General features: G+C 42.4%; 2 protein-coding genes across 2 annotated transcripts; one reads left to right on the top strand and one right to left on the bottom strand.

Moving 5' to 3' along the window:
- Positions 1–41,873: 41,873 nt before the first annotated feature.
- Positions 41,874–43,724, top strand: LOC311494248 (rhodopsin; the record flags this gene model as incomplete). The annotated part of the gene is made up of 1 exon (XM_084553195.1): positions 41,874–43,724. The coding sequence occupies one exon, from the start codon at positions 41,874–41,876 to the stop codon at positions 42,933–42,935; it is 1,062 nt and encodes a 353-aa protein (XP_084409321.1). The 3' UTR covers positions 42,936–43,724.
- Positions 43,725–45,294: 1,570 nt separating this feature from the next.
- On the bottom strand, positions 45,295–138,834 carry LOC311494918 (membrane-associated guanylate kinase, WW and PDZ domain-containing protein 1-like). The gene is made up of 23 exons (XM_084554194.1): positions 138,505–138,834; positions 105,444–105,560; positions 79,631–79,750; positions 77,815–78,003; positions 76,408–76,630; positions 75,710–75,792; positions 75,142–75,180; positions 72,508–72,565; positions 72,216–72,307; positions 71,008–71,130; positions 70,535–70,720; positions 69,717–70,328; positions 62,567–62,601; positions 59,832–60,087; positions 57,489–57,580; positions 56,510–56,705; positions 56,054–56,356; positions 52,890–53,093; positions 51,800–51,887; positions 51,617–51,674; positions 50,440–50,583; positions 50,191–50,329; positions 45,295–48,665 (listed from the first exon to the last, which is right to left on the bottom strand). Exons 1-23 carry the CDS (start codon positions 138,800–138,802, stop codon positions 47,560–47,562), a joined length of 4,761 nt encoding a protein of 1,586 aa, XP_084410320.1. The 5' UTR covers positions 138,803–138,834; the 3' UTR covers positions 45,295–47,559.
- Between the last annotated feature and the right edge of the window lie 4,700 nt (positions 138,835–143,534).

The raw sequence follows: 143,534 nt of genomic DNA, 5'->3' as shown, positions 1-143,534 counted from the left end.
TTCACTTTTTTTCATTTGGGACACCTCATACATTCAGTGATGTAGCACGCTGACTTTGCATGCTATATTTACATATTTGGTATCACTGGATTAAGCACAACCCCATCTTTCCAACAAGCCATCATATGTGTTTCTGTGACAATCCCACACAAAGCAACAACAAAGTAAATGTGAACATTCTGCATAGATATTCTTTTTTTGTATGTCCGCTTATTTTAGGCAAGTGTTCATAGGGCTCTATATGTTACACACATCAAGATATTCACATCCAGTTTTTTCTAATAGGTAAAGCAACTTCCTGATCACAATTATGTCAAGTTTCAAAGCTGTCAGAGCTTGTGTTATTAATCTACATAAGTTTATATGTCTTAACTCCCATACGGCCAGGCTATATTTTTGTTCTTTTTTAGTTTTGGGGTGTATAACAATATGTATCAATTTAACAATGTTTGCAGTAAAATATTTTAACCTAAGAACCCATTTCATATATGGGAGACCTTAGAGATGAGGAAAAACATTGTTAGGTTTTGTTCTACCTCGGGGAGGGGTATCTCAAATTTTGGGGGGCATTGTCACTAGCCTATTTCTATACCTTTGGGTTCTGGGATGCCCTAAGGGAACAGCTGAGCCCTGCAGCGGGAGCGCTGTTGGTACGCAATGGGCTGAAGCAAGTGGATTAACAGTGATCTTATTCCACTTGATGAGGGGGTTGATGAGAGGCAGGTGGCGCAGCAACGGAGAGGATCTGCTGGTTTGAAGTATTTGAGAGTGTGTGTGTGTGTGGTTTTCACAAAGGAGGTGTAATAGTTAACAGCTTTGCCCGCATCACATTCTCATCTCGTCAAAGCCTCTTAGAGTGACGCAGAGCTCATAAGAGGAAACCGAAGATTTGTGTCTGTGAAGTAATTCCCCTGCAGCTCCATGGGAATGGAAGATTTAGAGCATCACGCAGGCATTGTTGACTTTTTCTACATCATCTCTAGGGCGCAGCACTGTTTTTAAATTTGCATACATCATATAAATGGAATTAAAATCAACTTAAATTACTCCATAAAAGGGAGGATTTGTGTGTGTGTGTGTGTGTGTGTGTGTGTGTGTGTGTGTGTGGTAGGGGCATGTTATACTAATCATTAGCATGGCTCTGGGAGATCTGTTGGTCAGTGGACCAGTTTGACCAAATTGAAATATGTCAGCAGTGATTAGACGAAAGGTTTCCAAAGGAGGCTTTCTAATAACTCTGGTGATCCCTTGACTTTTGAGTAAAAGATCTCTATTTGGATGGATTGCCATGACATTTGATGCAGACATTCACCTGACCCTCAAGATGAATTTTAATGACTTCTAGCATTATCATCATAATTTATCATTTTGGGATAGAGAGAAGTGACGTAAGTTGCCATATGAGCGTTGTTAAATTGAAAAGCAACTTAACTCCAGATTACTCATGTTGAACCATATCTTTTTCTGACTTTCATTCAGGTATTTTGATTTTTGTATTAAAGCAATAAAGTCAGCATTGAACAAATATTTAAAACTGGCCACTGTATCACAATTCCAGTTCAATTTATGACCGTTTCCTGGTGTGGGGCACCATCTTTTATCTTTTGCCTGAACTGAAATTGATGACTTTTCCTGCAGGCGAGTACTATGTATGCAAAGATGGAATTCCAATGTAAAATATAAATCACATTGTTTTTTAATGCTTTCTGAATTGTATTAAAGTCGCGGAGGGGGCGCAAGATGAAGTCATGGGACATACTCAAGAGACAGATGGAATTGTGAAAAAGATCAACTGGAGAAACAGTTTTCAATTTAGATATAGATTTGATTTATACGACAGCTGAAACTGATGGAGCAACAGTCTATTTTAGAAGAGGATATAATACAAAACAGTAGTAAAGGTCCCAGCTGGATTCGGAGCCAGGACTTTGTGGTTTATGCTTCCTGGTCCTTTTTCTGTGATCTAGAAATCACTCGAGGCTGGCCCTCTGTGTTTAATATATTATCATGAGACTCCACTTGTGGATATCCAAAGCAAGCATTCTCGCTTGACATATATATTAATAACAGATACTTAAAACCACATTAAACATTTCTTACATGTGTATATTCTGGTAAACAAGAACGATATTGAATTAAAAGGTTAATAGTATACATTCGTTAAATGTATTGATTACCAAAATACATGTTTGAGCTAGCCCAGGGTAGCCAGACTCAACTGGTAACATACCATTCGAATTTTATTATGGGGAGTACTGCAACCGATAAAGAGAAAAAAACAAACTTGCATGCGATTAGATAGTCCTACAACCAGAGATGTTTTGTTGTAAACAAATTCACCTACACGGCGCTCAGACGTGTGACTACGTTGCTTTTACTCTTCTGTCCATCATCACACAAAGCCCGCCCAAACGATTTGATTGGAACAGCAAATCTTTGCCAGGGCACATCAGTTACCAACGGAGAGACTCACAAAACTTTTCTGGGCGGGGGAAGTTCGGTCTGGCTTCTGTGTTTGACATTTGACAGTATTTGGGCGTCTTGTTTCTTTTGCCTTCGGATCATTAAGGACGACTCCTCATAATTTAAAATAAACCATAATATTTACCATGTATGTTTGAATTATGACATAAGATTTTTATTTTTATTTTTTTTTTGTCACAAGGAACTATACATTAGTGGACCTTTGTAGTGGACCTCATGGTACATCCAACAAACAACGCTGGAACTAGTGCAAAAGAACTTGTTGGTTTTCCCGAAGACGTTTCACTACTCAGCTTCTTCAGTTCTAAATATTTATTATAGGAATATCTGTGGGTGGTCTCCACCTAAACTCAGGACTGGGGCATGTAACAACCAGACACTCATCTGTATTTAGAGGAATCTGTTCTAATCTTGTTTTCTTTCTTCAATGAATGGTACTATAACGATCCATTAATGGCCAGAGACCCCTCTTAAGATGTGACCTGGGGGACTTGAGTGTTGTAAATGTGTGCATAATGTGGGCCCTTGTTTGGAAGGGGTCCATGTCAACTGATGGACAGCACTTACATATAGTGAGGCCATGACCTTTCAAAACGTGTTATAAGACATCAGCTGGATTGCTGTTTATTAACACCCCTATGCATTTTGTTGTGGATATTTGGTACTGCATGAAGTATTATATAATATACATCTATCGTGTTAGGCTGAAGGAAATTAATACAAATATTAAATGAATGAAGCTACAAACTCATGTTAATTCACGTGATGACAATGTTGTGAATAAATGAAATGTCTCTGAGACTATGTCTTGACAGACAACAAATAGGACGAGCATGTTGAAAAAGAACTCCATCCTCTCCCTTCATTTCTGTCGTCTAGCTAATGAACATACTGTCGCGCTTCAGATTCACCAAAAAGCTAATGTTTCATCCGTTTCACAGTGTTTGAAACACTCACTTTAAAGCATGTGCATAAAATTGATCTCCTTTTTCCTGCTGTGTATTGTGTCATTCATAATCATAAAGGCCTGCATGAATACATTTCTCAAAAGATTAGATCGTTTTCTTTTCCTTGAGCTTTTTATGTCTGTATGAGTTTTTTGCATGTGCAAATGTGCTGTCTTGTGTGTGTGTGTGCGTGCGTGTGTGTATTTTTGCAAGTATGAAAATGCTATTTCAGAAGCGCAGTAATGATCCCATTAGTGTGAGGATGGAGTGAGTATTAAACTTCAGGGCACAGCAGCACCGCAGATGATTCCCCTAGAGTTAACTTTCCTCGTATCCATTAGTCAGTGAGGCCAAACTAGCACCACAATAAACACCAGCAGCAGCAGCATTTACATCAGGCTGTCACTCTCCCCTGGCAATAATCCATACACCTGCACTGTGGCTGCAGCCTCCGTTTGTCCCCGATTCTCTCTGTAGCTTTGAATTTCAGGGAAACAGTCTTTCTCTGACTAAGCATAAACTGAGAATTGTTCTCTTAGTGATCCCTATCGTCAGCCAGTCAGCACTTTCACACACAGAGATTGGATGGAAACTGCTGAGACGCACACTGCCACAGCAACGAAGAAACCGACAGCGGTGAATCAAGTTTAAACCCGAGCTTTAAGAAGCTCTATGCCTCTGTGTCTTCCTCGTCCATTCTTCCAGTCCACCTCCTTCCTTCTTTTCATCCAACAAAAGTGTGAGGGGGACGTATGAACTAAAAGCTTCACAACTGGCCAGTGACAAAGCAGTGGAGCAGATGGTGGGAAGAATGGGTCCAGATGGGAAGTTTTGGCCAGAGCAGCGAAGTTAGTGCAGAGACACCACGACACCAAGTGCTGAGGAATCTTTAAAGAACCAAAATGAGTCAGGAAGTTGGTGCTGATGAATCTGGAAAAATGTTGTAAACAGGACCACGACGCAGCTTTGGGAACAATTACAGAAGTTTGCCACGATCAAGTCACAGTGGTCTCAGCCCTACAATAAGCTTTAATGAGCAAGTTAATGATTGGTTTATTCTAACCAATTAAGGGACTTTAATATGGCGCTTGGGAGAACATTAGTCATCAGACAGAAGCCAGCCGCGGGGAATCATCCAGGATCCACTTCACAAGGGGCTTGATTGTGCTAACGACCGGCTGGAGGGAAAATATTCACATTTCACTCCCCGTGGAAATCAAATCAAGCCGTCTGCACCTCAAAGCTCTCCAAGATTACCGTTGAACTTTTTTACCCCCATTTTTAAGATGCTGTAGTACACCACCATTACACAATTCTTCAGCAGTATAGCTCAGTTAAAAGACCAGGGCTCCTTTATTGAAAAAATCCATCTTGGTGAGCTGCTGAGTGTAGTAAGAGTAAAGTCAATAAAGAAAGACACTCTCCATGACCATTAATATACTCACCAAAGCAAAGGAGAAAGATTTCCGTACAAGAACAGTGAGTTTAGCAGCTACTGGTTTATTTATTTTTATAGAGCATAATCAGGTGGATTAGTTTCTCCCTCACAGTACATTTCATGCATATACAGTAGGTGGTATAGTCTTATAACATTTTATCACTCCTGAAGTTGTGCATTAAGGTGGAAGTAGGTGGAAGCTAAGAGTATTACTGAGTAACATAGCTGACGCCAGTGCAGCTCTGTAAAAACACCACCCAAACACTAGTCGGCCCTGTGTCTTTTTTGCCAGTCGGGTTAATTTTTGTTTCTGCTTCCTGCTTCACTTTCAACAATGGCGACTGAAACTTTCGCCGAAATTTCGCCGAAGACGAGTCGTACAAATGTTTGTATCTCCGAACCTCCTCAGTTAACCTTTCCTCGACGTGTTCTATCTTTATTGATCCAAAACAATCAATTCGACAGTGTTGTGCACACTTTTATCTGCGTGATCTTGTTTAGTGTGAACTTGCACAACACTGCAATTCGAAAACTGCGGAGATGGAGAAGCAGCCGGAAATACTAAAGCGAAAACACGCCACTACCAAGCAGACCAATCACAGCTCTCGCGTTCTGCATCGCCACGGCATATAGCATTTCTGGGGAGGTGCACCTCAGGCTACGGCGTTAGGGTCTGGGCTGATGCCGTAGCTGTGGTGTCAAATTGACCCAGAAGCCTAAACCGCCTATAAGTTCTTAAGTTCAGAATCTTTTTGGATGTATGTTTCTGACAGTTTTTTTTTTAAAAATACTGCTTTTTAAGTCTGTGGTATCAACATTTTCACTTTTTTTCCATCAACTTGTCAGCCTGTCTCTGAGTACTTGTGTGTTTGTAGCTAATTTTAAGCACATGCCACTCAAACTGGAGCAAGAAGTGCATTTCTTTTAGGGACGGTTTTTATCTGCAACAGCATTAAAAAACATAAAATTATCACCCGACTTGCAGTTTTTATTGACATCAATTATGAGCTGCAACGACGCGTAGATGTGATTAATGATGTCAGTCATATAAATACTTTAGCGCGTCAAGGAGCCTGAACTTACTGGTCAAAGGTGTGGGAAAAAGACACTAATACAACTAATAAATGGATGCCTCGTAAAAAGGAAACGGCGCGCAACAGAAGCACAACCACTATGCGCAAGCACCTCCGCACCTCGAGTTTTGTGTGATTCTTGGTTGGTAGCCAGCGCCTCGGAGTCTTTGTTGTGGCCTCATTTTTTCTGCTAATGTTCTCATTTCTCAGACAAGAACTCAACAAAAACTCATTAGAGCAGATGCTGCCTTTCCAGTTTGTTTTTGCGGTACACGGACCTATAAAACCAGGCGTAGATTTCCATTAACGTTGCGATCTAAGTGGGTGCGAGCAACCTTTATCAGATAAATAATACGCGCGCATTTCCATTTACAATCAGCCACATGTGCAAATTAATGGCAGAATATAATGTAGAATAGATCTTAACTGTTGTGATGAATAGTATCATTAGGCAGCTCAATGGTTTGGTCATTTATAGATATCATATTAAAATGCTGTAGGCCTATGTCATTATGATAAAATCTTTGAATGAAAGGTTGAAAGATTAATGGAATACGCAGAAAATAATCAATAGAAACCTGACAAAAATAAGATAGATCAGTCAGTTGGAGGAAATAATCGTTTGTCGCAGCCCTACTATCAGTTTTATGCTGTATCCCAGGTTCATAGTTGTAAACTTTACCGTCATCATCCACAAGTGTGCTTCTTTATTAATATGGTAAATGAGGTTGATGCTATAACCAGCTGCTGCTGCACGCTACCTGCTGCTGATTTCTCCCTTCATAGCAGATCTTTCTCTGACTGTTTTACTTTCTTTTATCCACACGGTCTTTCTTTAATACTCCTTGTTGTAGCTGTAGCTAGCTCATAGTGTTGTGTCACCACTAAAATCATGTCAGCTTCTTAAACTTGGACACTTTCCCTTTTCATGGGCATGCAGTGATTTTATCTATGCATGTGTGGCAATAGAGAGAGATTAGGTTGACCCTCATGGTTTTTGAGGTTTTAACTTCTGTCTGTTTATTAATTAATTCACTATAAAAACGTCTTATCACTTATTTTATTTAGGTTCCCATTAGTTGCCAGTGTTGTATTCATAAAATGTGAAGTTGGCCTACTGTATGTTTAAATTTTAACGATCCTTAAAGGGGAACTCCGGCGCAAAATGAACCTGGGGTTAATAACACATGTGTACCGAGTTCGACAGTTCTCTGGTATTTGTTTTCATGCATTTGTTTTGTTAGTCAAATGTGACCAGTTTTCTTGCAAACCGCTAATTAGCGTATGACGCTAGCCTTCGGGGCACACCTACACATAAAAAGAAATCGCTATTTCTATACCACTAACAAGGCTCACAATATCACCACACTTACACGGTGGCATAACTAGGGTCTCTACATGTAAACCGAAGCATTGAGAACTTTGCAAGTATACAGGCAGTTTATTAAAAAAGGAACACAGTACCGTTCGCGTCGGGCTCGCATATCCAGGCGGGCGCCATCTTGGGGAAACTGAACTCTCTTCGTTCAGTGCTTCTCTATGCTCTCAGTGCTTTCTTCCGGCAACAGACAGTTCAGTTTCCCCAAGATGGCGCCCGCCTGGATATGCGAGCCCGACGCGGACGGTACTGTATTCCTTTTTTAATAAACTGCCTGTATACTTGCAAAGTTCTCAATGCTTCGGTTTACATGTAGAGACCCTAGTTATGCTACCGTGTAAGTGTGGTGATATTGTGAGCCTTGTTAGTGGTATAGAAATAGCGATTTCTTTTTATGTGCAGGTGTGCCCCGAAGGCTAGCGTTATATGCTAAATAGCGGTTTGCAAGAAAACTGGTGACATTTGACTAACAAAACAAATGCATGAAAACAAATACCAGAGAACAGTTGAACTCGGTACACATGTGTTATTAACCCCAGGTTCATTTTGCGCCGGAGTTCCCCTTTAAGCAAAAATGCCCAAGAATTTTGATTCCTCTTATTTTTTTATGAACTTGTCAGTGTGGCTTAATTGAATTTGACGAATATCACTGTCATTGTCATCTGTGATTTCCTCCTGTTTCATTTATACCTTTATGTAAGTCAAACACGTGTCAAACAGTGAAGCAGAGACATACAGTATATTTACAGAAAGCGATCTGAAAGTGTCACACCTGCGCCAGCCAGGTGTCAGCGCATGGCATCAAACTGTATGTCTCACTTTCATGCTCTGCAGTCATTTGATGAATTGAGCAAAGGCTGCTCCTGTGTTGAGTTCTTCTCTTAGATGACAGTATGTGCTCTTTGTTCTGGCTGTGTCTCGTGACGGGTCTGCAGTGTGCTGTATGTATGAGTCTCAGTCTGCGTCACCACTGACTGTGAAGGCTGAACACTGCAGGGTGGAAAAACCACTGCAACATGTACATATTTTTAACTTAATGTTTCCAGAAATATTTGAATTAAGAGCAAGTTGTTAGGATTCACGCTGGTTCAAGTCACTAGACACTTTTCTTGTTCCTGTTTAAACATCAGGTAAAATATTGTGTAACTTTTTTCAGCTGATACGCCACAGAAAGTCTGTCCCTCTGTGAGCACTAGCGTGGTTTGTGCAAAGAATACATAAACAAGTTTGATTTTCACGGAGCACACTAATTTAGACAGAGCTGGCCTTCACCGTCATCCCCTTGGCGAATACAATTCCCTTCTTAATTTAATCCGGCACAGCAGGACCAAGTCAGGGTCCTGCTTGGAAGTGAATGCGGTGCAACACAGGATTCATTTCCTGTTCAGAAGCGTTTCCAGAAGCCAGCGTTTAAAGCTACTGTACAAACCGTCGCCACGGCAACCAGAGCGATCCTAAAAATGCATCACAAATGGATGAAGCCAGAACACAAAACAAAAAGCCACTTCGGATAAATTCAGCCGTAATTACAGAAGCAAATCTTTCATTCAGGTGTCATTGTTATTTTTTTGAGTGGGAGTTCTACTGTAATAAATGGGCTTAAAAAAATATATATATATACATATATATATATATATATATTAAATGTTTTCAGTTCTATCTATTCATTGCAAATCCTGTACTCCATCACGCTTACTCTGCGCCATCAACCTTACGTAAAGGAAAGGTCATATCGTATCTATTATTAACTGGCTTGGTCATGGTATGTTACATTATTAATCACCTCAGTAGAGTCTCCAAACACCTACAGTGTGACTTTGACCCAGGTGCTGTATAAGTAAAAAACACAGTCCTATAATTTCCCTGGCTCACGTCTCAAGTCATTTGCGTCAGAATCATGAATAGTGTCTTGACAAATTTAGCAAAGTAAAGTCTTAAAAAAAATCTGCCAGCACTAGTGATTTGTCAGCAGGAAATGAAGAGGCTCCCTGTGATCCATTGTTAGCGGAATAACTGAACATGAATGGCAATGCAACTCTAAATACTGAACATGTCCTTTGAGGGAACTGAACAAACAGCCTTTGTGCGGCTGATACAATTGTATAACATCTGACTGAGCCACCTGAACTGTCAGCATATCAGGGCCATAAAAGCAGCACAGAAGCAGAAATGTACTGTGAAAGCACCGCATGGGGCAGAGCAGCAAGAGCTCTGAGACACCCGCCCACCCTTCCTGAATCAGCCGTTTCTGTGGCGACCAGAGCGGAGAGGGGTGGAGGGAGGCGCTCGGTGAAAGTGAAGAGACAAACATTTGAAACCTGGTGGGAGAAACATGAAAGGATGGATGGATGGAAGGGAGGGGAGGGGGGGTATATTGAGAGGTGGGTGATAAAGGGATGTGGCAGGGTCAACGGGGAGCTGGGGCCGACTCCTCAACATCACAGCCAGTGACAGATTGACAGTCGGAGGCAAACAACAGCGGCATCCACAGCGAGAGGGACAAACACTGAGGGGATTTTTCACTGTCAATGGGAGACTAGTTCGCGGTCATGGCTCAGGGGTTTAAACTGTCCAGACACTGACAATGTCTCTCTGTGCAATCTCCCTCAGCCATATGCTTCCGTTCAAAGCCTCGCATTTTCTCTGTCCCCTCATTACGCAAATCATACAAGCTTGAAGTAAGTCATGGCAGATTAGGACTTACCTCACGGACAAACTTCAAAAGAGCTCAAGTGGATTCAACAAGTTGTGCGCTGGAGGGAAAATAAATTTGGACCATCCCTCTGATTCCCTGCGGTAAACACTCATCAGCTGCCATTACACACTATTACATCCCAGGAAGCAGCACAAGCGACAAGTGTTACATACCAACATGGAGGAGAAGGTGCTAAAGAGCGCAGCTTCGTGTCACAACACAAATAATGAAGTTTGAGCTGAAGCAATTAGTAGCATTACTAATGACTTTATCTTTAGATGTGTGCGAGAAGATAGGACAAACTGTAGGGGAAATAAAATCTACCAATCTCTCACATGACAACTTTACACTAAATTATGTGCAGTGCTTGTGATATTACAGAAAAAAGGGCATACATAATCCTCCCTCATTAGACAGATCTTTGATTTGATGCCAGCTCTATTTTAGAAACCATACCAGCTTGCTGTGGACCTTATTATGTAATGGATTAGACTGAGAATATTGTTACAATCTTATACAACAGCCGTCGCATAGTCTCAGCGCTACATCAATTAGGAAGGATGCAGTAGTTCTCTTGCGCAGTTGAGACAAAAGGCACACTAAGCTCAAGAAAAACAGCGCAAATCTGAAATGTAAACACCTGCAGATATTCCTGACAGCTGTCCATAAACTACTGTGTCCACACAGACAGATTGAGGGCTGAAACGTACGCACGATCGGCATTCCATCAAAGACTGTAGTAGGCTTAAAGGCTGCTGGCACCGTCTTCATCGTGTTGTTTTGTTTTTTTTCCCCATCTTCTTTCTTTTTCTAAAGACTGAGAGAAAAGCGGCGGAGCAGAAACTGTTCCCACTCCACCCACTTTCTCTTGCAGGGACACATGGATTCACACACGGGGATGAAATCAGATGCGTTCACTCCCATCAGAGGCACCGTTTTTCCCCAAGTCCCTTTGCTCTTTCTCACCTGTCACTCAAGAGGTAAACAAGCCTTCACATAAAAGGCACACACACACGTCACGTCTACACGCATGAAACAAATGCACCTCAGTTCTTATCATCAACTTTCAGCACGTGTTAAATCATTAGGTCCTTCTCGTAAAATGGCGCAATGTAAATATAGTAGTAACATTATGTTAAAGAGTAAAATACAGCAATGACAATGAAGAATCGAGTCAAATTCATCGTGAAGCTGCTGAGACTCACCTGTTTGTGTGGCTGGTGTTGTCTGAGTCCTGCCGTGTGATGCTGCTCAGACAGTGGCAGAAGTGCGCAGGGGCTGGACTGAGTTGCTCACACTGGACACATACCAGAGGACAGACTGGCTCAGATCTGCTCTGCTCTGCTCTGCTCTGCTCTGCTCTGCTCACAGCTCTCTCCTCTTCCCTCCGACTCTCAGAGACAAACAGCAGCTCTACCTCTGCTGCCTCTCCCTCCCTGCCTTTCACACGTACTGTAGCAGCAGCAGCAGAATAGGGAAGGGCTGCAGACTCTGATCGGCACAAGCCTCTCTCTCTCTCTCTCTTTCTCTCTCTCTTTCTCCTCTTTCTCCTCTCTCTCCTCCGGGCTCTGTGTCTCCCCTCAAGTATGGCCACGGGCACCCACGGCTGGGGAGGAAACAGTGAGGATGAGTATATAGATTAAGTTGACTCCCTTTTGCAAGTATTTATGTTGTGTGTTTGTGCGCGAGGAACAGCATGCTCTGACAACAACACAGGCGGGCATGCGGTGGGAGAAAGCTTCTTCACTCCCACCTTCTGCTCCCCCTTTTCACCACCTAAACACCCACCCACCCACCTACCCCCTTCTCTTGCCAGCTCCACACCAGCCTGTTGAAATGAGTCATCAGCTATCAGCCAATCGCACGGTGGCACACAGCCTCCGATTAGAATAACAGGAGTATTTTCTGCACTCCTGTTTGAAGGAGATGAAAATGAAATGGAGACTTGACATATTTTGATCTGAGTGGTCAAGGTCATGTGATGATAGATAATAAAACTATTTTATGATAATAGAACGTCGCAACGTTATTGATAAAAGACAGAAAGGAGCATCCTAGCCAATGAGATCACGGAGTACTGTTTTTCCTCAAACAGTATTTTAACTGCTTACAAAGCATGAAGATAACGTGTTATTATAAATGGTGTTCATCACTGCATCACTTGTGAGGTGTGACTCATTGGTGGTATGGTATGATTCATTCAATCAAGGCTGCAGGCACATCAGAGAAAAGTGAGGTAGAACCCTTGGCAGAATGAAGGTAAACGGCTAAAATGGAGCAAAGATACGCTGCTCTGCTGTAGTGTTGCGCAATCTGTGACTACGCACCGATCCACGGTGATCCAAAGGGCCCTTCTGTGTAGCGAGGTAGGAGGAGTTATTCTGGGTGTTATTGTTTCTGCATTCGACAGTGTTTGGTGGCAGTAGGAGCCGGAGCAATGTTGGATGGAGATGAACTATTTTGGGTGAATTGTCAGTCCAAACAATGAGTGGAAGGCCTCAACTAACTAAGGAGAACAGGGGATACTGAGTTAGTTAGTCGATTAGTTCATTAGTCGACTTCACTGCTGTGCCGTGACGCTTTAAGCATCATGTCGACTAGTCGCTGATCACGATGCAATGACCACACGGACGCCTCAGACAAGACAAGTGAGAAAGCCACTGGGTCGTTGCAGCAAACTAGCAGAGGTTCATCAAATGTGTGGATGAAGCCCACTCTACCGTGACATGCAGAATATGTAAGCCGGTCTTGAAATACAACAAATGTACTACTGCAATGCACACTCATCTGAAAAGGCATCAGCTAATGCTAGCAGAGGAACGGTCCAAGTCTTCTGGACAACAGTCAATGAGCAACTTCACCAAATGCCCCGTGGTAACAGAGGGAACGAGGCTGCACATCAACAGTTTGACGGTGAATTTCATTGTCAAAGTTTCGAGACATTTAGATGCAGTACATGGAGAAGCCCTCATAGAAATAATGCTACATTATCCTATCTTAGAGCACACTGTGAAGTACTATTAAATGCTATTCATGGTGGCGATGTCTATAGGCTATACATATCCGCAGCGCACAGTATTGATAAGCTCACATGTTTATGTTCAGTTCTGTTGTGTTCTGTTAGTTGACGTTGTTGCGGTGGTTGTAGACCGTGTTTTTTGTCCTTGATGTCAGTGAATGCTCCATGCTCCATGCAAGCATTACTTTCTACTGTGTTTTTATTAATGACGTTATCAGCGACTAGTGGGTGTTGACTTGACCTTCATCACATAACAGTCAACTTTCATAAAACTGAATCCATGCAATCCCTGTCATACAGTACATCTCATCTGGATGGATGGACTTGGGTGGTTAGCAGCTTTTCCTCGGCTGAGAGGCAAAAATCTGCAGGGTATTTTGCAACTGCCTCGGCAAACCTTAAGCATGAAACTTAAAAAACTAGTCAGTGTGGAACCCACTATCCACACAAAATGAAAAGCAACTCCTTTTTCTTCAACCCTGCAGCCGCACCCTACTGAATGAGAAATCTGAGCCAGATTTTACACGTTTTATCACATGACTGAAGAGAACAGCATGCGCGTCATTTACTAAATTAATGTTTCGGTTGGAGGAGAACACTTGGCAGGTCTGGCAGTGTATTATTGATGGAGGGGTTTAGTTTTTTTTCCAAAGATATGTTTCAAGTTTGTTCTTCAGAGTGTGACTAGGAGGTTTTCTCTCTATTCAGCTGTCATAGTAAATATACTCTCATCGGCTGGTAAAGGAGTTTTCTTTTACACTATGCAGCAAACGGCAGTGGTGCCACTAAATCCGGTACTTAAGCAAAAGTTCAGTAAGGAAAATCTGTTCACGGATTCTGCCTCTATTCCTACATTTTTCCGCTGATCCAGTCTCTTTATCCCTTCTGCTTTCAAATGCAGTGAAAATCCCTTCATTCTCCATTTCAGTGTCACTCCACGTCCAATGATCTGTGTGCTTGTGTGCTCTGAGCCAGTCACGCCCAAGTCCCTCTTCTTAATATTCCTGGCAGTCATTTAACAGCCAGTCAGATTGTCTGTTGAGCAACCCTCCTGCTCTCTACCTCATCCGGTTTTCCAGTGTTGTCTCAACTTCAGTCTCCCTTCCTCAGCCTATCTCCTCCACCACCACCGGCGTCTAGACATCAAGGGGTCCTGTCCCCATCTAGCCTGGAAGCTAGACCCAATTCCCCTTGCCAATTGTTTTATGGCAGAAGGTTTGTCTGGAACCACTCTACTGGGAGTTGCTCCTGCAAGGACCTGCTGGGCCAATCAAACTATTTGGTGGGCTTTTTGTGGTGATGGACAGAAGAGTTAGAGCGACGTAGTCATAGCTGTCATCCGAGCGCTGTGGAGTTGAATCTGTGAACAACAAAATGGCTCTGATTGATTGGAGAAGTACTTTTATCTCTTTATCAGTTGAAACACATCCCATGATGAAAACCAAAAAGCGAGTTTCTAGGCTCATATTCTGGTAACTAATGAGTCTGGTTAAACCGAAGCTCGTCCGCATCTATTATCTTCATGTAGAACTCTGCTCTATAAAGTCGCTTCTTATCAGAGTCTAACTGCCAAAATATTTATTCTCACAAGATCTCGTTACTTCAGTAGATTTAGGTTTTTTTTCTTTCACACAATCTTCTCTTATCAAAATATTATCTGACAGTTTTGCTGCCAACTATGCCAACAGAGTGAAATTTCTGGAGAATAAATGTCAATATAAAATCCATGAGAGAACTGAAAGTCAAACAGTTTCTCACCACTTTTTTGCTGACCAGGCCGACAGTATGTCACAATAAAACTATACCCTCTAAGCCATTATAAAGACCAGAAAAATATTGACTGATGTTTAATTTGAAACATTCAAACATTGCCATTAATCTTGATCGACATCCCACTTGCCAAATAAAGGCACCATTTTCAGGGTTACAATGGAAATCAATTGTGAGCAGCATTTACGGCCGAGTCAAGATTTAATTTGAGGAAAATCAGATGAAATGTGGGGACATCTGTGAAGTGTACAGCACATAATACAATAAATGTAACTCAATAACTGCCAACAAAAATGGGTTTAACGAATCAAAACTGTGGCAGTCTATTGCCAGGGTCACGTACTGAACGAATTTCTGTCATCTCCGGTCCAGCAGGGGAAGGGTTTGAGCCAAAGGGTGTGAAGGTGAGGAAACGGAGACAAGGTAAGGAAGGCCAGAGATGTAAAAGTGATCAATAGTCCATCATCTGATAGCAGAACAACAGGAGAGCGACAGATGCACGTGGAGACAAGAAACTGAGCCTATTCCATATGTCTCGAAGGAAATCTGCAGGGTAGCCGTTAAAATCATTTCCTCTCCACAAAATTGCAGGTGGAAAATACAATTTGCCGTCAGCTGCAAATAATAATTAGTTAATTATTTGTCTGAGTTTTTTTTGGCACGATTTCCATTTGTTGTAAAATTATAAATACTGAAAGGACAAAAAAAAAGGCATTTTGGCATAGCTACTCAAAAAAAGCGAATACTCAAAAAGTGGATTTAATGGTGAGTGAGATGACTTCCCTCATTTAGAAAGTATACAAAAATACGTATAGGAGTGATTCTGCAGTAAAAATGACAGATATATTATATTATATCACATTATAAATCGATTGTGACTGTAGCTAATGATTATACATACAGTTAGGTAGTTTTGTTCAGTGGTCAGGCCTCTGCACAGGGTCACAAGATAAATGTAGGGGTCATGAGATGAATGTTAGAGGAAAGAACAAATAAGCCGGAACTTCATATGATGTGGAAAAATGTGTCTTGCTGTGACTTGGACACATTCCGGTCCTTCAACCTTTGCTTGTAATCTTTTATGATCTGCCTAATATCGGTTCAAAACAGATGCCTGGGAGCGTTCATAACAATGCTGCACGATAGTAATCTGGCTGAGTGGCTTTTGTCTGGTAAAATAATAACGCAATTTTGTCATTTGAAATTGAAAATACAAGGTATACGCTTACACACATTATTTGTCTGAGCCATAACATTATGACCACCTTCCTTATATTGTATTGGTCTCGTTTGTAGCCTCTAAAACAGTTGTGACTCATCAGAGAATGGACATGGGCCTACTGAGGGTGTCCTGTGGCGTCTGGCAACAGGGTGTTGTTAGTGGGGGCCTTTGGGTCCAATGGGTTGAGGGGAGGGGCCTCTGTGGATCATCCCACAGATGCTTGATCAGTTTGGGATCTAGTAAATTTGTTTTTTTGAGTTGTTCCTAAACCGTTTTTGTGTGTGTCCCTGGGTCAGACTGCATCCTGCTGGGGATGGCTGCTGCCACCAAGGAGTTTCATTGCTATGGGGTGGGGGTGCCTGGTCTGGTCTAGGTGGGTGGTACATGTCTAAGTAACATCCACGCGGATCCCAGGTCCAAAAATGTCCCACCATAACACTGAACTGTCACAAGATAGTGGATTCACTTCTCCTGTCAGTGGTCATATGTTATGCCTGATCGGTGTATAATGAACTATGTTTGCCACTTATTTATTTATATATATTTGCTAACGTGATGGCTACTTTCAAGCTGGCAGATTCAGTGTCTGAATTCAAAGACAAATTAAAGCTGCAAGCAGCGTTGAACGGGCCCTCGCAATCCACGCTTGTCGGCGTCCGGCAAGGACGGGGTCACCGCAGCTCTCAGGGGATACAGTGGAGTAACAATGCACCGTGGCACGATAGCTAACAGTTCTCCAATGAGAGGCAAAGTCTTCTTGCTTCAAGGATTTATTTTGTCACTAAATTTATGTACATATACAACTAGCCCCCCTCTGAGTTTACCAGTCTATATTTTTATTTTTATTTCATTTTATTTCTCTGTGTACATTACACTTATATTGCTTACCTTGTGTGCAAACTACTGTTTACTGTAGTAGTACTTATATATATTTTTATTTACTTCTGGCTGCAGGTACAACAATACATTTCACTGTGCATTGTACTATGTATAACTGTGCATGTGATGAATAAAACCTATCCATCTATCTAGCTATCTATCTATCTATCTATCTATCTATCTATCTATCTATCTATCTACCTACCTATCTACCTACCTACCTATATATATATCTATCTATCTATCTATCTATCTATCTATCTACCTATACATCTATCTATCTATCTATACATCTATACATCTATCTATCTACCTACATATCTATCTATCTATACCTATCTACCTATCTACCTGTACATCTATCTATCTATAACAACGGATAATCTCCGCTAGCTTAATGCTAATGTACAATGGGAAACACCATAGACAGGCTAACGGAACTAGCATCGCCATAGCGGCGGCAACACCAAACTCTTTTGAATGTATTCTCTCTGTGGCATCAACAAACAGTTGTATACTTATTCTCTCTGTGCCATCAAAGTATGTTAAAACAGCCTCACCAATCATTAGAAGTTTAACCAACACACACACACACACTGACATTCAGCCAGCAGAGAGAAATGATTTGGCTCCATCTGCTGGACAAAGTAGCGAACTACGTGTGCACTGATGATGAAATGAGGGAGAAAGAGCAACTTTTCACTTTCACTACCATAAAAGGCCCTAAAGTTTAACGAAAACTCACAATCTTCGCAGGGAGTGACCATGAAGATCATAAGTATGTCGTGATAACATCTGAAGACAATAAAAATCATCCCGACAGGAATGGCAGCTCATACAACAGACTCTATTTAAAATCAGACATTTCCTGCCCACAATAGGTGGCGCTACAATAATTGCATGAATATTGACATATGGATGTGTTCAGTTAGGGACCAGTAACAATACTGTAAAGTTTCATGCACTTTGGACTGAATTAAAGCACGTTTACAGCACGTTTAATGCAACTTCCTGTTTCATGGCGCGTCACAAAAACTGTCAGGGGCCAGCAGACCCACGCCACATCGACGAAAAGTCAACAAAAAATATGCTTATGTTCATCAAGTGTTCAACTACCTAATTCCATAGTTTTTAAAGTCAATCTAATAGGTTTAATGCCTTAAAAAAAATTGATGATTAATTCCAATTTTCTCCAATTTTCTCCAATTTTCACACTTTTAATCAAAATAGCAGACTTCCTGTTGGGTGTAGAATATGGCTCCAAGAGACTTTTTTGTGCGTCCTGGGATGTTACATATACGTGATATGTTTCCAGATTTTTAGACGCAACGGGCTTCAGGGGCTGGTCCGTAGAAAATCCGTAGGTGGCGCTATAGAGCCATTTTGCCACGCCCGTGCTCGAGGCCCTGATACATTACAATTTTCGGGCAAACGAATCTTTGCGCCAATTTTCAGAACTTTTCCGGCATGTTTAGGCATGCGTAGGATTTTCTAAAGATCCTGACAAATAATAATAATAATAATAATAATAATAAACAGTACGAAAACAATAGGGTCCTTGCACTTCGTGCTCGGGCCCTAATAACAAAAAATTTGTGAGGATAGTGAGTGAGACTGGGGTTGGGCCGTGTTTATCCCAAGCTGTAAACAGAACTTGTCCGTTACTACAAACCACAGATTGCAACAGAAGTGCAGGAAGAAGGCGAACTGCTTGACCTTGCAAATTATGATGGGCTGAAAAGAGTTTGACATTTTATCTGGCATTATGGATCAAAGTCGAGGCTGAATATCCTGAGGAAGCCATGAAAGTGCTGAAAATATTGCTTCCATTTCCAATATCATATGATCCTGCGTGTCTAAATGGCTTTCCTTTAATCATCTACTTCATCAAACCCACCACACTGCAGATAAACTGTTGTGACTGGCTTGACACAGGCAAGCACAGGTGGAAATGTTTCAGCAAAAGGGGAACCAGACAAATTTTGCAGAAAAAGAAACACAAACTCCCAGGTTCAGCTGGTCGTTAATGCACGTGTAGTCTGAACTGGCATCACTAGAGACAACAACAATCAGCACTGACTAAAATTAGACTTTTATGCACACCGCTCTTTGCGAAAACAGGATTTTGCCAACCTGGAATCCAGAATGCCCAGTCGATCACACAGAGAACAGAAACAGAAATATTTTTTTTTTTCACATTTATGCACCAATCTTTACTCGAGCAAAATGCTGCAACAGAGGCTGCAGCTTTGTAAAGGAGGCAGCGAACAGCACAGTCGGATTGAGACATTACTGGTCAAAATATCCTTAAAAGTGCTCCACTTCTTTCCAGAGGATGCACATAAATAAGAATGAGGTGCCAAATGTCAAGCCACAACATGGTTTGATGCAAAGCAGGGAGAAAGTCTGTGCTTATCCTTACACAATACAGGACCTTGTAAAAGCAGCTGTAGCCAGCTGAGAGTGATAGATGGCATGACAAGCACAAAAATGAAAAACTGTGCTTGACATTTACATTGGAGACTTGAAAATATCAGCTCAGACATTAAGTAAGTGGGACATTACTCATCCCACTGGACCGCAGCATTAATGGAGTAATGTTGTTCTGATCTTTGAAACGAAGCAACTTTTGTGAAGTGAATGTGTTGGAAGGACGTCATACAAATTATGAATTTTATTTATGAGCATGCAAAATATTATGCAAGAGGGAAGCAAATTTTGTTATTTTTCTACCAATCACCGCGTCCGTCCGCATTAAAGCAGGCAGCCTTGACCTTTTTCCATTAACACCCTTATTCACAATCATGTGTTCATTAGTGGCTATTGTACACCTACAATAGCACAATCACATCAGTTGTCTTGGTTATTTTTTTTCCCCCACTTAACTGCGGCCGGTGACCGATCAGTTCCATATTTATTGTATGACCTTTCCTCCTAGTAATTTTTGTTTCTGTGCGAGTACTATGACCTCAGTGATTACTCTGAGTAAAAGGAAGGTGACTCGCCAGTCATGACACGAAAGGTAGAGCTACTCAGGGAAAAATCAACAGAGAGAAACAATAAAAAAGATCAAATCTGACCCTGACAAGAGCCTATTCTGACCAGTATCGGTTTGTCAAGGCACTCACACCCCATCTGGGACTCTCACTCTCAGCCTGTGAGTCTGTCATGCTTTCACCCACAGCAGAGTTCCTCGACTCCCTTGAGGACGGCCGCATCTGATACCAGTACACTGACGTTAAATGCTCTAAGCACCGGGGACCTCCGTCCTGCCATACTCAATCGCTGAGGCATGTCTCAGTAGCTGTGGGTGATTGTGAGTAAGACACATGGGGGTTTTATCTCCTCCATCACTGCATGGTGTCAGGGGATGACACAGCTACCAAGCCCCAACCCTAAGGGCTTTCCTTTTATAGAGGTGTAACTGAGTGTGAGCAGCTGCACATGTGGGATAAAACACTTTTTGCGTGTCCACATGTCGGTGCTTACCCCGGCAGACGTGCATGTTACTGTACGTATGCCGCGTGCATCTGGTGCAGTCAGCTGCATCTGCTGACATGATGCAGCTCCACAGCGAGAAAATTATTTACATTTTAACAGACTAGTGCCCCATTGTGCCGGGTGAGCAGTGTTACAGAGGCGATGAGGTCAGTGGAGAGGGGAGATAATGAGAATGACAGTGATGTGTTGCCTCTATTAGACTCCATGTCATCCTGCTTGCCCTTTGATTTGATCACACAATAAGTTGCACAGCCCGATAAGCAGCGCTCTCATTCCTCACTGTCACTGCGACAAGGAAGCCTGACGCCTAGATTTCCTCCAAAACACAGACTCATGACAGAAATAATGACTAAACAATATACTGTATAAAGCTTTATGGGAAATAAAACAAACTTATTTGCCTTTACGGGATTTATTCCTTCCCATTGAAGATAAGGGCAAATCCTCTCTTTAATTCACTGTGTTCACACTCTCTTTTCCTTTCGATTACATCTCCCTCTAAACTTTGGACCAATTAGGACTCGGTCTAATGACTTGTTCAATCTCCCTTTGCTGGTTTTTAAGTTTGATACTTAGCAAGGGGGATACTGTAACTGAGAGCTCCACTAATACATTAATGAACCGTTATTTTATCCCATCACTGACCTTTCTTTATCTCTGTAAGTTCTGGCAGAAACAAGGACATTCCTCTTGGGTTTTTCTGTTCTGACACTTTTCTTAACTCATATTTAATATATTTAGTACATCTGTGACGTGGCTTTTATGGTTTTAGGGTTTTAAATGTGTTGTTCACTAACTGTATATATCAAGCCTCAGTGGTTATCTGACCAAAATGTGAACTTGGCTACTGCGAACAGAAATCAGATCTTGTTTTGTAACTTCTTTAGTAGACATTTAATCAAGTTGTTAGGCATCGTTCCAATCTGGCAGTTTTTTCTCAATTTTCTTTTGGCTTCTCTTCTTAAATTAAGTAAAAAAATGGATGAAAATATAATTTTGGTCTTGGCATCGAAACTAGAGTGTCTAGGAGTTGTATTTCATTTGAGATATCTCGTTAAATCCAATGTCCCCTACACTAAATGCTCTTAATAAACACCAGGGTTACTCTGATTCAATGCTTAAACTGAAAGCACAGGCATATGGTTGTTACCCAGGCGTTAGGTGTCTTTGTTTGACTCGGAAAATATATCCGTCATTCATCTAGAAGGGCTTCCCAAGGCTGTAATTTCTGCCCTGAGGAGTGAAGGGAGATGTCAGATGAGATCATAAAAGAAGCACAAGACCAACCTTTGCAGAAGTCTGTGACAATTTCACAGCAATCCATTTAATAGGTACTGAAACATTTACAGCCAAATTACACAGAATACACTTTTAGTGAACTTACGTCACAGATTTGACAACATCTGATTCTAAACCATCAACATTTTACTTTTTCACCCCTCATCCAAAAATAGGAAAACAAGAATGACAGCCAGTTGTAGCCGTTACACTCAGTTATGGTCCAAAAACACAGACGAAAAATATCCCTTGCTGATAACTGCCACTATTCAGCTGAGACCAGATACAATTCACACTATTGTTCAGAGGGCGAAAGACCTGCCAATCCCTTCCAAGAAAAGACAGAAAACACAACATACACAAAGACCAACATGAAAAATGCACATTTCCTCTGGGTGAAAACACATTCTGCTGTGGGAGTGCGGCCTGAGACGCGGGCTGTGTTCATTTTTGTTCGCCTCGGCTTTTTATAGACCACGTCCTCCGTCTGAACAAAACATCACCATTTACAGGTAGCGCTATTTTGTGTCACCGGAGTGTGAATATTTACAAGCCACACCAGGATTGTGATAGAGTGATTATGTCCCAGTGTCCCTTTTCCAATTACCAGACCTGTTTTTCACTGACAAAGGTCTGTGCATTTGCTTCAACCTCTTTACTGAAATCTAATAAAGCCACAAAACTATTGTATTACGCTGTTGGCGCTAAGTTTTCCAGCCTGGTAAATTACGTTTCATCTGAATGCAGATTAGGTCTCTAGTAATATGTTGAATATGATAATTAAAACTACACCTATTAACACCCATGCTGTCAGGCTTTGATTATTCGCAGTGTTAAATATTGCACATTATTATTGGTATTAGGGGGTCTTATAAATTACGTCTGTACTTTTCAAGCTTAAACCAAGAGTATCCACAATAGAAAACGTGCCGCTTTCACTTCGTTTGGTGTTAGTTTGGTGCTCTATTGAGGATATTGTGTGAATGAAGGGGTTAACGGTCGGCCACAACTACTCACGCTTGAGACCAGTGAGAGCTTTCAGGAAATGAGCCATTGATTCCCTGGTGGCTCAATGCACAACTGCACAGCCATAATACAGGAGGAGAGGAGCCACACAGCACAGATAATCCACTTTCATGGGCTAGAAAAAGCATTTTGATCACAACATTCAATTCAAAAAGGGTATTAAGGTAGAAGTAGATGGCTGTTTGCGCTGAAACCGGGGATGAACAGTGCATCGCCACAAGTGAAAATTCTGCTAATACACACACTGAGAGAAATGTGCTTTCTTCTTCCCGCTGCATCGCCACATCTTTCATCCTATTCACATCCATCACCTTCCACATATTCCCATGTCCACCTGTTCCCTTTTGAAGCCTATATCGGATAAACATCCCTCCTCCAGAAGCACTACGTCTCATAATGTCACAGAGGAGATGTCAACCAGGAGACATCTTAGTCCGACAGTGTTCTTTATCACAACTCCCCGGCTACTGAGCTATCATTTTTACTGCCGTAAAGAAAGACGACCGATCTGAAAGACGGGGATGAATACAAATGCGCCGCAGGAGAGCACTCTGGATGAAAATAGAGGTTTGCAACAAGATGACACACAAGTGTGCAGTAAAATGAACATTACAATACATTGAACATTCAGTTCACACTCTGACTTGCTGTGTTTTTATTATCCCTAGTAGAAATATCTCACTTCTGTTTTTTTTGTTTTTTTTTGTGGAAAGACTTTATCCTTGAAGCAAAAAAAGAAACCTTCATGTAGAGATCTCTCATTCATGGAGGATGAAATTGAAATGAATAAAGGAGGAACGACAGGCAAGGTCTCCAGCTGTTTTTCTTTCAGATGCCGTCTTTGTTTCATCCCGTGCTACTCTCCATCTGTTGCAATCCAACTGCAGCTATTTGATCTTCTCTTCAACCTCCACTGAAACGGAACAAAAACGAACCATAAACACAGAGCTAATATGCATCGCCGCTGCTCTGGATTACGTGTCTATTAGAAGAGATCAGAACTATTGCTTTGTGCCTAATAACGTTTACAGCCATGCATTATGTGGTCTGTGTCCACAGGTCTCTTTGCATTTAGCACTCCGGCATCAAGTGTCTGAGCCCGGGGGACGAGCCAGTGGATTTGCCACATTCACTTTGGGTGGAAGTAATTATATAAGACACTTAATGACAGCATGTTGAATAGATGGAACCACATGGACACTGTGTGCAGTCTGCCCCCTAATTTCACCTATCTGTTACTATTTCCACAAGACGCCACCATCACAAGAAACACACAAGAGGCTATTAAATGTTTGCCAGCCTCCCTCTCTCATCTGAGGCCACAAGTGCAGCATTAGATCTAATAAAAGCAACGCTACAGAGGCTCAACCTTAAACTCTAAAGGCACAAATTAGCCCAGCAAACCACACAAGCATAACTATAAACCTCTTTGTTATGCTTAATAAATCCTGCAGTCAAGGAGCACGTCACATGTGGGGTCTAGTTTGCTTATTTTATTGTACGGTTTGTTCAGGGGAGATCAAATGCGGCATATGTTTAAAGAATGCTACTCCAAACACCCGCCTCATACCACTAAGTAAAAAAACGTAGCAAAAAAATTATTTTTAATGAATAATACATTCACAACAGAACCTGTCTGTGTTGATGAAAACCCCCAAAACTTATTTGGATAAGATTCTACACTGCGCTGCATGAAAGGATGCAGGAAGCAGATAAAGAGATCAGGATAATGATTTCTATATGAGGAGTTATGAAACTGTGAGCATTTGCATTTCTATTTTTGTATGCTCTCATCTATGTCTCCATGACTGTCAGAGATTAACAGCTTCAGTGGGATGTTACCGCATCCAGCAAGAGGGCCAAGTCACCGTAACATTTGTTAGATCCAGGATGGACGGGTCATAGGAGGGGAAAAGCTCAGTCCTGCTCTTTTCCAAACAGGCTGTCTCATCATACCCCTTTCATTACCAGTTACTATTTTGGGAAGAATGGAGAAAGCTGCAATTTATACAGGCAGGATTAAACACATCTTCTCACGACGCCGTTGTGAGATATCCAGTGAAACCAAAAGCAATCTTTTCTCCCTTGGGCTATGCTCCTTTAATCCGAATGTAATTAGTGAAATATTAATTACTTAAGTCTGATTAAAAAAAAAAAGAAAATCCAAAATCTGGATCCCGATTTCCAAACCATAGCATAACTGTTCACATAATCAGAAGCATGTGGAAAGGTGAATCAAAATCCTCAGGAGTCAAAGAAGGTTGATCCAGAAGAGTTTCAGGAGTTACAGTCTCCAAACTCTGTCCTTGTGGCAGCTCTCTCTGAGGAGGAACATGATGCGATGACGGCAAAGGTTCATTGAGTAAATTAACTAGATATTGTCATATTGCACTGAACAACTGGTTTTTGCCATTCAACTCAGGTAGCAATAACACCAGTGAATAGGTCCCCATTCATTACTTCATTCAATTTAAGATGCAGCAAATCCAGAATAAAGAGCAGTGGAAGTGACGTTGATATTGTGAAATAAATTAAAAGCATTTACAATTAAACCGCTGCACTTAGTGCACTGAGTTACATAACTCAATATTTATATTACTGCACACTACCCACTGACAGTATATTGAGGTTTTGTTCATTTCTCCTTCAAAGCAGGAGGGTGATCAGTTACCCTGTCACTGTAATCAGGCATGATTCCCTCCCCATGCTGTTTGTAGGGATGTATTGATCGAACTGTCTGCTCAATTGTCTGTTCCTTCTGGGCTCTAGAAAGAACAGACAATTTAGACAATTTTCCTATGACAAAAGCATGTTTGTAGAGGTTCAGACTGAATTCATTCCGATTGCACTGCAGTGTCTGCAATTTGAAAATAACAAACTGTACTTTTACATAAAAGTCCAAGATATCCAAGCGATGTGCAGCCAGAAGGATATCGCATAAAAGGGGCCAGCTTTATGGAACACGGCTTGATGCTAATTGGTCTATATTCAGAGGCATGAGGACAAAATGTCTAAAACCAGACAAGGAACAAACCACCCGTGCTCTGTTCTCTGAGGAAGACTACAACAAGCCTCAATTTTCTTCCAAACTTAAACCATTGTACTCAGTCTGATAAAACTGAAATACAACTATGTTTACTGAATAGATGTATCAGTAAGTCCCACTTTTAACTTGCCATGTATTAACTCACATTGGAATCACTGATGTAAACATCAGTTTCTCTAAAAGGTAATTAAACAGAGATTTTTGATATTGAAATAAAAAAATAAAAAAAATGTACCCCTTTTATCAAGCTCCATCTCTTATTTTTTTTTTCCAAATCAAAACAAAGATGGCTGATGGCTACCTGGGCAGGAAACAGAGCAGCATCACAGTAAAAGGTTGATAAAACAACAACTCTTCAACCTTTCAGTGGACAGAAAAATATTTATCCTGATAATTAAAAGAGTTGGTTAATTAACGCTAATGAAAGTCATGTTCATGCTCTGTTAAAGCAGCTTTTCCCTAAATGCAGACACAGCATTCAACGTGCTCTAAACAGGTTCCACATGGGTCTGCATTTAAATGTGTTCATCACAGCATCGTGACATATCTGCAAAACACACAAGTCAGGAACAGGCCTGATTTTTGAAGCTTTGGCACAGAGCCAAGCGCAAAGGTCAATATAAGTGAGTAATTCCATTTTAAATCGTCAGATATTGGACTGCAGTTATTGTTAAGTGCAATGGTTGAATTATGCATGTTTTAATTCATTGCACATTACCGACCTCAGCGCTGCTGCTCTTCATGCTGGGTTTACTGCACCTAAAATAAAATGTACTTGTCTATGTGATGAACTAAAAGGGTGATTGTGAAGAGTCAATTTCGTCTTCCATTAACACTAAAGTATCTGCCTTTACATCCAAATGTGCTGACCTGGTTGACTGAGAAACCACGTACTGTTAACTGCTGGTACTACCTGAGTTGAAAAGCAACATCCAACTAATCAATGCAATGTGACAATGTATAAATCAATAATAATAATAATAATAATAATAATACATTTTATTTGTGGGTGCCTTTCAAAGCACTCAAGGTCACCTTACAAAAAACAGAAATTCATAAAAGCAGATTTAGAAGTGTATAGAATGAGATAAAGGGAAAACGGGTCAAATGGAGTAAGCAGTTTTAAAACCTCTGCATTTGAGACATGTCAGACAGTCTAAGTTTAGGATGTCAAGAGGGAGAGTGTTCCAAGGGCAGGAAGCTGAGCGACTGAACGCTCTGAAACCCATGTTAGACAGCCAAGAAGGTGATGCAGTAAGTTGGATGGCCAAGGAGGATCTGAGAGCACTGGAGGGTGTGTATAATTGGAGAAGATCAGACAGATATGATGGAGCTTGGTTGTGAAGGGCCTTAAAGGTAAGTAATAGGATATTGTACTCAGTACAGGAGTTTATGGGAAACCAGTGGAGCTGCTGAAGAACTGAGGTGATGTGGTCTATGGATGGGCGAAGTCGACGAATGTTGGTGGAGGTAAGCGGACCGAGTGACGTTGGTGATGTTGGCTTCTAGAGATAAAGTAGTGTAGTGGGATGACACCCAGACTCTTAACCTGAGTAGAAGGAAGTACGGTGGAGTTATCAATATTTAATGACAAACTGTCAACTTTGGCAACAGTGGACTTAGAGTCGACAGAAGGACTTCTATTTTACTGCTGTTCATTTATAAAAAGTTGAAGGAGAACCAGGATTCCTGTTAGACAGGCGAAAAGTACAGAATGGAATTGTGCAAGTCGGCTTTGTAGACAACCAGAGCTGGGTGTCATCCACATAGGAGTGAAAATATCGTATTCACAAAAAATATTACTAAGAGGAAGAAGGTAGGGAATGATTAGTAGGGGACCCAGAAAAGAGCCCTGGGGGACTCCTCGGTTAACGGGTGGAGAGTGAGATTTAAAGTGTTAAAGCTGAACAAACTTGGTGGGAATGATATGATTTAAACCATTCATGGCTGGTGCTGGCAATACCAACCGTAGCAAGCCGTTCAGGTACTACTGAAGGCTGCACTTAGGTTAAGAAAAATAAGAACTGTTAAAAGTCAAGAGTCAAGAGTGTTGGTAATAGTTAAATGGTCACGGATCTGAGCTGCAGGTGAAAGCTGGGGGAGATGAGGAGTTCAGTTGTTGGTGAATATTGTAAATTTAACTTTAAAGAAAGTCATGAAATTGTTGCAATGAGCAGTTGAGTAGAGGTGAGCTGGAAGAGTATCTGGTGGGCGTAAAATCCTGTTAACCGAGGAGAATAGGGCTCTAGTGTTCCCGTTGTCCGACTTCAAATCAGAATAATACATGTTTTTTGTTGCAGAGAGAGCCTTCTTATATTGAAGAATATGGTCAGGGTATATTTGTTAATGCACAAGTCCAGTTTCTGCAGGAAGAAGGTCCAGTTGACCACCATCTCAGGTGTATATCAAAGGAGACAGTCCAGATCAGGGGTCAGGGGTCACCACTGCCTGATGTGAGGCACAGACCACCCGGTTGGGACATTACGTGATCCAAATAGAGAACTCCAAAATGGCTCAGCGCGAAAGCAAGAGGAAAGCATGTTGTTGTTTTAGATGAAATAACTAAAACATAAAGTGATCAGTCAAAATGCTTAAGTCAAAGTCACAATTTGGTAGCCTGACGAGCCAGACCCACATTAAATGTAGGGTCTGGGCACTCTCCATAGACAGGGCTCAACCGGAGGGGTGGGATAAACGGTTGTCTTTCAAACTCCAATAGGATAGCGCTACAATCAATCAGAGCAACGAAGAAGGTGACGTAGTCAGAGTGACGGAAAAGAGAGTTCCTTTCTCAGAGAAAAGCTTAACTTCAAGTCTTTCAGAGTGGCGGCCAAAGCCGATTCGAAAGAAAGTTGTTCGCTAGCAGCAGCCATCGCTCTGGTAGTTCTAGCAGGATGGGGAATTCACGCGTAATTCACGGAATTTATGGTCGCAGGTCAGTCGTCATCATGTTAAGCCCGCCCACCTACTCGTGATTGGCCCGGTCCATTTTGGATTTTTCGAAATCTCAAGTCAACGGAGAGTAACTAGACTGCCCCTGGAAGCAAATGTAATTTGCTGCCGCTAGTGGCGTGTCTAGATTCTAGGCTAACAATTTGGTGCAAAAACACAATCTTGGATTCTTTCTTCCTGCATCATCTTTAGTCACCGATTTTGAATTTTTGCGTTTGTGGCTTGCACATCAGCTGTAACAAGTAATTTGATACTTACTGCATCTTTGAACACATCCCTCAAATAATCCACTCTCCTGGATCACAAATCATCACGTGGGTTTCGCAGGAAACACGATCTGTTACTAAAGTTGCAGTGAACGCTGTCAACGTTCATCAAAACAAAGATGGGAACAGGAAATGACACATCTGCTCGCGTGACTCAAACGGCCAAGCCTTGTCAGGTATTTAATTTGCTCAGTGAGTCAGAAATCAAGATGTGGCTATTTCATTCATAATAGCTTCTCTACTGAGATAAAATTATATGTACCTTAATAGATGATTTGATCCGTATCTCCCAATTCTAATAACAGGTAGTCTGTTTCAAGCGGACATGCCACTCGAAGTGTAATTGCCCGGCATGAGACTTGGATTGAGCAAAGGTATCTGTTATATGATTTGCACACAGAGCCCAGCATGACAGGGTCAAATTGTTTCAAAACTAAAGCTACAAATTAGCTGGAAGTAGAACAAGTGTGATTACAGCTTCGACTGAGACCTTCTCTTATGCATATCAGCATCAACATCAGTTTAAAGAACTTGAAAAAAAACAGTTAAATGTTTTATTTCATGCTTATTGACATCAAAAGACACCCGGGTGGCTGGCAACACAGGGAATGGCTTAAGTGGTGATAAATCCTTTTAGATAAATTTCCAAATCACGCTTGCTCCAGAGATTTCCCCAACTGTGGCTTAAAAAGAAACACGAACCATGTTTGTCATTCAGGGATGTGTTACTTGTGCGGGTGCCTCGAATTCTCATTAAAGATGTTTGCATTTGCTCTAAATTGATTAAACTGACATCGAAAAGTGCTAAAAATTTTGGTTTTGGTTTTCTTTTCGTGCTGATTTTTAAAACAATATTCTCCGAACCAAATTAAAGGCTTTTTTTTTAATGTCAATATCCAATGAGTGTTGATGTTAATTATAGTAGACTGAAGCTATAAGTTCCTTGCTATATTCACACAACATGCTATGGCAAAGAAAGGGTACAGCTGCTATTGTTCTGTTGACGACATACACCGCGATGCATTGTGTGCATAAATAGTAAGGATGTCTCAAGTAATGATTCTTCATCATTCAAATGGAGCACAATCTGCCATGTAAATAGTGCAGATGTTAAGGAAAAAGCTCTGGCCATGTATCAACACCCCATCCTGAAGCTTTAGTTTGTTGGCAAAATATATCATTATACTTGGTACTTGGTGATCATCTGCTCGAGACTGCATCAGTCTCGCTGGTATTTGTTGTCTTTTCCACATTTACTTCAGTATCTTGTGGTTTTGACAGCTCCGGTCGGTCAATACAACTGCAGCCTTGGCCTCTGTCTGCTGGATTGCTTCTTCCTCTCTACACCTCATAAAATATATACAATGGATATCTTTCCAAACCCATAACATCCTCTGCAATCATATTAGAGAGTACTTTTACAGTTGGAAACACAAGGAGTTTTTTTTTTCCTGAGAGCCAGCGATGATACTGGGTCCCGGATGAACATCCGATTTTAAAGATGATCCCCAGACAACATAAAGAAACACGTCCATTCCTTATATAAACACTTATCCTGAGATTCACCGGGCAGTGGAGCGTATCCCAGCTGACGCTGGGTGAGAGACGTAGTGCACCCTGGTCAAATCGCCAGTCCATCACACGGCAAATACAAAGAGACAAACAATTATGCACACTCACACCTACAGCCAATTTAGACACCACTGAATCTAACATGCGTGTCTTAAGACTGGGAGGAAACTGAAGAATATCCTCGACCCAGTACTATTCCCTGTACCACCCTGATAATATATCCTCATTCAGACGAGTTTTAATTGGTATGAAAGAACAGATGAAGGAACACAGGGATCGGTGTGCTGTGCTTTATTTTCTCATATCGTGTGATTTAACACAGAGCCTTCGCTGTGGTCTCCTGCCAAACACTTTGGAGCCACGTGATCTAGTCAGTTGCTCATCTTTGTTCAACGTTTGGCAGAACAAAACAAACGCTAAGACTTTTACCCACTGAACACAGCACATAAACCCACTGTCGGTTGTTGCAGGCCTGCTGAAAGCCAGGATAAGACCAGAGCAAGGCACTGGAAAGAGTGTACTCAGAGTACTCAGCTGAAGACTGTGAGCTCAGCAGAGATGAGCACAATGTTTGACCATGATCTGTAAGACAATTTAGCAGACAGCAATGAGCTCTGTATCCTGGATGAGCATTGAGCTTTGGGCAGGTGCTCCGCTAGTGTGAGAAAAGAAAAGAGATTAAACTGTGCAGCAGTAGCAGAATCACAAGATCAAGGGTGAAGGACAGCGGCACTCTGTACCACTCTGTGTACGCGAGCACCAACACTTACGCAACCTAAGCGCTGGATGATCATGTTAGCATTTTGGTAATTCAGTTCTATTCCAAGCCTTGCAGGGATTAGTGAGGAGCCTATCATATTTTTGGCAACATCATTTAAAAGGAATTATCTAATATGGGCTGTGTCATTAAGTGTGCGAGTAGGATGAGACAGAAGAAGCACAATCGTGCGTTCATATGTGAGGTGGTGCAGAAGATGGGAGGCTGCAAGCATACGATATCACTGTATGTGTTGCATAAAACAATTGCTTATCCATTTTAACAGTGGTTGTACTTGATCATGATGAGCAGCACGAGATACTGTTCAGCTTTCAATTAAGATTGTAGAGATAGTCCCTCATTCCGCACACGCAAATAAACAAGAAATAATCATCTGAAGCGACTTGAATCAATCACCACATGCAAGCACATGAGGCGTTCTGCGAGGCAGATTTGCCTTTCAAAGGCAGGCAGAGAGTAGTTAAACATGAAAACATCCAGCCTTGTTAGAAATAATCAGCATCTCCAAAAGCTGCGAGGCTGTTTCGAGCACACGTACAGTATGTGGGTGCGTGCGTGCGTGCAGCTACTCCATTTCATTGTCTGCTGAAAATCTGTTGTGTGGCTAACGCAGGATTAACACCTCCTTTTCTGCTCACAGATTTTCAACCAAGCAACATAATGATCGGTTTACTAAACGTAAACATCTATTCTATGCTCTCCTTCCTTGTCTGTCATGATGTTTGATTTTTACATTTGGCCGTGTCCACTGTCAACATGCAGGAGGAATAAATAATTTAGTGGCACTTGCGTCAAAGAGGACTGGGCCATTTATAGCTACAAATGGCTTTCTGTTTGTATAGAAAAAGAAAAGAAAGAAGGGGCTCCACTCAGCATTCAGGCAGCAGAAACTGCACAGGGTAGGAGAACAGCAGACGTGTATCACTGAGATATGGAATATACATAATGCAATACCAATGTATGATTAATAAGAAACCACAACATGGGGCAGCCAGTTGAGCGGGAGGTGGCGTGAACAGCAGCAGCTGTGTGTAGCAGGTAGAAGCAAAACTGCATAGCCACACGCTGCAGCAGTAATGACCTGCAGAGCGTGAGCCCGCAGTCCAAACTGGTACAACTGAACCGCAGCTTATTATTATCAGTATTATTTTTTGCAAATAACCCATTAATCATTTTTTCAGCTCAGCACAATTAATACATCTGACGTACATCTTTTTACTTCTTTATTTTAATCTGACTACAGATGAAAACCAACATGTATATTAATATAATTATGAGGTTACGCAATAACACCTTTTCAGTGACTAATCAGTTTGTTCAATCTATCATTGGCATTTTTGAGATTTTTTTGATTTTTGACAAAATTAATTGGATAAATCAATAATTAAAATAATTTTTATGCTCTTTCTGCGTCTGTGGACAGTTTTGGAGCTATCTGTTCCTGCAGGAATACTGTAACCATATCTAAATATCTAAAAGGAAGTCTCATTTAAGTGTGAACAGAAATGAGTTTGAGCTCGAGAGCACTGAGGCACTGTCTCGGCCTCCCTTAGCGGGTCATGTGGACTGAGCCACCTTATTTCTGCTTTCTCACAGTCGTTCTCCCTGCAGACGAGATGCCGTGCCAATCATCAGACCCCCATGTAATTCAATAAACAGACCTGAGGCGTTTTGGTCCTGCTGCTTCTGCAGGGACCTCTGTCTAACTAGCACACTTCAATCAGCTCTCAGGCTGCAGCAGAAGCTCCTCAGATATAGCTTTGAGAGATAAAGCTTTCATAATAGAGTTTGCAGAACAACACAAAAAAATCGTTTTCGCAGACTAAGTCGGTTTAATCATTTCTTTCTATCATAAAAACATTTGATCGATAGAGCAAGGTACTGTAGCAGCACGTCTTCTTTAGAGGAGTCAACTCATGCTTCCAGGCAGATGGGGTGTAAAGCCTTACTAGCATGTTCCCAGTCACACCCCTCAGGAGCACAATCCATCATCTACTGAGCTGTCTCTGAGCCTGCACTAGTCCCTCCCTCTCATTAAGGAAATGAGAGCCTTAATTGGAAATTGTGTTAATTCTCTGACATTCTCTGAAACACTATCTCCCCTTCACTTCCTCTAAATTGCAGAAACACTTGGCAAATTTGGGGAGGCAGATCCACTGATGCATATCCTCGGTTAAATGTTTTCATCCACTTTCCCCTATTCATGCCACATTATTATGAGCCCTGTGATTAATGCCCTTAAAACTCCCGAGCATGCTGGCTCACCGAAACTAATCTGTGGTGGAAAATTGAAAGGGGTAGTTGCTCCAACAGTCATGCATGAACAGGAATTGAGTTGTGAGCTGAAGACAATCATGTAGATGGATAGTACAGTGGCTTCAGTGAGTCACTGCTGCTCATGGTGGACAGCATAATAAATAATTGTGCTCCACAAAAATATGGTTTGGAAAAATGCTTAGTTAAAGGCAGCACTGCTGTTTGGACTGTTTTAAATACTGAGACTGTTTTTTTGTGCCGTGAACGACAGATACAGAGGACAACTGGGAAAATGTTGTTGCCAATAGAGACAGTAGATCAGTAAACAGACGCGGCACCTCCCCACATCACTGTGCTCATCTAGACATTAGCTTACCGAAGACATAACAGCGTATGTGTTAACAAATGAGTAACAGGCAACTGCAGTCCAACATCATTTAAAAACACTGACTCAATTATAGTGTCCACCACAGACAGGTTAATTTTTGGAAGAAAGACAATTTTTAGGGATCTTCCACAGCTTTGTATATCATCAGCTGACCTGCTCATCAGTTTCTTGCTTCTGTGACAATAAAATGTTGATAATACAGTTTACACCAGAGACACGAGTGGTTTCCACGACAATCAAAATACTCGCTGATTAATGGGGATCACTTCATCTACTAAATGTTTTAGCTCTAAGGGAATAACAGCAATGTTTGTGTTCATATTTTTTTGGTTCTGTGGATCAGGTTTGTTCCAATGCATCCTACAGATACCTGATCATTTTGGGATCTAGCAAATTTGGAGGCCAGGTCAACACCTTGTGCTGTTTTTCATGTTTTTTTTTTAGTTGTTCCTAAACTGTTTTGTGTGTGTGTCTGTGTCAGGCTGCATCCTGCTGGGGAAGGCTGCTGCCATCAAGGAGTGTCATTACTATTGGGTGGGGGTGCCTGGTCTGGTCTAGGTGGGTGGAAAATGTCCAAGTAACATCCACACGAATGCCAGGTCCAAAAAGCAGAACATTATATTGTCACAAGATGGTCAATGTTATTTACTTCTCCTGTCAGTGGTCGTAATGTTATGCCTGATTGGTGTAGATGCCAATTCGCTCCAGGTTTTGGGGGAGTCGGTTTGGTATAATTTGTGGGCTGGGAATCCATTTGCAGATTTGGAGCCGTGTTGCCCAATCTGGCTGATTTTGGCCCATTGTTTAGTCATCATTAGTCTGGCGTGAGTCAGGCAATCAGTGGTGCTTGTTTCAGGTCCTCTGTCAGACTATCTGACCGCCTGCGATCACCACATTAGAAAGATTCACGGTGAAAATTAACAAATTGGCCCTTTAACAGTGCACCAAAATCAAAAGAGAAAAGAAAAACATTTGTCCATGCAAGCTCAATACAATAACAAAAGCCAACACAAGCTGGAATCATTCCTGAGCCAGGTGTTTACCTTAGCAGCTGCCATGCTCCAGTTTACAACCCCAAAATCTGTGTGGCTGTTTAGCATATGAATAATGAGATATGATAAAAGGAGTTTAGAGAGGGCTGATGAATATGTGTGGCTTTGAAGTGGTTGTTGTGTGATCGTGTGCAGATGAGAGCGTGGGAGGTGTCGTGTGCGTGTGTGTGTGTGGATGTGTGTATGTCTGGAAGTGTCTGCTGATGAGGGTGACATTTGTGCGCGCAGTGAGAGGTTTAACCACCAGCATCTGGGACTCCTTCTCTAAATCCTAAAACGCCAAAACCAGGAGAGGCAAGAACCGAGCTCAGCCAGCTCAGTCCCGTTTCCACCATCAGTCTGTGTGTGTGTGTGTGTCAAACATCCACAAAGGACACCGCTCGCCGCACACACTCCACAGGATTTCAGCGCTCTGCACATACACCGTGGATTCATCACCTTAGCAACCGGTCGATTGAAAGATGATGAATCATGCCAAAGACTGCTAATTTCTTTGCAGTTGTCAAACATGAACAATGGGTGGTGAGAAGGAGTCACAGAAACGTCACCACAGACAGAATGTTGTGTGTGCGAACTTGAAGGGCTACCATAGAGAAACAGAGGCAAAATCGCAGCTAATCAGAGGATGGAGACAGACAGAAAGAAGGGGGACTTGTTGTTTATGCTTTTGACTAATCGAAAGGAAACACTGTGAGCTCCTCAGCTTGCTAAAGAGGGTTTCTTTTTATTCTTCACGATCCAAAGAGGTATTTTTTAAAGCGATAAGAGGTGGTTAAGTTAAATTCAGATTCCAGCTAGTCTGCATTTGATTGCACAAGGGGATCAGCGGCTGTACACAGAGGTAAATATAGGTCCAAGTCTAAAAAAAAAAATAAATACTCGTCTACCTTGTAATTTCAGGTGAGAGCGGATGGTGTTGATGCAGTATGATTTGATTTCCTGCTGGGCTCCGGTGAATGAAGCTCTAACAACACCTCTGACCTCATCTTCTCTATACTTTCAGACTGAGTGGGCCCGAATGCGTTTCCTGACAAATAGCAGTCTTTGCTGACGAGAAGGAGGCTCTGAGAGGTGCGTTTGACACACATTAACAGCAGGCAGTGGAAATGGCACTGAAACATGAACATACATCCGCTGTGATGCACCACTATTCAGGAGAAGCGCTGCCTTTACAGACAATTTGTCAAATATGTAGTTTAGTAGTTTGGCATCCTCAGATACCGCCGGCCTGACATGATGCTACTAATTCAGCAACAAGATGCAAACGTTGCTTCAGTCGATTCCTGTAGAATCAATAATAATGCAGAGTGTAAACAATTTATGTCATGCAGTTTACTTAAAGGCAAACAGCTCCCACTGCTGGTGAACGTGCTGCAAGCATGTGCAGAGGTTTCTACTCGGTTGACTATGATGAAGCTCTTGAACCGGCACAGTTTGCAGGTAAACTACGTAATAATCAAGCACTGTGGCTGGCCTGCGGCTCGGCAACCACTATGTTAAGAGCAACTTTATGAATGTCACTGTAAGAAACACACCTTTGTTTATTTTGCTGTCTTTCCTATTTTTGCTATATTGTCTCACAACAATAGAAAATTCAAAAGTAAGCCTTTTATCAGTTGCAGCTGTTATATTTTTGCTTATTTAACACTTACAGGTTTTGGACTGTCGCCTGACGAAAGCAACAAATTTGAGGATGCCTCCTTGTGTTCTGTGGAATTATTTGGGGCATGTTTTTTCTGTTTTGTAAGATTTTAAAATGCAGTACTTCTACTGGAGATAATAAGTTATTAGAGATTCATTTCCCCAATGATTACATAACATCAAAGATTATTTTAAGCACAATGCCTTACAGAGTTATTTGATCGTTTGTACAGTCAAACTGTACAAGGCGAATCTTGACATGTCCGACACCAGCGGATATTATTTTTGCTCTTACGGCTCTGATGATGTATAACCCTGCAGTGTGAAATGTTTGTGGGAGCTGGTGGTGTGGAATGTGCCATGTCCTGGTCACAGTGTTCCCTCCTCTCTACCGGTCACTCAGCAAGAGAGTTCCTGTGGGCTGAGTGAGAGAGCATCACACTCTGCCCACACATTTGTCCTCTAAGAGCTCACAGTCATCTTTATCAGGCGGCGAGGCTGTGGCTGTTTAAACATAGTCAAAGTTTGATTTGTAAAACTCGTGCAACATAATCTGTCAAATGAGATTCATTACCGTGTCTAAATGTAGCAGTCAAACCTGACAGTGGACACTCCTGAGAATGAGCAGCAGCATCTAAGGCCCAAGTCTTAGAAAATACTTATGACAATGAATGATTATGTTTACTTGGGCACTAGTATTCCTCTAATAATCAATAGCCCAAACAGAACAAAAACACCTCAGCCGCCATGTAATCAAGAGACTGGCCCAGTCAGAACAAAAATATATGATTGAGAGTGGTGGTGTACACTTTTTAGAAGTCAAAAGGAACATGTTAGCGCTTGATCTGATCATTTGAGTCAGGATGGAATGAAAATAGGTGGGGTAAACATCAAGTGATGTGATGAGCTTTTAGGAGGGCCATAGTTGGATGTGATGAACAAAGCCTGAATCGATTTGGGCCGCACTACTGAAAGCGTGTTTCTGTCTTGGCAGTGTTTTTCTACTGAATGAGTTCAGTGTAATTGATGAATTTCTTCTTCTTCTTCCATTATGTTTCCAGCAGTTTCAATACTCCACAGCAGGCTAAGCCACTTCACGTATGTCAAAAAAGTTACATTCTAATCCATGTTTTTTGGTCCCTTTATTCAGAACCCATGTAAACAGATGAACTGGAGTCTCTTATCAGAAAGATTTCAATCCGGTTAACAAACAATTGTCAATTTTACATTTTTACTTTTCATTCCTTTGCAAAGTAAAATCTGCTGTGAAGACTGCTATAAAATGTTTTCGATAAAATTAGATTCCTCCAGCTCAAGTTTACTTTACAAATAAGCCCACCTCAAAACACTAACAGTACTTTCCATCTCCTGTGCAAAATGCACTTCTCTTTGGAGAGAAAGTCATAAACTATTCATAACGATAGTGAATCTTGCTGTATTATTCATTAGAGAGGTCCTTGTTTAAGGCATCTGCTATATAAACTCAAGATGGATCCTTTTTACCCCACTGCAGTCCATTTTAGTTCAACATTTCTGAAAGGGAGATCATTTTTTTAAAAACAGAAATTTTTGTTTGGTTATTATTATTTTAAGTCTTCAGTTAAAATACTCCACTCTCTCAAATGTCAGTATTGCATTCAGTCAAATACACGTGCAGAGGTATTAAGATGACAAAAGTAAAAAATAGACAGCAGGAAAAAAGCCTTTTCAGAAGCCTTCATCATGCACAGCAGCTAAAGGTGTAATGATGCTGACAATGAAATTCACCAGAAAATTGTTGATGTGCAGCCTCCTTCTCTCTGTTACGGCAGGACGTTTGGTGAATTTGTTAACTGACTCCATGTCATGTAGCATGGGCTTTATCTTTAGTCAGGTATTTGCACACACTTGATGCACTGCCGCTAGTTTGCTGCAACGACCCACTGGGCCACTCACCTGTCTTCCGTTGTCTTCGTCCATGTTGTTATTGTCACGTGATGAGTGACTAGTCGACATGATGCTTATGTGGACAAATAGAACGCCCCATAACCAAGCGTCATGGTGCAGCAGTGAGTGAAGTCGACGAATACACTAGTCGACTAGTCTGTACAACCCTTAATGTCAACTGCCAGATACATGAAGTGCCTTTGCAGAGGATTAGAAATATTAAGTATTAGTAGCAGTAGCAGTAGTAGTGGTGTTCATTAAGTGGAACTTTTGATCACTGATTATTTTTCTACTAATAGAAGAAACACACTTCAAATATTCTGAACTAATTAATGACTGGAAAAGGGATTGTGTTTGAAATAAATAAATAAATAAATAAAAGAGTTCGACCTAATAAAGGATAATGAGAATCAACACTGACCCATGGATTAATGTGTAATTACTTTGGCTTCCTGAGGAGGGCAGCAAATCACCTACAGATCTGCCACAACAGGGCGGAGAAACTGCAGCTCAGCAACAGGTCTGTCCTGATCTCCTGTAGGATTTGCTAATCCCTTACAGCATGTGGATGAATAACAGGTGCACATGGTAGCTCACAAAACTCTCCTACTGGCTCTAGTTTTTGCATAATTTAGTTTCTTTAGTTTAACTTATGTTAACACCAGCGTGCCTCTACAGTTTCATAGTATCATCATGTTGTCTATTTCATTTAAACCCTGAATTCCATTTATCATCATGTACAGTTGCACAGTAGTTGCAGAAAGTATGTAAACCCTTTGGAAGAACCAGCTTTTCTACAATAACTGGTTGTAAAATGTGGTTTAGCTTTCGTCTAACTCAGCATCACTCAGCGACAACAATGCTGCTTAAGTTAATATTAGAATCTTTAACATCTTCATTGAACACACCCATTACATGTTTACACTGTTGCAAATTGGATTCAATAAATCCTTAATAGACTTTTTCTCCCCCTTGATGATGGTGAGGTGTGCAGGCCCAGAGGCTGCAAATACTCTGTAGAAATCTCTATACAACCACAGTTTGCACACACACAAACAGATGTTAACCAACTTCAGTTGCTGTTTTGCATCATAGAGCAGTTTGCGTTGGGCTTTTGCAGGACTAAATCATTTCCATTTATATACAGGTTATCTGTCTTTTTTGTTTTAGCCAGTTTAGCCAGTTCACTTTTTCCAAACTACACAATTTTCATGTAATTAGTTCAAATGAATTGTTTGTTCAATATTGTACTTGGATGGCGATCTGACCGTCATATAAGACAAATCGATACATAATTGCAGATAATTCCAAAGTGTTAATTGACATACACTTGAAACGATTAATTATGTAATCATTGCAGCTGTATTGGAGGTGAGAGTTGAGACACTGTAGTAGATGCAAGAGTTTACATTATTGATATACTACTCACATAGTCAATTTCACTTACTCTCCACCAGAGAGCACAGTTTGCTCAGAAAGCCAAAAATTCCTTTATGCTCCATAAACACATTTTTCTCCACTTTAACTCACCCCATGCCAGAATAGGAATATCTGGTCAACTGGCCTACTGCTACTGTGTTTTTATAATAAAAGAGAAAAGATTATGCCTACAACTGTGTGTCAAGACCAATCAAGCAAAAATACCAAACATTTGAAAATTCCAGGTTTGTTGTAGGGTGTAAATCACATTTTCTTTTACAACTTGGCTCGCAGGCTGAAACATAAAGTCGAGACCAGACACCGGAGTTGACCAAAATTTAATTCCAATAAATGAATAAAAAAATGGCCAGTTGTGACTTCTGCAGGCATCTTCAGCCATGCCTTTTGTCTGCAACTTTTCAGGTGTGGCTGATTATGGCAATGAAGTCGATGCACCACCCAAAGACACTGGCCAGTTGGCACGCAGAAGGCCATAACATGATCAGTGTTTTAGTCCACTAAATGTCAATTAATAGTAATGAAAAATGCCCATTACAACTTTCCGAAAGTTAAAAATGGCCAAAAGTCAAAAGAACCTCTTTGTTTAAAAAATGATCATTGAATATTCAAAATGCTATAGGAGATCAAATGCCATCAAGTATATCATTACATTTAATAACGTAATTTAAAACATTACAATAAAGAAAAATATTGATTCTGGCTTTTAATACTGGGTTCAGTGAGTATTTAAAGGGCCAGGTTGCAAACATACAAATCCTAACTAATTAAATGTTCATATGGTATCATTATTCTACCCATTCATGAACAAAATTCTGAAAAGAAAGAAGTATAAAGTATCACATCTGAGGACTGTAGCATCCTACTGAGCGAGAATGACCCTCTGTGACATTAAATCCATTACAGGCTTGTGAGAGGAACACGTCCATAAGCCCCAAATCTCTTTAATACAACACCCATTAGGAAAGTGCTGAGCTCTTTACCAACAGCTAAGATGCTCCACCACTCAGCAACACCGCTGTCTGTGCTCTACATACTGTATAGTACAGAAAATACTTAGTACACATTAATATATATGAGACCAGGATGTATTTTAAGAAATGTTCAAGGCTTTCTTCTACTGCTCATTTGAGCAGGACACTATATCTACTTTTCCCAACACATAAGACATCAGTTATTATTAAAGTCTTCCATATCTAATACCAAGTCCTTTGCAGATATTTCTCAAAATGTTCCAGATTCAGAATAATTCAAATGACATGAATCTATTTTCAGACTGGGTATAAGAGGCCTTCTAGCAAAAGATAAGGATACCTTGAACAGGTGAGCTGTCACGCAGTAAAAATGTATTGACATTGAAATGTATATATGAGCAAATTGGCTGTCACAGTCCTTTTGAACTTGCATGTTTTTATTTAATCATAAGGTTTCTGGAGTAAATTTGCAGGGCAATAAGAAGATATAGAAACAGTCACCCTCAGTGGAGGCTTTCAAATTGATATACAAGGAGAGAGGACATATTCGATAATTTCACAGCTGAGAATATTTTTATTTTATTTTATTATTAAATTAAGCAGTTATTGGATAACTCCATGACAGGCATGCTCAGGTGTAACCTTAATATCTTGATGAGTGGTCAGTTATGTTTGCAGTGGTGGCTGGATTAGATATTAACTGTGGCCTAAATCAATTTGTGCTGACGGATTTGGAAAGTGATAATCCAAGGTGTGCCTTTAAAAGCCAGACTGTGCTACCTGAGTCCATCTGTAGCAAGGTCCCTCTCCATCACTCTTCCAAACAGCCAGAAGAAACACCACCGAAGGGCTGATCGCAACCGCAAGCTGCAACCATGAACGGCACAGAGGGACCCTATTTCTATATCCCTATGGTTAACACCACCGGCATTGTCCGGAGTCCTTATGAATATCCTCAGTACTACCTTGTCAACCCAGCAGCCTATGCTGCTCTGGGTGCCTACATGTTCCTGCTCATCCTCGTTGGCTTCCCCGTCAACTTCCTCACTCTCTACGTTACCCTCGAACACAAGAAGCTGCGAACCCCTCTAAACTACATCCTGCTGAATCTTGCCGTGGCTGACCTCTTCATGGTCCTCGGAGGATTCACCACAACGATGTACACCTCCATGCATGGCTACTTCGTCCTCGGACGCCTTGGCTGCAATGTGGAAGGATTCTTTGCTACCCTTGGTGGTGAAATCGCCCTCTGGTCTCTGGTTGTTCTGGCTATTGAAAGGTGGGTGGTTGTCTGCAAGCCCATTAGCAACTTCCGCTTCAGTGAGGACCACGCTATTATGGGATTGGCCTTCACCTGGGTGATGGCTTCCGCTTGCGCTGTTCCCCCTCTTGTTGGCTGGTCTCGTTACATCCCCGAGGGCATGCAGTGCTCATGTGGAATCGACTACTACACACGGGCAGAAGGCTTCAACAATGAGTCCTTTGTCATCTACATGTTCGTCTGCCACTTCCTCATCCCACTGGTTGTGGTGTTTTTCTGCTACGGCCGTCTGCTCTGTGCTGTCAAGGAGGCTGCTGCTGCCCAGCAGGAGTCTGAGACCACCCAGAGGGCTGAGAGGGAAGTGTCCCGCATGGTCGTGATCATGGTAGTCGCCTTCCTGGTATGTTGGTGTCCCTATGCCGGTGTGGCCTGGTATATCTTCACACATCAGGGCTCTGAATTTGGACCACTCTTCATGACCTTCCCAGCCTTCTTTGCCAAGAGTTCCTCCATCTACAACCCAATGATCTACATCTGCATGAACAAGCAGTTCCGCCACTGCATGATCACCACCTTGTGCTGCGGGAAGAATCCCTTTGAAGAAGAGGAGGGAGCCTCCACCACTTCCAAGACCGAGGCCTCCTCTGTCTCCTCCAGCTCTGTGTCTCCGGCATAAAAGGGGCGTCCAGCACATGCTCCATGATCCACTATCCGAGAAGAAGACTTCTGCTCCCCCAGGGAAACGACTGAAGGCTAATGTCTACAGAAATAACTTCCTTTTTGTATTTTTACAAACAAGTTGATTCAACCTAAAGACAGTTGCAGGAAAGGTCAGCCCATTACAGAGTTGTTCCTGTATGTACAGAATATCCAACTTAACAATCGATGAGATTATTTTTTTTTTCCTGAGAAGAAAGGGGAAAAATGTTAATCTTTCACAGTTGGATCCTATATGATACTGGCTTATTTTTGAATGTAGAGGCATGTAATCAAGGCAACGTAAAATAAAACGCACTTTGCAAATGACTCATCCTGTTTATGTTTTAATTACGATCTGGGTGGCAAAGTTCATATGACTGTAGTATATTTAATCAAATGAATAAACATGAATGACCTATTCAGAATGCATTTATGTCTCGAGTCAATCTCTATTTTAGAGCTATTATTGCAGTGACTGCTGCTCTTCTGCTTTGTGTTACAAAGAACAGAACAAGAACAGTGTTTTCATTTCTGTGGAGTGGTACCTGCATTACTGTAATACTCTAATACCATTTCAGTAACAGGTCACCTTGGGCTTAGAACTTGGCCCAGTAAAGGGATTATGACATTAATAATCAGGGATAGATATACACATGACACATCACCTAATTTTATCTGATGATGAATAATAATCACATTAATCAGAACAGAGGTTTATTGGATTAAACAAATCGGTATTACCAAGAGACACCTTGATGCAAAGGTTACGGACAGAGAACTTAAACTAAAACCAGTGTCAAAGGAAGACTCGAGAACTTGATAACCATTTAGCATCAATCAGCAGCATATAATTATTAAACAATATCTTAATAGTATAGAAGTAGCTTCTTCCTTTAGTGGGAACTGTAAACAGATCAGGAATGATCAGTTTAACATAGCTGTGATATTATAGAATATGTATTGATAAAAGAAGTTCTGACAAATACTAAATATTAATAGTTAAAATATAACTTATGGTTCTGAACAGCTACATTATACTTTGATAGAAATGATTTTTTAAACATCTTATACATTCTGAATAAAGAGACTTGAGGATCAGGTGAAAAGAAGGAACGTTTTTTCTTCTATAACGTGCCAATTCAGTATCACTTTATAGTGATTACAGCAGTATAACAGAAGACAAACACTGCAGATGTTGATGTTACTATGAACGTGTTGCCAATTTATGTGAATGCAGAATTCTTGAAGACTTTGAATGACACTACAGTCGAACAACGAACAACAGAAACTGAAGTGATTCCGCCTCAGTTCTTGATTGTGCAGTACGCTAGACTGATAAAACACCCCCGGCATGACGACCTTCATGTGTAGCCATAGCAACCATAGCACCAGCGGATCTTTTCTGGAATATAGATATGCTCACAGAGCAGTCTGAAGTCAGTCTCCAGCTGAGAGATTAAGGGAAGAAACAGTCACTCTCTGCTTTATATTAGCACTAAAAGCTTCTCTTTTACAAGTGACAGGCTCAAAAGAGTCCATTTGAATAATCAAAAAAACTCTGCGACTGCTATATGCTTTGACACTGATGCAGTTGTTTTAGCTGTCCCCAAAAACATACTGAAGCTACAGCTATATAAAGAGTATGAGCTTAAAGTGTGTCACACTGCCACAAAAATAGAGGGCTCTCTGTGAAAAGAAACGGTTGTAATTCCTGCACCCTTCCCTCATTTTGGATGTGAACCCTAATATTAAGGCTGAGAGTTTACAGATTATTATAAACTATATGCTATATTCATTATACACCAATCAGGCATAACATTATGACCACCATCCTAATATTGTGTAGGTCTCCCTTGTGCCTCCAAAACAGTTCTGATTCATCAGAGAATGGACATGGGCCTTCTGAGGGTGTCCTGCGGTGTCTGGCAACAGGAAATTGTTGGTGGGGGCCTTTGGGTCCTGTGGGTTGAGGGGAGGGGCCTCTGTGGATCAGGCTTCTTCCAGTGCATCCCACAGATACTTGATCATTTTGGGATCTGATGTGAATTTGTTGTTCCTAAACCGTTTTTGTGTGTGTGCCTGTGCCAGGCTGCATCCTGCTGGGGATGGCTGACATTATATGCCAGTGACATTATACCGAGAATATGAAACGGAGTGAATGAGCAGTGCTTTTAATACAGTATCTCATTATTATGTGTGAGCAGAAAGCCTGGCGATCGAGTTGACAACACACACTTATGACTAGTTATTCTTCTAATCTTAATTCTTCTATCACTTTTGAGGATTTCTGAACCAGTGTACAGTCACTGTTAGATATAATCTTTCCACCAGTCTCCGGTCTCTAAAGCTGCATATTAAATCACAGCGTGACCACGACTGACACCACCAGGGATTTGATCAAAAAGAGCGAGCAAACTCAAAGGCCTCTCCTGAGACGCGCAGCCGTGTAGAAATATAAAATCCTTTTGAATTTGTATGGAAAACTTTATTTGATAATAAAAATAGCATTCACAGACTTCTTTTGATAGCTACATATACATTGTAATCCATCTCAAGGAAAGAAGCTGGATAAGTCCACATCTACTTGTACTTTGACTAATGTTATGTATAGCTTCATGGGTCAAATAAAGCTATGAACAATGTAGTATTTATATATGCATAGTTATATAAAAAAGATTGGCCCATATACATGTACTGCTTTTATCAACACAGAGACAGCATTATGTCTGGAGCACATAGCAAGAAATAATGCTTGAAGAACACAGACTGCATACAAGTGCTTTATAATACAAAGGCAGGCTAACCATCGAGAGAGATTCAAACCATCAAACAGTTTTTTGATTGACCAAATACAGTCTTTCGTTTTAAAATGTCTTTACATACCTGATCCAGAGTAAATCAACATATTTCCCAGAAATCATCAGGTCCATTTCAGAGATATAAACACAATATCACATTCCTCACTGCTGAGGTTTTTCATAAATTTCTCTTTTGTACAAGAAAAAGGCAACATTTTATTCCTCGACAGGTTCCTAGTAGTTACATTGGAAAATTTCTTTACAGGTGATGGCCAACAGGTTAACTTCTTAAATGTGACTCCTTTTTTAACTCTTTTTTTTCTTTTTTTTTTGTTGTTGTTGAATACAGTACCATGGCGCGACAACAGTGATCAAACAATGCATTTTTTGTGGTTTATCCAATATATATTTTAGTTCTTAAACGAAACATAAAACAGAGAATACACACGAAACACATTAAAAAAGCAGCAGTCAGACTCCAGTGGCGTGACAGCATGGCTCAGCATGGCAGATTAGTTGTCTCCTGTACCGGGACTCTCCGTATGTTACCAACACAACAAACCACATCAGCTCTTTGTTTCAGGACCCAGCAGGTGGCCGGTGCACAAATGTGGGTATAATAAACGTGAGGACAGGGCTAACAATTACTGTGGGATTACAGTGCATGTTCCTTATCGATTATTCTCATTCAGACCTATCAGATAAAGTGGTTACACTACATTTTAATTTACACATGCATCTTGCACAGGGATAATTTACATATTTATTTTCTTTTTTTTTTCTTTTTTTCTTTTTTTGGCCTATCTGAAAAAAATCATACTTTATGGCAGCTTCAGCTGGAATTGTGGCATAATGTAGACTCATCAAGACTGAATTTAAATTTTGGATGCGCAACAGTTTTGCTGTAGCTGAAAGTAAGTCAAGCTATTTTCCCACTGCATCAATACACACAGAGGAGCAAAAGGGTTAGTCTGTAATCCTACTCCAGGAGGAAACTAAAAATAGCTTTGCCAAATTATTTTCTCATCACTCGTCTGATTTCTGTGTGTGGTTGCATTCAGGAAAAGGACGGTCAGCTGCCGCGCATTTCAGGGATGCAACACAAGTACGGCTTCAGCATGCGTTCCCAGGTACAGTTTACACTTCTACCTTGGTCCTTTTTGGAGCTTTTCCAAGATATGTGCCAAATTAAAAAATAAATAGTAAGCAAATGCAGAAAGGTCATATATTATTTTCATAATTACAACTCTGTCAGTTTTACCATCAGATCACAAATTTAGATTTTTGCCCAAAATCCAACGTGACTTTCACAGTTCTTGTGAACCATCAGTGTCTTGTGCTATAGTTTGTTCAGTAAAGCAATTCAGGAATGATAAAGACATTTTTAAAATCAAGTCGAAAACAAGCTTAGTAGTATCGAAGTTACCACAACTGGAAGCATGTTTCATACCTCTGAGGGAACAAATATGTGGAGTCAGCAATGCCTACAAAAAGCAATATCACTGATTTCATATGCAGGCACATACAATACCTTTACTATAGTACAACTACCTCTGTTATGTTCAAAATAACTAGAACAATGACAAAACAACCAGTATGAACTGATAGAAGGATTGTACTCCTGCTGTTTTATGAATCTCTGGATGGGATCACAAGTTTGTAAGTCAATCAAATCAATCAATCAATAAACCAGTCGACCAAATAAAGCACAAGAGTTAGTATCCTCAGAAGTCCAATTCCAGTGTATGGTACATAGTTTGCACAGATAGAGGAGAGTGTGGCGAGGGGGATCTCTACTCTGCTCTAGATGCTGAGGTCTTTGGGGCTTTCTTTGTACGGCCTCCTCTTGGGCTCAGGGAGCTGGTTTGGGCTGCGGCCTACCGCGTTATTGTTATGACCAGTGTGGTTGTAGGCAGCGTTGTTGTGTGCAGCGTTGTTCTTCATCATGCTGTAGTAGTCCTTCAGTCTTGCTGCTGCTGCATAGTTCAGCTCGTCCCGGCTGTAGTTGCTGTCAGGGGAAGAGTCTCGCTCCACTCGGTGTCGTCTCTCCGTTGTCCCATTCATCCGATATCTCTCCTCCGTCCTCTCTGAGGAAGAGTCTCTCAAGAGATTGCCGTTCTTCATGGCTCTATCATATGTACGGCCCCTGGACAGAGACAAGGAATCCCCGTTGTTGTTGGTGCGCTCGGGGGTTGCGGCCTCCCTGCCTCGCCCAGACATCTGTGAGTCCTTGAGGAGCCTCCGCTCATAGAACTTCCGTTCAGGGGTGACTGCGAGGAACCCTCCATCATCGTACTCCCTCTCAGGCGTACGGTCACGATGCGCTCGCTCTGCCCTGCGGTCCATCGACTTGGCCCGTCGACGATCAGGAGATGAGGTGCGCTTTTGTGTTGCTGAGCGGTCCAGAGAGCCCCGACGCTGCATGTGAAACGGTCCGTCCAAAGTTGAACTGCTGCTTGAGATGGATTGCTCTTTCAGTTTCTCGGCAGCTGCAGCCTTTTTCCCCGAGTTGTCCTTCCTCAGAGTCTTTAGGAGTTTAGAGATGCCACTCTCCGACTCAGACTTTTTGACTTTGCGTTCTCGGCTCTTCTTGTTGCCATTGCTACTGCTGTTACCATTGTCAGGAGACTGCTGTCCGGGGGTACTTTGACTGTGACTGTTATTCCAGGTGTGATGATGATGGGGGTTAAATTGCCGACCTTGGTAGTACATCTGATCTGACTCAGCCCTGTCCCTGTTCCTGTCCATGTCTCGGCCACGCGCAGCCTCCTCCTGGCGTGATGGTTTGTGAAGGTCTGGTGGATAACTGGACTCCAATGAGGTGTGATATCGGCTGTTGGGTGGCAGCGTTCTCACTTCCGGAGAGTTTTGTGCCCCGGGTGTGGAAGGGTGCCCGTCACTGCTGCCGTCTGCAGGAGAGGAGAAAGGAGGAAATAAGTGTTGACTAGGAATACCTATAAGAGGGATCAGTTTGAGAAATACTTTTACACCAAAAACGTGCCATAATTGCATTCAGCAGACATTACTTTCCTTGCTGGTTCATGTGAGCTCTTGCATTAACACGACACATAGTCAATGCAGAGATTTATGGATCATGCATACATGTACCCTTTCATATGCTGTATATATTCGCAGAAACGATACTGTTTTGTATACACACACATAAACTGCATTGAAGTGATAAATCACTTCAATATGTTTTCTTTATAGGGCTGCGGGTTAAAACACAAGGTGATGTCAGCGACAACAGCAGGTGAAACACATCAGCAAGTGTAGGGCAGGGGTTATCAATGACACAGCAGGCACCTATTCAAAACAAAATGGTGAACAACTCAATGTGCATCAATTGGAAGAACAAACCAAAAATAAAAAATAAAAAAAAAAACACAAAAAACAGTGTGTTTGGCTGAATGTCTGCCAAATTAGAGGTAAGTTGCCATAGCAGCCGCATGTGATGAGCAGTGGCATTAAATTAGTCCCATTAACAAAATATCTGGTCTGGGCAGACAGAGTAGAGAGGGTTCATACAGAAGTTTAATTCAGGCACGATGGGACATGAAGCGTACACCATGTAAAAACTTCCACACGCAAAAAAACACACAGAGTGGGATGCAGGTTGGGATGAGCCGGAAGAAGCGGTGGATAAAACTGAAAGGAAAAAGATGACAGGGGAGAGTGGATTGGGACAGACTTTTGGCTACAAACCGTTGTCTGATTTTGGCCCATTAGGTAGAAACAGGGCTCTCCCATCTTGTCATTCCTCATTGTACCAACAGCGAGATGAGGAGCCATCATCGCTGGAGAGAGGAGGAAGAGCCCAGCAACAAGAAGACAAATCAGAGAGAAAGAAGGAGCAGAGAGGAGAGAACAAATAAAACAGACGAGAGGCTGTTTTACAGTGCATCTTAATAGAGAGAAGAAGGGGTTTTGTTGTGAAAGACAAGAAAATATTACACTTTACACAACGCCCATAAACAACCTGAGAGGGGAAAAGGTGAACATTAAACCCCAGATAAACCAGTAAATAGTGCTGAGAAACAACAACATGCCTCAAACTGTGAGAGGAATAATCCATCAGCAGAGCTCCCAGCTCTTGGGAGGGAGTATTACTTCAGCTACAGAGCATCTGTGCTACAGATCATATATAGTTTAAATCACTTAACAAGCTTTTGTGGCAAGCGTTGCTTCATTGATCAATAATATTCAACAGCTCCATCTCGTGCTAAAACCATGACAGGTCGTTTCAGCGTTTGTCAGATACAGTAATAACATTCATGAGAATCAATTTTAAAAAGGAGTACATGTCCCTTTGGTGCACTAAGCAGAAACTTTATTCTAGTCTGTGCAGCGGGAACACTATTAAGGTTTCAGTGCTGGCATTAGCAAGTGTTATTCACAGAAAGAAGAGTCAAACTCTGCAGCATGTTTACCTACCATATTCAGGTACAGATCCATCTCCCCGTTTGAGGACGAGCCGCGCCCTCCGACCGCCGTTCTTGATCAGTTCTATGGCACGTGAATGCTTCATGTTCTTTGTGCTCTCACCGTTAATTTCCAGGATCTCATCTCCCACCTAAAACAGAGAGGTCGTGTTACTGTGACAGTCGGCTCATGATGAGGTTTCATCAACAGTCTGTCAACGTGAAGAGGCGAGGGTCAGGAAATAACATAATAATTTCATACCCTCATCTTCCCATTTCTGACAGCCGCCCCATCCTCTGCCAGTCTCAACACATATAGGTCCATGCTGTACTCTCGTCCTCCTCTCAAGCTGAAACCAAAACCTTTACTGTCCCGCTCCAGGTCCACGGAGTAGAACTCAGCATCCTATGAGGGGGGAAAAGAAAAAGAGAAAGTCACAGAGACACAACAGAAGACTGACTAATCCATAGTGCACAGAGTGAGTCTAAAGGTGAGTCCAAACTTCAGGGCTAATCAAGTCGTGTCCCACAAAACGCGCAAAATGTCAATGGCAGTACAACACCCTGGAATGCATGAATAATTAATGTCCCATGTGCTTGTGAGCGGGGTACAGATCACTAAGCAAGGGCACCACAAGGGCTGGACCCAAAACTTTCCCCCCAGCAGAAGCGCTGCCTCCCCCAAAAATAAAATAAAAACTGGTCCACAGCTTTATTTCTAATCACACTACAGCATTCAATCATTTGAATGTCGGATCTAAGAATAATATCCCCCAAGGAGGTCATTCTAAGAGAAGAAACAGAAAGAAACAACTTTTCAAGATAAAATAGGTGGTTGACTTGTGAGACTAAACAACAACTAGCCGTTAAACTCCTTGATCACCCACCATTTACAAGTCATTACAACCCAGCATGTGGACACAATTTACAAAAACCTTTCCTCATTCTCTAAATAAAATAAAACAGCGAAAACTAAGCAGCAAAATAAAAACACAGCGAGCTCCAGCAACAAAGGAGTGGTGACGGCCTCTCCGGGCGCGTGTTTTAACCGCGACGTTTCACGTGTGGCTGATTGAGACGCTTGCGCTGACACTGCAGGACCAGCACTGTTCAAGCTTTTGCAAAAATAACGATTTAATAAGACGGTAAATCTAGGCAGCAGTATAAGAACTGGCGAGCTTCAGTGTCATAAGAGTGGTGACTTTCGCAGGCCCCTTCAGCCATGCCTTCTATTCAAACCTTCTCATGTGTAGACAATAAGGATAATCAAGCCCGTGCACCACTCACAGACACTTGCATGGCTACTGCAAGGACAACGCAGGCGCAAAAAGAGCAAAGAAAACTGATCAGACCATTGTGGTACTAGTGACTGACAGATATGATAAGAGCCGGCATAAAAAACAAGTGATTATGAACTATTGAGTGAAAACAATTCATACCTGTGTCTGAGACTGTATAGGGGGAGGAGGAGGTGCTCCTTTTGACTTTGAATTATTCCTTTAGAATAAAAGAAACAGAAAAAATACACATCATGAATATGCCTCGTGGTGTATGACAGAGTATGCTCTGGAAAGACAGCCGGATTTACGCATATTTGACTAAAATGTTGTGCTGTCACGTACCGGGGCTCTGTGGACTGCTGAGGTGTGTGTGTAGTGGTGATGGTAGCTATCTTCTCCGCATTGGTCAGCAGAGAAGCGTTGGAAGATTCTGAAAAGAGACAATGAAAACACAAACATTACAAAAGAAATAAGTGAAAATAAAGCGTCTATTCGCCTGTAGCTGTGTTTTCAAAAGACACTCTGAAGAACAAACTCCGGAAGAGTCCCCTGGACCGCCTGCTCAACCTGATGCTAACTGCCTGTGATGTTGTCATTTGCCATTTGCTCATGGACAACACTGGCCCCGGCGCACAAAAGAAAAACAAACAGTTTAGTTTCCAATGACACTGTCAGGAGCACGACTGTGTCTGCGTTTAGCAAGAACATCAGCCCAACTCATCCGTCTCGGCCTCCTTAACTCACTTCTTCCCTCATTACTTGAAGAAATACGACTTCCTCGCGGCCACCCCTCTGTCTCTGAGGTGACCAGTTTGCTGAAGCCACACTTTCTACTTGTAAACTTTGCATCGTGCTTCCACACGCGCAAGCCTGTGAGTCGACGAACATGTGTGCGTGGGCGTTCGTTCCCACCGCTCACGCCTCCAGCCGCAATTAAACATTGTCTTATGTCTCTATAGAGGTTTATGTTGCTAAGCTCTGAGCTCTAAGTCTTTTTTTCGGTCGACTGGTGGCTCGGTCGGTAATGAGCACCCTCGACATATTTTTCCCCAAAATGTGGAGGTTTAGGTCACAAACTGTGCTGAGATGCAGTTCGTTTTTTTATTTTTTCTAGGCTAAGCTGCAGCGATTAATGCCACAGGAAGCACTTAATTAATGTGAGCAGTGTTTTTAATCCCTTCAATCTGACAACAAATCCAGCAACAAAAATAAACAAAAAAGCAGAGAAAGTGACACATTCGTTTCTGAGGGCGACTTCACCGTGCTCCTACTCAGTGACTCACTTTCTGAGACAAGGGTTCACACCCTGATGAAAAGTGCTCTTGCCTGCGAAGAGCACCGGTGCCCTATTGCTTCCTACCACATGCATGAATAAGTCACATCATGTTGCATTATAAAACAGCCGTGTGAGGCTGGAAGCCAAAAGCCTTACCATCACCCGGGATGATCCTGAGCGAGACTGTGTTCCCGGCTTCCTTGATCAGGTTGACGATGTCTGAGTGTGACTTGTTGGTGATGGAGCAGCAGTTGACCGCCAGAATTCGATCCCCGACTTTCAGCTTCCCGCAGCGGTCCGCCGGGCTGCCCTCTATGATGCGTCCTATTTTGTGGGGCATGGCCACACAAGCATTTCCAGCTTTTGTGTTAACAGACATGTTTGTTTGTTTGTGTGTATGTGTTAGAAACGGCGCAAGGTGATAATTTGTTTGATCGTGTTGATTGGTTGTATTGATTTATATTTTGGGAAAAGAGAAAATGGAGAGAAAAGAAAGAAAAGAAGGAGAAAGGTTAATTATCCCAATCACCACTTCCCAATTGCCAGTTCCCCAATAGAAAGCCAATTAATTCTGTAAATGTCGCTAGCTGTACGACATGCAAAATGCTACATGCCCTATAAACGGGAAAAACATTATGATGTCAAGAAGCCGAGGGATCCTCTGTGTATTCTGAGGTGAGATATGCACTAGTCACGAAGTCAATGCAAACACTGCAAGAAACACAAGCTGCACCAGAGTGACAGTGTTCAATACTGCACATCTTGATGCTGGAGATCTCCTCAGCCTGCCACCATCTCTCATTTTATCTCAGCACCTCCCTACAACCCCCCCTCCCATGTTTGTCTAGTATTTTTTGTGCAGCCACCAAATTTATTGCATCACCTTAGTTCACAGTTACCCCGTCCTCTGTCGTGATTGAAAAATGCACTTGTGTCCTGTCAATCTATCTAAATAATGAGATGTAGGACATTAAAGGGTGTGGCAAGGATTTAATACCCAATCTGCTAAGCACAACACCCACCCCAGGTCACGGCGGGAGGGAACGAGAGGGGGATGGGCCCTACTGGACTGTAGCAAAACGGTTTTTGTATCCCTGCAGTACGGGGGATTGAATCAGCTGAAAGTGCTTTATTTTTCCCAAGACTGTAAAGAATGGACGAATGCTCACAGCAATGTCACGGCAGTTATTTATTTGTAATTCACATCCCTCTGTCAGACTTCAGTCTCAGTCCCACATGGTTGGCATCCATTATGAGAGTGAGCGCTGGATGCTACAACATGATCCTAGATCAATGCATAGAAGACACTTCATCTCATGCTCCCAAAGGGAATAGTGACGGAGCAGAGGAGAGGAACGATGCGAGGCTGCAACAAACACGGGAACCTTAAAAGAATAGAAGACGCGTAGACGAGGTTGTTGACAAGCACTGTCACACCTGCCATTCATTCATTCCTGCATTGCATTTTGCCACGCGGTTAACCCATGAAATCAATGAAATTTTCTCTGGGCAGTCAGCGTGGCTATCATTCATTCTTGTGTTCCACCTATGACACGCCACAGTACATCATCATAATGGCCAACTACACACGGGACCTTGGTGTGACATTCGTGTTGGAAATTCATCACTCTGAGGTTAAAACCAAATTTGCTCAAGGACGACGTCCACAATTTGTCATCACTGCCTGAGTGACTTTAATACATGCAATTCGGCTGTTTCGCTGTGACACATAAACGGTGTGGACAGCTATGGACCGCGCTGAGGAGACTCCAATTACACGTGGAATGAATTGTTTGAGGGCCGTCGTGAGGCGCGAATCCGTGATGATGGCGCTCGTGATGAAGCTGCGGCCAGTCTGGTCCTGACGGAGTGAAGGGTTTCTTTATGCTTAAGCTCATAATAGTGGAACCGTGACCTCAGCCCGTGGCATTAGACAAACGGCACTCCCCTGCTATTCACGAGTAGAGAAAACTCAATGAGGAGTAACTGCTGAAATATGGTCATTCTGCCAGGAAAGGGCATCAATCATTTCACACTGTGGTGCTTTCATGCTTTCTGTGGACGTGTGAAAGTATGCCTTCGAGACGCGACACTTTCAGGGTTTTGAGATAAGATAAGCTGTTGTGGCTATGAGAGGCCTTTAAAGCTTAAGGCACTGAAATTAGTTTAATATTTTGTAAATTATATTTTGTCTTGCCTGCAGTATAAAGTAAGGGTAGGTAGGTTGTATGCACAGGAGGCTGTTAAGGTATTACTATGAAGGGACAGACAAAAAGGAAGAGACTAACAGCCGTGTAATGTTAATGAAATTGAGCGAGCTGTAGCAATGATGGGGGGAAAACACCTTCATGCGAAGTGGGCGGGAACCAAACTGACACGGACTGAGGCGGTCGGCCAATGGGAGTGATCGATGCAGTCGACTGCCATATGATGCAAACTCAGCGTTCCTGCCAACAACTTTGCTTCCTTCCTACCAACAGAATTACCATGCTAATAGCAGCCTTCGGTCACCAGAGTGGAACCAGATTGAAATATCCGACCAGATCTAGCCGTACACTAGCAATAGTTTTGTGTTCTGCGTCTTTCACTAAATGAGATTTGGGATGAGAAATATACAAGAGGATTACCAAGGCCACCAGAGTCTGAAAGGTGCACTAGCAACCAATAGTCAGCTACAAAGTGATGGCTGGTGAGTGAAATGCTTTATATGTGAATGGGGCAAAATGTACATTTTAGCAAAATCTCATATTTATTGGTGTGTGTTTGTGTAAGAGATGTACTAGTGTGATATATTAATATACGATTCCATGTCATAGTGTCCCCGATGATGTCTTATTGTCATTCTTTAGCTGTCATCTTTGTGAAACAGGAGGTGCACTCTTGAGGTCTAAAACTTTCTTAAATTTCACTTGGTGAACACTGCAGAATAGCTGTCAAACAGGTGTATAGTTCAGTTTTTTTCCATGACAGCATTATTGTCAGTGCTGGGCAGTGACCTTTGAGAAATGTTGCACTGAGACCAAAACATTGCTCTGTGTTGAAGTCATTTGTGCGTGCTGCTCACAGCCAGAGAGTAAATTAATCACAGAGAAAGATAATGATGATCTCTTGAAACACCGTTTCCACATAACATGCACTAATTTAAATTACAAATGCCCACACGATCAAACTGTTGAGTCAGATTAGAGTCTAAATCGAACCCTGTTATTCCTCCCAGTCAGATAGAGGCATCCGATGGTAAACAAAATAAATTCTCGAGTCAAACTCAATTGAAGTTCCTGTCAATCTCCACTAGCTCCATCCGAGTCCGTCTCACTTACCGAAGGTGGTGCCGGCGTCTGGTCGGGAAACGGATGATACGATGACGAAACCGAATCCCTCGTTCTCTCCTCGCTGGATCTCCACGTCGTACGGCTGCAGGGAGGCGGGCACCACCGCGCTTCCGCTGCCACCTCCGCCGCCGCTGCCTATGCCGCTGGTGGACCCGCTGCCCGAGCTGACGGTGTTGAGCGAGTTCTGGCTCCCCTGGGGGGTTCGCTTGCCCTCCGTCAGACTGGGTGCCTGGGTGCTGCTGTGGTGGGACGAGGCCGGCGACGGGGGCACGTCGCCTTCACCTTTTGACACTAGAAGATGGAGACAGCACAGATGATGACACAGGTCTGACAATGTCCTCGACTACTGGTGGTGAGAACAGAAGAGCAAGCAGCGTGCGATGTGTTTCCCCAACATGCGTGACACATTTACCAACTCAGAGCTTTGTGTAAAACTCTCATCACCTCCGTATCCGGGGGTCTTGCGTCTGACAGTGAGGTTGACGTGGCCCTGCTTGGCGGCCTGCTGCATCAGCTGCACCACCAGCTGGTGAGACTTGCCCACTACTGCTGTGCCGTCCACACAGATGAGCTCATCACCCGACCGCAGGCGCCCGTCCTCATCTGCTGCCCCGTACTTCACTATGTGTCCTATGTAGATCTGGAAGAGGCAAGCACGGCATATTAATACAGTAGCTACATAATTCATAATAAAGCAGCGCTAGAATAATGATTTGATGCTAATTATCAGTAATTAAACTACAGTAAATAAAACAGTGCAGTGACTCAGTGCGACTAATCTTCTGATTTTAAAATAAAATCTCTTAAGCGCTGCAGCCGTTCAGCGTCTACTGTCGCGTTATTTCAAGGTATGTGTGGCTGATGTAGGAGAAGCCGGGAAGGCTAATGCAGCCTACTGGGGCCGCGGAGCATCTTGTGCGCTTTAGGCATTGTGTGGGAGTGTACACACAGCTCTGACAGAAACAAGCTCGCGAAATACAGCGCAGCGTCTCTGGCACAAACAACAAGCACAAACTCCTGTGGGGTAGACCTGAAGCCTGCTGCCATTTTATTCCCCTCTCTTCCTCAATATCTGCCTTCCACTCCTACTCTTGCTCAAAAAAATATATGGCGCACACGCAGAAGGATCGGCGGATAAGGCCTTTGCTCCTCTTAACAAGCTGTCTATATGATTCTCTGGAGAGCAACAGCTCCAGTTAGAGCGAGAGAGAGTGATGTGTTTGGACTTTCTGTGACTCTAGTTATGAGGCAGACTGGAAAGAAGAGAAACGGAACGGCAGATGAAACTAATGAAGCAAAGAACCTCTTCTGGGACAATGCATTCAGAAATTGAGGGTGAGCGTGCATGTACTCTTTAGTTTTTTAATTCATGAGCCATTACAATAAACCACTGATGAGATTTAAAAGGTGAGGGGGTACTTACAGGCTCTCCAGGCTCATTTCCTCCCAAGATGCGAAAGCCAAAGCCTGTATCCTTCCGCCAGAGGAAAATGTCCTGCTCCTGGCAATCTGGCACTGGAATACACAAGTGAAGCAGTGAGAGGACTCCATGGAGATCAACCACCAAAAGATCTGCAAGCTCCGCTTAGTGTTTACTGATTCAAATCCATGTCAGCTAATCACTGAGCGCTTGTTGCTCTGATCAACAAGTTCTGTCTCCTGTTCTGTCTAATTATCGCAAATCCACATCCAGATGTGTAGCTGCTGTTCATTAAGGTGTTTTTGTATTAGTGTTAAAAAAAGGACTGGGTCAACACCTGCTCTTTTCCTCGCCTCAGGCTTGTTTTGCTGTCACATCCCAATCATTATCATTTACAAACGAATCTTTCTTTTGTTCTTTTTTTTATGTTCTGCATCTCTTCTGCTTTCCATTAAAGACACACCTCCTCACACATTTGCATCCTGCCACGAACCGAGCAGACTGTGGAGGAGGACACAGGCAATTTGGTGTCGGTCTGTTCAACCCACAGGGCCAGTACGCACAGGAGGCACAGGCCATTTCTCCCTGCACCGCCTTCTGTCTACACGGCTGCCACACAAGGCCGACAGTGAACCCATTAGCTTTGGCTCTCCTCTTCCCCCCAATAACCTGTTTGGTGTGAATGAAACTGCTGCCGTTGGACCTGTAATTAACCCTCCGCTGACCCGTATTTAGCGATTATAACGCGACATAAACTAACAATCACAGGTACTGCTGCCGCATCAAACGACGCTTGACATGGCGCAAAATCCCCAAAAGCTCACCTTTCGGTCACACCGTCCTACCCCTGAAACTGTGCTCCTCAGCGCACGCATGAATGCACCCACTCACAAATTCAAGCAGTGCGCGCTCGTATGTGGCAGCATTCACATGAATATATATGAAAATACACAGACAGAGAATCTGGGCCTCTTTGTCATTCTTTGTCTCCCTCTCACTCTCTTGTTTCATTGTGTCTCCTCTCCTCTCCTCCCCCGCCGAATCAAAAAAGGGGCTGCAGCCTCCTTCAGGGGTTATCAAACAGATATACCAATCAGCTAGAGCTTAAAGCAGTCCTCTCCGGGCTCAGTTAATATTTAATCAGCAGCAGTCCTAGATTCTACAGGCAGGCATGATTATTAACCAACACTGCAATACGCAACAGGGTCAGCACATCTGGCTGGGAGCAGTCGTAGATGCATGCGTGACAAGGTAATCGGCATCACCCCTCTACGATCGCGCATAAATAGCACTCTATCACAGTATAACACACACACCCTCCTCTTAAGTAACACCCCTGGTACAAGGATGTCTAAAACATGTCGTTCAGCCGGAACAGGCGAGTGAAGCCCTTATCTTGGAGGATAAGAAACAGATAAGTGCTTTGACACCGTTACAGTGTTTCCCCATCAATAATGTAAGAATAGATCATGGCTTCAAATAATAATGGGGAGTCTTACAGAGAGGCTGCCTACTTTCTGACATTTTTTTTTATTTTTCATTGACTAAACGTAGCTAGCTAGACACAATTGTTTGGCGGCTAACAGTGTTAATATGGTCACTTTTAAACCTCAATGGAAGGCGAAGCGTGCCATGTCCCTGCATGACGTGCGGCCAAGCGTGCACGCATGTTCTGTTCTCCATTTCTCGTGGTTGTTATCGCATGTTATTTTCAGCAGAGAGGGTGGAAATAACAGCACGTGCACCACTGGCAACAAAAGCGCCACTCATCAGCTCGCACTTTTCAAGGACGCGGCTCTCTTGGAGGAAGATCTGTCACAGGATCAGCGGAGACTTAGTAAGCACAAAATTGTTTAGCAAACACGCAAAAAGTCATTAACGGGCACAAAATGGGCAGAGGTGCGTCCTGTGGTGGCCACACACGGGCCATGTGCGGCTCCGCTCTCCGCAAATGAGGAAATGCGTTTGCCCCCAAATCACTCCGAGCAAGGCAATCAGAGGTGGCGTCTTTCAGCTTCGTCAACAGGGCGTGACGATTCAATCAGAGGCTGTTTTAGTTTAAAGATTTCACTCGGCAATTATCTGTCGGATCTTGAATTTTGTCTGACCTCCATGTCTAACCCCAGCATCGCACAATGGACCTTGTATATAGCACAGTTTAACAAGCATAGCAACAATTTTAAGAGTTCATAATAAAATTAAAACACAAACACCATACAATAGCACCACGTGTTTAAGTAGATCTGTCTCAGATGATCTCAGGCTGTTTACATGAGCCACACCTTGTTGACTGTATAAACTCAGCTAGATTTTCCTGAAACAGACATTAAAAACGATTCTACTCACGTCGACTCTCGTACATGCTCCTGGACTGCGCCCAGATCTTAAAGGGGTCCGGCTTCTTCTGGAGGGTGAGGGTGCCATCTGCGGAGTCCTGAGGGGGCAGGCCTGGCAGAGGCTGGGTGGGGGCAGCAGGAGTGGGAGCCACCGACTCGCTGGGCATGACCGAGGGTGGGTGGCTGGGAGAATCGGTGTGGGTGCTGCGGTGGCTGCACACACTATGCTGGGAGCTGTTCTGGCTGTCCTTCCTTTCCAACTGGTGCTGGGGTGGACAGAAAACAGAAAGAGAGAGAGAGAGAGAGAGAGAGAGAGAGAGAGAGAGAGAGAGAGAGAGAGGTGCATGGGTTTAAAGGATGGGGGTGGATATAAACATATAAACAGAAGATGGAGATGAGGGCAGAGAGAGGGAAAGGAAAACACGTAAGAGCGATAAGCGAGTCAGTGGTAAGGGTGAGGTAGAGGACGACAGAGATCAGTGAGAAAAGTGTTGGAGGACAAAAAGAAAGAAAAGGCATCCAAGGTCATCTTTTTAAGAAATTGCAGGAGAACATTTCTGACTCAAAACATCCACTGGAGTGTGAGAAGAAACGACTTGGTTTCCATGGTTGCGAGACAAAGACAGATTGAAATATGAGGGAATTTTAATGAAGAAAAATATTGCCTTTTATGAATCCTGTGATTCTTTGTTTATTGCAGAAGGTCCTCTGCATGGAAACAGAATCAAGGTTGGCCTTAGTTGAAACAGGAATGTGTAAACTCTGGTTTGATGGGAAAATTGTAAAACCTCAAAGCAGGGAGGGAGCAGAAATTGCTTAAAATGGTTTAAAAGGGAGTGAAATAAAGCTGTTACGAGGAAAGATATTTAGGGCACATGGTAGCTCATGGTGGCGGGGGGAAAAAAAAAATCAGTGCATACTACGCTGTGCAGTGTTTTGACATTTCATAAGACTTCAAATGTCTGTTACTCAGTCTACACTTCCTGAATCATATTTCATTTTGTCACCTGCGCCTCAAGCAACACACCCCTACCAACAAAACCCTCCGCACTGTCTTAACATTTTTCAGTGGCTTGTATTGCACTGCTGCGCACCTTTCATTTTCTGTAATCTTTTTATTCTGATTCTACAACCATAAAATGCATACAATGCCACGTTATTATTTGCAGTTGCACATTAGAACCTCATAAAGAATGAGCCTTGCTGAGGAAATGTGATTACTGACAGGGAAAAAAGGACAAATTTGACAACTGAATCATTTTTTATCCGACGTGGATAATAAACCAGTGCATGAAATGGTCTCCCAGTCTCTCGTACTCATCATACCGTATGAGATGGAGGGTCAAAATTCCAGTAACGCTTCTTAATGAGGACATCAGCCATGCAAAATTGACTTCTTATTTGATCACTGGAGACTTGCTTAATGAGTAGAGACAGCGCAGTCTCTCTTGCATATGGGAGTTTACTGTGAGCATCTATTTAGACTCTGAACTGGAGGCAAAGGGGTTGTTCTGGGCTGACATGAAGCCGCATGCAGCGTGACATTTCACTGACACAACACAGAGGGGGGAAAACTGGCTTTTTCCTCTATGGAGAGCTAATCCAGGGTGACAGCCAGGCAAGGCCACTATTGGTCCTACTCGACCCCCATACAGGGCCCACCCTCCTCCATCCACCATGTGACCTGAATAGGTAACACCCACAGCTCTGACAGATACCATTCCAAACTAATCCTAATCCTAATATCCAGCCAGCTGAGGGGAGGGCCTTTAATGTCGATCAAGAGTCATGGGACAAGGTTTTCTTCCTCTGGCTCAGTGGGAATCGAACCCGTCACTGACCTTGAATGAGCCTGCCCGAAGGAAACATCCTCCAGCTGTGACTCCCAGGGTGACAGTAATTTAAAGCCACGCCGGCACCTCTTCTCTCAGTATTGAGAGTATTGATTTTTTATCAGGTTGAGATGAGTCGTAAAAATGAGGAGCCATTTGCTCTTTAAACTCCTGAATAACTGCACTGTCCCCTCACGCTTCGCTCACAGAACTCCTTCTGGCTCTTCGCCTTTCCTCGGCCTCTCGTATCAATCACAACTACAAGTCAAACTGCAATCTGTTGCAATCTCTCCTCCAGCTTCCCCAATTCCCCTCTTCCCTGCTTCCACCCCACTCTGACATCATTGCCCTCTTCTCCCTGTGCGTTAGCCTCGGCGGTCCCTCTGTATCTGTGGGCTATCACAGTGATTCACTGCTGTGGGACAAACTATTTCCTCGCTGGTCTTCCCCTCCCTCGTCCTCATCCCTTTTGCCTGTCTTTTCTTCCTGCCTCTTTCTCCCATCTTCCCTCAGCTGTGGCTGTCTGCCCTCCTCAACAGCTGGTCACTGTTCCACTGTTCTGCTTAGGCTATGCTTAATCAGTCACAGGATGACAGCATGGCAGGAGCAGAGGGATGCGGAGAGAAAGCGAGAGGAAGGAGAAGACAACACCGAGGCAAGAAAAGCAAAGAAAAGCTATGACAGATAAAAGCATGTAACAGCAATCAAAGTGGCAGGCTGAGAAAGAAGTGAAAATGGGTGACGGCAGCAGGAGAAATGGGAAGATCTCTGAAGCTCTGGATGCAGAACAGTAGAGCAAGAGTTAGATATCACACGTCTGTGTCTTTTGTTCTTTAAATAGCACTCCTCTCTGTCAGGAGCAAGCGTGTGAGAAATGCACACATACAAGAGAGATGAAGATCATAGTACTCACCACCAGCTTTGGGCTCCTCTTGGCTGGCACCACTCCTGCAAAACATCGGCAGAGAGACAGAGAGAGCATCAATGACCTGCGGTGCTCTACCCTTGTCCCGTCTGATCAAAAACTCCCCAGGACAAACGGATGAGCCCTTGGTTCCTGCAGCAGAACGGAGCGCAACTGGCCCGGCTCTCTCTCCTCTTCCTCCCCCTCTCGGGTTGCTTTCTCTCTCTCTGAGCAACACACTGCGCTAGGCTGCTCGCTAATCTAAGTGATCTCCTCCCCCTGTGCTGTATCTCGCTCCACTCAGAGCTCTCACCCGTGCTATTAGAAGAGGAGCTACCGATGTATCTGCATTAGACAGGCCGACCGATGCTGCAGCAGCCCCGGACTGCAAGTACAAGCTACAGGTCCCTCACAGTCTGCTCGCCAGCTGTCTCCAGCACGAGATAGACGCCAGAATATCTGCTATTAAACACAGAGAAGGAGCTCAGCAGTTTGAGTGTCATATAAACGAAAAGCCTGAGCTTCTGCCTTACAATGCACATCTTCGGAGCTGTTTCCTCTCCTCTCAACTCTACTGCTTTGCTCAAGGCTTACACCGAGAAGCTGATCTTCTCTCTCTGCCCTTTTTTTCCCTGCTCGTTCCCTCCCCCTTCTCTTCTTTCGTTCACCACCGCTCTCTCTGCCTCTCCTCTATGGCAGTTCACACACTGTAGAGAGTTAGCAAGAAGATCAGTCTCATTTGTGCTAATTAAATATTAATAGTGGGTGGCACTTGTCAGGGGAGATGATTAACAGCATACCAGTGTAGGGAATAATATGCATTCCCGCTTAACTGCTTTTATTTACATCCATTCACTGTGTAGATTCTTCTACACCAAACGTATTTATACCAATCACTTCATCCAGAACGCATCGACTTCTCCCCAAAACTGAAATTTCAGAACAGTTTTCCGTACAGTTTGTGCAAAAATAGACAAACGAACACATGCGTGACATGTGGCAGCGATGGGACAAGGAGTTGCCGTTGCCAAGGCAATCAAGTAGTTCCATATGCAATGGCAGCAGTCTGCTTTGTTAAATATAAGGAGTGAGCAGCAGCAGCAGCACATTTATATTAATTGTTGGCCTCTGATCCATTACAGCGTCCTTCTCCTTCGTTTCTGCCATGGAGGCCAATGAAAATGTATTATTTCCTTAGACATCCCACGCCCATCGTGTACGGGGAGTATTATTGGAGTGTTCCAGTGACATTAACACACGCAACAACATGCAAGCATCCATCTTAGGCTCTTTCTGCTGCACTGGCAAAAAAATCATTAAATGTTAAAATTCTCTGTTGCTGCAAAGCCCCTCTCTCTACACGATTCATAATTTATCCCTATTTTCTCTTCCTCTCTCTCACTCTTTCTCTCTCTCTCTCTCTCTCTCTCTCTCCCTCTCTTCCTCAGATTATGGGGTGCCACTTACAGGAGCAAGCGGAACGTCTCAGGCTGTTGACGCGCTGGGGGAAGTTTCGTGTATTTTGGGAGTCTTAGTGATTGGTCGCGTATTTGTGGGCGTGTCTGACACAGGAGGGACACACATCGAAGGGACAGACGTCAATAACTGTATTACAACGGCAGGTTATGTGACCCTTGAACTCTAAATTAGAAAATCTACAAACCTCAGAAAATCTACAAATAATAAATGTACGGAAATCGAATATAACTTCAGCCATACAGTTGAAAAATTTGAGGTTAGAGGAGCTAACTAACTCTAAACTCACCTACATTAGCTTGCGTGAGCTAGAACAGCTGATTTACATCCCAGTGTGTGCGTCTTCACACATGATACCGTGTTTAAATCTGCTCAACTCACTTTATAATTGTGATGCTGATGAATATGTTGTACGTAAGCACTGACTGAGTTCAGATGAATGTAACATTTATGAGCAGCTGAAGCTCAGTGAAATACAGTAGATATGGGAATTGCATGTTCCTGCACGCATCCTTGAGGAAGCATCCATAAATGCATGCATTCTACGCATATGTAATATCTGCACAGCAGGTATGCACGAAGGTGAGCATCTATATACTGCACATAGACACACAAACACGGACATTCAGGTTATGCACCTGCGCCGTAATCCTGATATTTTTTACTCGGTTAAAGCTTTTGAATTAAGGCAAAGCCCTGCTTAATACCTCATGACAACGCACAACTCAGTTTAAAAGAGTCTGAACTGATCACTAAGAACGCAAAACTGACTTAAAAGGCCTCATTTTACTAATACTGAAGCAAACTTGGCACATTATTATTCAAATGAGAATGGAAGCGAACGAATAGGAAGTGAAAGCCAGCAGCGTCGGTTAATTGTTGACCAAAACGGGTGCTAAGTATCGGTGCTGAGGAGGCTGCGTCCTCTACTTCTCTTACAATATGATGAAGCAGAATCACAAATAAATATGCTAATGGGGTAATCGCTGAACAACACCACGTCATGAAGAGTCACTTCACGATACACACAAAGGACTTCAAATAACACATATTATAAATTGGCAATATTAGCACATGGAAATTAGCATATCTGCTCAACAGCTTTAGTAATTTGCAAGTCCAAACACGTACAAGTGATGAAGGCACGTGGCGGGTGCATTTCTATCTCGACTTGAAAAATGCTCTTTGCATTTGTCATATGTCTCAAGATTCGGATTTTTTAACTGGTGCTCTGTTGTTGCTTTGCAGCAGTTCAAAAACAATTTCAGGTAAATGTACATTTTGGGCATTGTTGTGTGGGTATAAAGTGTGTTCAGTATGGTCATTCTTTCATCCTGGACCGACAGCGCAGAACAAGCTTTTTAAACAGAATCTGCAGCACCGTGAACGGCCCATTATTTCAATATGCTGCTGAAACTGTGGCCTTGGTGGGTCTGTGAAGAGCCCACACAGAGTCCTTCCTCCAGGTTTTCTATATACACAGTTAGAGGGCGTACAACATGAGTAATGCTCTCTTTTGTGGAGCCAAACCTGTAAACATTTGTCCTTGCTCTACTTATAAGATTGTCCCATTATCCGACAGTCCTCTCTCTTCATCTACTCTAAATTGCACGGCCTCGCTCCTCCTCTGCATCCGTTATCATCATATTTCATTCCTTCATTTTCCTCCACACTTTATTCCCCTCCTCTCTGTCTTTTCATTTTCTCTCTATTTTCTCTCCGTCTCTCGGGGGACAGGAGCACCGTGCGCGATTGTCATGGCAACAACGATGGAAAGACAAGATGGAGGAGTCATAGCTGGCCTGGCCTCCTTTACAGAGGGGGGATCCTGTGAGTGAGAGCACCAGATGTTATTGTTTAAAGTTTCATTAGTTATTATTGGTAGTAATAGATATTTTAGAAGGTATCTGAAACACAAACATTTATTAGATCTAGAGAGGTATAAACGATTTAAAAAAAATACATATCCATCCAGCTTGACAACCTACATTTTGTCTTTTTCAACAACCGTCACTATCGAGTGTTTTAACACCAGCCTGTCTGAACTTGTTCAACCTCTTGTCTATTTCCACTGCACCGCATTACTCACTGCCATTCTCCCTCACTCTAGATGTTCGATGACCACAAATTTGCAACTAAAGAGACCATTTGTTAGACAATCCAAGAGTCAAAATGTGGCTCTGATCATTTCAGATGGACTGCTCTTCCGTGGCAGAGAGCGCTAACATAATGACAAAATGCACAAAATGCTCCACAGCCTTCTGAAAAAGCTCAGTGACAAAAAATAGGGATTTTTTTTTTTCGCTTGTAAAGTTTCTGAACTCATTGTGTATCTACCTGAGATGAGCCACCAGCAAACTACTGTGACAGCGCTCAGTTCAGAGCAGCTGTGCCTCAGAGCAATAGGAATAAACTGGTGTAGAGTTACAAAAGATGTTTTTCTCACTTTGTTCTGTGCATCTGATAACACAGAAAACTCAGTCTGAATCTTAGAGAAACGCTTAAACTTGAGGGTTGTTTTTTAACTTTGCGAATATATATTAATAATTTTACCACGGAAAATGTTGCTTGAGGGGAAAATATGACTTGTGGGGAAACAAACACGTTCAAAGTTTAAATCTAACTGTTGGAAACAAAAGACAAGTGTCATGTTTGTGAGGAAACATCACTTTGTGCTGTTCTGACCTTGTGCTTTGCTCCGTTTCTTAAAAATGGACTCTGCTGACTCTGAGTCAGACGGTGCATCGGTGCAGATTGATGAGTCACAGATGAACAGATTAAGGCTTCCCTTCTGCTAGCTGAAGTCCACCTTATCCTTCCTCCTCCTCCTCTCCTCCGCATGTGCATCTCAAAAAGCAATCCCCTCATATACACTCCCCTCACTGAACTTCCAGTGCTGTTCAGCAATTCTCACACTCTCTTCTCTAATCCTCCACCTCCACTCTCCCTAAACATGATCCGTGGCTCTCCTATTTCTCATCCTCTATTTTCCTCTTATCGCGATCCTTTTAGTTCCCAGAGCTGTTGTTTGTGAACACTTATGCGCCTGGGTCACGGCATCCTTCTCGGACAGAAAATCAGGCTCAGATCTTGATCCATAGAGCCGTTGTTATAAAGTGCAGCATCAGCTAATGCTGTTTGAAATAAAAAAAAAAGTACTTTTTAAAAAAAATGATTTATCTGTCATGCATAGTTTCGGTTTATTTATCTCAATAATACATTAATTGCAATCACATATCATTTCCCTGAGTCCCAGGTGCATTCTTCAAAATGACATGCTTTTTCTGGCTAATTATCCAAAACCTTTAGATGTTAAATCTAGAATGAGATAAAAGAAAAGTCAAAATGTCGTACTGAACCAGGCAAAGAGCCTTTCAAATGACCTGAAATCTAATTTGGTGTCTTTACACTGTACAGAAATAATGATGATACGAGTAAATGTCTGGATGTCGCGACATCAGCCAGCCTGATAAAGTTTTACTCACATGGTGTGAGTCACTCAGTGCTATTTTGATCCTACATTTTTGCCGGCGTTTGATTTAAGGCCAGAGGCTGCCTTTGTTCACCATAGCTTGGAATTGTTTGTTAGTGGACACAGTGAGATCTGAGACCAACCTTTTGTTCAGAGGTTCAGTTGGCGTCATGTAAATAGTCTTTATACAAGCTAAGGGCTGTGCTTCAAACTTCAGTACTGTCTGTGTGTCAGCAAAGCTGCCATTAAATGCATGTCCAGACTCCTTGTTACATATTCTATAATGAGACATGTCTGATTTAATAGTCCAGCCTTAAAATAACAGAACAATCACAACTACTGACTGACTAATAGGGAGATAGTTGCCTCGTTCATTTCCACTCTGTGCCCTCAATGCCTGTTCTGGTACTATGGAACTTGGGCTGATCACCATTGGGAAATACATAATGCTTTACCGCACGAGGTCACATGCCACAAACTATGGATCTTCAGCTTGCTATAGGAAGAAGCTATACGCCATAGTACAGAGATCACGATGCAAAGGAACCAAAGAGGAAGTTCACAGAGAGCAAGCAACAGGCCGGACAAGACTAAATCCTGGACTGGTCTTCAGTCACTGATGAGATCTTACTGAAATAGAAGCTAATAGACACTAAGTTGGCTGTCCTGCTGCTGGACTAGTAAGTAATATCAGCTGGTTAGCTATGGATTGCTGGGTCTTGTGTTGTTGCTCGCTGTTGGCTGCGTTAGTTTTTGATCATGAGCCACATCAACCCATCATGAGAGAGATTGAGCAACTAACTAGACATCTTATGCGAGTAGTGTGAAAGATTTAAACTATAATTTAGCCTATTCCTAAAATGTATTTTATTCCAGCAAAATCCCTGTATTTCCTCTAAATATTTGCAGATGACATTTGACTTCTTTTCTACAAAAATAGACATTATATGAAAATAAATTCAAACATTTGCAGTAAAGGATTGGTAAAAAGGTTCTCTGTTTTATTTATTTAAGATTTCAAGCCACATTAATTCATCTAAATGTCAACCCGGTGGCTGTCTGTGGGTGTGTACTTTCTGTCCCCCATCACCTGGTCACTCCCCTGAACCCACAGTAATGACAGGCTGGTGTCAAAGCTAACAGAGATGATCTACGCCGCTGTCAGTCAACCTGTCGTCTTCACGGACCGCCTGATTCCCCCCTCCTATTTATCCTTCGCTGTCCTTCTATACGCCTCTCCCTCCCCTGCTCAGTATCAGGAATACTGCCCCGTGTCCGTATTATACTCTCTCTCTTACACACACACACAGGTCCATAATGATGCTGACATTTAACACAATACAGCAGTGTTATTCCAGCAGCAGTGCACAAGGTCAACTCATTAGAGGACATAATTGATGTGGGGTGCATATCCCAACCTGCCCCTATTAGAGATGTGGGTCAGCCAACATGAACGGCAATTTAGCAACAATAAGGGCTCGAATGAGGGACCTCGAATGTCATTCAGTGTCCGCGTGAATACTTTACACCTCGGCCACGCAATTTGTTTGGATGGCATTTCAATGAGAAAAACATTTATCTCCGTTTCATTCCAGGCCATAGGTGTAGCGTGTTGGTGCACGGGTGCTAGCGAGTAGCCTGAGAAATGAAGTAAACATTAAAAGTTCACATTAATCCACTATATCAGCAAACTTAAATATCAGGATAATATTACAAGCCAACGTACTGTGTTAACGATGAACGTTCCCAGCAGGCTATAAACAGACACAACCTTCATGACACCTGGCTTATCATATAGGCAGCATAAGAAAGTGACAACTGAAGTCTCTGATATACGAGCCCCTGACCCAGTGTCCTCCTCTTCTCCTCCCTCTCATTCATCACTCATCCTCCCACTCCTTCCCACACTCATCCGCTCATCCGCCACCACCACACCAGCTCTTCCCATCGTCTCTTTACCTCTTCCCATTCCGTCCCATCCGGCGCGAGCATGTTCAACCTGCCACCCACTCTCTGCCTCGCGCCTCACTTTTCTCCCCTGCTTGTTCATTATGTCACTCGTTCTGCGCCAGCTCTTCAAACTCAGCAGACAACAGTGCATTGTTTTGCTTGAGTGCTAGATCTCACAGCCTTCCGTGTCAAAACTTCAGTCCCTGCAGCTGTTTATCCACCCCTGCTGAAAAATGCCTGACGCCAACATGTAATACATACCTCTTTGCACCAGCATGGTGACTTCACTGCCTCTGGGACATTTGCTCAGCAGGTCCACCACCTGGTTATGACTCATGTTTTGGACGTTCCTCTTGTTGACCTCCATCAGAATGTCCCCCTCTTTCAGGCCACGGCACCGCGGATAGTCCACTATCTGCTTGACCCTCTGCCCTCCTCCTGTCAGGCTGTCGGCAATCGTGAAGCCGAAACCTTTGTCTCCCTTCTCCATGTGGATGGTGATCAGCTCGGGCTGGGTGGCTATAGACGAGGCCAGGGTGACCACATCGCTGGCGTAGCCGTGTGAGCCATTGGACGCCACCTCAGCTGAGGGACTGTGTGGCCGTGGCTCGCGCATGCCGTTGATGGGCCCGGCCTGGCTGGAAGGCGATTCAAACGTCTCTTGTCCGTTAACAATGATGGGCTCCTTGTCCAGGATCGCCACTGAGGTCACGAGGCTGGTGTTTGGGTCGTCGGGGTCAAAGGGCAGCGGGTAGCCACGGCATAAGGCCAGGTCCACCATTGAGCCGATGGGGATGGATTGGAAGATCTTCACCACCTGAGCATGGGTGTAGCCCAGCACAATGGTGTCATTCACACTGACTATCACATCACCTGCACAAAGGAAGAGCATACTGTTAGAAAGCAGGTCCTTTACACAACTGAAAAACAGAAATCAGGTCAAATTCATATTGTACAGTTTGTGGTATATTTGTCTACAGTGATGGGGACATTTCTGTGAAGATAAACGAAGTGAATGAGCGCCGCAGTGTGGCTGAATGAAAACAGTGCCCCCTGTGGTTGGTGGTCGTGTACTGCACCTGTCTCCATCTTGCCATCCACAGCAGCAGGCCCGTCCAGCACCAGACTTTTGATCTGCAGGAACTCATCTGGCTCGTCGCCCCCAACCACAGTGAAGCCAAAGCCGCGACGGCTTTTCTTCAGCTTCGTGTTGATGAAGGTTCCTTTCAGCTCTGCTGGGTTTCTCGTGAAGAAAGGTTTCCCCCCTGCAGGACACGGAAGAAACAACTCTTATCCTTGTGTGTATTCTCATTCAAGATATCTGATTTTATCTCTCAGATCAGCTTTTGTAGACGTCATTCTTATATGTAGAAGGTAAGGATTCCTCAAATGGTCTCAGTACTATTAACACCTGCTAAGACCAACAATGAAACCAGCTGATTGACTGTGTGCATCTTCTTGTCACTTCCACAATTTCCACTTGCATTATAGTAAAATGAGGTACAGTAGTAGTAATGAAATGTATACAGGGTCTATAGACGTAGAGATTTACGTTTGACTCCTGCAGGGCCGGGAGGTAGAGTTGGTGGGACCTGTGGGTCCCTGTAGGTCTCCAGGTGGTTCGGAGCATAGTGTCCCAGTGGTGCTGCAGCTGAGGAGTGCTCTTCTATCCACTCTGTACAGACACAATCCTCCGCGCGTTAATCCACACACACTTCAGCGCAAAGGTGTATTTAAATGAGACACAGCTGCACACATATACAGTACACACACGACGGCATCACAAACACAGAGCTTAAAGCAAATACTACACACAATTGGCACATGATTCAATTGCTATCAGTTCTTCATTTATCATTGTCTATACCATTGTATGTCATGGTTTGTTCCTGTATTACTTAATGTTGCTGTGTAAAAAAAAAAAAAAACAATATCAGGTCTCAGCAATTATAATGTTGCAAAAATAATACAGTGGTTGGATGTTTAAATGTCATGAGTTTGACGATCCCATTTGACAAAATTGAGTGTTAAAGGGATATATGTATTAAACATGAATATTAGTACTGTCAAACAAATGCATAATTGTTAGTTGCTTAAAATGATAGATGCAATGTGAGATTATTCTTTTAGTTTGGTTTCAGATGATTATTTAGCAGACTTACACTACGGGCGTATCTGTGATGTTTATATCATTTGGCAGTGAAGGTGACAATCTAATTATATTAGTATCATGTCTGTTTGTTAAAGTTTGACTGAGGTATGACTCTGAGGAGTAGCAAAATATTATTATTTATTTATTTTTTTACAATGGTTGCACTGTCACAAACTGGTTCTTTGCATCTCACTCAGTCTCTTTGATAACCTCGGGGCTAAAGTAAAAACCTCTCCCTCATGTTTTCATGGTAACACAAATTAAATTAAATGATCAAATACAACATGGCATAGAGCATTTATGATTGTAAATCACGTAAATTAAAACCTAATCAGCAAAGACGACGCCGGGGCTTGGGCCAGCTTTTGTTTAGTAAAACCTCCACAGGGGATCAAGATTTGCTTTTAGTTTTAAGTTTTTTTTATTATTATTATTATTATGTATAGACAAGGTAAATGAAGTCATGTCACAGTAGAGAGAAAACCAAGTCTGGCCGAAACCCCGGAAAGCACCAGACGAAGTAGAAGGACATGACACTGACAGACATGAAGAAAGAAAGAAATGGTGCCGTGCCAGGGCAGGAAACGAACCTCGAATATACCGCTCACCTTCTGGAGGCTGCGGCTGCTGCTGCTCCAAGATTTTTCTACGCCGCGCCTCCACCACTGGGTTTTCATACTGCGTCTTCCTGTTTATATGACTGAGAAACAGAGTCACAGGGAGAGGAGGCAAAAAAATAAGGGTAAAACCTGGTTAGGACAGGGAGGACAGTTCTTGTGTGTAAAATGTCATGTGTGCTCTTATCGATGTGCTCTTAAAAAGACGCGTGGGAGGTTCGTTCATTTGGAGGAACCCTGTTTGTCTTTGCGAGGTGATGCATCAATAAGATAATTAACTTACTCTACATAGTACACGCCGTACACTGGGTCATCTATTCTCTCCCATCCTGGAGGCAGCTCTGAAATACAGAAGGTACACAGCATTAGACACCAAAAAACAACACTTTTACTTTAGTCATTAGTAGAGCTAAGTGAAGTAGTGTGCCTGGTTTACCATAGTCATTATTTTATCCAGTTAGATGTCTCCAATTCTCTCACAGTTATGAGAAACAATACTTCTAACATCATTTATACTCTCTATGTTAAATCCAGATGTTGTTTTGGTTTTCCCCACAAATGGCATCAGGTACAAAATAACAATTTTACTACAACATGATCATTTATCAGTGTTCCCGTTTTACTTTGAAAGCAACCCTTTTTTCTTTTATTGTATTTCTGAAATTATAGTTGTGGTTTGCTCCAAGAACCTGCAGCACTTTCTTTACATTTTCTGTTTTATTGCTTTAGTGAAAGTACAATGTTTGGAGCCTAAAGTGTCTCTAACAGGCAGAGGAGATTCTAGCTGTGCCAGTACTCCATATTTATCTATCATCAAAACGTCAGACCTATCAATGATAACGACCCGGAGCGCTCTCCTGCTGCCAACAACCGCTTTTATTGCGCTCATTATGACCAAAACCACGAGTAAAAACTAAGATCCAACGTACAGTATCTTCAAAAAAGGTCTATACAAGAATTCAGCTCAGACCACAAGTTTGGTCTGGTGAATTAAAACACTGTAACAAACTAAATGTTAGCATAGCATTCTCAGCTCAGTCACTCACTCTGCGCCTGTGCACACACCCCTACACACTGTACGCACACGCGACCACGCTCCACGAGTAGAGGCGGACAGATGAGGCCTATTAAACTGACACATTCCCATTAAGATGTTGGCATCAGCTCTGCTCCTCGCAGTATTTGATTTCACACAAAGACATTACCTCTTTGTGTTCCTGTGGGCTTCTCCCAAGTCCAGTAAACACTTTTATAAAAGATTGGATTTCACAATCAATAATCATAGACTGTCTGCATCTGAGCAGCCAGCAATGTTAAAGGCATGCAGCCAGACGTTGGAAGTCTTGTTTGAGACTGAGCTCTTGTTCCATTACAGGGTTGTTTGCGCGACTTTGCAAATACACACAATTGGATAAGAATCGGCAGCTGAGCAATTTGCGAGTTTGCGAAGCGACCCTTAAGTACATGCAGTATATCAAACTGTGTCCTCTGCATCGCATGTTCCAAATATGTTGTTGTGCATATTGGACAAATGACTCATGTTATTAATGCTACGTACTGTGAAGGTGTAAACATTGTTTTTATTACGCGAAAAGCACACGAAGTGATTCCAAATGTCCAAAAAAACAGAAAACCTTTTGGCACGGATTTTGGTTGGGAACAAAGGCTGAGCATGATCAACAACATATAACTAAACCACACAGAGTGTACTTCACAGGGCTACATGTAATGAATTAAAGCTGTGAGGCTCTGTTACAAACTACTAGCCTACAGGGACCTTTGGCGAGCAGAGCAAGAACTGTAATAAAACCCACAGCCAAAAATATTATTATAGTTATTTCTGTCACAGACACAGATATAACTCATTGATGGTGAGGGTTTCCACCATTTTTTTTATTTATTTACCGTCTCGAAACTGAAAGAGAGATCCAAAGAAAATCGATTAAAACGTATTTTGATTAAAAACCACCCTGCTGGCTTTCCAGAGAACACATATTGTTCGATTTAGATTTAGTGCTTCTCAACCAAACTTGGTGGGGCTTGCCAAGTTGAGCACCGCTGCAGATTGTTAACGATGCAGCAATGGTTTTGCCAGGGCCCTTATCCACCTGAATTAAATGGGGCCCTAATAAATAATATCAGTTACACGTGTGTTTAGCCTGCTTTCATATGTCAAAATGGATCCTATCAAAAGCTTCTATATTAAGCAAGGAACCACACAAAAGAAAGCCAACTGACTACAGAAAAAGTCCAGGACTCCAGGCGTAATCCAGAGTTTGTTGTCCATTTTTGAGGGAGCTGAAACTCTTTTGCATCTTGGATACAGAATAATTAGATGAATCTTTTTCTCTGATATGAAAACACAAACGTTTGAGGGGAACTTTTACTTCTGGGAAAGTTCCTGGAGATTAGCAGTTGGTGTGAAAGCAGAGGTAAAAATATCTTCCCAGAGCAGAATTCCTATTTTCTCCGGAAATACATCCAGAGAAATGGAAGGCCTTAATGAACCCACTGAAACTCTAGATTACTTTTTTATGGTTTTATAAGGTCTTCATTCATTCTTGTTCTTTCACAGTCACAATGCCATTACAGCGCATTACCACCACCAGCTGTCGATATGTGCCACTGCTTTCTGCAGCTGACACAAGCATCGATTGCATCAACACTTTGCATCGCACAGCATGAGCCGGTAGAGCAAAGTCCAAATATTCTAATATTGCTCTAAAGCACCACTCATGGTTCTCGTAACTGAATCAAAAAATATCCTACTCTAGCCCTCGTACAGAATTCAGCAGCTCAGATTTCGTTTGAGATCATCTCCTGTTAAAGAAGTTGATGTTTGAAACGATGTTATCTTAATCCGGTAGAAGATCGCCAGCAAAAGCTTGGGTTTGAACAAAAAAATTGAAATCCTTACCTAAATCAGTCTCCAGCTCTTCGGTATGTATCCCTTCTTCTCCAAGGTGAAAGCAGAATGAAACAAAGAGAAAAAGATGAAGAATAGAAAAGGGATGGATAGCAGGAGAGAGGTGGGGGATAGAGGAATCAAGGGCAAATGAGGAATGAGGAAAGTGGACAGTCCAGAGGAAGGAAAAAGGGGAAACAGAAAGCCCTTAGAAACTGATAATCACAGGGAATAACAACATCTACACACAATCTGAGCCACCTAGAGAAGTGCCACTTTCAGTTTCACCACTTGATGGTGCAAGTTTGCAATTTGTGCTCTGAATGCAGCGTCCTTTGGAATTTAGCAGATGTTTATTTGGTAATTATATTTAAACAGGTTTGATGACAGCAGCATTTACAACATGGAAAATGTAGGACACATTTCTGATCAACAAATCTTGCAATCAAAGCCAGATCAAAGTACTAAAAACACTACTAGCCCCATGTTAGAGACCTCAAGCACCACCTACTGTTTCTAAACCACTACAGAGAAGTGTGAATGCATACTTTTAATTTGCAAGTGATGTGTAGAAACTTACCATCATCGTCACACTCTTCCAGAGGCCTGGAGGCTTTGTCTCTACACCGAGGATCCAGCCATGATGTGGTCTTTGTGTTGTGGCTTTGAGGAAACAAACAAGACAACAGAATAATTCAGCACAGGCCGTCAAACTGACACATAAAAGCACAGCAGGGGAGCATGGATGCATCAACAAGAATTAGAAAAAAGAAAATCACGTCAGCAAGTTTACAGAGGACAGAGGCGTCTGCTGCAAACAGGAATGAACAGAGTGACACAGGCAGGATATCAACAAACACAACCTGACTATTCCCTCTCACTCTCAAACAAGAACATACTGTAATTCAGTGATAGCAGAAATTAACATACAAGCTCTGAAAACACACAGCCATGTCCTGGTGGTGTGCCTTTGCCGTGCTGCAGAGAGGACAGAGAAGTGGAGGTAGTCAGGTGATCAGGTTGTGATCTCCTTTTGAGATCGGGACATGCAGGGATTAACAGGAAAGCAGTGGCACCCAGGGGGCTGGGCAGGTTGGCTGGGGAGGCCTAAAAACCAAATCATTGGGGAAGACAAGCCACTGGACGAACAAAAGGGATAATAGCGCAGGTGAAACACAGAAAACACCAACTACAGCATGAGCTATGGTGAGAAATGCTTACTCAGGCAGTGTGTTCAGCGGATTAATCTGTTACGTGTTGCAGGTTGTTGATACATACTCTATGAAGTAAAGTTCTCCGTTCTCCGTGTAGGCCATCTCCCAGTTTTCAGGCAGCGGTCCCAGCGGGTCTTCAGGAGAGACCTGCGGTTCTGCAAGGGTCTGCTGCCCGCTTTCTGCGGTGGAGGCGGCTGCATTGTTCAGACCAAAGGGTGGAGCATTTTCACGTGCAGGGTATGGCCGGAGGATGCCGCCGCGGCTCTCGTCCTGGTCGTTAGGGTTACCTGTGCACAACAAAGGAGAGGGGAAGAGACTACGCACTAAGGATCCTGGGCAACAACCACAACACGGAACAAGAACAAAAAAAGAACAAGAACACAGTTTACGTCTCATGCATGCATGAAAAGAACAGAAATAAGCAGGAAACTTTAGCCACACCAAATTCCCTGCATTTCACCTTCCCCCTATTCTATTGGTTGCCGCCCACTTCTAGTGTAATCAAAAGGGCCACAGGAATATGCTAATTCTTTCAGCAACGGCCGTTCCGAAACTCATTTTGACCCCCGCCCGTTTTTACCTCTCCACACATAAGCCTCCGAGCTATCCCAACCCCCATTCCCATTTACTCCCCAGTCCCGGCCAAATATCCTCCAACACTTCCGTGGGCCTTTCAGGGTTGATCAAATGCAAATTCAACACTCTGGCAGCCTGGCCGGGGGACACAGAGAGGGCATAGATTCACAGCATTGAGAAAAAGAAAAACACCATCTCCTGCACCTAAAACAGGATAGAGCTCCAAGAAGACAGGAAAAGAAGGAAGGCTTTGGCTTTTAAACCTCATAATGCCAACCTTTTCCGTTTTTTATTCGTACCATAGAATAACTTTGCATACACACAACAGTTCCCTTTAAATGTGTTGTCATGTAGCAGGCATGTAACAACCTTTTATCACTCGGCCTGCTGAAATCAGTAAGGACAAACCCACAAAAATAAGATACAGATGTAAACAAGGATTGTGGCCCGCAGAGAAAAGGATGAATCTTGTGAGTGTAATCTACTTCTTCACCCTCTACACCCCTCCTCACAGGCAGATGGCAGTGTTTGGAGGCTCACAGAAAGGGAATCAGCATCACAAAGACATGATGTAACCGCCAGACACACATCACCGTACAACAGAAGAGAGAATCATAAACAGACACACGTTATCGCTCTTCTTCTGTATCCCTAATCTTTCGCACGCACACGTATACGGAGAAACTCCTAAACAAGCATACAGTGGAGAACAAACGCAGCACAGGTGGAGAACACTACACATGCAGAGACCAAGCAAGCTGCAGAAACAGAAACTTCAGCAAACAGAGAAAAAGACAGACAGAGAGAGAGAGAGAGAGAGAGAGAGAGAGAGAGAGAGAGAGAGAGAGGGAGAGAGAGAGAGAGAAAGGCTGGAGAGCTGCAGCAATGCACTCACCTGTAAAACTGTTGTTCATTTCCGTGGCCTGGTCGTCATCATCGTCGTCAGCAGGCACTACGCGGGCGTTTTGCATGTCATTGTAGGACTTGGTGCGCGATGGGGTGGACTGACGGGAACCTGCATCACTGAGAATCACTGTCCCAATGATGGGCTGCCTTGGCGGCTTGGGGGTCCCATAATAGTTACCTAGGCAACAAGAAGGACATTAGCATGCTTGAGAGAGACACAGAAGGAGGGAGAAGGAGAAACGGAGACGGAGAGAGGAAGCCGGGGATAAAAACAGGCAGTGCGGGGGGACAGAGAGAGATAGCAGGCACAGGATCTATGAAACGTCCTAATCTTATGCTGAGAGGAAAGAGATATAATAAAAGCTGGATCACAATGTGACTACAAATCATGGAAATAAGCAGCCAGTGGGAAAGCGAAATGATTCTAGTTTGTATTTGAGGTTGCAGAGCCGTATTGTCTGGACCCTGAAAGCACATTAAGACGGAGAAAGACAATGGATCAGATCACAACATCCAACTTGTTCTAGTAACCTTTTTTTTTTCAGACGGAAAATGTTATTGATTTAGTCAGTGCTGTAAGCAAAGATCCAGACATATTTATATATGTCTTGTGTGGTGGCTTGGGTCTAAAGTCTAATGCGCACCATGTACATTGATGCTAAAATGCTTTTTGGTGCTAGTTTTTATAAAAAGCACATTTTATATCTGTCCATTCCCTATGGAGCCAGTTAGCATAGCTTAGCATAAGGACGACAAACAGCTAGCCTTGACCTGCTATACAAAAGCCAAAGTTTAATAACACGCATTTTAACTTTCTTGCAAAAATGTCAATGAAGAAAACAACACACAGTACTACAGTCACTAGTTAGCTTAGCTTAGCTTAGCATTAAGACTGGAGGCAGGAGGAGTAGATAGCTGGCTGCTTCCAAAAGCAAACAGGGTGAGCTAGTAGAGCAAGATGCCAGTTTTGGTTGGATATGAACAGAACTAGTCAGGTGGTGTCTCCCAGTCTCAAGGCTTTATGCTAAGCTAAGCTAACCAGCTCCACACAGGACTGGTACAGACCTTCTCATGCAAATCTAGGTTAGAAAGAGAAGAAGCGCATAACTAGCCCTTTAACAGTTTGAATTTGGCCATATCATCTCCTTTAATTTCCTGTCAACTCTCTGGCTATCACCTCATAAACAAAATACCACTGCAACACTATTTAGAAAAAAATTAGAGATATTCCAGTCAAACGAGGTTGTTCGCTTTTTAAGGGTAATAAAAATAATCTGTTCTTCCTCCAGTTCTCTGGGTGGACAGACGCAGACACAGACTCCTGCGGACAGGTATTTGACATTGTCTGCGTGAAAGGGAGAAACGTGCCAACACACAGCAGAACCGGTGCCAAGCAGATTAATGTCGTAACATTCTCTCTCCAGCCCCATGCACACACACACACACACACACAAATCAGACTTAGCCCTGTGTAACACACAGCCTCACAAACAAACACACACATGCGCACATGTTTTACACACACAGGTTTGTGTCAGTATGAGACTTAGCGCTGCACAACACTGTCCTAATCAGAGTGAGAGGGGCAGATGTGGAGTGACCTGCTGTCTCCTGGATGCATCTTCCCCCATCATGCACAGTCTAATCAGAATCAACTGAGTGCATAGTCTCACAGCCTGCCCGCATGTAGGGAAGAATACATTTTGATGGCTGCACGCTCACTGTGTCTGTGGAGAATGGGGACACCTGCACTATCATGAGTCACATCAAGTGCCAGTTATGATGATTATCATTATGAGCCTCACCTTCATACGTTCCTATTTCCAGTAGCGTGCCACTCTCCTCAAGCTCTAGGAAGTCCTCCACAGAGAGGAAGTTGTAATCCACCCCTGGGACCTCTCCGTCTCGAGGGGGGCGGGTTGTACCTGTGGACAAGAAAAAAACCCCGAAATTTACTTGGCTGCCAGTTACTTTTTATATTCAAATTGCGTGTTTACTGTAGATTGAAGGTTAAATCAGAATTTTCCTGAAGAAGATGTTCAGTGTGCTTCTCTCACAACAACAACAACGATCATTAATGTTCAAACGCAGCCAGAATGCCAATATTCATTCAGCTATTAGAGATGATGACCAGCCATACGGAAGGGCTCTGAAATGAAGAGGGTATGATTGTAATTCAGCGTCATCACTGGAAGAACGGTGTCTATTGAGTGGCTGCGAATATTATGTCAGGAAATTAAATCAAGGCTAACATCTCCAGCTATCTCTCTGCCTCATGGGAGACTGCTGCCTGCTAGGTTAGGAGATAAAATAAAGGTCACCTTTAACAACACACCAGCTCTGACACTGTTATCAATCTATCAGTTTCTTCAAGCCTCGAAATGTAAAATTAACTGATATAATAGTAGTAAGCTGTTATCGATTGTTAACGCTGCATTCTTCCTGTTATGACTGCATTCTTCAGCTGGTACACTCACTCCATTCAAAGGTGTTGTTTGATTTAACTGTAGTACAATAAAGGCCTTTCAATTTGAGACAGTTTAAACAAGAACTCATTCTTTTGTGTCGTGAAATCATAGAAAGAATAACACTGTGAAACTCTGAGAATCAGAAGTCTGATATGAGTCTCAATCAAATCTTTGGTTCCAGATTCTCTTAAAAGGTAAACCGTCATCAACATCTTCTTTGCTGGCCCAACTGCCCAGAGACAGATCCCTTTTTTGGGGGTTAATGATTAGCGGTCTGCGGTGTTTCACTTTGTAGTGAGAACACTTTGTAGGAGGAAGCCGACACCAGACAATGGAGACAGGGGCTATTGTGTCTCTGCCTTTACAAAAAGGAGATGAGATGGCATGCCAGATGGTTGACTGAAGTTGTAAACCATCTGTGATCAGGACAGGAGTGTTAACATGCACTTAGACAGAGTATACACATGCAGGAATATGATGCATTTTAACATCCATCTTAGGCATGGTACACTTGACTGGTGCACGTGTAGCCGTGTGAAAGTTTTACACCATACTGGACCTGAGTGTAGTTCATTTTGTTACTGGCAGAGTAAGAAGACTAAAGGTGCTAGTACACGCAAACAACTTCAGGTTTATAAGCACTACTACTCTGCTAAGACATTCCTATCATTTGTCTCACAGTGGTTAGAAAAAATGTCAGGGGACACCAAGTCTTTGGGATTCATCCTCTGTGTGTTGTAAGTATTATTTGTACATGCATACACCTCAGTCTGTCCAGTAACAGTGGAACGTATTTTAGTCTGGGTGGTTGCACAAACTAGTACAAAAAATATTTGGCACATGATTGGATGAACCATCCAAGCCCATCCAGTCTATCACTGTCTGCATGGCCTTTAACCAATCAGATTGCTCCTTGCTCTCATCACCATAGACTGCCATCACACCCACAAAAAAAAAATGGATTATCTCATAATCGTGTTATCTTTCTACTCTTCGCAAACTAACCATATTATTGCTTTTAGAGTGCAGAAATTACAATTCATCCTTCTCCCTTTAACATCAACACTGTGTTCTATTCTCGATAAAAGAAAAACACACGAAAGCTATTAAATGTTTACTTAAGTCTCTCCAGCTCACACTTCTTCACTCAAGGTACATCCAGCCCACAAACGCCTCGTAATAACCAAGCACAGCTCAGTCCTACACCTGCACCGCAAAGGAAACAATGGTTCTCTCCATTGCTTTTCTTCTTGCCATTTTGAAATCGACACTCAGGATAAATTGATAAAGAAGAGGGAATTCTGTTAGAGGAGATGCAGTGCTCAGAGTGTGAACATCTAAATCCCTTACATGAAGAAAACAACGTGATAAATCATCGAACTGGCCGTTTACGGCAGCTGCACACAAGCAAAGAGCTGCTTTGTATTCACCTCAGTGGATCAGGGTAGGATGAAAGTGAAGTTGTCTGGGAGTTTGAGTCTTCGGACTGGGTGGTCCCTCGGTGGAATATGATGTTTCTGAGGCTCAGCTTGCTCTAATGACTCTGACTGCTAAGCTGTTATTCCAGGCTATTCCCCACAGTGGAGGGCCCTGACAGGCTGACTAATTCTGGTCTATCTATATTACACAACGTTGACGCTTTTGCTACATCTTATACAAGCAAAGTATACATATTCTAACTTTTTTAAATTACATTAGCAGACACCATTTTTAGAGAAAGACATATTTAAACCTACATAGGAGAAATAAGGAGTTACATTTTAGACCATGCCTTGATTGTCTTGTCAAAACTGTCACGCTGCTTCAGTCAGACAGAAATATTTTGAACACAACCATAAAGAGAAATAACCTTAAGTGGGGTTTATAAATCTACAGGACATAGATGGCGTAACCTACGCACGTAGCCTGCACCGGTGCGAGCCATTTATACTTGTGTGCTCGTGGGTCTGGCTTGCTCTGAAAAAACGCTAGTCGGCGGTGTGTCTTTTTTGCCGGTCAGGCTAATTTTTGTAATACCAAGCGGACCAACCACAGCTCTTGTGTTCTGCGTCGCCTCGGCACATAGTTACATTTCTGGGAAGGTGCACGTCAGCTACGGCGTTAGGGTCTGAATATGCTCTGCGCTGTTGCCGTAGCGACAGCATCAAATTGACGCAGGAGTTGGACAAAGTAAAACAACAACTGAAATTCAGCTCTTCAACACTTGATCAACATTACGCTACGCTAAGCTTTTAGATACTTTATCCAGCACCAAGGAGAACCTTCCCACGAATGTGGGTGTCCAAAGAAAGAAAGGTTCCAACGCCAGTCCCTGAGTTGACATGCTAAGCTGAATAAAAACTGTGCCTTTAAATAACTGGTAAAATGACTGTGTGTTTTATACACAAGCAGAATTAACAGGAATATCGACTAAATATGTCCTTACTCCAAAATCAAATCTATGGGTCCAACATGATGCTCTGATGACAACCTTTTCTGTTGCTTTATTTGTTTTGTGTGGCTCCATATGATTCTCATTTATGTCAGAAATGACTAGGTACGGTTTTGGCCTGCTCTTAAAATAGCAATGGTTGGTATAGGGTACTCTATCTTTGGTGTCATGCCCCATTAGCAGCGCAGTAGGTTGCCGACTCCCCTTGACTTGTGATGGCAAGTCGCTGCACTTGACCAGTGGGTGAAAGCCAAGGGAACACATGACTGATGAAACCACTCCATAGTTATTAGCTTTACAAAGTTACATGGCCACCTAAAGTTTAAGGACATACATTAACTTTAACACATCTGGATTCCTGTTGTCAACATTCAGCAACTCTCTGCTCTGACATGTGTGATATATATTGTAAACTATAACCATCTAAACTATTTGTGCACGTAAGATGTAACAATCGTATGTTGGATAGCAGAGGCTGCTCTAGCCTGTTTAGTGCCCTGGGCGAACTTCAGTAATGACCCCCCCCCCAAAAGAAAACCTTTCTGAAGCCAGGACAGGTCAGTAGAATGAATGAATGAATTTGTGGTTGATCTGACAAGGTTTTGTGGTGTTATTTTACATAGTAGCTTACTGTAGAGGTCTGCTATCTGATAGATCCCCACTCTAACCTGCTCCCCCACTCCAGTGGGTCGACCAGAAATCCACCTGTCCTGCACCTGTCCACATCTCCCAGTACGTCTGTGACTGAGATCTTCTGGCCAGGAAGCACAAGGCTACCTACTCATTAGAAAGTTGCAACCACAAAGATAAAATCATATCAAACTGACGGGACGTGGCGTGCAGGGCGATAGAAAACTGGTCACACAAATGTAACTAATGTCCGGATTATTTTTTCGAGTGGCCGTGCCGCCCCTGACAATATGAGCTGCCTCTATTGGATAGACAGCCAGCCATCAGCAGATCTCACTACACCTACATTTCTCTTTTCTTACAAGAGAACAATAATTAAAAAGATTGTCACTTTGCATTTTTCTAAATTAAAAACAACAGGGGCACAATGTGTACACACACAAACACCAAAAAAAATCTAGATATAGAATAAGAAATATTTAACGGGCAAGATAAGGAAGGTACGGATATCTGTTGGTTGTTTAGCAAACCAATGAAACACCTTAGAGATGAAGATATTCCAGAAGATATTGAAATTAGTAGCTTTTTCATCGGTTAGACAGAAAATGAATTAACTGATTAATAGTTTCAGTCACTTTTAAAGCAAGAATGACAAAAATTTGCTGGTACCAGTTCCTTAAAAGTGAGTACTCTCCTTTTTAATCCTTCCTTTTTCATTTTTTAAATCATCTCTCTCTCATCTCTTACATGTATTCACAAAATGATAACTCTTAGCTGCAACTAACAGCTTGTGTCCACAATGGCCTGATACAGCTAGAGATATGGACCCCTTGATATAGTATCTTGGCATACATCATTACATTTCCCATTGTTATTCCAAGTTACAGATAGATCCATGAACTAAAGAGATATTAAGTGTAGGAGATAATCACTGTTGTCTCCACTTGTTCAGTTAGAGATCAGATAGAGCTTGAATGCTCTACTGTGAGGTCGGGGCCCTGGCCCCTGACTATCACTGTCTCTATTTTCTCTGTCCAGTTAAACAATGACCGGGCCGTAGTCAGCCCTGAACCCGGCTCTGGTGAACTAACTTCCACTAACGCTCATCAATGGGCTCCATTCTTCCACTGTGAGAAACCAGCCTGTGCCTGTATGAATGGAAAATGAAACACAAGCTTGTTCAGAAACATCTTCAGTTTTGAAACACCAGTCGTCTTTGTCTGATAAAAGTGTGTGTCAAGAGAACACGACAGACTGTAGATTGTTCATTTTTCTATTGCACGTCAAAGTAGAAGGGCGAGATTTAGAGGGTGGTAACCGATAAAATAAAATGTGTTCAATAAAAAAAAAAAATAACACAAACTAGCAGTTAAACAAACCAAAGGGCTAAAGATGATCCCAGTTACATTATGTTATCAAATATTGCAATCATTGAAGGGTTATTTTTCATTTTGGCGTCCACATACTATATTTCTTTTTCTGTGGTGTTCTGAGAAAAAAAAACCCACCAACATCACACATTACTAAAAATAACTATAATATATACAACACAAAGAGCTTATGACTGCTCGTTGATAGAAAAAATAAGCTCTTCCTTGAACTGCAGTGAATTAAGATCTCCGTGTTCCTCTGCATAGATTGTTTTGCTTTCAGAAAATCTAACATGACAGGGCGGGCCTACATCTGCAGGCATCAGATATGCTCTTGAAAAGCCACTTTTGCACACTGCATTTCAAGTCTCATGGGCGTATGATTATTCAATAAAGGAAAACAAATCTGTCAGCGGGTTTGCTGACTGCATTTTAATTCGGCACTAAGATAAATGCTCCTAACTGTCACTAACTCATGTCAGGTGATAAACACGAGCAGATGTCCACTGTGGAGGCTCGTGTCCATGACGTTTTTCAGCATTAACAGTAGCTACCAGGAGGAAAAGTGCCTCTGCGATGTAAATCTAGCAATGAAGTGTGTGGGACAGAACAAAGCCGGAGCATTATATAACAGTGACAGCTTGTTACAGATTGAGAGACTTCATGTCAGGATTCAAGTCTACATGCGAGCTCCTTCGACAGAAAACCAAACAGACTTATCGCACTCAGACTGAGGCTCGGTTTGAGGATTTGTCTTAAATGCGAAAAAAAAAAAATTTGTTTAGACCAGAACCAGAGTCTGTACGCGAGTCTTACAGATTGATGACATTGTTAAGACTACAATAAGAAATCAGTTGTCAGTATAAGTGGAATCTAACATTTAACAGTGAACGTTGCCTGTTCCTTAAATTTTGAGAAGCGTGCTGACTTGAAGAGAGATGAGATGATGACCACTACTATCCTATATATCAAGCTAAAGACAGCAGCCTATTAGCTGAGCTTAAACACAGTAAATAGTTTTTCTTGTTTCTGATCAATGGTATCAAAATGGACACTAATGTGCAATAATGGCTGGAGTGCATACGATGGCAATGTAATGAAGAGTGGATATGTAGTGTGTCTGTATGAGAGTGTGTGTGTAAATGTGTGTGTGTGAATATACTCTTTTATACACTTTCCTACATATGCATTTATTGAGAAATGGTGCACCTGAATTTTCGTTGTGTGCTCAATACAATGACAATAAAGAATCTTGAATCTTGATAATCCACCTTCCAGCATCGCTGAAGAACACAAATCACATGTGTTTATTATAGCCTAGCATAGCCGTGTCACTTGTGTGTTCTTTAAAGTTATTTTGCTATCAGTGTCTTTGACAGCAGTCGCGATACTTGAATCTAAACACCTAGCTCTTTCTGACGGCAACCATTTTATAATAAACTAACTTGTCTCATATGACGCGTATGGCGAGGTCACTGTTACCTGCCCAAATGATTTGACTGGACCAACAGATCTTCGCCGAGTATAATAATTAGCTAATGGAGTGACTCCAGACCAAAATTCACCCAACTGCGGGCGGTGGTACCTGCAGACAATGTTTACTCTCTTTTAAAGGGTAAACAGGTTGTGCCTGGGACAATTTCTTGGCCTTTAAAACCACAACTATAATTAAAGAGGTTCTGAGATGCTGAGAGGTGGCTTTTGTTTCCTTATCTAGCATTTAATTAACTTTTCTTTTAACATATCCAAAAATGTTTAGGAAAGGCAACTAGACTTGTAGAGTTTCTTGAAGATGTTTCATCCAAGTAGCTTCTTCACTTCTAAAGGACTAGTGGGGAGTTGAGGTTTAACAGGAACATCTCTAATTATTACCACGCCACAGTTGGATCTGTTGAGAGTTTTGGGTGTTTGTCAACTTCCCTAACTTATTTTTAATGATCAACATTTCTTCAAAGGGCATTAGTAATGTCAGTGCTGACAATGCATGATAAATGACATTCTCTGAAATCAATGGTAACGATTCTGCCAGGTGAGCATGTTTTCTTGTACTTTTGAGGATGAAAGCTTATAAATATCCTAAATTACTGATTCATGTGAGGTGAACATGAACATCAAAGATGGAGACTAGAAAGCCGGCGTAATTAATAAGGTGACTGATTCAGTGCCAGTTTAAACAATGATGAGAAAACTCCAGGATTGGAGTGGGAACGACGGAGACGCTGATACATAGAGGAGCGTTTCTAATGTAACTCTATCCTATGCTACGCACGACCAAACAGGAAACACACCATTTCAAACAGAGAACTAATGTCACGACTTTCCGCGTCCTTACAGCCGACTACAGTAACTGATCACGATGAGTTAATCCCACAAAGAACATTTTTGTTTTCGGCTCAAACACAAATTAAAACACGCCTCGAGAGCAGCTGATGCAACACTGTGGCGTGGAGTTTCAAAATAAGCAGGAGAGGGATGTGTGTGAATTCTGCTCCAATACAACAGCTCCTTCCACGCGTGCTGACCCTTATTTACTACATTCTATATAATGGCCATTCAACATCGAGCAGTAAATCTCAATTTACTGCTTAGTGTTGAGATTACACACTAATATCTTGCCATTTTCCCTTCAGCTCTTGAGTCATGCAGCGGTCACGGACCAACACGGACAGCAATTCTTGTTCTGTAAAGGAATACTGGAGCACACAAGCGGATTGATTCACACACTCAGAATTTGGACACTCAAATAATAGTTAACTACTGCCACACTTGCAATGCTCTGAGGCACTAGATGTTTAGTGAGTAGGTTTACCCATCTTTACCATGTTAGCACAATGTAAAAGACAACCGATGGGAATTAAAGCGGCAGATTGGAACTTTTACATACGGTACAAATGAATGTTTGTTAGAATCAAGGTCACATGATTCTGTTTGAGCCTAGAGGAGATTTAAATATGGTGTTTAAGGCGGCAGTCCTAGGGTGGTGCACCGGTACGTTTGAGCTTTACATCAACCAGCAATGATTGGTAACACCGGACTATAGAGGGGCAGCGTAGCTCATTCTCCAACAGACTGATTCAGCTCCGCTAGCACAGTGAACGCGACAGGACTTTCACCTTTCTGTAAGAGATAACTTCATGTTATTAATGTTTTTCTTTTTACTTGTGGTTCTCAAGAGTGTTTTTTATGTGCAACTGAGCTACTGTGACCAAGTCTAAGGCTGAGTGTAAGTCTAAATCTACGTAAGCCAACACTGCAACGGAGGGAGAGTAGCTAGCCAAAACATAGAGTATGTTGTATGTATCCAAGAAAAGTCTCTGATCAGAGGAGGGATTCAAGTCTAAAAAAAGAAAAGAATCATTTGCAAGGACAGGCACAGATTAAACTTGGTGGGGCTTTTCCTCGATGCAGAAGTTTGAGAGGGACTGGACGACATAGATATCACTGCTGCTCTTGGACACATTGGTATGATATTTGCAGGAGGCCATATTACCATTTCATATACCTAAATAAAGAATTCATTTACTCAAACTATTGAAAATTCTCTGTCTCTTTATAACCACACTGTTGTCCACAAAGTTGGAGTAATTTTGTTTTCAGACACATTCCTCTTTTTATTCGTATTTATATAAATCACACAGTCACAATCGTTTCATGAGTAGAAGTAAATTCCAATTTTATGGTCAACAGTGTATTTCTGGGCACAAGCCTGGCTGTTTGTGTAATGACCCTCCCCGGACGTTAATAAAGGGGAGATAAATACAAAACTTCAGCACTGTAGCTTTAATGTTGCGGGTATCTTATGAAAAATCAAACTTTAATGCTGCCGCTATATTTGAACTGATCCCGGAGCCAAATGAAAATAGACAGGATCAGCAACAACTGTCCAGAAGATGTGGATGCATGGCACTAAAACGGTGGGGCACAGTCCTAACGATCCTTCCTTCATGGCAATCTATCGCATAGACTTTTAGATTTCTGTCAGCACCAAAGCAGAGGACATAGTCATGACTAAAAAATGTGATCTCCTTGTAGAGATGACTTTGATTTTGCACCAAATAAAATAAATCCGCCACTAGAACTATGTAATGCAGTGTGTTTTGAGGTTGACTGAGGCTGTGGAATAAAATGGCTTTCAAAAGGAATGAAAAAAATAGCAAAATCAATGAGCCCACCACTCTTATTTGTTGCCTTTTACTTTTTTGTTCTAAATAACAAACATAATTGCAGCATACTCCTTCTCACTATTTCACATCTTTCTTAATTCCTCCCTTGTGTCTTTTTGCCTTCTCCTAAATGCTTTGTATCTCTTCTTCCTTTTTATTTTTCTTCTTCACTGCAAGAAATGTATGTTTCTGTCTTTTTTTGTCTTCCTACATTTGAAGACATTCTTTGGTTTTAGCCCGCAGACCCTAGGTGTGGTCAGGCGCCCGCCATTTAAATAGACGATACCCTTCTACGTTTGAGAGTTTCGAGGCTAAACACACAACATCCAGTGAGTGTCAAAGTTTTTCTTCTACGTCACGGGGCTGTTGTGGCAGGGAACATCTGCCAAATGGTGGAACAGCACAGAGGAGATGGAGAGAGTGAAAGAGGATGAAGGAGAGGACGTACAGACGCCCGGCACATACAAACAGGACAAACCAATCACCTAATGGGCAGATGAAATCCCGCGCATGCAGACAGCTCTCCCTCATTTTCACCTTTCACTGTCTGACAAGCAACAAACGGTCACACCACCAGGAAGCCAACCGCAGACACACAAAGAGCTCCGCTGGCTGGCAGTGTGACGTACTGTTCGACCTCACATCTCAAACTTCATCGTCTGGGCCTCTTATTATTTAATGCAATAGCACCGAACTCTCTTCTCCCAGTGAAGAAGATGGATATGTGCATGATTGTGTGCGTGAGAGAGAGAGAGAGAGTGAGAGACAGAGGGAGGGAGGGAGGTACGGTATTGATCTAAGCACTGCTAAAAGGATAAAGGAGTCCGGGCAAGCCTGTCCTCGCCTCTGTCACGGCATTGACATCATCTCTATGTCTGTGTCACCGTACTGCTGCACCACCCAAAGCTCCCCGTGCAACGTCATGCCCAAAACAAGCAGTCAATCAGCTGATTAGCTGGCTGACAGAAAATTAATTGGCAACCATTTTGGGGATCAATTTGAAGTCCTTTAGCAAACAAAACCACAAAATGTTCCCTGGTTCTCGATTTTTAAATCTAAGAAACACTCTACTTTCATATTATCGCTTCACTGTTTAGTCTATAAAATATAGAAGATGAATTTCCACAGAAGGCCAAAATCTAAAAGCAGAAAACTATTACAAATATATAAAGATCAAATTGTAATCGCTCACATATTTTAAGCAAAAATCCTTTTTTTGTGTCATTTTCACTTGATGAACCATCAGCTCTATTCTGTTTTACTTCATCCCAAAGAGAATATTTATTTGGGTTTCAAATAAAAGGCCAGAATAAAAATACCATAATTATCTCATGATTTGATTTTTGCATTTTAAATATCTTGTTATACTTTATATACTAAATAATGCGCAGTTTAATCACAAGAATAATCCAGAGGTTGATCAATAATTTAAAAAAAATAAAAAATAGTGAACAGTTACAGCACTATAACATCAGGGTATGGATCAAATATTCATTTAGAAGTAATCCAACGCAGTAGCTCGGCTGTTGTGAAGCATGTAAGGCCCAAATATCGGGAGGTTTTTAATTTAATGCTACATTTGTTTAAGGTTGTTGCACTGTTTTCACTGAGCAAGGTCTTGAGAAGTAAAAAACAAACCTAAAGAGTAGTGTTGCATTCTTGCTTACTTTTTATTCCGGCTGTTTTCTGCTCTAAATTTAGCTACAGTCTATAGATGACACAAAATTTACAGTAAACACACACACACACACACACACACACGTTTGTAGGTATGAGCATCCACACTGACACATTCACAGACTCACAATCAAAGAGGAGGAAGGTAGGGACACCGGCAGAGAAGAGATGGAGTGTGTAAACACACACAGTCTATTCAGAGTGTGGACTATAAATATCAGGATGGTGAAGCCAGGTTCTGTCCTCTCTGGCAGTTCATAAAAAGCTCCGGATCAGGGGACATGTGTCCCTGAAGTGGCCTGTTTGAGTGTACACTATGACCCACATCCTGTCTCCTAATACTGGGCCACTCACTCACTGCTGCTGAACATGCACCATAAACTGCAGGAGCATCAGAGCTGCGCGAAGACATTAATTACAGACCTTGAAGTTGCACACCTTAGAGAAATGTTATCACCTTACAGTAGGTGCTCTGTGTATTTGAATCACGATGTTGAATGGACATCTCCAGGTCTGTCATGTACATACGGCGTATACCAAGCGCTGGACGTCCTTCAGAATTTCAAAAGAGGAAGATTTAAAGCACAGAGAGAGATTAAAGTTAAAGTGAATCCCCTTAGAAAGAAGCAAAGTATGCAGATAAGATGGCTCATACGAGGGTGCTGGCCTTGTCATCGATAAGCTTCCTCCTCCATGATGGCAACACCGTTCTGAAGCTCGAATGAAAAAATACGGCTGATTTGTTGTTGCTGTTTCATGCAAATTTCATGCATTTCGCCATGGAACAACATAAAGAGCTGCTTTAGACAAAGATAGGGACAGCAGCAATTTACTTCCTCCTGCAAAGGAAGACCAGCAAAAAGAAACAATCCACAAGTCTGATTCGGACAGGGATCTTGAATTCTTCAAAGTTCTATGCCACTACGTGCTGCAAGTGAGCCAGCATATGAGTGGCAAAACATTTAGATGCCATTTTATCTAGCTTCTGAGAAAACCAGATTCTAAGGCCATCTGGCTACTGAATCTTTTACAATGCACGCGGCACAACTTTCACTCTTTTGGCAGCCAAATATTCCTATTTTCCGTGTTCCATCGCTATTTCGCCATTAGACATACTGACCAAACGTAACATAAAATAACATAACTATAAAATAAAATGAACAGGTCAAGGAAAGACATAATTACTAAGGCTAGACAAGGTCTTTAATGCACACCGCAAGACAAATAAATGGCGTCTTTGCAGGAACTGAAGTTGCACTGCAGCCCTTTCTGGTGGGCTGACAAGAGCTGTGTGAAGTTTATACCGAGAGAGAAGCTGTTATCTGTGGAGGCTAACTAAATATTTCATTCATGTAGCTGAGTGAGTGTTTGCTTTGTCTAAAAGCAGCCCGAGGCTGCCAAGGATATCCACGTGTGACGTAATGTACCGTACACAAGTAAAAGGATTAAAAAGTGTGGTTTGGTTCTTCTAATGTTGAGCTTTTGAGCCTAAATTGAAAGATGAATATAAAAAGGTTTTGAGTGCTTCTTAAATGATGTTTCACAAGCGTTCAATTAAAATGACAGTTTGTATTTATAGTGCTGGGCACTAGGGATGGTGGTGGTCCTGGCTGAAATGGGTTGCCCTGAAAGCTCCTGGACGGGTTTCTTTGGTAACTGACTAACTAGAAAACGTAAGTATGCTAGAATGGTAGACATAAGCCACTTTTCCACCTGCAAGAAGTACCAGGAAAGTAAATTTTTTAAGCAACTAAAAGGTTCCTTCAGACTGTTGGTTGTCTCTGCTTTTATAGGGCAGTCTAAAGACCTGTGAAGATTAGGCAAATTAGTCCTTTGAATAAAAGATGGCTGTTTTTTTTTTTTTAACGTGTCATTTTTGCATGTGACTGTGCAGCAGCCTGCTCCACTCCAGTCCAGTAGGTGAGATATTTATAGCAAGATGGCAACGATAGTACCATATAAAGCGGTGACACAGTAACAAGCATGAAGGGAATTCAAGCCGTGAGGCAGTTGATCAGGATTTACAGCTTTGCAAATGGGGCCACTGAGTCGACGTTGGAAAAGAGAAGAGCACTCGTAGCAAATCAGCCCAAAAAAATGCTTAAAAACTGATTTTTCATTGATTTGAAGCTATTGCTCAGATTATTGACAGAGGCCGACTCACGCCATCCTGCAAAATATGCTGATGGGGGTTGGCCAGTTAGAAATGTTGAGCAGTGCAAGGCCCATCCCCAGTGTTAAAGGGGAACTACTGTTTTTTACAACCTGGAACTTATTTCTTGCATAAAATACAATCGTTTAGTCACCCATATAACTTTTGTGTAATTTGTAGTCCTTCAGGAGATATTTAGATCTGCGTATATCTATATAGTGGGAGTGACTGGGGCAGCCTCTAAATAACGCATTATCTGCTGCGAAACTCGTTCATTTCACCAATATTTTGTTACTGTCCGGAATAGCACTATAGCACTGGAATGACCACTGCTATGGTTCGTCCACAACCTCAGAATCGGGAAGAATTTCAGCCATGCTGCAAAAAACTAGCAGTAGCAAATTACAGGTAAACAACCCAACCGTCGCCGGTGCACGCGGCGCTCAGAGATGACATCATCCAGAACAGAAGACATCATCTGGGGTCTATAGGTCAATCTACAGACCCCGGATGATGATAACAGGACTCAGCGGGGAATAGCACTAGCGTACGATAACAAAATATTGGTGAAATTAACGAGTTTCGCAGCAGATAATGCGTTATTTAGAGGCTGCGTTTCCGTGCCCCAGTCACTCCCACTATATGGATATACGCAGGATCTTAATATCTCCTGAAGGACTACAAATTACACAAAAGTTATATGGGTGAGTAAAAAATCGTATTTTATCCCAGAAATAAGGTCCAGGTTGTAAAAAACAGTAATACTTAATTTAGACTCTGGTTTAAATGCACTGAGCACCTCAAAAGCTTTCTAGCCCCTGGGGAAAGTTACAATGATGAACATAGTAAACATATCTGCTTAACACTTCTGCATGATAGCATTTATCTAAAATTACTGGGCAGAACCGCTGCTGTGGCAGTAAACTCTAAATCCTGTTTGTACATGTATACTGTATGTCTTCTAGATATTTAAATAGTACATGTGCACTTTGTGGGAAGTTATTTTTATCCACATTTTTGAAGAACACCTATACACTACTATATTCAGGCCCTACTTAATCAGCACAGATTTACATTAACCCCAACCTGGACTTTATTTCTTCCAATAAAACAACAAGCATTGATTTATTTCACTGTGTTTCCTGTGGCTCAGTATAGTCACGGGATAGCACCGAATGACTACTGTGTACCATTAGGAGAATGCTTCAAAAGTCAAAAATAAGAACGTGTTCATGTTGTTCTAACAGCTCAGGTTGTGCCGAAGCATCCAAGTCAAAATCAAGCGAGGTTTGAGGTGTGTGTTTCCTACTCAAGAGGAGCAATGCAATAAGCCTCTAGACTTTGCTTGTTCTTACTGTAGGATTTCTTTTCCCATACCTGTTCAAAATTTGCTCCGATTTTCCACATTTGATGTCTCTATTTTGTATCAAACAAACCGGCAGGTGCAGTGATAGATGTCAGACTGTGGGTGATGTCTTCCACAGCCTTCCTCCCGCTGTCCTGTTCTGAACTTTGGCTCAGTTTGGTTCGCGATAACCTGTATACCTGCGCGTCCAAACTCACACGACCTCCGTTCACCTGCTCAGACTGACATCAAGGGCGCAAGTGGCCGGTGGCAGTGAGAGCTCCTTTTCAGTGTAAATGCAAATAAACGCTCCCTCATATGAAAACACCACTTCGACAACAATCACACACGAATCCAGGTGAAGAACCGTCCTCCCGTGCGTGAACAATAGGCAGTGGGCTGACAGCACTCCGGTGACATCTGATACCCTCAATCGCCTTCCTGCTGTTGATGGTCTGGGGTGCTTCCACTCATTGTCTGACACAGACATACACACACTTGTAGACACACACGGAGACACACCCACACCGGTTCAGCCAAACATCTGCTGTTTTTAACCCCTGCTGGTGTGACCATTGTGAGGAGGAGGGGGGTCACACGAGAGCAAGTACTGACCTGAGAGTGAGATTACCCTGATGGTGGGATTGTAACTTGTGCAAGGAAACAGTTGTTACTTTTGGAAATTAATGAATTATTCTTAAAAAAACATTAATCCTAACACCAGTCACTGTCCCCTCTACAACACATAAAAACCACAGCTACAGAATAAACTGGGTCTTGTTTCCAGAATAAACACTCGCTCTGCGCTGACTGGGATGTGTGTGTTATGAAAACAGAGGCTGAGGGGTGACGTGAGACGACATTACGTCCATATCTCAGAGCAGACAGAGCAGAGGAGGGGCAGGGAAAGCAAACAGTCACACAGGGAGTTAGCATGGAACTCTCTTGGGCCTCTAAGCCAATTACCCGGGCTGCATTGATTGAGGCAGCACTTTAAGGCCTCATCTACACAAGTAGTCCCTTAATACACTGGTCAGACGATGGGAGAGTCCCAACCACAAACTATGGATAAATGGCCATTTGCATCCATTATGGTGTCGTCAGGACAAATCTTTTTAGAGATGCTAATGGAATATTACAACATATGTTTTTTCAATTTAAGGTTTCAAGACATACTGTAGGTTAAATTAATTCAAGCATGGAGCCTCTGTCATCATGCTTGACGGCTAGAGATCTGCTGCTGCTGCTGCTGCTGCTGCTGCTGCTGCTGAGACAGACAGGTACCGGACCTGTTTCCTCACTCCTGATCGGCTGACCTGGAGACCAAGGTGAGCATTACACCCTGAGTGCTATGGCTGCGTTCAGTCAGCACTTCCATCCCCCATTAAAGGGAACGCTGGCCCAAAATGATTTATGAAGGGGCGCAGGGAGAGGATCAATGTAGCAAAGGCCCTCAGATTAATGATTAAGCAAATAGCAGTCCCACTCCAGATCCTCACCAGGGGCCGAGGTGCTGCTAAGAGCGCATCATGTTGTACACGGTGCGGTAGGATGCTTCACCAAGAGATTCAGAGCGCACATGCAAAACCAGATTTTCTGGTTCTAGTTAGTGAATATGCAATGTCACATTTAGAGATGTCAGTAATTTTTTTGAAGCAGAAAATCTGAGTGCTACCACAGTCGTCAGTTCATTGGGAGGTCAGATAACAGGAAATAATTCTGGGAGCTAAACTGTATTCTTTGGGTAGTAATGCAATAAATCCAGTTTCTCAAATATAAATATTTTCTGCCTTTAAATTTGTAAATTGAATATATTGACCTGAAAAAACAGAACTATTTATTGTTAAAGATAATTATTTCACCCTCGGCAGCTCTACATATTGTCTACAAATAGCTGACATTTGATTTATAGTAGTATTTTCTTTAATTAAACCACTGCTGGTTTAACTGAAAACCTTGACTTCATTACAAAAGTTCTTTTTCGAGTGCTTATGTTAGACTTCAAGGCTTCTTTTTTTTAAATAAATCATACATTGTACATAAAATTGTCCTTTTATTTCTGAAAGTAATACATCTAAGCAGCGTGCCACAGCTGTGCCTAAATATGTGTATCGCGGGTATTTTATTGGTACTACAGTGGAAATATTTCAAACAATAACCCAGCCCGACGCTTTAGCAAAAGGTAGCTTTCTTTATCAAAGAGCCTAATTTATTTCATTTCGACAAAAAGAGCAGGTTCCTCGCTGGGATCGTCTGAATAAAGGCATGATGGAGTTGCCCATTAAAGAGGAGAAGGACACGGGGAGGGAGAGAGAGGCCAGACACACAATACTGCTGCTGCCCAACACAACAGGCCATTCTTTCAGCTCGCGCCACAACACTCCTCACAGCTGAGTCCAGCCGCTATTCTCCTGCTGTTTCCCTCTCCCGCTCCCTCCCCATCTCCCCCCTTTCAATATGGGGGCAAGGAATGAGGGAGGGGGGGCCGAAAATGAATAGTGGGCACAAGCACATACAATCTCAAGCGTCATTAGCTGGAAATCTCGTAAAATGACACAAAAGGATTGCGCATTGTGGCAGGATTTTTTTGTGTTTTTTTTTTCTCTCCTACTAGAAACCCCTGTTTACTGGAGACAAAGCAAGATGGAAAAGGAGGAAAGGAGCTGAGATTTAAAGGGTAAAGCTGAGAGGGGAGCAGAGGAGCTAGTGCACAGGGAAGGGTGACTCAAGGAGGTAAAAATGAAGGGAAGATGGGAAGAAAAAGGATGAGAGGAAAGATGTGACTGTAGGAGCCAGTGGCAGGGGAAAATGTCCTCTAACAGCAGGCGAGTGTGTCAACAGATCAGTGTTTAAATGCAGCCCCTAACCAAACACCATCCAAGACAGACAAACATACATGTGTGTGTGCATGTCCAGATCCGCCATCATCAGAGACACACGGCACAACACATCACATCTTATCAATACCACACCACAAAGCTGCATAGCACTGATTCCCACAGTGTCAAAAAGAAAAAAAAAAGATCCACCTGCCTGTATTTCTGCCTCTGTGTATCAGTCTATTCTCCCCACCCACATCTCTTTCAGTCTAATCCCGGAAGCCAGGGCATCACTCGCAGGAGAAGAAGCAAATGTCACAGATTTACCTCTACACCGCCACTGCTGCCGCCACCGCCGCTTCCCTTCCTCCTCCCTCTCCGCACGTTATTCCACAGACACGTTCAAAAAGATAGATCCGAGCAGGCTGTGTTCTGCTCTCCCCGCTCCATCCAAACCATCCATGGATCATCCAGCTGTCCGCGAGCGACTGCTAGCTCCCAGCTTGCAAGCTCATTCAGGCAGGCAGCTAGTAGGCAGCTGCCGTTTTTCTTCAAAGCTCCACAAGCAGAGCAAATTAGAGGTCCAGCCCAGCTTAGAGGCTAAGCCAATGTGAGCTATTCACACTCCAGTTCCTGTCTGAGGCCAATGGCTGCAGCCCCCCGCATACTCCCGCCCACTTACTCCCTCCCTCTCCCTTTCTCCCTTTCTTTTCCTCTCCTCTGTCTTTCTCTTCTTCCATTCCCCTGCTATCTTAGTCATAAATATAGACTCTTGACATTACCTAACACATGGTCCCTCGTGATAAACAGCTTCGTGCAGGTCTCTTGACTGAGAAAACCTCTCTCGGGGTGAACGCTGGGTTAAAGAAGGGTGTAGAGGGCAGGAAGATGGGAGGGACATACAGTAGTATATATATACAGAAGTTGAAGATGCACCTGGTGACAAGAATAAGTTAATTGTTCTCAAAGGGTAAAGGCGCAATTGTTTGTTGGTTGGATTTGTTTACTATCCCTTGGCCAGACTAGGGAGATTAAGGGCCCAGTGGCTGACTAAAGGAAAGCTTGTACCTGGCAGCACAGGCCTGTACCTGCATGGACATGGACAGCTGCCCAGGCAACCTGACCACAAAACCCAGGAGCTGCCCTCAGGGAGGAAGACTGCAGCTTTCCGTTTGGATTCACATGGTCCACTCTGTGCCACATGCCCTCATTATACCACACCTGAAATTATGAGGTTTTGTTACAAAAGATTTCTGAATCGGCAAGTGTTTAAGAGTGTTGAGATCAAAAGCACTCCTGCGTATGTACGCTAAATATGAAGACACAGCCAGCGGTTTAGCTAGTTTAGCATAATGGCTGGAAGCAGGGGGGGCTCTTTCTAAACCATATAGCCTAAAAGCAACGTTATTATCTCATTTGTTTAATACGTACAAAAATCAACAGTTGACTTTAACAGGGCAAAACTGATATGCCATGTTAATTAGTTAAAGTTTTTCCTCTGTTTTCAGGGTTCAACCCTAGCTTTAGCTTAATATTCCTTCACATGGGTTACCTACGCAGAGGAAATAGCAGCAACGTGGTATGTAACATACTGCTTGCAAAATAGCCAACTCAAATGTACCGACAAGCAAATTCTGAAAGAGGACTTTCTCTGACTTCTTAAGATATAATGTAAAACCTGCAGCCCTGAAAGAAATTCCCAGGTTTGTATCAGCAAATGATGTGACTCAGTTCAATGCCTTTACCATAGGAGTAGAGATAATGCAGCTACATACAAAGCTCTGTGAAGTAAGTGAAACCATGTCCAATTTTAGATCCATGTACCATCATCACACTTACTGCTTGGAGGCCTCGGGGATAGCTAGGATGTGGGCTAGCTGACCACCACATCCAAATAATCACAAGACTCTCACACACAAATGAGCCTTCATGATCACAACAGGCAATCTTTGTTCAGTCAGTGAATTAGCACAGTTCATTTCCTTCACCTTATACGCAGCCTTGACTTAACATAAACCTTCTAAAAAAATATTCCCAGCACAGTGAAGAGACTTCTCGCCTGCTTTAAACAACAATCCTCTCTTTTCGTTCCAAGTATCAGCCTGGTCTGAGCATGCAGAGACTGCAGTTTCTCCCCAGGAATACAGAGATAATTAAGGGTTTCTACAGTTGTGGGAGAACATTCGTAGCGGCTCATTAATCAGTGACTGGTCACTTCAAGTTGACCTCAGTGACTTGGGTGATCCTGTCAACAATCTTCACATCCTTACATGAGTATTAGCAAAATCACAGACTGATTGTCTTCCATAAGCATGGTAATGAGATGTAGGGGGGCTAACTATAACCATAACATTACCGTGAGCTGCTCTTTATAATCCTGAGGACAGTAGATTGAGTGAGTTGATCTAAGACCAGGCTCAGAGTACAGTTTGGTCTGAACTCCAGGAGTCTCTTCAATATAATGTACCTTAAGATAGCAGGAGGTTGCCAATAACAAAACAACACCAGAGACCACAGCCTCCAATGCCGCTATTCACCCACTTGCCAATCACACTGACAAACAAGAAGGAGGATTTGCATTTATTTCGGCATGTAAATGGCATGTGTTTTTATTTCTATTTCACCAAATAATGCTTGTCATCATATCTGTGAAATGTGCTAAATATGGCAGCGAACACACCGAACACATGTATGCACACATAGTCCTTGTAAACACACACACACACACACACACACAGCCTGCACCTGTCTTTTTACATCATTACTATGCAAAAACACATATTTGCCCAGCTTCTTCGAAGAACTTGGAAGCCGTTTTTCGGTCTCCCTCGTCGCGTCCACAGACAATCGCGTGTGTGTTAATGCAGCAGATACTTGGTCACATGAACAAAATAGGAACCGTGCGTATGTGAGAAGCAGGCAAACAGAAGCTGGGGCCCACTCATCCGTTACTAGAATGAATGGCCATCATTAGCATGAGGCTCCCCAGCAGCACCCTGCAATGCAGCGACACACACAATGGCGAGTGCCACGCTTCCCCCTGCCGTTCCCCGAGAGAAGCCCTTTTGTTTGGGCAGCATCTGGACCTGACCTCCACGCATTCAAGGCTGATGACCCCCCCACTCTGTTCCCTTTCAGCTCCTCATATCTTCTCCTCTTCTCTCCTATACTAACCGCCTCTTAAAAACCTGCTCTGCCTCTACAACAAGCCCCCCCCCCACCTCCCCCCACCTCCCCCCACTCCCCATCCCCTCCGCTCCTCTCCTCTCCTCTCCTCTCCTCTACACGTTATCCGTTCTTCACTCACAGATACCCCCCTCCCCATTCTAGCTAAGGGTAGCAGCCATCTCTTGCTTCTTGAAAAGAAGGTCTGTGTATTAGTGGGCCTTATACAAAGCCTGCAGGGTGAATCAGAAAACCAAAGAGGAAAAAGCACCAAGGCTACTGGCCATCTGTCCCTCTGGGTTGGACGTGCCTGCTCAGAGTGTGCCTGCCCCCCTCTTCCCCTCCCATAATTCCCACCCCTACCCCCACCTTCCCTGATTCCCTTAGCCTATATACACAGCATCAACCACACACACACTCTCTGCCATGCATACATCACAGGCTTTGGATGGTGAATGATGGTGAGAGCGGAAAAAAAAGAAGAAGGAGAGAATAAGGAGCTGCCACTTGCCTGGATGCGGAGCGAGCCCGGAGCCAGCAAATCAACCCGTAATCCTTTTCTTTGTGTGAACGGCAAACAGAGAAATTTGTCTCCCACAATGATTTCCCCGAGATCGGCAGTGGAGTGGAAAACAAGGAAGCGAGGGAGTGAAAGACAGTGAGGAGGGGAGGGAGAAAGAGAGAGAGAGAGAACGAGAGAGAGAGGAGGAGATGGAGGGTGAGAGCAGCAGAGGCAGGGAGACAGTGGGAGCAGCTAGAGTGTGACAGAGAGCAACGGAGGAAGGCAGCAGCCACCGCCGAGCCACAGGGACGCTGACACTCACTGGAGGATTTGAAGTGAAGAGAGGAGAACGACAGGGGGAGAGGGAGAGGGAGAGGGAGGGAGAGATCAGGTGGGGGAGGGAGGATTGGTTCGCTCCGTGGCTCAAACGCTGGGATAACGCCGAGATAACCCTCATCCGCAAGCAGCAGCTGTAGACGTGAGAGGGAAATGAATCCCACGAGAGAGCGACTTCTCTATCAATTGTGACATTTGCTGCACAAGATAACAATGGCCATCTGTAGCGGCGGGGCTATGAAGTAGAGGAGGGTGGGATGATTTGGGGAGTGCGTGTGTGTCGGGGGGTGCTTTTCCTATAAACACACATTCACACATGCCCAAAGGAGGAGGGAAAAAAAACACCTCGGTCAGTGGTGGAGGGAAAGGCACCTGTTCGAGTCAAGCATGGGGAGAGTGAGCAGCACATGTAGTCAGGAGAGGGGGAGGAGACACGATAGGCACAGAGACAAAGGAAACACAGGGTTGAGAAGTGTGGCTTTTATTTGACTGCTTTTGTCATTCTGCCTTGTCATGCTAAGACAATATTTGCATGTGTGTGTGTGTGTGTGTGTGAGGGAGGGAGACAATAAAAACGAGGTGGCAGCGATTGTAGGTCAACAAGAAAGGGAGAGAGGGAGGGACAGGAAGAGGGAAAGAGAGAAAGGAGGGGGAAACAGTACAAACATTTCAGTGACAGACTGACCAGCATTGTAGTGTGACCCACTTTGGCTCTTCTTAGTCATTACCAGATAAAAAAAAAAAAATCATTTAGAACCTCAAAATAAATAAATAAATAAAAAAACTTTACTTAAAAATGAATATTAAGTCTCACAAGGATTAACTAAGATTTGATCCTAGAGAGGGCCAGATGACATGTTCCCTTATCACCAGGAATGTGGGCGCTGTAGTTTATTTTAAGTCAATCCTACATATGCTGCCCTGCTGCTGTAAACACTCACTTACGCACCCAATGCACCTCTTAAAAATACTTCCTCCTGTTTGAGTAATGCTCTGCTTAAAAAAATATAGAGCCTACACTTGCTTTAGGAAAAATGTGAACCAAACATTTACATAGTTGGAATCTGTGAGATCTAGCCTTGGCACAATCAGGGAAGTCAGAAAGTATTGAGCGGTGGAGTGAAACATTGACTACCTACATGGGAAAATATAGAGCCAACAGTGTCCTTAAATGATTTATCTCTAGCACAGACAAAACCATTCTTCAGCCACACGGCAATGCTTTATTTAGAGGCCTCTAACTTTGCGATAGAGCCAGGAGCGTGTGAAATCTTTCCAATTAATGAATAATCAGGGACACTGCTCGTGCATTAACGTGTTCGAGTGACTGTGAGAAACCCACTGCATTGCTTCGTGTTCCAAACTTTATGCAATATATAACATTGACAGAGTGTTTTTATTTGTGTGCGTCTCTAAAACCATTAGTGCAGAGATTCAGCAGTGGCTTACTCAGGTGTGAAAATACATGGGCACGAGTTCAGATGTTCTGCGCCCTAGACTGCTTATTCTTCACGCACCGTTACTATTATAATCGCTTTGAAGAAACACTGTACTGGATGTCTATATGCGTTTGCAACACCAGCGATGGAAAATGTACTAAAATTTACTAGATTACAAGTGTTGAGCACTCACCATTTTACAGCAGCCTATAAAATATATTGTAATATATTACAATATATAATATATTGTAGTATTAGAACAGTTACTTTTCTATGAGTAAAGTAGTGGAGTAATACATTCAGTAGAAGTGTAAAGCAGCATAATAAAGTAGCATGATATCAAATTGCTCATGTGTACAAATACTTCAAAATTCAAACTTTTACCTTTACTGATTCTTTCTGTCCTTACAAGCATCTACTGCAGCTGTTTCACACTAAATAACATTTATTTGTCATTAATCACTTTGATCCAGACTGAAGGATCTCACAAACTACTGGCTGGATGGCTATGAAAACTTTATACAGACATTTATATCCCCCCAGGGATGCATTTCAGTGCAACCTCCAGACATGTCGTAGTGTCATTATGAAGTCAACTGCATTTGTTCACCTTGGTTGACCAAGTTGTATAAAAAATTTGCACCTGCCTCAGATGAAACCTGTTTTTAGAGCTTATTTGCCAACATAAGTTTGGCTGCTACCTTGTAGCTGTGTTAACTGTGTTTATGAGAAAACAGCTTACGTACAGGCCCCTCTTGTCATAATTGTAATTTAGTTGAGTCTTTTTTGTAATTTTAAAGATAAATACTGATATCCCCAACAGCCTGATCATTTCACTATGCCTTTCCATTTCCTGCATTGAGTTATCTGGCCGTTAACTTGCTAAACTGTTAGCTTGCTGTACTGTTAGCTTAAAAGCCAAACATTTAGTGTACAAGACTTCTCATGTTGTAACCAAAAGCTCGTGAGTTGAAGTTGAAGGCAACTTCACACCAGCTAAACATTAACATGTTAGCATTGTCACTATGAGGATGTTAGCATGCTGAAATTTACATTTATTGCTGTGCAGTCTCTTGTCAACAGAGGAACAGCTGCAGAACATGAGAATGACCAAGAGATAATGTAGCAATATAAAAGTCTGTTCTGCACATTTGGTGTTTTTTTTTTTTTTTCAAACTTCCTCATATATGAATCCGTCTAATCAGTCACACACATTTATTACAGCTCTTTCAATGCACGGTTAGACTCCTTTAAAGAAAGAGCACAAAGCACTATAGTAAAAGTCTGAAAGAACTGACCCCTGAGCTGCACATTGTTCCTCCTACATCTCACTCTTCACTTACTGAAAGGCTAAAACTTTAATTTAATGCTGCTGCTGATGGCCTTGTTCAATTCAATCATACTGAAGCTCTCACATTTCCCCTCCAGTGGCTTTTACCAGTCACCTATGAAAACACTTCCACCTCTTAACACAAGCACTACTGTACTCTCTAAACTTAAAGGCAGAAACAGATGTGCAACGGCTCGGGACTCATCTTGTTATTGTTGAAGACAACTTGATGACCTATTGACAGTAATGTCTCAAGCAGCATCTGTTGTGTGGCTCCGACCTTTTTGCCTTCCCTAAAAATTAACTAATGTGTACTTGTGAGCCATCATCACAGGTTATGACCTGAATATAGTTATGTGTCAGGGACTTTTAAGAGGCATGGTGAGGCGACAGTGTCCAGAATGTAACTTATTTTAGAGATTTTTAAAACCTGAAGAGGTTAAAGCATACAGCCGTGTACTCATACCAGTTGAGGTGAGGACATACAGTATTACATTTAAAATATTTGAAGAGTGATGGAGGTAAATGTATCCAGTTGTTCACAGAGAAAAGACTAACAAAAATATATACAGTATATTCTGTCTATAAAACACTTTCACTCCCTTGAATCATCTGATGCCCCACAGACTGCTTCACAATGCAATCACTTTAAAACATATTTAGCATTTTCTTTTTCTCCGTGTTTTATTTGTGTCCAACCTGTCCTCTGCACGCAGGGGCCTCTCTGATGTATTGTGACCTTTGCAAGAGCCCAACATGTTCATCACATAATCAGGCAGGAATCTATTTTCAATATATCAGAACATCATAATCCCAGGCGGGGCACCGGGGGAGGCTCAGAGAGGAGGATTTACCAGTCACATGGCTGAGCGCAAGAGATTGAGAGGCAGAGAGTGAAAAAGCAAAGGACTAGAGAGAAAGAGAGAGGGGAAAAATACATTAGCAGAGAGGCCACAATTTATTAGGGAGCACTGACATGCAAACACATGCAAACCAACACACAAATCCCCATTCCAATGAAACAAGAGCAAATGGTGATTGATAGGATTGACGATCCCTCTTTTTGGCTGGTTAAATCATGCCTGTGCATATGTTTGGTAATGAAATCAGTGTCTCATGGGGCAAAAACACATTAACACACACACATGCTCGTCACATCCCCAATAGATCAACGGTACAGGCTCGCTGAATCGCTTAAAGCCTCGAGTCTTGTGGTCATCGCAGTTCAATCAAAATGCTTTAGAAACACAAGTACAGTAGGAAAATGAACTGAGCAGAGATGGACTGTGTCAACCACCCGCAGATCCAACTGTTTGTGACGTAACCGAGCCCAGCTGTGGAGTCTGGCACGGTGCTGGGTGTTTGACTTGGGCCACAGTTTTTGTATATTTCACAGCTATGTGAAACAGCTGCAAAGATGGTGTCCTGGCACAGCAGTCAACACACGAGTGGCTTTAATGGGCAGTAATAACAAAAATCTACAGCGAGGGTGTTTAGAAAATGTATGTTTCTCATTTTGAGAAGCAGCATTTTGAAGCAGATTTTTCAGTAAGGATTTTGAAAGATGAAAGCGAAATAAAGTGTAACAGGATAATTTATGGCTGAGTGAAAGGGAGGGATAAGATAAAAAGGAGATGAAACAGCTGAGGGAGAAGCCAAAAGAAAGTGGGTCATTTGGGTGAAGATGAGGAAATGATGTTAAAGAGTGGTTAAAGACACCATTCTTCAGCCAGATGTCCTGGTTTCAGCATCCACCATCACAGTATCATGAATACTAATGCTTTTACTCACAAGGCACAGCGTGACGATACAGATTGGCTCGGATGGTCTTCTGCAGCTCGTGGTCAGGGGACGACTTCTGAAACCTCAAGCTCAAGTAGTGCTTCAGGTCCTTGTTGAGCTTGTGACCTGGGAAACGCAGACACAAAAAAGAAACAGCTCAAGTAAACAGTCCCGAACATAAATAAATTGGTCATCCTGGCCATCCTGTTTTGTGTTTTTTCAGCCCACGAAAGGCCACAAAATTTCCACTGTTAGAATACAATATATATGACAGAGCACAAGAAATCGCTCTTTAAACTTCATTGAACAGTAGATATCTCTTTTTATGTTAATCTTAAACATAAAAGCAAGGGTCTGTAACATGCTCGCGGCTCCATGAAGCTATACTTTGTGCTCTGTTGCTACATGCTAATGCCGGCTTGCTGATTTGCTCCCAATGAAAATGTATATAACCGTTACCTAGCAGGATATTTAAAAGATGCAAATGTTTACCTTATAGTCTGAAACATGAAGTTTTAATTTGATGAAAGCATTTATAAGAAGCCATGTCATAGGATGAATATGTACAGCAAAAAGTAAACCTCACAGTGGTGCAGAAAAGTTACTAAAGTCATTTAGATTCCTCCCATGAATGCACAAAATTTCAAGACAATCCATCACACAGAAAGTCGTGAAAGAGAAAGGGTTACACATACTACCCATTCAATTTAATTAGATTGTAATGGGCCAGTTTTAAAGAATACACACAATATATAACAATATGGTTCATTAAATGGGATAGGCAGAGACAGGTCTGGGTAATTGATTAAAAGCATCTCTGATTGGCTGGAATTCTCAGGCATCCGTCCAATCAGGCGTGCTGATGCTGCTGGCTGAGTTTGAACACAGTCCCGGTGCTCACAATGGGGCCAGATGGTCAGAGCTCTCTCTCACGCCAGGGTCTCATTTAGGACCATTTAATGATCTCCAAATATATCATCCATGTCTGAGAGAGCTGGCAAGCATTTCTTGGGGGAGGTAGCACGGCCTCCTGTCGGCCTCAGATCGCACCGGAGGAGACTCTCCTTGCTCTGAGCTTTGGGTTGGATGGCAGAGTCAGTGTGCTAACTGGGTATTGGGTTCACTTGGGGATCGGGACTTTTTTAAACATGGTTTCAAGTCAGTGAAGTTCCAGTTAGAGCATGTTATACCAACTCAAAGTGATCTATTACCGTATGAAACAGAATATGTGCGCACACTTCCAGCAGAAGCTTTTTTTATATCAACAAGATTAAGGAGGAACGAATAAACCAGACCTTAACTACGTTCTTTGGAGATGTAAATTCTTTTTTTGAAAACTGGGATTCAACTGACCCATTATATCACTAAGAGGTCCACATGGGTTGTTCATTTCTTGAATCAACATACTTACCAGTGACAGGAAACATAGCAAAGATATTTTTCACCTCTGTCTGGTTAACGTTGACGAAGGGAAAGATCAAGGTCTGAGGTAAAATAGAGTCGTGGCTGTCATGGTGACAATAACAAAATAGTGGTTATATAGTGGTTATGGTAATTAAACAATTGTTGCTACAAGAAACGTTTAGGTTTAGTTTGAAACAGGAAATGAACATCTTCAAGTCCATTAATATCCCACCTTACAACACTCTGTGGAGAACTATTAAATGCTGTTGATGGTGCCAAGTCGCAACCTGTTTTTATACAGGCTATACATATCTGCAGCACGCAGTATGGAGCGCATGAACTGTCTGTTCTCAGCATGTGTTCAGGTCAAGAATGTAGATTTCGTTGTTGCAAAGCATGACTTTCTACGTTACGATGACTCATAAGCTCACAGTCAAGTGTGGTTTTATATCATGGGTGGGGCTAATTTGATTAGCTAAATGTCATCAGGATAATGTTCAGTATAAGGAATTTGGAAACTTGAATCTTTCATTTTTAATATTTCTCATTCTCTTTATGAATACTTTTCATTTATTTGGCAAGGCTTACGTGTCACTGCTACTACAGATGATTAGTTTATCTTAGAATAAAGACTAGAAACAGGGCAAAAGAGTTTTAGAAACAACTCGAAATATATAGTGACAAAATATATCAGTGCCTTGAAAACTCATTAGTACATCAGGTCTTGTTTGTAAATGGTGCAGAGCCCGCTTCACAGTTTTAAGGCTATGCTAAGCTAACTGAGGCTGGTTTCACCTTTATTGCACATATTTTCCACTTGTTCTGATTACTGGCCTAAGTCCCAGCAAGAAAGCTAGTATAATACAATATTATAGTTCCTGAAATACGTCAAACTATTCCTCTACAGTTAGAGTTGTCTTTTAGGTTTTAAAATTCCACAACACCAGCTGATGTCTGGAAGCTAGCCCAACTTTCCCTGGCCCACAAAAGGAAAGCTGGTCTGGGGTCGCTCTGTTGGGAACGGATTATGCCCCATCTAAGATCTGCCAGGCCAATCAAATCGTATGAGTGTCCATCACTTAACGCGGCGATGGAGAGAAAACTAACTGTAGTTACACAAGTCATCTGAGTTGAATTTGTTTACGACAAAATGGCTCTGGCTGTAGGACTGTCCAATAGCACAGAGAGGTATTTTTTTTCTCTGTATTGGCTGAAACACGCCCCATAATGAAATCCAAGTGGTGTGTAAACAGGCATATTCGAATAAGAATTGAGTGTGGCTAACGTGAGCCGGGAAGGAGGCGGGAGTGCTTGCAGCCTAAGAGGAACTGATAATGAGTAGACTGGAAAAAAATAGAAAAGGACAAATAGATCAGAAGCATCAGTTCAGCAGCAGAGAAAGGGAAACCTCCACTTAAAGCGGAGGGGCATCAATGATCTGCCCTGAGGTGTGGCCCCGTGGTGACATTATCATCCGTCACGTCCACCTCCTCCCTCCACGGACAGGACTATAAACGCTGAAGCAACAATGAAAACGTGAAGCACTAAGTCTGGCAGCACAGGCAAGAAAAAGATGTCTTAATGAGTCAGGGCACTAATGCATTTGTCATAATTAAGGGATTGCAATAATTGAGATTACAGTAAATTGTAGGACAGATTCAAAGCACACTGCACAAAACAACCATATTTAAGACGAATATTTAAGGTGACATTCAGCTCACACTGCTAAGCTCATATTATTATAGCCTTGATTTAGATTCTAGTACTTTCTTTTTTTTATAGTGGAGACATTGGTTGGTATTCTACTTCTGCTGTATTTTTCCGTTCCTCTACACATACACACACACATATAGCCCACTGTGTAATTCAGTGCAAGCAAAGCACAGTCAGGTAATTGTTACCTAGCAACCAGCCAGTGCTGACGACTATCATTACGGTCCCTGCTAGGCAAGCAGAAGTCAGATTGTAAAAGAAAAAAACAAGATACAACAGCACGCACGCACACGCACACACACGCACACGCAAACACACACTCATTTAACACATACAGGCATTCTTCCTATTGGCGCATCGTCTGCAGCTCCATTTTGATTTATATAAACACCATCTCTTCAAAAATAAAATATGTGACACATACATTAGCGCTTGTGTTCACTGCCTTGTCAGTTTTGCTGGCTCAGATGCTTTCCCCGAGATAAAGACCGCTGTCAGGAACAACCCCCTCCCACGGGTACGTACAGCTAGCAGAGGGCGGGCCGCCCAGGTGTCATGCTCCATCAATGAGGAAGTCATCAAATATTCAATATTTATGAGGATTAAAGCCGTGTGGATCAGAGTGTACAATCACACCACTGGGCCGCATGTGTGTGCGTGTGAGTGTGTGTCGAGTTGCTGTTTACTTAGTCTCTCTCTGGATTTGTAATCCCAAATGCTGTTTTGCGAAAACAAATAAGCAGATGTTATGGTGCAGTAGATGTAGCTTTCTGCATGTAGCATTGGAAAATTTGAGAAAAAAATATGCAGATATCTTGCTGCCTGACAAAAAAAATAAAAGTTAATCTCAGACCCAGACAGATGAAAACATTTGGAAGTGTGATTCGGTACATTTCAGCTTTGTCACAGTTGGAGATATTTTCCATTTAGAAAAAGCTCTTCAGAATATAGTATACTAGCTTTACGAAAGTGTTATTATATGGCCCATTTAAAGTTGTTTCTCAGCAGCATATAGCAAAAATATGTTTTAAAATCTAACAACAACAACCGGATGTGCTGATAAAACTGGAGATATGACCTCAGCTCAGCAACCACAGGCCTTCAGAGTTCCGCTCATTTCTGGACAATACACACGGAGAATGGAGAATTGGTCAATTCACCACGTGTAATGAACAGAGATCCCTGCATTGTGTAAAATGAGAGCGGCACGTTGTTACTGAGAATGTGTTGGACATTCTCCTACGATGCTAACCCATAGCCGTGTGTCTCGCTTAAATATAAAATGGGCGATGATGATGTTTTTACTAAAATAGGCGGGCATTACTGGTTTAAACATTTTGTCACAGGTCATATACACTTATTTTGAATATGATAGAAGCTGCAAGTATAGGCAGAGCAAGCATCAGTAAGATTGTATCATTATGTTCAAATGGTTCAAATACACGTGTTGCACAAGGACATCTAAAGTAATACTACAGTTGAATTTACAGTTGAGACAATGTAAAGAAAGACTGTGCATGGAGCTAGCAGTGCTTTGAGCGATATTTTAACAGTGACCACATCTAAATGTTTACCTCATTCACCACATTTATTATTAGCAATTGATAGTTGGCAGCAATCAAAGCAGCAGGGTTAGTGCTAATACATCTGTCCTTTGGTATTTGGCCATAAACAGTGTCAACTTTAACAAAAAAAAAAAATAATTGTTGAAATAAAGTTTTGGAGAGATGACTTTGCATCGCCAAAGATATTAAATGTTATCCCGGGGAAACGTGAAAATGAATCTAACTCAAGATCATGTGGTTTTTGAGTTAAATGTGTGAGAGGAGGAGAACAAATATTTAGAATTCCCTGGGGGAACCATGAATGTCGCTGGAAAATTTTAATCTGGACTGAGTACGTTGAAAACTGACTGTCCTCCTATGTTGAACCACATTACTGAGATTTTTTGTTGATACAAACTAGTTAACTGAAAATGAATAGGGTATGTTTTAGTAAAAGGTCCTAAATTTCTAAATGATTACACAAGTCATAGCTGCAGGGACGCTGAACCATAAACCAGGTGTAAAAGTCCCAGAAAAATCCTTTTCACCAATTGTCATTTATTAACAGTGCTTCTGTCCCCGGACGTTCAGTCCTCCATGAACCTTTCCTGATGAGGTCTGAGGAGCAAAACATTGTTATTAAAGTGAGCACAAAAGGTCAACAGTATGCATGACTTCTTTGGGAGAATCTTTCCCACTAATCAGTAATGATTAGCTGTTTCGCAGCTCTAAAAATGCCGTATTATTCTGTCAGTGAACATCTCTGACTATCAGTCTATCTCTAGACGATGAGATGGATCCTTTGAGAGCTCGGAGAGGATTCATTCTCATAACACTAAAAAAAGAATCACTTCATCAGGGAACATCTAAGACACTAGAGACATCACTGCGTTGAGAGACAGCTTCCCGGGAGCTGAAGGTGTTTGTGGGAGCCGGCTGTTAAAAGACTGTGTGTGACAGAAATTGGTGCTTTTTAAGCCCGATGAGGCAGAAGAGAGATGTGTGAGGATGTGAGTTCTCCGTCCTCTTACAGATAGACTGAGAGCGGGAGAAAGAGAGAGATGGATTTAACCCAAATAAGAGTGGATTATACACATCCTCCATGCCTCCAGTCAGCATTACATAACCTTAAATCTAGTTATGCATCCCTGTCTCATTTTGGGGAATGAGGATGGGAGGTGGCAGCGTGTGCACTAAAACATCTGAGGAGCTAGTGATTCACATGCCCTCACGTATATTTCTGTGGACGTAGATATACGGAGGGATTCCGAGAGCTTTTCTTTTTTCTTTTTTTTTCATCGCTGTATAAAATAAGAAGACATTCGGAGAGGATTAAACAAAAACTCATGCATTAATACATGCAGGGCCGACAGCAAGAGAGCAAAGACATATGGCAGCAGCTGCCTGAAACATCAGCAGAAGACTTTGCAAAGCAGCTGCAGCCTATAGTACCGCAGAACAGCTGCCGTCACTACAAGTCATCCCTACTGCCTGTCTATCATGTCAGTGGAAATAAACATGCCAGGTGGTTATTATTTCAAAGCGGCGTGCTAGAGACACCAAAAGCGGGTGGTGAGCGTGGGTGATTGTGATCATTCTTATGTAGAAGTTAAACAAACAGCTGATACAGACATTCATTTGAGGAAACGTCCACAGCCACAGTGTGTTTCCTCTGTATGTGTGTGAGTGAGTGAAGCTCAGCTACCGATTGGGATTCATCATCTGTCCTCCAGCTCAACACTGCCCTCTGTGTCTCCCAGCGTCATAACCAATAGGTCTGCTTCACGCAGAGCCGTTGCCGCGGCAACGCCGGAGCCAACCAGCGACTGAGAGGAGTCGTGTGTGTGGTCATTATGGGATGCTGCCCCCTAGTGGTGGATCTTAATTCCATGAGGGTTGAGGGGTGGGGAAAAAAGCAAGACTTACAAATGTGACTTCAAACATGTGGATCTTAATCCCTCGTGGCTGCACTTGGAGCTATTTTAAAGATTCAAAAGAGCCTCAGATATCAGCTACAGACGCACAAGTGAAGGCTGTCTTATGTAAAATTCTGAGGTACTCCAACTTTACAAGCATTCTTCCATTTCATTAAACTTTAAACTTTTACTTCTCTTCGTTTCAGCAGGAAAAAATGCTGTTGGAATTCATTATAGCTCCCAAACTACCAGTTTTAACATTAAAATATGCATTTGTGAGTATTTTTAAAGCGTGGTAGTGCTACTTTTACGATATAAAATATATGATTTTGTTTCCCACCATTATCACCAAGGTGTTTGTAATGCAGCTGATTGTTTCTGGCAGTCGACCCCAGTTGGAGAGGAGACAGAAACAATCTGTAACCGAGCTGGAACAAATCTAGTGTAAAAAGGTTTAAAAAATATACCAACACCAACTGTTTGGCTTCAAGATACGGACCACACATGCAGATGTAGGTTTGTTCTGGCCACGGCAGAAAATAAAATCCCTAAATTACAGCTGCTGCCTGGGAGAGGGCTACGCAGTTAATACCCTGCCACTGGTAGCAGAGCAATTACTGTGAGCAAAATATGTATTACATTATAAGGTGAACATTGTTCCCAACAAGAGTTTCATGTGCTCATATGTGAAATTCTTGTTTTTTTACATCAAAAACACCACATCACCACCAAAGAGAAGCTTGTTCCACTTTCTGGTGTAACCTGAGAGACAAATGATGCAAAGATACCAAGAGTCTAGTCACTGTATCACCGATCCACACATGTTGAGAACAGCCTTGTGTGTTTCTCTCTCCCGTGTAAGCTGCCGCTGGCACAGGTCAGGTGTTAAATGACAGGCAGGTTGCCGAGGTTGGCAGAGGAGAAAGGACAACCCTACAACAACTGGAAGACACACTCACGCTGCTAATGAAACGCCACCTGTAGTGACGACAGAGAGGATTATGGAGCAAGACAAGACGGCCTCCCAAGCCTGAGGGTGTTGGGATAAGGTAATCGGGTCTAGATGTCGTCGTTTTCAACGCGCATATTCACTTTCAGAACATTAACTCTCTTATATGTCTGCTGAATATGAGGCCAGCAGCAAGTTAGCTAAGACTCGACGTGTTGACTTGTGAACTGCAGAGATAACAGTCCTCATGAGAAGCTAAGCATACAAATTAACAGCTTCAAATTGCAGACCTGAGAGTCTATCAGTCTTATCTAACTCTTGGCAAGAGAAGAAGCAACTAGTCTAACCGAACTTTTCACACTTGCAGAAAAACAGGTAGCAGACAATTCATCTGGACGTACTCAGCATCATAACGCTGATCACATCAGGATGGGATGAACAAAGCGCAGTGGTCTACAAAATTAGAAAGGTCTCCTAAGCAGCATTCAGTCGGGGATTTCACGAGCCTGTCTGTTATCACATTTTGATTAAGAAGTCTCCGCTCTGTCTGCATCCCTCTGTCTTTCGTGGCACAACGGGAGCAGCTGAAAACAAAGTTACACACTGACTGTCTGTCCATTACAGATTTATTTATACTAAACATCTTCTGAACGTTTCAAGTGTTTTTTGTGACAGTCTCCAGCCATCCCAGGCTGATAACCCCGCGCTCAGGCTGAGGACAAAGAAGTGGCGTTTCCGCCAGGGGACAAATAATATTGTATTTCCTCTCGCTGATTCCAAATAATGGCCACAGAGTAGGAACTGGAAATGCTGGTTCTTAAACAGTAAATTCCATTGTTTCAGCAGCTTCCTGTGGGTCTCAGGACATCCCGTCAGTCAACACTGGACTCTCCAGTTACAGATGAGAGCGTTTAACTCTGCATTATCCAGTAATATAAGAAGAGGCTGTCTGAGAGAGGTGGACATCGGGAGGGATGCAAGAGTCAGAACTAATCAAATAGTCCACACTGCTCTCAGCGAAGTGCTTCACTTGGATCTGTTGCTGTGGTAAAGTAGCTGCAATCTCCAGCTTTTACACAACCATTATCCTGCCTGAGAGAGGTCATGACGGCTGCTACAGAAGACATGATAATAACCACACTGGACATGGGTGCCGCTTGTTTGCCAATTAAGCTCATACGGCATCTCTGTCGCTCTGTTACACACATATAAAAGATTCAGATTCATCTTCTGCACATTCACCGCTCACAGCCGCCGTCTAACTGCTGCCAACCGTGAACCCTGCAATCAGAGAGCCAGGGGTGGAGAGGAAAAAACAACAATCTCAGAGAGGTCCGTCATAAAGCTCTGGACGGGTCCTCTGCCATCTCCTCCTATAATTACCTCCACAACCAGCCACACCCAGTGCTCCTTTCATGTGATTGCCTCTGTATGAACCAGGGAGAATATAGAGCACCAAACGACACCATGACATACAGCAAGGCATTTTCTCCTCTATATTTCTAAAGAGACTTTATTTCTAACTAATGAGACCAATTAACATGAATCACAAACGTTTACTCAATACCCACATACTTAAAAGCGTTATATTATTGCTATCATAGAGCCTATAACAGCCTTTCTGGCAATAAACTGCAGGTTCAATTACGTATTTTATTTTTATTTGATTTTAGTCAGTTCTCCTAACTAGTTATTTTGGGACAGTTACGTCAAGGTTTTCGTCCAGGATATCTCTGTACTCCGCATTCATCTTTCCTTCAAATACAACCAGTTGTCCTGTCCCTGCAGCTGAAAAACACCCCCACAGCATGATGCTGCCACCACCATGCTTCACTGTTGGGATTGTATTAGGCAGGTGATGAGCAGTGCCTGGTTTTCTTCACATACACTGCTTATAATTAAGGCCAAAAAATTCAGACCAGAGAATCTTATTCTCATAATCTGGGAGTCCTTAATGTGGTTTTTGGCAAACTCTATGCAGTTTTTCTAAAAGGGTCTACATTTCTGCGTATTTCTGTCAAAATGGGGTGCTGTGTGTACATTGATGAGAACAAAGAGTGAAATATTTAAGGGGGTCTGAATACTTTCCTGTATATTTAAGTGTTTTGAGGATCAGATTTATGTCTTCTGATACCAATTTCTCATTTTTATCTCATAAATGCGTTGCTACGTGTGACACACAAAAAAGAAACACAACAAACAAGGATGTAACAGTCCATAACTGTTTGTATTGGGTCTTAATTTCAATGTTAAAATAAAAAAAAATACCCATTAACGTCCAAAGTGACTTTTTGTTTTGTACAGTTAAAAAATATAGAAAAAACTGAAACCAGAGAACATTAGATATTTGTATTTTAGCTCCTTAAATGATTACCCAGTTCTCGTAGTTGATAGATTAGTTGATGTTATTTTGTAGAGTTAAACTGTCACCACGTCATCGACCATTAACTGGTTTTGAATGGACTGCCGCAGACACATATGGATGGTTCTGACCCAGTTCTCTGGTGCTATGCTGCTGAGTCAGAGTCAGCGGTGCATGATGGGAGAACCGGTTTGAAATAAGAGTCACAGACGAAGACACACACGAACACACACTGAGGCGAGCAGAGGCGGTATGTTCCGCTCCAGTGCGCTGCATCTGTTCACTGCTAAATATAACCAGAGGAACCCAGGCCTACCGCTCCTCCTGCTCTCCGTTAGCAGCTGAGTCGGCCAAAGGATGGAGGAAGAAAAAGGGAGGCAGGAAGGAGAGAAAGCAATTGTATAGACTAAAAGAAAGAGAAACAGCTTGAGGGTTGAGAGAAGGGCCACTCTTGACTGACATGGGCACCATCCCAGATAAACAGAGACGCAGCTTAAGCATTCTGCCTGCACCCACAAAATATTTTAACACAGACTAAACATGAACAAATATTCCTGTCAAATACTGGAACACCAAACTCAACACACTCCAGATGGCAGGATCTCTATTATTATCCCCTGGGTTCGTTTGTAAAGTGAAGGAAAAACTCTTCTTTGTGCCATGTTTCTAAGAAAAAATGCACGCAAAGCAGCTATTTTAATGTGTCTATTGTATCTTTTTTCCTCCCATGGGCAGCACATGTAAAAACACTGAAGCTTCCAGCGAGCCCAATCCTCCCCAGCAGAAAGCATCAAGCTACGGTGGGGACGCGAGCACGCCATCAGTTACAACTGGCTGCCTCTCTTAAATGTCACTGCCCGCCTTGTCGTCACACTCAAAGGGCCCCCTCTGTCATTAAAGTCCCCTCTTTCACAGGAGCCGATCACCACGGGCAATGAGAACAGATATATGCGCCCCCTCCCTTCCTCTTCCTCATCCTCCCCCTCCGTCCGTCCCTCCCTCTGACGGCTGCAGCCTGGAACACATCACACCACAGGGACATGTGTGTCATCACCAGCCGGCTAATATGATGAAACACAATAAAACACGAGAGGAGGAATGACCACATTAGGCTTGAATTATGGTTTATATGCATTTGAATGAAGGAGTGGAAAACGGGGGAAGCTTTTCCAGCGGGTGTAATGACCACTAATTTGTACCTTGAGGGTTGTAATTGAAGGGGCTTGCTTGTGCTGCAAACCAGATGACTTTAAGAGGAGACTCAGAGGTGGTACATCCACTGACCTATATATTTAAATATCTGAGCTCTCCACTGTGTTCAGCCTAATAGTTATTGACACATACAGAGAACCACTCTTAAAAAGATTGCCCTTCTAACAAAGGGTCTGCCCATCAGATAGCTAACAGACAAGAGGCCCCAAGGGGAGATTCATTACATTAATCTGTCATGTGAATTTCTTCACTTTGTAACCCAAATGGATGTTGCTATCAGGATTTTGTGCTGAGAGGAAGCACTATTTCAGAAATGCCAAGTTGGCAATGTTTGCCAGAGGACCTAGCTCATATGGTAGAAAAAGAAAAAAAGTGTTTTTACTCAGGAAATGTGAAGCAACATTGCAAAAAACACTCCTCAGTTTTTAAAGTGGAGTTCAAGAAACCTGACTTTAGACAGATGGCTGGAAAATGCAGTTATGATCAACTTAAAGGGGAGCTCACATCTCAGGCTCTATCAAAACTGAGAGCTGAGAGCAGATAACACACCGCAGACTGACAGCTGGGGATCAACAGCTGAGATAAGATTAAAAGAAAGACCATGGATCTCAGCAGGACGCCTCGTTATCACGATGCTAAAAACCTTCATAGGTACATATCAGACCAAGTTCTATTTCCTTTAAAAAAAAAATTAAAAAAAAGCTAATGGGACAAAGAGATAACAAGACAGAAAAGGGGAACAAAGAAACAGCCTCAAGTGTTGCCCTTTCAATTAAACACTGAGGCAGAACGTAAACAGCAAAAAAGCTGATGCCATGTTGCGAGATGCTACTTCCCAAACTCATGCGCTGCTTCTGGCTTTTGGTGATGCAACGTGATTGATTCGTCGGGTAAATCTAAGCATCCCCATGGGTGACAATATAACAGATGGTCCAGAGAACAGAAGAGTCTGTCCCTTTTCATAAGCTCTGAGTGAATACAGAAGCATGCAGAAATGGACGGGCTTCAACCTAAAAAAGATAAAATGTGTCCTTCTTGCCAAGCAGACGAAAAAAACGACAACTACAAAAAGACTGTGACATTTGCTGCAAAATGTTCACTGCCCCATGAAAAAGACATTTCAAGTGACACATGTTGGCAGTCTAAGATCTCCTTGCCGTGCTCAGTTTGGGATTGAAGCATTCATTAAACCACCAACGTGACCCATCTTTGCCTCTAAAGGCTTAGCTGATTCAGATTAAAGGTGAATATGTGCTCTGTGTATCCTTCATAAACCGCTCACTTCCAAACACTGGCCATCAGACTGGGAGACATAGCTGGTTCTGCTTTACGGCTGGATAGAAGTGAACACCGAGGTGACTGAGGGAATAAGATGGACGTACAAGGAGACAACCTGCAGGTGATAGAGACAAAGCGAGCAAACTGAAGGGAAATGTGTATGAGGCCTAAAGCAATGGAGAGAAGGAGCAAGTGGGGTTCATTACGCTGCTGAACCAAGTGGCAACAAGGATCCTAAAAGAATGAAATGCATTTGAAAATGGACAAATTAATTGTTTCGGCAACACTTTCAGTCTGAAAAATGATCCGGCTTCTTTTGCAGCATGAAAGCAAAACATCAAACACATCGCTTTATAATAACTTCAGCAGCAAAAGACGAACCATATACACGGTGATACAGCGGTTTGGATTGCCACCTTGCAGGATGAAGGTTCTGGGTTCGAGCCGGAGGCTTTCTGTGTGGAGTTTGCATATTCACCCTGCGCCCGTAGTTTACTCCCGGTGCTCCAGCTTCCTCCCGTGGTCCAAAGACATGCTAGTTACGTTAATTGGTGTGGATGTGAAAGGTTGTCTGTCTCTCTGTGTTAGCCTGATGACCTGTCTAAGGTGCACCCTGCCTCTCGCCCAACAACAGCCAGGATAAGCTCCAGTCGTCTCCCATTGACGTGTACTATATTCTGGCCATGAACCGTCAAGGAAGCAATCTGTGCCCAAGCCACATTCACTCAGCTGCCAATTAATTACGTACACATAGGGAAAAAATAAATGAACAACCCAGCAATAAAGCAAGATTTCACAAAGTTACAAGATGTTTAGCGTTTTATTTAAACTGATCAAATGTAAACACAAAACTGAAAAAATATCTTCCAGCGTATCTGTGAAGATTCTCAGTTATCCAGGTCATGGCTAAACAAAGGCAACAGGGCTTGAGTTTCATAAAGATGTTTCTTTGCTCATCCGACCCCAAAGGAGATTAATTGCCTGGGAGAGAGAGGAGAAACATCTTCAGGAAATCCAAGCAAGTCCAGTTGCTTTTTTTTAGCGTTTCGATATCTCTCACTATGAAATGCTCAGCAGAACCACAAACTGCAGCTTTTAAAATGATATCAATATTTAACATTTAAAGCAGCAGATTACCTGAGTCATAGTCCAACGTTACAAGACAGAATCCAATAATCTCCAATACAAGGAACATTCGGCAACATAAGCATAAGAAAGAAGGAGCATCTCCTTTTCTTACAGGTTCATCATCAATACGGAATAACCCCCTATTAAAACTAGGGGGAAAGGTGTTCTTCTGGAGAGAGTGGCATACTAAAGGAATCGAGCATATCCAATGTCTCTACCACAACAATGTTTTAAAATCATTTGAAGAGTTAAAGGAAACATAAAACTTGCATAACAGAGATTTTTGGAAATTTTTACAGCTCAGGGATTGCATGTCTAAGGCAACCCCCAGAAGTGTTGAGCTGCCAATCCAATCGCCTATCTCCTCTAAATTTATATTATTAAGTACAACACCTCACCTTGTGAGTAAAATCTACTCACTTAAATCATCTTACTAGTGAGGTTTAAGGATAGTACAACAGGCTTAAAGGCTGCGTAGGAAAGAGACTTGGGAATAACTTATGAGGAGGAAGAATGGAGCAGGATGACTGTGGAGATGCGATGAGAGATGCCAGGTCCAAACTCATCCAGTTTAAAATATTCAATAGACCATACTGGACACCAGTGAGGATGAATAGACTTGGGCTAAGTGAGTCAAACCTGCGCTGGCGCTGCAAAGCAGATAAAGGAGACCTTCTCCACATGTTTCTTCACTGCCCCAACTTAACTGTCTACTGGCAGAGGGTTACAGAAAAGATCATAGATAGTCTAGGTATGAATATCAATCTTACTCCCACATTATGTCTCCTGAATAGTATGAAAGGAAATGAGAGAATAAATGAGAAAAAAAAAAAAAAAAAAACACAGTGGCTAAAGGTAACACTTACCACTGCTAAAAGAGTCATATTGATGCAGTTGGTAGGAAAAGATAACCCGACCTACTCTGAACGGCTCAATGCATTAACAGAAACAGCCTCATATGAACAATTACGGTAGTATATAAAATAAATGGTAAGACAGATATTTACACAGAAATTTGGGAACCATTTTTAACACAAATCAATGTTAAAAATGGTTACCAAAAGTGTTACCATTACTCAATTTCAAATGAACTCTATAGTGAATGTATATTTATATGGTGGAGCTCACACTGTCACAGGTCATTTTTTCTGTTATAATTCAGTGATGTGTAGGAGAAGCCTTTCATGTAAAAATGTGTGTTGGTCTTAGTTATTTTGTGTATGAATGTATGATGGGTATTTGTTAACACAAAAATGAATAAAATGTAAAATAAGGATATTAATCTGCACCTCTCAGCTTTGGCTCACTGCACTGTAGCTAATAGACCTGTCTCTGTATATTTATTCAAATCATGTCAAGTTTAATCAGAAAGTTACACACAGTAAAAGGTAACTTCTGCAACAGATGATGCTCCAGTGGTCAAGGATGAAATCACGAGAACTGTCCAATCAACGAGTTACAGACGTGCCATTTCTTCTGACTGAGAGAGAAAACCAAATGTAATAGTAAACTGGGAATCTTTCAATAAAAATAAGACTGATGAAGCATCGTCCTATAGTGAGGAGCTTTCCTTTTGTGACATTTCATGGCCCAACAACTCACTGATTATTTAATATTCACTAACGTAACTGTCATTGCTGCTGCATTTCAAAAGTATTTTCATCAAAGCTTTTGCACAACCACAAACGGTTGATGGTGACTGTTTGATGAGTAAGAAGACAAGAGTTTACAGCTTAAAAATAAACACAATAAAATGAATATTTCTCTGGAGCAGAGATGATTACATAAATCACTAAAATGAGTCTGGGCTCCGCTTCCTCCTCCATGCATTTCTGCCTGCGTAGTGTTTGACTGTGGCTGCTGTGAGTGCTTTAATGAGGCACTGATTCATTGTTTGATGTGACATAATATGTCAAGTCCTCGTCCTTCCGAGCTCTCTTTTAATGAGCGCCTGCTGGCACCCGAAACTGGCGACAACGCATCATGACACAGGATAGCGACCAAAATGATCAAGAAAGAATTTTTCTTCTTCTCTCGTATCATCGCTACATTCAAGGCTATTGTCAGGGGACTGTTAAAACCTCATTTGTAATTCCTTCCTTTCAACATCCTTCATTTTAACGACAAGAAATCCACCAGAGACAATAACAATAGGACAGGAACATTTCCAGTGCTTAGCCAGCCATATTTGAGTCTGTGATGAGTTCAAGGTCTGACACAAGGAAGGATGTGTATTAATTGTAGCTAAACATAGTAAAGACCTTGTGCCTTTTTAAACACTTTTCCTGGTGTGATCACGGAGGACAGTCAGAAAGATACAAGTCACACAGCAAAGCTAGTAAACTATGGGGGGAGGTGTCTATTCACATGCATGCTGATGCATGTTCAAGCGTCAATCTTTTGGATAAGTTTAGTTTTAGTTAGTTATTTGCTAAATACACTATAGAAACAGGATGTGACATAATAGCGAACACCAGTTGCCAGGCCTGATCCACAGAGGCCCCTCCCCTCAACCCATAGGACCCAAAGGCCCCCACTAACAACATCCTTATGCCAGACACCACAGGACACCCTCAGAAGACCCATGTCCATTCTCTGATGAGTCACAACTGTTTTGGGGGCACAAGGGAGACCGACACAATATTAAGAAGGTCATAATGTTATGGCTGATCGGTGTAGTATTTTTTCTCTTTCCATGACAACTTGGCAAACTCCATCTGCTGCCGAAGGCCATTGAATGTGGCTTCTTTGGGCAAAGAAGTAATACGTACCCAAATAGTAAATGTCTTGTTGTTGTTGTTGTTTCAGCGCATCAGACATCTCCAATTTATCTGTGAAATTTGTACGGCCGAAATCTAATAACCAACTAATTTGAAATTCCTCACATTATCCCATTTCTGTTCACCTCAGCTCAGTGTTCATTTTCGTGTTAACTGCAAACTCAAGAGGAGCCTTCATCGCTGAGATACTAGCAGCAGCCAAGTGCTTCTATTTTTAATCATAAAAATTACACACTCTCCATTTCTTTTTTGCTAAAATAAGAAGCAATAAAAAAACATCAACCCATTATGCCATTAAAATGCAACACATGTTTGTGTGAGTACACAATCAGTTCTGGAAAAAAAAAAAAAAAACCTCAGCAACAAAATAAGCATGATGTTAGTGGAGTATCTCAAAGTTTAATGTGACTGTACAAAATGAAGGGCCAAATGATATATTAAAGCTCAAAGTTAATCATTTGTAAATTTAAACATGAGTGTGCCATATTAATAAATGGCTATACGGAGAAATATGACAGTACACTTTGTTGCACAGTTTGTCATATAGCCTTGGTTTGGTCATGACTGAACAGTATCTAAACCACATTTGTTATTTGAATTATTGTATTTGTGTTGAGGGGAAATGTAATTTTAAATAATGTTACTTTAAATAATTAAAAACATTTTTGAATTTCTAAAAAAAAAAATAAATAAAAAAAAATATGAAGCCAGTGCCAAAAACTGCAGTTCAGCAAATGGCCACATGAGGATGGTGTGAAAGGTAAATGGTAAATGGTCCTATTTTTATATAGCGCCTCTCCACCTATTGGTACCCAAAGTGTTTTACATTCACAGTGACACATCTACCCGTTCGCTCACACAAGCAAACACACATTTACTGCACTGGGAGCAACTGATGGTTCAGAGTCTTGCTCAAGAACACGTCAGCATGTGGCATGTTCCAGGGGATTGACTTTTGGTCTCTGTAGCTACTTTCATGACATCTGTGTGAGTGTTTACATAACTCATTGTATTTAGGCTTAAAATTATTTATTATTACCGGAGTGGTTGCACTGAGTGACAGGTGGGCGCCTTCACAGGTTGCAGGTTGCTTAGGTGTCACCCACCATGCCATCTCTTTGACCGTTCTTAAATAAGACAGGAGTAACGCTTGTTACATACATTTGTTCTGCGAGAACAAACTTTTCGATTCTAGCGGCGTATGTAACAGCCTTAAAGGGGAACTCCGGCGCAAAATGAACCTGGGGTTAATAACACATGTGTACCGAGTTCGACCGTTCTCTGGTATTTGTTTTCATGCATTTGTTTTGTTAGTCAAATGTGACCAGTTTTCTTGCAAACCGCTAATTAGCGTATGACGCTAGCCTTCGGGGCACACCTACACATAAAAAGAAATCGCTATTTCTATACTACTAACAAGGCTCACAATATCACCACACTTACACGGTAGCATAACTAGGGTCTCTACATGTAAACCGAAGCATTGAGAACTTTACAAGTATACAGGCAGTTTATTAAAAAAGGAACACAGTACCGTTCATGTCTGGCTCGCATATCCAGGCGGGCGCCATCTTGGGGAAACTGAACTGTCTGTTGCCGGAAGAAAGCACTGAGAGCATAGAGAAGCACTGAACGAAGAGAGTTCCCCTTTAAGGCGACGCAAAGATGGCAACGGCCAGTACCGCCCACATTCAGCTTCCATACTGCTCTTCAGGACACCTATAGGTCATGGGTGACACCACTGAGGAGCAACATTTTCAAGCTGGTAAAGGTAACTGGATGATACCATCATGCTAGTAAAATTAAGTGAACTACTGTTTGATCGAAGATTGCTCCGAGACGTAAAGTATCTGGCTGCTAAGACTGATTAGAGTATCATGCATATCTCTCTTATTCTAAACAACTAACTCTTCAATTAGAGGATAAACTACAGAGCCCTGTCCTCTGTAACCTGTAACCTGTAATCTGTCCTCTACACACCTCACCCCTCAGCCCAGCCAGATGCTGCCAACTTCCAACAAACAGCTGCAGCCCAAGGTCACCCCCCTCCCTCTTACAAACGGAAGCGCACACAAAAAAAACAGCCACACGGTGTCTGTGTATATCTATTTCAGCTTTGAGGAACAGCAGAAACACCTTTTATCAACTTATAACATTACCCGCCGAGGGTTTTAAAAATATTCGCTCAAACTTTGTGTGCGCTCTTCGTTCTGAAAACAGTTATCTGAAGACATTACAGTCAGAATATGGCATTTTACAGTGATGGTTTACTGATTAAACAGTCCCAGCTACCGTATATGGCTCCACACTGAAGCTCTATATTGAGGACACAGATAAACATAAAAGAATAAAACACTGTTTTCCTTCTAAGAGCTGAATGAGATTTGGGTCAGTTTCAGGTCAGGTTTACAAAGGCAGCACAACACAAGATAAGACAGTATGAGAGTTACACAAGTATTTAAAGTGAGTTTAGCTGGCACCAACAGCTCAGACAAAAAATGTTTCCATCATTATGTCGCTTTGTTAAAAAGAGTCTAAATTTACTGTGGAAATGCAGCGTTTCAGAGGCACAGCTGGAGGAAAAACAGCAAGTGATTTGATGCGTGGAGGCATGTGTCAGATTGTGGTAGATTTGTACGCGAGTGCCCGCCGGAGGACTGGAGGAAAATATTGGTTTATAGGACGGCTCATGTGATAGGCTGAGCCACTGGCCATGAGCAGAAAGTCAAACATGACTTTCGTACAGCAGGACTTCAGAGACGCTGCCTATAGAAACAAATTCAACATGTGTTTAAGAGGAAGTGGAGGGTAGTTACTTATTGAAAAGAAATGGCTGAAGGGATGAAATGTTTAGTTAATAAACTAATAGAACAGCGTTTTTGATCATGAAATGAGTCATTAATCCATTAAAATGGGTCACCAGTTTGAAACTATAATAGTCCACTAAGCTTGAGGACGACTTCATTACCTGTTTGTTCAGCTGTATAAAACCTTCTTAAGCTCTGGAGGGAAATTTTAAATATGAAAAAATATCTTAACATTATCATCTGAGTCACCTTAGTTTCTGAATATTTCTAAGAGACCGGCTGCAGCTGAGCTGTGTGGCTCTAAAGGAGTGGACATTTAAAGGAAACATAAGATCCAGCATTTCTGAAGTGTGACTCAGATAATCTAAACACTTTCATAGAGTGAGCGGTTGTCACTGTCAGTTTAAGTATAAGTGTGACAAAGTTGCCACAGCCTGAATCACTCGTAGCCAGGTTGGTACATTCTCATTTACATAGACTTCATATTTATAAGGAGCAGACACGGGAACAGCCACTCAACTGAAAGCACCTTCAAAGTCAGGTGATCTTAACTTTTTCTAGTGTGTGTTCTAAGTGCAACGCTAAATCAATGGACGGATGGTTGATCAAATGTTGAAATATAATACATAATATATACCCATCAGCCACAACATTAAGATCACTGATAGGAGAAGTAAATAACATTGACCATCTTGTGACAATACAATGTTCTGCTGGGAAACTTTTGGACCTGGCATTCATGTGGCTGTTACTTAGACATGTAGCACCCACCTAGACCAGACCAGGCACCCCCACCCCATAGCAATGACACTCCTTGATGGCAGCAGCCATCCCCAGCAGGATGCAGCCTGACACAGGCATCCAAATTCACTAAATCCCAAATTGATCAAGTGTCTGTGAGATGTACTGGAACAAGCCTGATCCTCAGAGGCCCCTCCCCTCAACCCACAGAACCCAAAGGCCCCCACTAACAACATCCTGTTGCCAGACACCACAGGACACCATCAGAAGGCCCATGCCCATTCTCGGATGAGTCAACTGTTTTGGAGGCACAAGGGAGACCTACACAATATTAGGAAGGTGGTCATAATGTTATGCCTGATCAGTGTGTATACCTTTGGGTCTTTTTGATCAGACAAAACAAGAAATTCAAGTTACTTCAGCTTTGACGCTGGTGTCAGAAGTTACAAACTACAACTAGTTAGTAATTAATAATAAAAACTGCAGACTGACTTTGTTCATCCAAGTTTCAAACAAAGTGTTGCACACAACAGCAACATGTATTTCTTTCTTGTTGTGCTGCATGGCTGAAAACAGAGACATTTCCCACGCAACACCTTTCACCTTCATTACTGTGGCATTCTCCGCTTCCTCACTGTGACTAACTTAGACCACCGCAACCGGAACCATCTTCAAGCATCTTGACAGTAATGAGAATATCAGATGGAAGAAGCCAGTTCCTGCAAAGCTGCTTTGATTTAGATAAGGCGTCCTTCCACTTGACACACAAAGATATACGACTGGGAACAGAGGAGGAGATAATGTGGATGCTAGGAGCCACAATCACACACACAGATGCACAAGGCACATGAGGGTTTTTGAACCTTCTCCTCCACCTGCTCAAAGTTGTCAGTGCTCCATGGTGGGGTTTCACTTTTTCACCTCTTGCAGGGTAAGAACTCAGGGAACAAGACCATGGGAAAGCTTGGCTGGCCCCTCTAAACCTCAAAGATCAAAGCTGGATCTGCTTACTGACTCAAGTCGCTGTGTGTATGGTAGGGTGTAGGTGTAACATGGAGAAGACAAACCTTTCCTTTGAAGATAGGGTTAGGGTTAGGGTTAGGGAAACACTGGCAACACTGACTGCACATCTGTGTCGCCATCACATAGCCATATGATATGACTGGAAGCAGGATTGCTGAGCAGGTAACAATTTAATCCACCATGTGGGCTGCAACTAAATGAAAACAACAACAAAACACTCAGACAGCCCAAAATGATCAAAAAAACGTGACCTCACAAACAAGGTACCTACTGAACCATTGGCTAATTGCATTGTTGCATCTACAGTATGACTTTACTCAAGATCAGATCATTTGTAATTAGACTCTCAAAGGCGCCAAGCTGTCATAGAGATCTACAGTGAATGTCACCAGGATGAAAATGAGAAATTTAACTTCAACAGACACCTCTCATATCATCACCAAAGCCAGCGTCACTGAAGGTTTTACTCGCCTACAACTTCAATATAAAAGTCTGTAACTCATGAAACAGCAAGCCTCCCTGAGTCTTTTGGACTCATCATGATCATACTACACGATTCTACCACTGGAGGGCTCTGTATGAAATTGCAGCTCGACTCACTGAAACATGTCTGCAATAAACCAACCACTCCCAGCTGTTTTATAATGCCACTTAGTTGCTACACAAATGCAGATCAACACATGAAAAGTTACTGAATGCTACAACCATGGTTTTAAAGTTTAGTGGTGGTTTATATGAGATAAACATTAGAAAATTCTTTAAAACTAAATATACGTGACAATAGTGTGTTAATGTCATTGACTAAACCCGAATACATTTACATTTTTTCCACACAAAAATCAGTTCATTATAAAAATAACCAGCAACTATTCAATTAATTCTATTGGTCACTTTTCAAGCAGTTTCTGTTTCCAGTCTCTTAAACCTGAGTCTCTTTAGGCTGTCTCTGTTTATTGTCAGATTAAGGTGAAACCTTTGAGTTTTGGACCGTACACTGATGTTTAACAGACCAAAAGATTATTTAAATAATCGCTTTTTAAATCACTTTGTTGTCCCTCTGAGAGACGGTAGGTTTGGCACGACGCTTCGCTAGACCAAACAAAAGTCTGGACTTTGTCTGCGTCTCAGTTCTCTGAGGAAGTTCCAGGAAAAATATTTCATAGCAGAACAGCTTACGTAACACTCGGAGATTTGTCAATTCATTGTTAATTTTTTTTTCTGGCTGAAAAAGTCCAGCATACTGTCTGTTTTGTTTTAGTGAGCGTCTCTCTCACCATAAACTACTTCTTTTTCTGTTGTTTTAGTAAAGCAGCAATTCTGCAACAGAGATATAAACATAAGAGGGACTTTTCAAGTCTGAGCAAGTTACCTTGATTCTCATGGGATTAGCATAACTTTTTACCCCGTAACTCTTTAAATATTAACAAGGTTCTGTCAGTAGAAACCTCATATACTTTTAACAGCTCTTGTGTAGTCATCGCTGCAAACACTGGTAAACCTAGAGCTGCAGGCACTCATAAACTAAGATAACTTTTCTGTACCACCAACTTGGCCACTGTGCTATTGTCTGAAGTTGGCTTGTAGAATGATATCTTAGTGTTTAACTACTACACACAGTACGCTTTCAGATTAAGCAGCAGTGTGAACATCAGTGTCAGGGTATCAGATGATAGTGCATAAAGTGTTTCACACACTGGTAAACCCTGCATGGTCCGGTCAGCCTCTCAAGAGCTTATGAGCAACCTGAATCTCTGGAGATTGACAGACTAGGAGGAGGGGAGGGATAGAGAGATCAACAGCAGGAGAAATCCTCTAAGGATGATCTGCAAACCTTTCCCCTCGGCTAAACAACACACCACATAATAAGAAAACGGTGCCCGCTAATGTTCATAGGAGCATTTCAGTTTAGAGTCAAATCAGTGCAGACCACTCCTTTATAGAAACATTTTCAGCTCTGCAAGGCGTCCTTCTCCAGCTGATCCAAAAGCCAGGTTGATGACAGAGGAGCTCTGGGAAAATTAGAACGTCTCTCACACTACATGCAATTTGCATCTTAAGGAAGGTGTAATTACTGCGGCTACAAACCACAACAACAACAAAAAAAGAAACTGCCTAAAAGTAGAACAGTGACAGGCCTGTAATGTTAAGTAATCCCCTCCAGATGTGTGACTCCAGGAGGAGCGCAGCTTAAATGTCAATTTATTTCCAGTATGTGACACTCAATGAGAATGTGTGTGTTTGATAGACTTGGTAGCCTCATGCATGGGTGCAACCGCATGTGCATGTTAGAGCAGCAGAGATAGATGGACTAATAGAGAGAGAAGCCAAAGGCAAGCTCTTAAAACTCAAGCTACCGTGCAGGGGTGCAGGAGGCAGACACTGGCACAGACAGGAGAAGAGATTTAGTAGTATTGTAAGTAGGTTGTTGTGACTGGCTACTAATAGTCTCACAGCAAACAATCCTTAATCTGAAGTGTCCCACTCAATTTGAATCCTTTTAGCAGCTTTCTTAGTCTAGTTAGCAATGGAAGTTACTGTAGAAATAGGCATATGCACCAAATGGACTTCTTCTAGTCTATGATCACAACAGAAAAACAAGGTCACCTGGAGCGCTGCTGTCAACTTCACTAGAAAATGCAGTTTGTTTTTGTTTGACGTTAATAGACCTTGTAAAACTGGAGATATGATAGTGGCGATAGGATGGGCAGGCGTTTCTTGTCCCTTCTCCATTAACTGACTACCATTCAGGGATTTGGCAAGTCACAGATTTGCTTCTGATCTGCTAACATACTCTCAGAACAATAAAGTGATAGCTAATAAGAAACTGCCAGTGCCATTCTGCCAGTTGTGTCTCCACGCTGCAAACCTCTAAGTTTCACTCAGAGGAGGTACTGACTTACTGTCTGGGAGCAAAAGACAAAAGTCTGCACAAAACTGAAACCACAGAATACAAAAAAAGAGCGCGTCTGTGGCTTTTTTATTGAGTGAGTGTCATGTTTAGGCTAGCATACTGTAAACTACTGTAGTCAAAGGTGTGAATACGCCACGCCTGTTCACCTATGATTACACCTGCTGTACTTTGGAAGAACGAAGCGATAAAGAGAGAAGAGAAACTGTCAGAGCACGTGACTCCGGTCAGTTTCAGGGTGGGTCTCCTCATTTAAACATTAAACAATCACCTGCAATTGATTCTTAACGAAACTAGACACACAGACACTATCTACTCCAAAACATATGACATAAACTCTCGTACTGAGGCCTATTCAGAGCCAATATGTTTCCTGTTTTCTGATTTTGTGTTGGTGTTTTTATGTCAGTATGATGCACATGCAAGCACCCAGATGCAGATGACATACTTTCAATACTTAAATAACAAATAATCATTAAGAAAAAAATGTGTTAAAGATAAGAGCTGGAGGTTTGAGATGAAACAAGCGGTGTCTATTCAAAAGACCACGTGTGGTGTTCAGAGAACTGAAAGCTGGGAATGCACCTCCACTCGAAACCATCCAGCCACCATCACACAGAACTAAACCAATGGTGCGTTCAGGTGTCCTCTGTTAGCTCATAAAGCTCCCAGGGAGTTGGTTAAAGCTAGACGAAAGAAGACGATGACAAAACGTGTACTCATTTAATGGTAATTATTTCCATTTCATTCCACATTTATGACACATGTGGTAGAGGATATAACAGCTTATGTGGTGATTAGCAACATAACAGTGTTGTTAACATTTATTTGCCCAGTTTAGAAAAAGAGCTTTTTTCTTGCAGGTTTGAGATGTAATTGGTCAGTTTGGGGCATACTACTGCAGTCGCCCGTCTATGCACAGAAACGTGCCGTCTATTCGCTGCTTTCTCTGAGCGTAAATATGAAACTGTAAGGACATGTGAACCGCACATTCTGTACTCCAGACATCCCAAAGGCTCTCTGTGTTTGTTACTGATAATGTAACTTTAGTGCCATGGAGGAGTATCTCTTCATGAACCTACAGACATGGACATACTCTCCTTTATCGCCTGCAGCATTCCTTTCAAGCTGAGGTCATTCCAAACATTTAAGCGCTTTTTTTTTTTCCAGAAATACACAATCTCAGAACCCCGGCCGCTTCCTGAAACACAGGTGAATTATTCCCTTGATAAGAAAAACATTGCGTGTCTGTGTTTCCCTGTGGGGTAACACCTGTTTACTACACCAGCAAAATAATGCTCCCTCAAGTTTCCAGGAAAACACACACACACACACACACAAACACTAAATATGCTAGTATTTTATTTTCACAGTGCACTTTTACTGCTTTTAAATACTGTTACACTTACACACTGTACAGGCCGGACAACAACCTAGTATCACATTGACTTTCAGTCATATTACGTAATTGGGTTTTTTACAACACGATTATATCATGCACATTATTTATTGCCTTGCCTTTTTTGTGGAAGATCCCTTGCCTCAATACATTTTGGGAGCTCTCAAAAACAGTTCAGTGCAGCTAGAAAACTGATGATCTGGTTATTTAAAAAATAAATAAATATCCTTTTATTTCATTAACATTTTGACTAACTTTCCAATTATCAATGGGATTTATTTTGCTTTTGTTACAATTTCATTTTTAGCACTTTGAACGTGAATTTGATAGATTTCACTTTGTCAGCATTTCCTGTATCACGTTATATATGAATATTGGATAAATACTATTAATGATAACACAGCTACATAACCCTCCCCTGTGTGTATAAATGTAGTAATTTATTACAGCTGACTTGATGGCACAATGTGACACATTCTGTATATAGTTATAAAAGTTTTACAGCCTTTCAACATTGAAGAGCAAAGTACTGGAACCAATTTATGCATACTGGTGCTTACTAGAGGAGAAACAATTATTCATTTAATCAGTTAGTTGCTCTACAAAAACATTTGGATAATCAGTGACTACAGTTTCTGCTCTGGTTCCAAGACGGAATATTTTCTGGTTCACTTAGGGATCTATACACTGATCAGGCATAACATTATGACCACCTTCCTGATATTGGTTTGGTATTCCTTGTGCCTCCAAAACAGTTTTGACTCATTAGAGAATGGACATGGGCCTTCTGAGGGTGTCCTGTGGTGTCTGACAGCAGAATGTTGTTAGGTCCGGTCTGGTTTAAGTGGGTGGCACAAGCAACATCCACACGAATGCCAGGTCGTGAAAGTTTCCCAGCAGAACACTGAATTGTCACAAGACGGTCAATGTTATAAGCTTGTCTTGTCAGTGGTTTTAATGTTGTGGCTGATCGATGTATGTCTCAATACTATAGGTCTCATTATGGTTAATTATGGAAATTTTACAAACCTGTCTGTCAAAATGACGTCAACTTTCTTGTTTGCAACCTCTGCCAAGAAAAATGTCCCTCACTATGTTTTTGTAACGAAGGAAAGCAAACTTCTATCATTTTAAATATCAAAACAGGAGCAGCACAACACAACACTATTGTGAACTAGTCATGTCATGAACTATCTGACCAAAGAATAAAGTGCCTGGATTTTGTAAACGCTGTTACGTGGCCACAGAGAGGAAACAATGACGGCCTCTCTGTGCATCACATCCACAGTACTGATGGATGTTTCTTGTTACCCCTCTGGCCTGCGTTCCATCCTAACCTCATTGCTGCAATACCTGAGGCGCAGTCTGTGAAATGCACAGCCATTTGTTGGAGCGTAAATGACACAAGCTGCGTGCATTCGGCGGTGCAGTTCCTTGGCTGGTACGCAGCCACTTTAGGAGAGTCACTACATCGAGGCCAAACTACAATTCCAGCGTATAAGCCTTATACAGTATGCACACGAGCAAACAGCTTTTTAGACAGATCCTCTGAAGACACCCACACCAACGTTTCTTATCATGTCAGACTGATGTTCATAAGCACTTGAAAGGAGACAAACACACAAAACATCTAAGAGGCCTCAACGGTGTCTAAAACACCGAGCTCATGAAATGAACAGTGGATGAGGAAGGAAAAGGAGAAAGCAAAGGGAACAGAGGGACGGAGGAACGACGGCTGCAGGTTTCATCACAAGCCTCTGACAAGCCTTTCAGGGGTATGCTTACATGCTGTCGGTTGCATTTAATCAAGACTGGCAAAGTCTTCATGCTTAAGAAAATGCTAGCGTTCTGGGACGAGCTCGTCGCTGAAGATATACACTATATTACCAAAAGTATTCGCTCACCTGCCTTTACTCATTCTATGAACTGAAGTGCCATCCCATTCCTAACTCATAGAATTCAATATGATGTTGGTCCACCTTTTGCAGCTATTACAGCTTCAACTCTTCTGGGAAGACTGTCCACAAGGTTGAGGAGAGTGTTTATAGGAATTTTTGACCATTCTTCCAAAAGCGCATTGGTGAGGTCACACACTGATGTTGGTCGAGAAGGCCTGGCTCTCAGTCTCCGCTCTAATTCATCCCAAAGGTGTTCTATCGGGTTCAGGTCAGGACTCTGTGCAGGCCAGTCAAGTTCATCCACACCAGACTCTGTCATCCACGTCTTTATGGACCTTGCTTTGTGCACTGGTGCACAGTCATGTTGGAAGAGGAAGGGGCCCGCTCCAAACTGTTCCCACAAGGTTGGGAGCATGGAATTGTCCAAAATGTTTTGGTATCCTGAAGCATTCAATGTTCCTTTCACTGGAACTAAGGGGCCAAGCCCAGCTCCTGAAAAACAACCCCATACCATAATTCCTCCTCCACCAAATTTCACAGTTGGCACAATGCAATCTGAAATGTACCGTTCTCCTGGCAACCTCCAAACCCAGACTCGTCCATGAGATTGCCAGATGGTAAAGCGTGATTCATCACTCCAGAGAACGCGTCTCCACTGCTCTAGAGGCCAGTGGCGGCGTGCTTTACACCATTGCATCCGACGCCTTGCATTGCACTTGGTGATGTGTGGCTTGGCTGCAGCTGCTCGGCCATGGAAACCCATTCCATGAAGCTCTCTGCGTACTGTACTTGGGCTAATCTGAAGGTCACATGAAGTTTGTAGCTCTGTAGCAATTGACTGTGCAGAAAGTCGGCGACCTCTTTGCACTATGCGCTTCAGCATCCGCTGACCCCTCTCCGTCACTTTACGTGGCCTACCACTTCGTGGCTGAGTTGCTGTTTTTCCCAAACGCTTCCATTTTGTTATAATAGAGCTGACAGTTGACTGTGGAATATTTAGGAGCGAGGAAATTTCACGACTGGATTTGTTGCACAAGTGGCATCCTATGACAGTTCCACGCTGGAATTCACTGAGCTCCTGAGAGCGGCCCATTCTTTCACAAATGTCTTGTTTCACAGTCTGCATGCCTGAGTGCTTGAATTTATACACCTGGGGCCAGGCCAAGTGATTAGAACACCTGATTCTGATCATTTGAATGGGTGAGCGAATACTTTTGGTAATATAGTGTATGTGTGTGTGCGTCTCCAAAGCAATTGTGTCAGACTAGTTAATCACACACAAAAGCTGCAGACAGAATTTCAGTGACACAACTTAGCGCAACCTTTAATTCAGTCAGTTTTAAGATGCACGCGCTTGAATTAAACTTTGTTTTGTTTTAACCGTGTGCTGCTTTGGTTTAAACTGCAACTACCAAAAGGAATCAGTTCCTTTTTTTCCTGCAGTCATAGACACGGAAACATCATGCTCTCCAGAAGGTGCGAATGATACAGTGATACAGTATCTGTGTCGGTTTGTAAGATGGCCTTCATTCCAACAGCCTCTCAGGCAGTTAGCCATTTGCAGGGCCAACATGGTTAGCCATTGTTTGGTGCCATCTGTGACTTATCCGAGCGCTCCATATGGTACTCATGCCACGTTCCATTTACCTCGGAAGTCCGAGCTACGAATGACGTCACACCAGAGTTGAAGTCACAAAGCCTAGATGCAGTTGTTACCCATGGTTAGCTATACCAGCAGAGAGCAATGAATACTGTAGCAATTTTTTTTTAAAGTAAGAATCCCGGATATTTCTACAGACAGAAATTGGACAGTACTACGTGTACAACCTTATTTAAAGAGACACAATTTGTATCCATGAATCGAAATTTTGTCTTCCCAGTTAAACACCAAATCAAGTCAACAGTTCTGGTTATTTGCAGTCACCACATCTGACTCAAGCAGAAACCATTCGTTCCAGTAACCCTAACTCTAACCCTCTCCTTCCTGTAATGTGCAATCCAACTTACTTTTATTTGTGCAATAAAATATATGAAATGTGGCAAAAATAAAGTTAATTAATAAATGAAACAACCACGAACATCATCATTCATGTTTTCTCTACGTTTGACTGGCTTTCTTATCATCTGGTGGTGACTACACCTTCTGTAACTGCTTAAAGGCACCCAGCTCAAGAACTGGTGCCTCCAGCTATTTATCAAGATGTGCTCCACTTCTAATATTTGCATAACAGCACTGAATGGTTTATACTGTATAACAGAAAATGGGGAGATTGCAAATCTAGAACAATTCCATTTGCTTCTCTACACTAAAACATACAAACTCAGTCCCACATGTGCTCCACAAAGAGGAATAAGGATAAGGGAATCAGTTTGTGGATACTGCCAATGTGTAGTGTCAGCTATTAGTGAACATTAAAGTTGCCATGCCAAACAAAAACACAAGAAGTCTAAAAGGAGACCTGGGAGACTTGGATTAAACATGAACAAAACTGGGAATTTTATGTATAAAACTCTGCATAGTTTCATCAGGGTGTTACAATGAACTCCTGGCCCCACTCGTCAGGAATGCCTGGCATTCAGCAGGCTGGCCAGATTCCCTCTGGCTGGGTTCAGTTCAAGGCGAGATCCAAAGAGACCACGGGCCATTTGTCAAACACCTGGCCAAATCCCACTCATGATCAGCGTACCATAAACCCCCAGACCCTTTAGGTGCAGGAGGGTTTTGTGGTTCACTTAAAAAGCAAACAACTGAACTCGCAACAAGAATGGCCATATTGTAAAACAGGTGAACAACAGCTTTGTTCACACCCATTTCTTTATGTAATCCAGTCTGAATGGCTCTCACTGTCAATCCAGTCCTTTTTATGACGTGATGAACAACCTTTGCACCTTTACCCTTAAGCCACAGTTATCAAATGCTCCCTAAAATAGAGTCAGGATGCAAGACAATGGCGATAAAACGTTTCATAAGTGAACAGGATTCAAGTGGTGACGACACAGAAGAGCTACATAGGTGGGTCTTAACATGTCTGAAAGCACTCCCTCTTTGTACTTTAACCTGACAATTATGCCATACCATAAAACCATTTGTTTCTCACCTGGCGTTTTGTATTATTCAATCTTCAGGTAACCGCAGCCCATTGTGGAAATAGAACAGAAAATATGGCCTGAGTGTATTTGCACTGAATGCTTCTTTTGTTTGCAGCTGAGTTTGAATGAGCCGGTTTGTTTAAAACTGTGAGGTAGAGCCGTGAGGCAGAGAAGAGGTGAAAGGGACAGGTGCGTGCTGGTGTTCGGAATACAAGGAGAAGATAGTTATTGTAATCTTTATCTTTTATCCACAGAGTCAGCAGCTGTGGCAGCCGATCATAGTGCCTTAAAAGCTGTCACACCCTAATGACACAATTTGCATTTATAGGCCGCTCCTTCTTGACCTGATACATATATTTTTATATCCATTGTCCAAATTCAATCTAAAGTCGGGTCATGGTAGCAACAGGCTAAGCATGGTATTGCAGACATCCCTATCCCTAGCAGTGCATTCTGGCTCCTCGTGAGGAATCCCAAAGCATTTCCAGGCCATTTGAATATAAATGTATCCTTCCATCAAATTCTGGTCTGCCTCGGAGTCTCATCCCAGCTCGCTGTGCCCCGAAAAACCTCCACAGGGAGAAGCACATTTGGCATCCTCACCAGGAACAACCTGAACTGGCCCCTTTCGATGTCCATCTTCAATAAACATTCTTAAATCTACATCAGAAATGGTCTGCACTGAGCATCTTAGTATTACCCAAGGCACATAACTGTGTTTCCCATTCACTGATCCACACAACAGCAGCAGGTTTGTTGTGACCATGGAACGTGTATGTGGAGAGAATGCTGCCATCAGTGGACAAATTATTATAATGAATGATCAAATTTTTTATACATTCTTAAGAGTCAAAGTAATCCAGTGAATTTAGTTGTTTGAACTTCCATGGTTACGTTGCATACGGGAGTTGCTAAAATCCTATTTAGCATACATTCATAATTGCCAGTTTGGTATTTAGGCAACAAAAAACATTGTTTACGTTGCAGCCCACGGTGACTTACTGTATAGCAACATAATTCAAGATGATACCCTTTAAAGCTTCCAAATTATTCGAGGTAAGAGTCTGTGCCAGACTGTGAATTAGTCAGACTTATTCTACACCTCAATAAAAACCACAAATGAAGACCACAAGAGTGTAGTGTTCCCTGTCCTCCACAGGAATGCTCAGACTCCATTCCGTTGGTTCACTTTCTGCATTCCTCTGAGGGAGAAACACACCTGTAGGCACTAACCTTCCTACCTGCACACTCCGATAGTGTTTCTACCTATGGTACTGAGGTGATGTGGCCTCACGTAATAAGACCCGCGGCTCTTTGGAGAGAAAAGGAGAGCGATCCGATCCGTCCCAACAGTCATCTGGTCTGGAACAGCTTGGCTTGCTATCCCTTACCGGTTCTGCCTGGGAGCTCAACAGACTGCCGGACACAATGGAGGTCTTGTGAGCTGCTCAGATAATCTAAGAATACCCCCCACCCCCCTTTAATTAGAGACAAGAAGAATCTGCTGACTCACGCAAGAAACTAATGACAGACGGACCTGGGTATCCTTTATGTCTACGTTCGGAGTGTTGCAGCTTTCTTTAAATCTACAAAGTGTTTCCATAAGAGTTAGGAACAATTAGAAAATTGTTTGTGGATATTAAATACGTCCCATGGCATGATGGACTGATTATAAGTCAAACAAGCGCCTGTTCTGCAAACACATGGCAGCGTTAGTGCTGAGCTCTTGTCCCAGGGGCCGAGACTTCGGTTTCAGAGGTCAAACATTCAGCGTGCAGCCACTAATGGACATCCAGCACAAAGGAAAAAGATGCTACTCTGACACTAAAGCACAGTTATATAACACGGTTAATGATTTCCCAAGAGTGGAGGCACTGCAGCTTTATCAAATGTTGTGTACGTGCAAGCAAGAAATGAATGTGAGCGTGTTGGGAAAGACTTCTCAGAGGTGAAATACACAAAAATCTCCCTTTAGATTTGAATTTAACAATAACGTATCTTACACAGGCATCACGGGACATCCAGATTCAGGCGGGATAATGAATCCTCAATAGAAAGTGGACGGAAGAAGAAGGAAAAAAAAAAGAGCTAAAGCTTTAGTCTGAGGCTGCATCCCTCTCGCAGAGCGATGCAGATGCAGCAGACCGTGGGCATTGGGTCAAGCTCATCTAAAACACAGGGAGTACTTCCAGAAATAACCCCTGCCATCCACGAGTACGTCTCACTGACAATGTTCCCCTCGGTTTACATAAACACATTAATTTATGCAAAGAAGTTCAGCCGGAGAGAGTGGACAGTGAAACAGATGAGTGAAACAAGGATACTGTTTCTCTTCTCAACTCATTTTGTGGACAGGTGACCGGAAAGTCTAGACATTTGTGGACTAGATGAATCAGTTGAAATGCAATTTTGAACGGCAGTAAAAAAATAACAAGCCACATAATGTGAGAGTGTGAGTTGAGCCTTAAGATGGAGAAGGTATGAAAATGTGGGACATCTTTCTTAATTCACGTGACACAGAAGCAAAACTGGCACTATGCTGTGCTCGTGTGTCAGTGTAAGTGGCCTAATCCGTGACCCCGCAAGTCTGACCTAGAGTGGCTTTAGCAATGTTAGACAAATGAGGACGGGATGACTGTCAGGGCAGCTTCATGTCAAAGTCTGAGAAAACTCCAGGCTGCTGTGGAGGGAAGATGAGCAGCAGCAGCAGCAGCAGCAACAGCACTCCTGTCTGCCCTACTTCACCCCCTCATTCTCTGTCTGTGTGTGTGTTTATAATGTTGTGCCACATGGCAATTATATATAAAAAAAAAACTTTCACTGGGATTTGTCAACACTTTTGTGCTTCATCTTCACACACAAACACCCTGAATTCTGTCACACACTCAGTCTATATTCCATATTTAGGCCTGTCTTACCTTGACGCACGGTTTTCAACCTGATGGGATCTTTGCAGCATTTCATCAGAGTAAAAATGTCATAAAGGGGTAATCCAGACACAGAGAGGCCCTCGACCTCCAGGAGGAGCTCCCCTTCGCAGAGTTTACCGTACTGATAAACCACAGCATCCTCTCTAACTTGCCCGATGTATGCAAACTCTCCATTCTCCGCTCCCCCGCGCAGATCCACGTTCAACTCCCCGTACGCGTCCCGGACGATTGCGCACTCGTTCACTTTGGTGATCCAGTGGTTCTTCTTCTGAATGACTTTTGACATGGTGATTAACGTCCAAACCAAACCCGTTAAATCCGATGAACCGTGCCAAGACCGACCGACTCATACCACACAGGTTGTCCCACCAGAAAGAAAACTTCTTCAGGGTGTTTTGGTCCGAGGTGGAAGATTTTCACTCTTCTCCTGGGCCAAGACATGCTGCTCCCAGCGCACAGAGTAGATATCCCCGTGGATTAAAACCCAGATCGTTGCTGCTTCTGTTGTTGTTTCCGCATCTTTAACAACAACACACGCTCTGATTCCTCGCAAAGGGATCTAATCCGCTCTCAGATTGCCCGCTTCACATTCAAACACTCTTCTCCTCATTAATCTCCTACTTCAGCCTGCTTCCCTTATCTTTTTTAACTTTCCACCCGGAGAAAATTGTCACTCATCCCGTGAGCAGGTTCAGTTCTTCACGCAAGCGGCGGCGCCTTTAAGCAGGTAACACGACAAGTTCATCCTATTTGCTCCCGCGGTGGGGATGGAGAGAAGTAGTGGAAGCGGGGCGCATGCGTCCAGCTGCCTCTCCACGAGGAAAATCCTACCCCACCCCACACCTACCGGGTCCTGAACTGAAGCTCCTCCCCTACCGACGGCCAGCACGCGTTCCCAAACGGATTACAGCGATATCTACCTCTTAATCCCCGAGGAGCTGTTGTCTTTGGTCATAAATAATGAAAACACGCAGCAGGGAGCGGTTCAGTCTGGGAGCAGTTGCAGATTTAGATTTAAGGTCCTTGGCTCACAATCCGAAGTAACATGTATGTGACACTTGAACTGGAGATGTGATAAGGTCAGAACAAAGTTTAAACAGCTGTACAAATTCAAATTCTGGATTTAGGCCACTGTTGATTTGTTGGAATGAATTTAAACACCCAATTCTCCATTTAAACTCTAAATATCTTTTAGTGTGAATGTTTCATTACCAACCCATCAAACCCCTCAGACCTGATTATTAATAAACAAATAGTGAACAAATGTCCTTATTCCAAAATTTTACTTAGCAAAAAGTATATGAGTATCAGGCTCTGTGCACTTTAATTACTTTACCACGTATCCAGACAGAGAATTTATTATTTGTGCATTTTATTGATTTTCTATAGATCGAATGTACAAACTACAAACAAATATTTAAGAATAGCTAAACAGATTCTTAACTTACTATATTTTTAACAATTCAGATGTTTGTTTTTACAAACTTGTATTGCTTATCCTCCTTCAAGAAAATACACCAAACACATAATCTACATAAATGTAATGCTCAGTGCTACTTTGCGGCCCACTTAAGTTTGTTGAACTAGGCAGTTGCCTTTTTACCAACAATAATACCCCTGCTTTGGGTTTGTTTATTGTGCAAAAGTCTGTGGTTAGTGGGAATGTAGGGGGTTGCACCAAGACATGAGTTTGAAACCATGCATCTAAAGTAGTAACTTTGTGAAAATATGAAAAACCTTCAAACGGATTTTTGAAAGAGTACCACTCCCACCTTCTTCCTGTTAACTTCTTTCCACTGAGCCAGAGCAGGAATAACCAAAGTGAGGAAGTCACTTAAAGGTTTAGGAACAACTCGAGAAAAAAACAAAAACAAAAAAAAAACATGAAAAACAGCACAAGGTGTTGACCTGGCCTCCAAATTCACAAGATCCCAAACTGATCAAGTATCTGTGGGATGCACTGGAACAAGCCTGATCCACAGTGGCCCCTCCCCTCAACCCACAGTACACAATGGCCCCCACTAACAACATCCTGTTGCCAGGACACCCTCAGAAGACCCATGTCCATTCTCTAATGAGTCACAACTGTTTTGGAGATCTAGACAATATTAGTAAGGTGGCCATAATGTTATGCCTGATTGGTGTATAAGTACATTGTTTTTAAGTTTCTCAAAATTTCACTCTATAGGTCAGTTTATTCTAGACAGGAAAAAAAAGAGTGGATGCCAGTGTCCACATTCACATTATCCACAGCAATGCAAAGGTCTGGGGTTTCTCCAGTTTGGAAAGAGTGAGGAAGGATCAGGTGAGAAACACATGCCACTGCAAGGGAAAAACAGGCCCTCTGTGTTTCCTGCCTGTTCAGATAAAGTACAGTAACTGGCAGCCCACTGTTGCGAGGGCAGTGGCCTGGATAGCAGCGCATGAAAGGCTGCCTTCCATCTCATTTAATCTCATCGCTGAGTGCTGGGAGTTTTCATGGTGACTATACTGACTCTTTTACTTCTAATGCTTGTCTCAAACTGCCACAATGTGGCCATTGGTGTTTTTGTTTTGTTTTTTTGTTTTTTTTGTATCTACAAGAATTCCACTCATACATGTTTATATATGTCTATATTTATGGTGAATATACCATATACCATGCCACTCTGTCACGGGCTCTGGTCTGCCAGCCACACATCACATGACATTCTCGGCAGGGAAAACTAACAGCTGCAGGCCACAGAACATGACACACATCCAGGGCCCTGATGTGCTCTCACTGAGGGGAACACTGTTTACAAGATGCAGACCTTTGATTAAAGCACCATCTGAAAGCGTAACTCCTTACCATAGAGGCTTTATCTGACATGGTACAATGTACACAAATAATGCAAGAGACCTCCGGCGATCCTAAAAGAACAGATTTACCGCTCTTCCGTTGTTGTTTTATTGCTGTCTATATGCTCCATGCTCAAATCCTGACATAAAATTCACGCAGAAACCTTAGAATGTCTGTTTTAAGATGACACTTCGGAAGAAGCTGTTCATTTATGAGTTTGAGCATGTATGAGTGGGTTTGTTCAAAATGCGCTCCACAAGCAGGTTACAATCCATGATTGTCTTTCTCCTGATTGCATTTAGGTGTTTTATGTGTTGGATTTCTAAGTGCACATGTAAATAGTTCATTTGTATTGATTATACCTTTGCCCAGGTTAGAGTTAAACAGAGCTATCTTGGCAATTGTAAATTAAAATGAGAAATTCAAAGCTGTACGTCATCCCACTCTAACAGGAAGTGTCTATCAGCTATTACCACAACATGCCACATGCCACAGTACAAATAATTAATAAAATGAATGATGTCTGAACAACATTTAACCACCATTTACTGGGATCATTAATATTGCAGTGTACATACTGCATTGGTCTAAATATAGGACAACTCTACTGACAGTTTAAGAGTTATAAATGGAACTTGAAAACCACTATTAAATGAACACCACATTTGTGCACCTTGGCATTCAGTCACAGACTTACCTGGCCTGGCTCTGTCTGACTGTAAGAACATTTCACGTGTTTGTTTATATTGTTCTTCCATGAGGAGTTGTATATACGAAGGAGCCAGATTTACTATGTTCGTCAGATTATTTATCCAGAAGGAGTGCATATAGATGTCGCCTGTAATCCAGGATTTTAAGGTTGTTTTCTTGGCAGCTGTAAATCCAGAGAACAACATTCCCTCCTGGATTATCTTCAGACCAGTATCGTTATCAATAACAAGGCAGAGACAAGAAACATGACTCAGAATATGTGAAGAAGAGTTCCTGGAGAGCTTGAATTGAACATTTGACAGCTACAGCTCGGCTGCAATTTCATCTTGGATCTTTCATGTGGTGTAGCGTGTTCTCTCCAACTCAGTCTGGCTACTAACTACAGATGATATCAGTGAGCCCACAAACATGTCTGCATTCAGACAAGTCGTTCCTCGTGGTGGATGATTGACAGTACTTCAGTATTAAATGCTAATTATACTGCATGTCTTTGAGCTGCTAAAAGGGATATGAGGAATGTCACAAAAATGGCGCAAATTTAAATAAATGCAGCAACATCGAAGACCAGACATTAAATCCAGTGAGCCTTCGGTCTGCAACATCTCATTCTCACTGGGCCAGGTCTTTATCCTCCAAGAACTTTATGCACCAATAACAAAGCAACACTGGAAAGAAGATGACAACACTCTTCTACACTTGGCTCCCCATCTGAGAATCAAACCACAGCCTCAAACCGCCGACAGAGACACTAACCAGTATACTGTATGGCAGCTGTTGCAGTTTGGTTTTGTCACAGATGACTCGACTCATCTCCATGAATCTCCATCTCCATGGATCAAAGCAGATCCTATAAGAGAATCAGACCTAATACCTGCAGACTGTGACATAAGAAGGCCCGCTATATCCCAAACCTCTAGACAAAGGCCAATAAGCCTGAAGTTTCTTTTTACTTTTAGACATCTAATTGCACAGTGTAGCTCACCTGAGTCTAAAGGTGCATTAATAACTTCTCTGCCTGGTTGAGTCTTAATGGCAACATGAGTTAAATGTTTCACCAACAGACAAAGGGTCAGTGTAATCAGACCACAGGTCCTGGTGACACTAGTGTGGACTTTAGACTTTAGACATTCTTTTGGTATAGTGACCAGAAGGTAGCTAACTGCTAACTGCTAACTAACTGCAAAACACTGAGGTAATACTTGTGTCTAGGCCTGCTGAGAATAAATGCATCCTTGGACAATGTCAAGGAGTTTCCATCTGCCCTGAGAGTGGATGATATCTTTGATTTTAGTGAATATTGAACTGTAAGGTTGCTAAAGTGTTAGTTATACTGCAGACTTAAGGCCATTCACGTTAAGAGACAGTACATTGAGAACAGGTGTGATTTTGTGCAGTGAAATAACAAATGCAAAGCCTCCAGCACTGTGTAACAAACTTTGTGTTCACTGTTTACGAGAAACAGTAATTGTGCGTCCAATAACCTCAG

Source organism: Chelon labrosus, assembly GCF_963514085.1.
Source record: "Chelon labrosus genome assembly, chromosome: 10".
Classification (NCBI taxonomy): domain Eukaryota; kingdom Metazoa; phylum Chordata; class Actinopteri; order Mugiliformes; family Mugilidae; genus Chelon; species Chelon labrosus.
This window is presented reverse-complemented; position numbering and strand designations above follow the sequence as displayed.

Coding starts and splice junctions, on each gene's coding strand:
- LOC311494918 (XM_084554194.1), bottom strand. CDS start 138,802: ATGTCAAAAGTCATTCAGAAGAAGAACCACTGGATCACCAAAGTGAAC. Junction 56,706..57,488: donor GAAATGAGCCTGGAGAGCCT/GTAAGTACCCCC, acceptor TGCCTCTTCCAG/ATCTACATAGGACACATAGT. Junction 53,094..56,053: donor AGACGCCGGCACCACCTTCG/GTAAGTGAGACG, acceptor TTAACACAAAAG/CTGGAAATGCTTGTGTGGCC.